A 144,179-nucleotide genomic window follows, 5' to 3' on the forward strand; every position below is an offset into this window, starting at 1 on the left:
AGGGAGTTCCATGTCTTGGCTGCCAGGTAGGAGAAGGATCTGCCTCCGGCGGTGGTTCTTCGGATGCGTGGTACGGTGGCGAGGGCGAGGCTGGTGGACCGTAGCTGCCGGGTGGGCGTGTAGAAGGTCAGGCGTTCGTTGAGGTACTTGGGGCCCAGGTCGTGGAGAGACTTGTGTGCGTGGGTGAGGAGCCTGAACGTGATCCTCTTCTTGACGGGGAGCCAGTGCAGGTCCCTCAGGTGGCCGGAGATGTGGCTGCATCGGGGGATGTCCAGGATGAGTCGGGCGGAGGCGTTCTGGATGCGTTGGAGTCTTTTCTGTTGCTTGGCTGTCGTTCCGGCGTAGAGGGTGTTTCCGTAGTCCAGATGGCTGGTGACGAGGGCCTGGGTGACCGTCTTCCTGGTTTCGGTCGGGATCCAACGGAAGATCTTGCGAAGCATGCGGAGGGTGTGAAAGCAAGAGGAGGAGACGGCGTTGACTTGTCTGGTCATCGAGAGGGAGGAGTCCAGGATGAAGCCCAGGTTGCGTGCGTGGTCTGTTGGCTTGGGGTGCCGGTGCCCAGGGCTGGGAGCCACCAGGAGTCGTCCCAGGCGGAGGGTGATGGTCCCAGGATGAGGACTTCCATCTTGTCTGAGTTCAGTTTCAGGCGGCTGTTCTTCATCCACCCGGCGACGTCTTTCATCCCTTCGTGTAGGCTTGTTCTGGCAGTGGCGGGGTCTCTGGTGAGGGAGAGGATTAGTTGGGTGTCATCGGCGTAGGAGATGATGTTGAGATTGTGCTGGCGTGCGATGGCTGCAAGAGGTCTCATGTAGACGTTGAAGAGGGTGGGGCTGAGTGATGATCCTCGCGGGACGCCGCAGATGACTTCGGTGGCCTCGGAACGAAAAGGGGGGAGGCGGATTCTCTGTGTTCTGCCGGCGAGGAACGAGGTGATCCACTTCAGTGCCTTCTCTTGGACGCCGGTGTTGCTGAGGCGTTGGACTAGGGTGCGGTGGCAGACAGTGTCGAATGCTGCGGAGAGGTCCAGGAGGATGAGTGCTGCTGTTTCCCCGTAGTCAAGCAGGGCTCGGATGTCGTCGGTGGCTGCGATGAGGGCGGTCTCGGTGCTGTGGTTGGCTCTGAAACCGGACTGCGAGGGGTCGAGGGATCCGTTCATCTCGAGGAAGGCGGCAAGCTGACTGTTGGCGATCTTCTCAATGACTTTGGCAGGAAAAGGGAGGAGCGAGATGGGGCGGAAGTTTTTGAGGTCGGTGGGGTCCGCTGTTGGTTTCTTCAGTAGGGCGCTGAGCTCGGCATGCTTCCAGCTCTCTGGGAAGGTGGCAGTGTTGAAGGAGGTGTTGATGACGTCCCGGAGTTGGGGTGCGATGGTGGAGTCGGCCTTGTTGAAGATGTGGTGGGGGCAGGGGTCGGTTGGAGAGCCGGAGTGGGTGGTGTTCATCGTGCGGGCTGTGTCTTCGGTGGTCACCATGGTCCAGGTGCGGAGGGTGGCGGTGGGGTGCATTGGTACGGTGGTTGGGTGCGAGGATGGTGCGCCAAAACTGTTGTGGATGTCGGCAATCTTGCGGTGGAAGAATGAGGCGAGGGAGTCGCAGAGATCTTGAGACGGGGTGATGTCGTTGTTGCCGGTGCTGGGGTTGGAGAACTCCTTGACGATGCTGAAGAGTTCCTTGCTGTCATGGGCGTTGTTGTCCAGTCGCTCCTTCAGTGATTTCTTCTTGGTGGTGCGGATGAGCTGGTGGTGCTTGCGGGTGGCGTGTTTGAGGGCGGTCATGTTGTCAGTGGTCTGGTTGAGGAGCCAGGTTTTCTCGAAGGTGCGGCAGGTCTTCTTGGAGTCCTTGAGTTCGTCGGTGAACCAGGGGGCTTTCATGCCTCTGGGTCTGCTGGGAGGGTTCTTCAGTGGTGCGAGGTCGTCTGCGCAGGCGGTCAGCCACTGCGTGAAGTTGCGGGCTGCTTCGTTGGGGTCCGATGTGCTGGCAGGTGGGTTCTGGTTGAGGGCGGTGGTGAGCTGGTCGGCGGTGATCTTGCTCCAGCTCCTGTGAGGAACCTGATGCGGGTGTTGGCGGGTTGTGGTTTTTCTGAAGTCGAAGTGGACGCAGCTGTGGTCGGTCCAGTGGAGTCCGGTGGAGTGGCTGAAGGTGATGTGCTTGCTGGATGAGAAGACGGGATCAAGCGTGTGGCCGGCGTAGTGGGTGGGGGTGTTCACCAGTTGCTTGAGTCCGATGTTGGCGAGGTTGTCCAGCAGGGTGGGGGTGTTGCGGTCCTTGTTGTTCTCCAGGTGGAAGTTGAGGTCCCCTAGGAGGATGTATTCAGCGGAGGTGAGGGCGTGTGGGCTGATGAAGTCTGTGATGTCTTCGCTGAATTGCGTGCGTGGTCCCGGGGGTCTGTAGATGAGGGTGCCTCTGAGGGTCGTCTTTGGGTCGGTGTGAATCTGGAAGTGGAGGTGTTCGGCGGTGGTGAAGGTGTTGTCGGCGTCGGTCGTGATGCGGATGGTGTTCTTGTGGACGATGTCGATGCCTCCTCCGGTCTGGTTGACGTGGTCCCTCCTGATGATCTTGTATCCATCCGGGATGGCGATGGCGATGTCGGGGGCTGAGGAGGTGTTCATCCATGTTTCGGTGAGGAAGGCGATGTCTGGTGATGTTGTGTCGAGGAGGTTCCAGAGTTCCACGGCGTGTCTGTGGACGGAGCGGGTGTTGAGCAGGATGCACTTGAGGTCGCTGCTGGAGTTTGGCTTGACGGGCGTAGTGCAGGTGAACGGTCCGTGAACGCGTCTCAGGGCGGCCCGGCAGCAGGTGGGGTTACGGCCGGCGTTGAGTGCGTTGAGGGCCGCGGCGTTGTAGGTCTGTCCGGTGGGTTTGCAGCGGCGGGGGCCAGGGGGTCTGGCGCTGGGCGCGGTCCAGGCGCGGACGGGCGCAGACGGGCTTACCTTCGGCGCTCAATCGGTGCTCCCGCTTGGGGGCGTCATAAGTAAGGAGCGGGGAGGGAGGGTCAGCTGGGTGGCGGAAGCGGGGCGGCGAATGGGAGGACACGTGGGCGGGGCCGCAGGGAGGCAGCGGCGGGAAAAGCAAGATCAGCTGGGCAGCGGCGAGCGGGGCAGAAAATGCAGGCAGGAGGCGGCGGAGTCAGCAGGGCAGCGAGCAGGCAATGGCAGCAGCAGGGAGTGGAGCGGCAGAGCCCAGGAAGGCTGAGCGGTCACCCGTCAAGGATCCCATCAATGAGGGCTTGAATCACGCAGTCTAGCCGATGCATCGGTTTCAAGGAGCTGTGAGGATGCAATGTTGAGTTCAGCGTTGTCGAGGCTAATGTCAATGGGGGATGTGAGAGTCTACACCAAAGGCATGTTGCTCAGTGAAGGTTCAGAAAGACTGTGATGCAGGTCAATAGGTCCAATCCATGCAGAAGAGGTAAGGTGTCGGTTCTGCTCGGATTTGTGCCACACAGCAGAGGAGATGTGTTGGTTCCACTGGATCACAGAGGATGAAAAAGCACCTTAAGCCCATTTCCATGGGTCCACAACTGGGGTTGCACCACTTGGCAGAGTAGACTCACAGATGGCAGAGTCCAGGTACAGGTGCAAGGTTATTGGAAGCCTGTTGTGTCCCTGAGGCTTCAGATCAGGAGCTTATCCAACTAGTCCTTGGAGTCACTCTGGGTTTCGAGTTCAAGAGATGCAGGTCCAGTCATTTTCACCCAGGTAGGAGGGCAGCAGGAAGCAGGTCAGCACAGCAGGGCAGCAGTTAATCAGCAGTCCAGCAGAGTAGCTGTCCTTTAAACAGCACAACAGTCTTTCCTAGTGGCAGAGCATCCACAGGTCCAGAAGTGTGGTGGTACCTGAGATACAGAATTTATACCCCGTTGTGCCTTTGAAATGAGGAGACCCTTGTAGAGATAGGCCTTTGAATTGCACAGGTGCCCTGTCTTTCTGGCCCTGGCCCCAACCTAACAACAGGTGCTAGGCACACTATCCAAGCATAAGTTGATTCTGGGCCCAGCTCCTCCCTCAAATCCTGCCGGCGATGGCCCATCCAGTCACAACTGGGCTCCTTAATGTGTGTGGCTGTCCAGAAGGAATACACAAAGCCCAACTGCCAACTATTCCTAGTCATGTAACCCCGAAACAGGCTGCAGGCACCAAATAGCTAATACAGGAAAATGCCAACTTTCTACAACTGCAAAAAGAACAATTGATGGATGGAATGCTAAACAATGTCAAGCATTCACCCCAAGTACAGAGATCTTGGGCTAAATCCATTGTTATTTTCTCACCATGCCATTCCAGTTTGGACCAAGCCATATGCAAATCAGTTTTGACCCTGCTCCCCATGGGAACAGTCCAGCCTGAACTGCCAGGCCAGCTCCTCTCTGGACCAGAAACAAACATCCAGGGACCGGTTTCGGGGTATCAACCTTCATCAGCCAGACTAGCTTGACTCCAGTGGCATGGCGAGCACAGTACCCACATCTGGGCATACCCGTTCCATTTGGCGTGACAACTGCAAAAAGAACAATTGATGGACAGAACACTGAACAATGTCAAACATTCACCTCCAGTACAGATATCTGGGCCTAAATCCATCGTTTTTTCCCTCACCAGGCCATTTTGGTTTGGACCCAGCCATGTGCAAATCAGTCCTGACCCTGCTCCCACATGGTGCAGATGGCATGTTTTTTCTGAATTTGTTTGTCTATAAATAGAAGTTCCGCACTTTCATGATACACTAGTCACAATTTGTCATTAGTTTACACTTATAACATGATATCTAGTGAAGCACATGGTCCAGTCCAGTTTTCACTCAGAGTACATTCCCATTCAATATTAGGTCCATCAAGATACCCTGCAGCACTATATCTAGCTTCACAGTATAGCCTTTTATATGAGATTAACATATATGCCATCATGGAAGTGTTTTCCATCTATTGGCCAGGTTTGACTTTTATGACACGCTACATAGCTTGTCTGGATACCACAAGCTAGTTGCTTAAGAACCATGTTCTTACTCAGAATATCTTGTTAATGTTTAATGTTGAATTTGATTCAAAGTTGGAATTGGGTCATCGCGTGGTCCTTAAATATACTCTCAGTGGCAAAGTTGGCCATTGTAAGAAATATTTATTTTACTGTATAGTTTTTTAATAAGTTATAAACACAGTGGTCCCAAGCAAGGACAATTGAAGCGGGGAGAATAAACATAGATTTAATTTCAGTTCTATGTTGTGCTGTCCAGCCATACAGGATCAATTTTAATATTTAAAATACTTGGCAACAAATAAAGTGGGGACACAATTCTGCATCCAGCAAGGTGTACATATAACAAAACAAAACAAAAGGCTCAGGCAGAACTGAATGCTTGTGAATAATATAATAATTTAAGCCAGCATAGATTTAAGCAGACACCATTACACATGAGCAATGATAAGTAAAATTGCATTTGTGGTGTCAAAAGAGTAGACGAAGTTTCAGTCCCATGAAAGCAATTGTGGAATCATCATCAGGACATTACATTACATGCTTGCGTGAATGCCCAATAGGTATGGGGCAACGGGAATGGATTGCCTGCTTAAAATAGCGGTTTGAAGATCAGTGGGTGGTGCTAGGCATAACAATGAAAGTGCATAAATGTGGACCGCTGCGGCGTGTCCAAGCAGGAGCCAAAAAACTAAAAGGGCTCGCTGAAGGTGACTCCAATGGAAGTTGGGCAACTGCAATGGGTTGCCTGCTGAAAAAAACGGTTCAATGAACCTTAGGTGGTGCAGGGCATATCAATGAAAATGCCTCAGTGCGGACCGCGGTGGCATGTCCAAGTGGAACCCACAATCTCCTTGCCAACTCTGAGGCCCTGGCTAACCAGTCATCTTAGGTGTGGTGATGCCGCTGTGCAGGCAAAGGTGGGTGATTGCGACTTGCATGGTTCATTCCTGACCTCTGACTGCAAGGGCACGGCAGGGAATTCCTTCAGGGTTGTTAGAGGTGCACCTGGTTGTCCAGCAGTGCTCCGACAGGTGCAGGTGACATTTGGGTGTACCATGCTGAGTTGGACTTGGGACTCTCCTACAGGCTCACTGCTGTCCTTATGGGCTAAACAGACCCACTGACTATACGGCACGTGGACAGTGAGGAGCCCAGAAAGTATCTTAGCACATACGAGGACACAGCTGAGTTTGTGGTCATACGGTTCTCACCACACGCTAATCATAAGGAAAAAGCAGGGTGCTCCACACACACTTATTGCTTGCACAAGGTAGAATGAAGTGCTCACTGTGCACTATGATTATGAGAGTGACTTGGGCACAAAAGAGGCTAGCAGGGCAAACGCCAGCACATAGGATATGGTCTCTCCTGGCAACACAGCATTCCTTCGACAATGTATAATTAGGGGAACCAGCATCAGGAAGCGGGCAGCAGCAGGACAAAAAGCAGAAAAGCAATCCAGTGAGTCCTTTAGGCCACCCCACAAGTAGCAGGCAGCAGGACAACAACAGAAGAGCAGTCCAGTTGAGTCCTTTGTGCAGCGCAGGCAGTCCTTCTTACAGAGGCTCAGTATTAGTTCTAAAAGTGCTTTCAAAATTTGGGGTCAAAGCCCCTGTTCTTATACTCAAAATGTCTTTGATGTAGAGGTAACTTCGAAAGAACTATTAGAAGTGCACAACACCCCCATTCAATCCCAATTCTGGCTCCAGACATCAGTAGGGAGTAAACAAGCCTCTTGTTTGAGGACAGGGCCCAACCTTTACAAATGTAAGTGTGCCCCATTTCCCTTTCTCCCAGCCCAGGAAGACTATCTGTATGCAGATACACCCAGCCCCTCCTGTGTGATGTCTGTCTGAAAAGTATGCACAAACTCAGCTGTGACTTTACCTAAGACGTGGATTTGGGTCAGGCTGCAAAGCACACAGAGTCATAATCACTTGGAAATGTCCACTATTCCTTTTTTTTTTTTTTTTTAATATATTTTTTATTAATCAAACCATTGCACAGTTAGCACATATCTTCGCACCATCTCCATTAATAAATTTAAATTCTCATAAACCAATACATATCATAGCATTTCAAAAAACATCCTTCATATATCAATACATTGTTACAACTCTGATAACTCAAATTCATCTCATATTTCCTAATATTATCCTCTCAGGCCCAAGCCCTCTCTCCATTTTATGATGGGCTCCCATATCCTATCCAATAAATTAGCGAGCCAACTCTGAATCCCTGGGGGATTTTTATCCAGCCATGCCCTGGCAATACATAGTCTAAAAACTGCCATAGCGACAAAGATAAACTCTTTCTGTACAATATTAGAGTCTGTAACTATCCCTAACAATATTTCAGGAGGATTTAAGCTAATCTGAATATTCAGGGAGACATGCAGGAACTTCTCTATATCTTTTAACACTGTGGCAATTTGCGGGCAAACCGCAAATATATGTATTAGGTCTGCATCGGGGGAACTACATCTTGGGCAAGTAACCCCTGTTGTACCCCCCCATTTTGCTATCTTTGCTGGGGTATAATATAGCGAATAGAGGGTTTTATACTGCTGTGATTGCAGTGGCGCTGAGCAGAGGAGTGTGCGCCCTAAATCCAGTGACTCTTTAAACCAACTAGCCTCACCTCGCAGCTTAGCTGCCCACTTTTCACTAAACTTCTCCATATCATCGGGTTTCCCCGCTGTCAGGTTTGTATAAAAACTCCTAATAGAGCAGTCCCCCCCTAATCTTACTTTCTCCAGTATTTCTACCTTGCCAAACCCGATGCTCCCTCCCTGCTTATTCCCCAGAAAACTTCTTAGCTGCAAGAATTTAAAAAAGTCCTTCCTATCTAAGCCAAACCTGTTCACTAAATCCGTAAATTGAAACACCTCCTCCGAGTTCCTCAAGTCTCCAATCTGTACTACCCCCTTCTCCATCCAGCCCGCCATAATGTTATCCCAAAAAATCTGCCTTGGTAGGGAGACATTTTTATACAACCTAATATATCTGTGGTACCGGCCCAAACCTATTTTTTTCCTCACTGCATTCCATATCTTAACTGCAGCTTGGACCGTCTTAAACCTAGTTCTTTTGTAATACACAAAATCAATACAATTAAGAAAAGAATTCTCCGCTTCTGGTCCCAACACAATAGAGTATATCCTAGATGAATCCTTTAGTGTTGTATCGTCCAGACCACCCCCGCCTAGCAACCCACGCATATATTGCAGTGCCGATGCCCAGTAATACAGTCTGAAATCTGGGGCTCCCCAACCTCCTCTCTCTCTAGGCAGTGACATAAAGCGATATGCCCTACGAGTCTTACCATGGGCCCAAATAAATCTGTTCAAAATACTGTCAAGATCTTTAAACCATTTTAGCTCAAACCATAATGGTATTGTCCTGTAAAAATACAAAAACTTTGGTAATATTAACATTTTTATAACATTGGTACAGCCCACAAGAGACAAATGCAAATTATTCATACGATCCAATCTGCCTTAACTTTTGTCATCAGGGGCGCCAGGTTCTTCTGTACTAATGAGCCTAAATCCGCCGTGATTGCAACCCCCAGATATGTCGCTGAATCGGTGACTCTGTGATCATTGATCACAGTATATTGGTTAGCTATTATTTGCGTTTTGGAACTTTTTAGGCTATACCCCGATATTTGTCCAAATCTCTGTGCTTCAGTTTCGATTTCTCCTATAGCCATACTGGGGTCAGGTGTCAATATAGCTACATCGTCAGCGTAAGCAAGGGACTTCATCTCACAACCATTCAGCCTTATTGGAGGGATCATTACATTACCCTCTATTTTCCTTATTAGTGGATCCAGATAGAGAGCAAATAGTAAAGGGGAAGATGGACAACCCTGTCTAGTCCCTCTCCCAATATTAACTGCTTTGGATTTACCCCTATTGACTCTAATCCTTGCTGTCGGGTTCTTATATAGAGTCTGCATTGCGGTTATAAACCTGTCCCCCAGTCCGTTCCACTTCAGTGTATGCCATAAGTATTCCCAAGAGACCCTATCGAACGCCTTCTCGGCGTCCAGGAAAAGCGCCGCTATAGGGTCCCCCAGGACTCCAGCCGCATCGAATGCTGTAATCACCTGCCTGACATGTTGTGTAGTACTTTTGCCTGGAATGAACCTGTGTTGAGTATGGCTTACTAATCCCTCTATTACCTCTGCGAGTCTTGTTGCTAGCATCTTGGAGTAGATCTTCGTATCTGCGTTCATCAATGTAATAGGCCTGTATGACCCTGGGAGTATTAGATTCTTCCCTTTTTTTAAAATAACAATAATATCCGCTTCCCCCCAAGATTCTGGGATCTTGACCCCCTTTTGTGCTTCGATCATGACATTAAACAAGTCCAATCCCATGGCATGATAAAACACTTTGTAAAACTCCACTGGGAGCTGGTCTGGGCCGGCTGCTTTACCTACTGGCAGCCTAGTTAATGCCATGAAGAATTCCTCAAAGCTAAAGGGGGAGTCCAGCCTATCCTTTTCTTCCGGAGATATACCCGAAGGGGTGATAGCGCTAAGATAATTTTGAAACTCGCTCCTAGTTCCTCCCGCACCCCTGGTATATAACTCTTCATAAAACTGCCTGAACGCTTCTCTTACTTCAGTCTTTTCTGTAACCCTAATTCCATTCTGATCCATAATCTCTGCAATATCTGATGCTGCTAGTCTCTGTCTGGTGCGTACTGCTAGCAAGTGGCCTACCTTCTCACTTAGTTCGTAGGCCGCCTCCTTTTTTGTTAAATAATTCTCTACTGCTTTTTTTGAGATGTATTCTGTCGCCTCCACCCTAAGAGCCACTATTTTCAACAAGAGATCATCCACTGGTACCTTATCACTTAAACCTCGGGCCAATTCCTCCTCTGTCTTCGCCAGTTTTTGATAAACCTCCTTAATTTTAAGTCTTGCCTTTTTCTGGGATGAAAACACATAGCTCATTGTCTCACCCCTGACCCCGGCCTTGAATGCGTCCCACACTACTCCCGGGGGAGCCGTACCTTTAATAATTTCCCAGTAGGACCTGATCCACTCATTCATACGGGCCCTATATCCATCATCCTTCAATAGGGCTCTATCAAAAGTCCACTGCATGTCTTTCTGCCGTATCTGACCCATTCTAATAGTTAGAATCAAAGGGCTATGGTCTGAAACGATATGAGGCTGTTTTTCTATTTGAGCCGCTGCCAACAGAGGAGTTGAAATCAAAAAGTAATCCAGTCTAACCAGAACCTTATGGGGGGCCGAATAAAAAGTACTCCCATTCATACCGGGGTTCAACTTGAGCCATGGATCCACCAGGGCATTATTTGCCACCATATCTGACAATGCCCTGTGAACTCTCCTTTTCCTCCCTGCATAGGTCTTCCGAGGCTGAGCAAATGAGCTAGTGGGATCGTGGATATTAAAGTCCCCACAGCATATAATTGGTTCGGGCCATAAAGCCAACTCGGTATCTAAAAATTGAAATAATTCGGGGTCGTCCTCTGTTGATCCATATACTGAAACTATAGTGCATTTTTCACCCTTTAGATTTATTTCCACTATCACCCACCTACCCCATTGGTCTTCCGTTTTCCTTATCACCTCCACATCGGAGGATCTTCCTAGTATAGCCACCCCTCTGTGTTTCGTCCCTTGCCTCGTGTTTGCTAATACCGCAAACCCTAGGTGATCCAGGAGATATCCCTTAGAAGCCTCCACGTGTGTTTCTTGGAGACAAACCAGGTCCAACTTAAATGTCCTAAGTAATTCTGCCACCCTGAGTCTTTTACCCGAATCATTGAGCCCGCAGATGTTAATAGTAGCAATCCTACAAGACATTAAAATACGTCATAAACTTTGTCCAGCTCTGTGTACCTTACTTGCCCTATCCCTTTACTGCGAAGATGTATCTGATACTTTTCGCTTGACTTCTCCTTTCTGTCAAATGCGCATTGTATCTTATGAGCTCGGTGTGCAACAAACTGTGCGACAAACTGTGCTCTCCTGTGCTGCTTCTTAAAACCTACCCCACCTTTTTTACCCCCCTTTCTGCCCCTCTTCCCTCCCCCTAACCCCCCGATCTCCTCACCCCCCCGCCCCACCCACTGTCCGTGACCCCCCTCCCCCCCTTTACTGGCAAATAGGTCCGAAGGACCTATGTGTAGCCGCAGAGCGTGACGGTGGTTGGTTCGCTCCTCCTCTCCCTCTCCCTCCAGTACCTGCACCTAATCTTCCCATACGTTATTCATACCCCTCCGTAGTGACTTTAACTTAACCAATTTTTTTTTTTTTTGTGTGAACTACCCTCTAAACAACGCTTCGCCCCTGTGGTGCACCTATATCTATAGGTTTCCTCTGTCGGTGTATACACCCCTTTTTCGCCATGGTCCAAAGCCCTTATGGATAAATCATTTCCCCTGAATTCTCAGCCCCCCTGGTTACACAACCTCTTTCTGCGATTTAATCTCATCTAAGAACTGTTGGGCCTTAATCTCAGAGAAGAAAACAATCGTTCTACCCTTTGTAACTACCTTAAGCCTTGCAGGAAATAAGAGAAACGCCTCAGACCCCAGAGCCTGGAACGGTTTAATAAGCTGTCTAAGTCTCCATCTTCTTTCTACCGTTACGTGGCAGAAATCTGGCCTGGCAAAAAAGGTGTTACCATCGAAGGACCTTTTCCTGTCAGGTCTAGCCTTATCGATGATTTCCTCTCTGAGTAAATAGTTCCCAACATAAATCAATATAGCTCTGGGAAATGCCTGTTGGCCTGTCTGGCCCTCATGCCCTTGAACTTTCCTAATAGAGAAGGGAAATCTGTGGGCTCGCTGAATTTCTTTTTCCCAGTCCCACTTTGATTCAGGGAAAGCGCCTCGCAGTAAATTAACAATAAAGCACATAATGTCGTTTCCCTCTTTTCCTTCTGCCACGCCTAAAATGCGAATGTTATTCCGCCTCTGACGGTTTTCGAACTCCTCCAGCTTCCATTGCAGATCGTTCGTGAGTTTTTCCTGCTCCAATCTGTAATTCCGCCAGGTTCCAAATTCATCCTCTAGTTTACCAGTCCGCTCCTCCACCTCAGACAACCTCTCAACAACCCCTTCATAAAGTTTATTATCCTTCTTAAGGGTATTGTGTAGCTTTTTTGTGGCCTGCCTAGCCCTTCGACTTTCTGTCCTTGCTTCCCCTTGCATCTGCTTGAGCGTAGTACAAATCATATTAAAGGGGGCAAGGTACTGTGCAGAGATGAGAGTATTCTCTAAGGGCTGTATATTGCCTTCTTCCACATAGGACTGTGACGTTGCAGAATAGTCCCAATCTAATTTCTTCCCCCCTACTGTGGGAGAGTCCGATCTTTCACCGTGTCTTCTACCCTTTACCCTTCTCTTTTTCTGCGTAGTCTCCTTCATAGACGAGTCGGATCCTGAGCTTGTTTCATCGTCTAGCTCCTCCTCCTCCCCCTCTGAGGTGTCGGTACTTGTCTGGGATATGTCCGTGTCCTCGTTGAGGGAAAAAAAGCATTCACCATCGACTGAGGCCCCCTCTCTCTTTCCCGACCCAGTAGTCTTAATATCTGTTACAGTAGCGGAGCCTCTTCCTTCTGTATCATGATTAGCGACATCAGCCTTTGTTTCTTTCCCCTTTTTGCTGCTCATTTCAGCTTCTAGCTGTAGAAGCGCTTCCATCATACCCATGGTTCCACCTACCCCGGGTGTGTGTGGGCTCCCAACTTTATCCGGATGTAAACTCTTGCTGGGCTCCTTTATTATTTCCTTTATTATTTCAAAACCACTAACATAAGGTAATGAGGGCTGATTTACCTCAAACGCTGTAGCTGAAGTTCCTGCGTTGCCTTCTGCATCGAACCCGCCATCATCCTGTCTACTGGCGGCTGCTGCTGCAGAGAAACGGGGTTGCCTAGCAACGGGAGCGTCCTCACCGGGAACGTCTACCGTTGCGTCCTCGAGGACGTTCTGACCCCCGTTCAGGTTCCCGGGTTGCTCCGTGTCCGGCTGAGGATTTTTCCTGGCGATGAACACCTCCTTGAGGGTAGGCTGCCTTAATGATGCTTCTTTTCCTTTGTGTGTATCTTGGTTTATTCCTGGAGCAGTGCCTTTACTGGGACGATCTGCAGTTAATCCAGAGCGCGATCGCTCGATACTTTCCGTAACCGCTGAGTCCAGATTTGAGCGTAGCTCTACGTTCTCCACTGCCTCTGGTTTTAACGATTTCTCGGGTCTCTTCATCTTTTGCGCGGGTACTATCTTCCGTGTAGTCCCAAAACTCCGCTGTTGCAATCCCCATGGGGGATCATTGCCAGTTCCTTTGATGTTAGCGTGAGCGCCTCTGTCACCCGACTCTCGACGATTTGCCGGTGTATCCTGGAGCGCTTTTGCCTTATCTCTCTCCTTTTCTTTATTGGTTTTCGTAAGCCGTGCCGGCATCCTCAACAGATGTACCCGGGCCAGAGCCTCCCACCTTTTGAAGAGCTGGATAATTTGAGCTTTAGGGCTCGGGTATTTTGTATGAACCCTGATGAAACTTTCGCGTATCCAAATAGCCAAATCCATAGAGGGGTAAGTGTTCCTTAAGCAGCAACCATCAGGTATCCTTGGGAGAGAGGTCAGGAGCGGCTGCTCACCACAACCTCTCGGCGGCCATCTTGCCCCTAATCTAATCTCGGAAATGTCCACTATTCCTAATGTCCCAAACATGGCAATGCTACTCCTTTCAGATCAGAAATTACCACTGAAAAGCATATCAGAGAATTCCGAATGCAAACCTATGAGAGTAGCAGGCCTCACTGCAGTGAGAAACCAAGTAGGCTGTTTGTCACAACCTGGACATGCCACACAATGATGGCACATGTCCTAGCTTTTACCTACACACCACTCTGCCCAAAGGTCTATGCAGGTCCTGTCCTACCTTAAGGGTGTCCTATAATGATTAAAAGGGAAGTTTCAGTCTTAGCAAGTAGTTTTAAATGCCAAGTCAATGTGGCAGTAAGCTGCACATGCATGCCCTGCAGTGGCAGAGGCCTGAGACAGGTTTGAAAGGCTACTTCCGTGGGTGGCACAAGCAGTGCTACAAGCCCACTAGTAGCATTTCATTTACAGGATCTGGGTATATGAGATACCACTGTACAAGGGACTTACAGGTAGACTATATGTGCTAAACAGATGTAAACTAATCATACCATGTTTAAAAGAGAGAGCACTGATTAGCTGTAGCAAAGTGCCTAGAGTCCTAAAGCCAACAAAAAGAGGGTCAGATAAATAAGCGGAATAAGGAAAAAAGGTTGGGGATAACCCTTCAAAAAGGGCCAGGCCCAACACACACTAATTGGGCTGTCATTCCTTCTTACTCCTGTCTGCTTTCAACATCGATGATAGGGTGCACTGGAAGTGTTTCGTGCTACATAACGGTTTGAAAGCAATTGTGGTGTGGTACTGTTTTCAAGTACGCTGTATAGTGGAAAGTATTGTACATGGGCTTGGAATTGCGACAAGGTAATTAGACCTGTCTTTGTCTGCAGGAAGACGGTTATGTTGTGTGTTTCTTTTGTTATTTGAATATCTATTCATTTTTTCATTTCAACAGAGAGAGCAAAGGAGCCTGGCTCTTTATCATTTCACTTAGCTCGGGGACTCATCACCCGTTATCCACTATGACTCAGCTTCTGGTTTGCAAGGAACTAATCAGTTTCTTTGCATACAGTGGGATTCACAGGATTGAGTTGAGGCTTTGAATGTCTCAATATATGTTTTTTTATGCAGGTTTGCTTGTTCCTGAGCCATGCTGCTACTTTCCTTGGCTAATACAAGAATACGTGACTTGGTTCATATTCTTGTAAACTGCTACCGTTAGTGAGTATTAACATTAACATCTATTCTGGACTGTTACATGCTGGTATCAGCAGGCTCCCATGTGGGAGGGACGCGAATTGAAAATGGACGGTGCACTTGATAACATGAAAGGTCAGTTCATTATCAGTGCGCGCATCTGTATGAATTGCTGTCTGATTTCGCCATATTAGGACCCGTTGTTGTGTTTTGATCCCTGGTGTAGCTGTCTGTGCAAGGGGCACAATGCATTCACAATTGAAATATGGCAAGACACTCACAGATTCTTTCTTTTCACAAGTGAGGAAGGTTTCTTTCACATGACATGTCACTTTTTCATATTGTCTTTTTGATTATTTTTTAAACTGTTATCTCAACAGTCCTCTTCGTATCCATTTTCAATTTCACAGTTACCCCTGAAGAAGAGATTGTTTTTCCGAAATGCACTGGGTGTATTTTTTGGAATGTATTCTGCACATAGAAGACAAGAGAGTACAGTCAACAATGAATTTCACAAATGTGGAGCAACATTTGTATATGGACTGAATGAAACACCATCCTGATTCTGAGAATCTTCAAGTTCAACTTTTTGTGAAGAATTTGCATGCAGAGTTCACTTTTATTACTTTGTGAAGATTGTGGCCTGTGTGCCATATTGCAGTGCGCGTTGGGTCTGGTCCACTATGGTGGATGAGCTATTCAGCAAAAGTTTTCAGGCAGGTCAAAATGGCAGTTTAAAACTGCACACACATTCTGCAATGGCAGGTCTGAGACATGTTTAAATTGCTACTTAAGTGGGTGGTACAATCCGTACTGCAGGCTCACTAGTAGCAGGCCATTAACAGACCCTGGGCATACATAGTGCCACTTTACTAAGCAATTGTAGGTAAATTAAATATGTCCATTGGGTATAAACCAATCTTATAATGTTTTGAAAGAGAGAGCACAAGCACTTTATCACTGGTTAGCCATGGTAAAGTGAGCAGAGTCCTAAGGCCAGCAAAAATAAAGTCAGCAAAACAGAAGGGGCAAAAAGGCAAGGAGAAACCATGCCAAGGATGCCAGTTCTAAAACGTGTCCCCCAAGCTGAAAGTGGGGAGAACTATCCAACCCCTTGGGAGTTCTCCCCACTATGGCAGAAGAACCTGGAGAGACCATCAGCATTGGCCTGGTCTTTTCCGGGAAGGTGTTCCACCACAAAATCCATTCCCTATAGGGAGATAGACCACCTCAACAGTTTTGGATCCTATCCCTTCATCTTCACTTACCGTCTGAAAGGTCTGTGGTCTGTCTGAACCCATAAGTGAGCACCAGAAATGTATGGTCTTAGCTTCTTCAGTGCCCAGACCACTGCAAAGGCTTACCTCTCCATTGAACTCCACCTCTGTTTTAGGGACAATAACCTCCTAGAGATCAATGTCACAGGTTGATCCTGGCCCCCTTCATTCAGCTGTGAGAGCACAGCTCCTTAGTCATGCTCTGAGGTTCCCGTCTGCACAATTAACTCATTGAAAAGTCAGAGGGCTTGAACATGGCTGCTATGCACAGCCTCTGTCAGGTTGTCAAATATATTCTGGCACGCTGTCGTCCAGATCACCTGCTGGGCTGCTTCTTTCTCTGTTAAGGGGAAACAATGATGCCATACCCCTTGACAAATCTGTTGTAATAACCAGTGAGGCCTAAGAAGGCTTTCACCTCTGTCTGGGTCTTGTGTTGTTCCCAAGTCAGAATGGTCTCAATGTTGGCCTGGAGAGACTGCACCTTGCTACCTACCACTTGGTGCCCCGAGTAGACCACTGAACCCTGCCCAATCTGACACGTGCAGGCCTTGACAGTCAGGCCTGCCATCTGCAGAGCCTGAAGTACTTTCCTGAGTTGGTACAGATGATCCTCCCAGCTAGAGCTGAAGACTGTAATATCGTTTAGATAGGCGGCACTGAAGTACTCCAACCCTTGGCAGCACCTGGTTAACCAGCTTCGTGAAGGTGGCAAAGTGTTCTTCAACCCAAAGGGCATGACCTAGAACTGTAAATGCCCTTCTGAGGTACAGAACACAGACCTCTCTTTGGCTCAGTCAGTTACGGCAATCGTACGGTACCCAGAAGTTAAGTTAAACATGATGAGGAACTTGGCAGCTCCCAGCCGATTGGTGAGCTCATCAGCTCAGGGGAAGGGGTTCAGTCTTGGTGACCACATTGAGCCCCCAGTAGTCCACACAGAACCTACATTCTGGGGTGGCATCTCTCCCATATCTTTGGGGACCAACACCACTGCGCTGGACCAAGGGCAGTTTAAGGGCTCAATAATCCCTAGCTCCAGCATCTTGGAGACTTCCTCCTTGATGCTGGACCTCATGTTATCAGACAACCTCTAGATTTTACTTTTCACAGGTGTGCTGAACCCTTTGTCAATATCATGGGTACAGCATGTAGTGAGTCCTGGTGAAAGGGAAAAGAAGAGGAAAACTGCCTCAACAACTGGCAGCAGTCTCTCTGTTGTTCTTCTGTCAGTGTAGGGGAAAGGCTGACACCCTCCACTGCCTTATCCTGCTTCTTAGGAAAAAGGAGGCCAGGGAGAGGTTCACTCTCTTCTTCCACTCCAACATCCATGACCAAGAGAATGGTTACCTCAGAGTGGGGCTTGAAACGATTGATGTGCAAAACCCTTAAAGGGTTCCTAGGAGTCTTGAGGTCCACCAGGAAGGTGACCTCATTCATGCACTCTTTCACCCCATAGGGCCCAGACTAATGGCTGTGCAGTGCCCTGAGCTCCACACACTCCATCATCCACACTTTTGGAAATAAACCTCGCCACTCCAATCAGTTCAGTATTGATTCATAAGTAATTCTACATGCAAATCAATTTGGACACACCAGCAAACAATATTTTACTTGCTGTTCACTTTAATATATGTAAATGGAACATATAACTTTGACCATATATTTAAAAGCAATAACATTATGTTTCAAAGACGGAGGGCATAGTACAGTGTTCCTCCTGTCAGGTGTTGGACCGGCAGCCGACACGTGTTTTGTTACAGAGTAACTTTTTCAAGGCTGCGCCACAGTGGGCTGACACCTTAGATAGTGGGGTGTAGATTCTTAACCTTGAGGGGCACCAATACTGTAATGTCAATGTATAATGCACACAGAGACTGATGTGCTTCCAACAAGACCACCACTACCATTTGTAAATATTGTATCCACACTTTTGGGTCAGGCTGAATTTTGATTAGAGTGGCCTTCATGGTTCAGAAGACCATCATCCCGGTAGATAAGGTGATCATCAGAGGTTTGGCCAGCTGCCTTGTGTAAGAAAGTGCCCTCTTTTTGCATGGTCACCCCCATTTTTGCCAAACGTTTGTACTTTGACTGAGTGTGCCCTGGGTTCCTGCCAACCAGGTACCCAGAGCCTATGTTCTTTCTCTAAACTGCATTGAGACAAAACCCAATTGGCACTCTTTGGCCACATTGCAGTCCCTTGTGAATGGTACCACTATTGCCATGGAAGGCTTCTAAGGGCTGTAGCACTTATTGTGCCACCCTAAGAGGCCCTATACCTTTACACACACACACTGCCATTGCAGGATGCATGTTTTGATGCAGAACAAAATGAAGAGTCGATATGGCACACATCTCTGTGTATAAATGTGAGTTATCCAAATCGGATTGTGCAGGAAGATTTGATGCAATATGCACTAGGGGTTTGGCCGACTGCATTTGAGCAACTAAATAAAGTTCTCGATGCAGAGTGGTTGATTTTCAGGTAGAAAAGTAATGCAATCAACAGGAAAGAGGTTCTTGTTGGTTGCATGTAGTTAATAAAGCTTGGCTGTTGTCAATGCTCTTTACTTTAAAGCGCGTAAATCTGGAAGTATAAACAAGCGTAATGGGGCAGTAGGACGCGCAGGGTTTGATGAAGATGTTCGGGTCTCTCACTATCGAATGATGTGTCCTTTGGAATTGTAATCACAAGCCTTCCATTTACTTAGAATTCGAACACAAATTTATAAACTTCTACATCATACCAGATGTTGTCTTGAACTGCAGCGGACATCTTGGTGCTTGATAACATCATTCTTAGTGCTCAACTTACAACATTCTGACTACTATTGAATTCCAACTTTTAACTCACCAGAATACAGGCTTTGACCTATCCTAAATATCTCATTTTTCAATGCACTATATCTAAAGAGGATTGCTGGTGTCATTTGATTGATCCAAGATCACTCAAGATCCTTAGAAAACTGTACGGGGTCTTCCAGAAGAATATTTTGAGTTACAGTTGTATAAACAATATCGAGCCTTGAAAAAGTCATACCAACACGACGAAACACGTGTCGGCTGTCTGCTTTTCCAAACTTGTACTTCGAGTCATCTACATCAAGACTCCTATGGATCTTCCATTTGTTTACTAAATCGCCACTGACATTTGTTTTTTATTTACTTTTATTGTATTTGCTCTTGGGTTTATTAAAACCGTACTGACTACTAAGTCAGATAATATATACACAAGTAGTTGTGCTCTGTAATTCATATATGATTGAACTGTAAATCACTGCAAAAGATTTTGCAAAGTATTATTTCACTTACCTACACCATGCTTGGCTTGGTTCTAGAAATAAAATAACAAAATAATATTTTTGATACAAACAAATTGGTCTGAGTTCAGTCTTTGAGTGTGTGACATAATTTCTTGCCTGAGTGTGTACAACAAATGCTTAACACTACTCTCTGATAAAGCCTTACTGCTCACCCACGTGACCACAAATAGAGAGTAAGGTGCTATCTACTTTTAACTATGCCTAGCTTTGGGGTTCCACTGGACTCTGTGCACACTATACCTAATTTTGGTATAGCATATACAGAGCCAGCTTCCTACACCTGAGTCTTGGCCTTCTGCCATAGGCCCTTAAGAGTAGGGCACTCCATAAGTGCCTTGCAGAACCCCTCCCTGGTGATATCCCCTTGCTGCTGCCAGTTTTTCAACTCAGGTAGGTTTCCCAGGTCAGCAATGTCCTCCCATGTAGGCTCTGGGACTCCCACCTCAGGTTAAGCCTCCTCCTGGACTGTGGGAGATTCAGGAGTGAGTTTCCCATGCCCCTTGCCCTTCCTCTTTATGGCAGGCACCTGGGCCATTCTTCCAGCCCCCAGGTCCTTCTGACTAAGCTCTAGGGCAGCCATGGACCATTTGATCAGACACAGCCACTCAGGCAACCCTAACAGGTCCAAGTGTAACCTGTGCTCCACCTCCTTCCAGATTCTGCACTCAAGCAGACAATCAAGAAGCATGGACGGACTCACAGCTACCATTAAAGAACCTGAGACCCCCCCAACTCAAAGGAAACTAGAGCTACTGGATAGTGATTCTCACAGTTGTTGACTGCAAAAACGTGGTGGATTGTATTAGAGACTACCTGCTCTGAGGTCACCAGATGACATATGACAGCTGTCATGCTGGCTTCAGTGCCTCTCTGAGAGTTTCCACCCTCTGCCCATTGATGGAAACCCACTGCCTGTACTTCCTTGTATTGCTTGGTATGTGAGTTCTCTGTAGCATTTCTCCATCACCCAGGCACACTAGGGTAACCTCTCTACTTTCACCCCTAATAACTTGGACAATCTCTTACCCAAGTGCTACTCTAGGCAGCTTCAGTGACTTCCTAATGGTGGACTCTTTACCCACTTGCCATCCCTTTGAACTGCCCTTCCTGTTGGCAATCATAGCACTTGGGGGTTGCTCTTTCCCCAAACATAAGGTCTAAACTTTTCAACAGCCCATGTACAGGCAAGTAACTCCTTTTCGATGACCGAATACTGAAGTTCAGGAGTTCTCAGTACCCTTGACGCAAAACAAATAGTGCTTTCAATATTGTTGTCAATTTGAGTTAATGTCGCGCCTATGCCTAATTGGCTCGCATCAACAGTGATGCAACATGGCAAACTTGGGTCAAATGGTTTAAGTACACGACCATCACTCAAAGCGGACTTAACAAACTTAATGGCCACAGCACAATCATGACACCAATCAAACTTAACTCCCTTTTTTAACAGGTTGCTTATAAGACGGACAATAGTGGCAAAGTTTGGTATGAACTGAGAATAGTAATCACAGAAACCCAATAATTTTATTGGCGACAAGTTAAAGAAAGATCCTGCGAACTGTACCTCTCAAGTTCAAGTGGAAGTGTCTGGGAACCTCGAGCAATCTTTTTCAGTACCTGGTCTGCGTACTACCTTCAAAATGCCACATCAGCCCCACCAGTGACCTATACACCGGTCGCCCTCATCAGCCTTCCAGTTGGTTCCCGAGCTGTGCCCTCAGTGAGAGTAAGCCTGGCACTCTACAACACCTTGGTCTTGAGCTGTGCCTTCAACAGATGGTAAGCCAAGCATTCATCAATGTGTGTTCCCTGCTGTTCCCTTGTTGTACTGTAGCTTGTTTACTCTGTTATACTGCAGCTTATCTGTACTCTGATGTGTAAGTATTCTGGAACGTTTACATGGCTACCTAGGAATGATGTGATTACATTCAGGCTGGAGCTGTTGGCAGAGTGGGTCCTCCCTCTCTGCTGTTCATGTAGCTAATAAACTACCAACTTACTACTTCCTGTATTGTCCTCATCACTACAAAATTATGGCGATGATTTTTAGCTACATAGAAGAACCCATGCAGCCATTTTGAGAACCTTTCAATGAGAAAATTCTTCAATCAAATTATGCCATCTCTACTTCTGGAGAACTCCTGCTGACTCCTTTTGAAAGATATTCTTTCTATTTGCGCTGCGCTGCTGTGACCTCTTTATCTATTAAGGAGACAGTTGTCCTGATCACAACAGCACTTAACAGTATCTCCAGCTGTTCATTGACTGCCTGTCAATATTGACTTTTGTTTCATCTGTCTTCCATTTGTCAAAAAATTACCGTTACTGACAAAACAATAACAAGATTGACCTTCTTATCAAATCCTCGTGTCAAAGAAGGCATCTTCGAAGATTGTACGTTTCTGTCAGTAAACTGTCATTTAATGAAATGGCAAATTATCACCTTTATTCTCTGCCAAGAATGCTGTCTGCTGCGTTTTCATTGCTCACTATGCTGTAAAGCTTCAGCTTAATTTAACTTTCAGCATATTACTTCAACTGTCATTCGCGCTTCCAAAGTTTACTTTCAACTATCAGCGCGCTCATCTCCTCGCGCTCCCAAAGGCAACGCTCTGTATTTATTTACAAACAACAGCGCGCTCACCTCACTCACGCTCCCAAAGGCAAAGCTTTGTATTTACCTTCAACCAACAGCGCGCTCACCTTCATCTCGAGCCTTCGTGTCTTGTAGCAGCGTTTTGGGGCAGCGTGCTCATCTTGCTTCCTTTCCTCCATGGAATCAACGTGCCGTCACGTCTGACATCATCTCTAATGTCTATTCTCATTGGCGGAGGAAAGTTTAAACAGTCTCCTTGGAAACGCGGGTCTCTATTCGCCGGTGACACGCACACCTTGCGTGCATACAGTCTCCTGGGCAACGCGTGTCTCTGTTTGTCGGTGACACGCACACCATTGTTATTAACCTTTTCAACAACGCGTGTCTAATGAATCTCGGTGACATGCACACCAATTTGATCGTGCCATTGTAAACTACTCGTTTTAAAGACAAAAAAAGTAAAGAAGAAGATATTTGCGCGTAGGCTGTTACTCGGTGACACACACACCATGACATAATTACTGGCTTCAACAACGTGTGTGTCATTTTTACCGGTGACAACCACACCATACTACATTTTGATACAATTACATTTTTAGGCCTGTTATTTATCCTCGGTGACACGCACACCAAAATAATATGGTAATTCAGTGTCAGATGCAGTAATAAAGTAAATGACAGATACAGTTATGTGTTAAAAGTGCAATAAGTAAATCCTTCATTTTTGGGTTACAAATGTGTCAATGTTTAAGCTAATACCTGAGTAGATAGTAACTCCTTACTGTTTCTTTCGTTTTTTCAAAGTAGAGGTTATATAAAAAAATATATAAGAAAAACATTTACATCTGATGTTCAAGACAACAGGTACATTCTTGGTTTCATTCCATTTTTGACTTAATTGCTATTAGGCACAATTTCTCTCCCAGACTTTCCAACCCTAGCAGAATTGTGCACTATGCAATCTGTCAATCCTCCGCCTTCATTTCTAGAATCACCTGGTGATCCTCCTGTCAGATGGGAAATCTGGTATGACGCTTTCCAAACATATTTAGGAGCCATTGGTGCGTTACGTTTTAGGGCAGAGAGGAGGAAATGTATTCTTCTGCACTCCTTAGGATTTGAAGGGGGATCAATTCATAAACATTTACCTTCTCTATCACAAGAAGAATTAAATGGGATTGACGAACATCGGTAGGCTGTCATTAAATTGAGAACAAGGTTTGACAAGCAACCGATCCTTATGGTATTGAGGCACAAGTTTTTTAAGAGAAAGCAAATGGAAGGAGAAGATGTTGACGGTTACATCTCAGTTTTGCGCAGACTGGCGGCTGAGTGTAAGTTTGAAAATTTCACAGATCAATTAATTAGAGACCAGTTTGTGTGTCAATGCAAGGACAAAAACATTTGCCAAAAATTGTTAACTCTGGGAGATCCGTCACTTGATGAAATTATAAAAATTCCAAAAAGTATAGCGATTTCTATGGTCTCTCTTAAAGAACTTGATGACAAACCACAAGATGCCATTAATGCTGTCAGTACTAATAGTAATCCTAAACATCGTGGTAAGCCTGTACAGTCTGTCCATCAACCTTCCAAGTCTAACTCGGATAGTAATAATTCAGTTAAACCAGTTTCGAAAAATATGTGCATTAGATGTGGCAATCCTCCACACGTCAAAGGCTCACGCTGTCCTGCAAATAATGTCATCTGTAACTATTGTAAAAGGATGGGGCACTTTGCGAAAGTATGTTTAAAAAAAAAAGAATGTAAACAAACCATCGGTTTGTAGTGTGGAATCTGATGGAGAGTCAGATTTAGAAGTTGTCTCTGTTGTAAGGAGTGAGAATGAGTTAGACTCAGTCAAGTCTAACTTTTCCCCAAATGTTGTTACAGGCGATCCATCCTTGTGCATTGATCCCATTGTTGATATCAAGATTGGAGAACACACTGTGAAGTTTTTGGTTGACTCTGGGGCAAAGATCACTATGATCACTCAGAAATTGTTCGAAGCGACGTGAAATGGTTCCCAATCCTTATGCCCTCCTGATCGTTCTCCTGTCTCTTTTGAAGCACGTAGAATAGATTTGGTGGGTTATTTTGAAGATGAGTTACAATTTAAAGGAAGAAGAATTCAAGGAAAAATTTATGTTGCTGTAAAAGGTCTTAATATTTTAGGTTGGTTTCATCAAGGACTCTTCGGCATGATACTAAAACCTGGTGAAAAAGAACAAGTATTAGTTGTTGGTTGCGAAGATTTCAGTTTGGAATGGAAAAATAAGTACCCTGAGGTGTTCAGTAACGAATTGGGGAAATTAAGGGGTTCAGACACAAGATAATTGTAAAAGAGGGTGCTCTTCCCATTAAGCACAAACTGAGAGGAGTTCCTTTCAGCGTAAGGGAAGACTTAGAAAAAGAATTAAAGGAGTTGTGTGCCAAAGGAATAATTGAACCTACAGACTCCTCATTATGGCTTTCTCCATTGGCCGTTGCGAGAAAACGGGGAGGAGATCTTCGCGTTTGTGTGGACTTGAGGTCTCTGAACAAGGAGATATGGGTTTATTTCCCACCCTTTACCCAAAATCAGTGATTTATTTTCATCAACAAAAGGAGCACGGTACTTCTCCAAATTAGATTTAGCCAGTGCGTACCATCAAGTAGAACTCGATCCTGAGTCATGCCATCTAACTGCGTTTGTTTCTCCCCTGGGAACTTTTCGCTACTGTCGCATGCCTTTTGGGCTTGGGTCTGCAGCATCCGTTTCTCAGAGGATAATGAGCAGCATTCGCAGAGATGTTGTTGGTGTCCTTGTATTTCAAGATGATTTTCTTATCTTTGGAAAAGATGTTGCTTCTCATAATCTTGCTTTAGAAAAGGTATTGACTATGTTTAAAATAAGGGGTTTGATTTTAAAGGAAGCCAAGTGTACATTTTTATGCTCTAAATTCGAATATTTGGGACATGTTATATCCCAAGAAGGGGTCAATCCACGACCGGGTCTTCTTCAAGCTATAGTGGAGTCACCTGACCCAGTAGATAAAGCAGGAGTTAAGTCGCTATTGGGTTTGTGTGAGTACTATTCTCACTTCATACCAAACTTTGCAATTATTGTCCGTCCTATAAGCAACCTGTTAAAAAAGGGAGTTAAGTTTGATTGGTGTCATGATTGTGCTGTGGCCATTAAGTTTGTTAAGTCCGCTTTGAGTGATGGTCCTGTACTTAAACCATTTGACCCAAGTTTGCCATGTTGCGTCACTGTTGATGCGAGCCAAGTAGGCATAGGTGCGACATTAACTCAAATTGACAACAATATTGAAAGCACTATTTGTTTTGCGTCAAGGGTACTGAGAACTCCTGAACTTCAGTATTCGGTCATCGAAAAGGAGTTACTTGCCTGTACATGGGCTATTGAAAAGTTTAGACCTTATGTTTGGGGAAAGAGGTTCATGCTTTTGACAGATCACAAGCCTTTGGTAAACATTTTGGGTGGAAGTGTAAGTAAATGCTGTTCTCCTAGGATCATGTGCATGGTTACTAAACGTTTACAATACCAGTTCTCAGTACAGCATATTCCTGGTGGGAAGAATGGGAGGGCGAACTTTTTATCCCGTTTTCCCATCAAGTACAGTGAGAGTGATGATGTGAGTCTTGAGGAATTTTCAAATGAGGATTGTGATGATTGTTTGGTTTCTGTACTTGACTTACCTGACTTAAGTCTAGGTTCTAAGGATGATTGGATACAAGCAATGGGATCTGATTATGTATTACGTGAAGTGACTAATTTTGTCAGGAACGGGTGGCCAAGAGAAAAGGTACTTTCTCCTGCTCTGCAATCTTTCTGGAAGGTTGAGGAGAAACTTTCCATTGAGGATGGGTTGCTACTCAGGTGTGATAAGTTTGTTCCTCCGGCTCTTTTCCGCAAAACTATTATTGAAAGAGCTCACGAGGGTCATCTGGGCTCAACGCTTACAAAGCGGCGCATCAGGGATGTTTATTGGTGGTCGGGTATGGATGCTGAGATAGATTCTATGGTGTCCGGTTGTTGTGTATGTGGCTCCTCTGACAAAAGTTTAAAAGTGTCTGTTCCTCCATTAATGCCCATTGAGTGCCCTAAAAGCCCTTGGTCCAAATTGGGAATTGATGTGATGGGTCCTTATGAGGTTCTCCCAGGTGGACCTCGTTTTATACTTGTTTTAATGGATTACACATCCAAATGGCCTGAGATCAAATTGGTGAAAGATGCCAACACAATTGCAGTCATAGAGTTTCTTAAGGAAGTGTGGTTGAGAGAGGGTTTTCCTGAAATATTGATTTCGGATAATGGGAAACAATTTGTCAGTACTGAATTCGAATCTCTTCTAAAGGATAGTGGGGTAAAACGCCATAAAAGCTCACTCTATCACCCACAAAGCAACGGTTTAGTTGAGAGAATGAATCGGGTGGTGGGGGAGTGTGTCAAGTGGGCTAGAACTGGGGGTCATAATGTTTGCAAAGCACTTAATGCCATGATTTGGTTTTACAGAACTACACCCCATTCTGCTACCAAAATTTCACCTTTTGAGTTGTTGAGAGGACATAAACCAAACACCAGTTTTAGACCTGCTTCGATGAGCAGATGGGTTAGGTCTGAATTAGGAGTGGGCGGAATTTGCGAAAGTGACTTTCGCAAATTATCGCGAAAATGTTAAAAATCTCCGCAAACACGCGGAAATATCGCGAAGATGCGGAAGTTTTTTTCCCGCCCGTTCGCGGTATTTTCTGTGTGGTTGCGGCTCACCAACTTACCCATGCGGTTGCTCGTGGGCGCGGCCATCTTGTTTTCACTCTTCTCGCAGTGCATGATTGCGAGAAGAAAGACGTGATCGCGCGACCAATACTGCGGGCGCGAACTGTCGCGAGACAGCGCAAATGGCTACCAACAATCCAACATCTCGTGGAGAACGCGACCGGATCGGGAAAACTTGTCGGCGAACGCGGGGATTCAGGTAAGGCGATCGCGCGCGCGCGTGAGAATGTATTATTTTACAGCGCGAGCAAGAAACAAATCATCGCTAAGCTGCGGAATGCGGAAATTTTGACATTTTCGCGCTCTCCGCGGAACGCGAAAATGTCAAATTATCGCAGGTTTCGAGAGCGAAACGGAAATTTAGCCCAGGCCTAGTCTGAATCAGATGTTGCTCATTTGTTATCCTTAGTGAGTGATAATATGTCCGCATCTCAATCCAAACAGAAAAGGTGTTAAATTAACTTCCCTAGAAGTGGGGAATACTGTCAAAATCAAAAGTGGTCTTCATGCTAAGAAAGGTGACAGCAAACTTAGTCGTCCTGTCAAGGTCATTAAAGTTCTTGGTAATGCGGTTATGGTTGATGGGGGGCATTGGTGAAACCTCAATAGAGTGGTTAAGATTCGTGACAGTACTATTGTTTCTCATCCAACAAAGAACTCTGCTCCTGTGTTTGATCAAGTACATCTGAGGAAAAGCTCAAGAAAGATTGTTAAACCTGCTAGGTAAAGGTCATGAAGTTTGTATTTTTTTTTTGTTATAGTTTTCTTTTGATTTTGTTTTAGTTTTTTTTTTTTTTTTTTGTTATTTGGAAGAAGAGAAGATATGTTGTACTGCAGCTTGTTTACTCTGTTATACTGCAGCTTATCTGTACTCTGATGTGTAAGTATTCTAGAACGTTTACATGGTTACCTAGGAATGATGTGATTACATTCAGGCTGGAGCTGTTGGCAGAGTGGGTCCTCCCTCTCTGCTGTTCATGTAGCTAATAAACTACCAACTTACTACTTCCTGTATTGGCCTCATCACTACATAACTTGGACAATCTCTTACCCAAGTGCTACACTAGGCAGCTTCAGTGACTTCCCAATGGTGGACTCTTTATCCACTTGCCATCCCCTTGAACTGCGCTTCCTGTTGGCAATCATAGCACTTGGGGGTTGCCTTCCCTAAGGACTTATCCACAGAGAATGACTTCTTCTTCTCAGTTGGTGGTTGGGAGTAATGACCCGTGGAACTATTTTATGGAACCTTTCAGATAACTCCATAGTTATATTTTTGACTCCCACTTCTCTGATGGGAACCTTGTCCACCCCTGTGGTGAGGTCCCCCAGATACCTGCAGTGGGCTCTAGTGCTGACTCAGCAATCCTTCTCCTGAGCAAGCTCCCTGGTGTCAGTGAGCTTACCGTCAGTCAGGTTTTTGCACAGATCTGCAAAACAAAGACTAAACATGTGCTGCTTTGCAATAAAATTATACAGCCCCTGATAATCATTTCCTTCACTGCCCTTCGCCAAACAATCCAGTGCCTTGCAAATGATTCCACACAATCCTCTCAGGTCTGAAGGGCCAGTTTTCTGACTGCCCCAAAACGTCTGTCTATGCTCCCTTGGGGGTAAGATAATTTTTCCTAACAAGGGGTTCCTTCATGGGTGATTTTTCCTCCCATCCCCTTTCCCTGGGGCCAGTAAGGTATCCCTCAATTCGCTAGGGATGTGCTGCCACTGACTAGTACCTCAATCCCCCTCAGAAATCTTGTTTATCTGTAAAGCAATCTAATAAGCTTCGAAACACATGTCAATGTCGCCCCCCACAACAAAGTCAGGCAACAGACCTTTAGGAATATGGACCCACTTGTATCTAGAGGGCACTGCGGGTATGCTGCCACCATCACTGCTTGAATCTGCCTGCCTGTCCTTGAGGTTCAGCTCTTTAAGATTCAGTTCATAAGCCAGTAACAACCTTATCTCCCCCAAAGCCCTCTCAGCCTTCTTCCCGTACATGTCCAGTTTCCTTTCCTTCATTCTCCGAGCCATCCACAGCTTGAAATACCTCTCCTCTCTTCTTTCTGCCAGTTCCGCTGGAGACAGGCTGCGGGAAGACAAACTGCTCCCTGCAATGGTAGGGGGCTCCACTTCAGGGCTCAACTGCAGGTAGCACCTTAGGAAGGTTTTTTCCAAGTCCTTCTATCTCATCGTCCTCTACTGTGGCTTCAACCATTGGCTGGTGAGCGTCCTCCCAGGCCCTCTGCGCCTTTTGAAGCTCTGGTGTTCTCTTTGCTGTAAGTCCCCTTTCCTTGCAGAACTCCTTGAGCTGGGTCACAGTGTAGGTATCCATGTTGGCCAGCTCTAAATCCGTTCTTGCAGGAGTGGTTTCAGGCATAACAGTCAGGTAGAAAATATAGAAAAAGAAAAAAGGCCAATCAAGGAGAATTTAAAATGTGAGTTGGTCTCAGATATGGGATTCACACAGTGTACACAATATCACTGTATGAAACTGCACAAACACAAGTCCAAATCCTCACTGCTGATCACCAATGTAAAAAATTAGGTTGTTAGTTGACCATGGGGTGAACCCTGATCAAGAGGCAACCACAATCATTAAACTGCCATTTCAACCTGCCAAAATAAACCATTTGTATCAAAAAAGGTATGCAGTTCCGTTAGACAGAGTGAAATCAAGAGAAAATGCAACTGGTTGGTCTGGTATCTAGCAGGTGAGATGAGAGTTGGTTCCTTTTGGAACTGGAGCCCTCAATCACCCAATAGGGTACCATACTTCCTCATTGGGATTGCTTCTCATTGGGCTGGCGCTGAAACGCCCAAAGGGCACCCGCAAAGGGGTTCTTTTTCAGAGCTTTTGTTCCAAAGGGAGAGTGGTCACAGGGATGAGGCACGATTTCTATATATCCTGCCTCACCCATGTGACCATGTTTCCCTGGAAGGTGACCAGGTGGACTCTTTAACTTCCTTCCACAACTGTATGCGGGAAATGACCTCGTGGTTGAGAACTAATGCCCTGCAGTTCAATAGTGCCAAGACCGAGATTCTACACTGCTCGGTAGGCAAGGTGCCACAAGTCTTACCTTCTAATTTCTGGCCCCTCCCCTTGGACACACCTTTTGTCCCTGTGAAAATCGTGCGTAATTTGGGGGTATGCTTCAATGAGAAGCTGAGTTTGGAGTCACACGTCAACAAGGTGGCCTCGAACTGCCACATGATTATGAGAGGCCTACGCAGACTCCTACCACTGCTCCCTCCCCATGTCAGAGGAACAGTGGTTCGCTGCACAATTCTCAGCCGTCTGGATTATTGTAACGCCTTGATGCTTGAGTCCCCAGGATATCTGATCCAGCGACTCCAACGTATTCAGTCAGCTGCTGCAAAACTTGCCCTTTTGAGACCTCGCATTTCTTCTAGCACTAGGGCACTATCTGATCTCCACTGGCTCCCGGTGCAACAGAGAATTCTGTTTAAATCTCTGTGTATAGTTTTTACAGCCCTTCATGGCCTTGGCCCCGGGCCGCTGCAAAATCTATTTAGTTGGTACACTCCCATGCGCAGTCTGCGCTCTTCGGCAGCCAGGCTGGCCAAAATTCCTAAGACAAAGAGATCTACCTTGGGGGGACGTGCCTTTAGTGCTGCGGCAGCTCGTCTCTGGAACGGTCTCCCTAAGGAGCTTAGACAGGTCCAGGAATTGACATCTTTCCGTAGGCAGCTCAAGACCTGGCTCTTTCCTAGAGCTTAATCCCTCGCCCTCCTTCCCTTCACTGTGTCGCCAGCGCCAGGATGCCCGTAGGGTTGCAGTGCGCTCTATAAATATTGTATACATACATACATACCACTCTCCCGAGGTGGTAGAGAGAGGGTAGGTCATACATCATAATCATCACATCGGCGCAGTAAGTATGCGATACGTGTTGCATAACCCTCCTCAGATTACATCTTTGTTTTTCTGATGTGTGGATAATTTGGTGCCATGCAATACATATGCTTCCTCCTTTTCTAGGACGCTAAAATTAGCGGTTCCTCTACCATTACTTGAAGAGACAAAAAAGCCACCCTTTTGTCATGCAATCACCTGGTTACAACTGTGAAGACAATATTAGAACTGATCCTGGACCTCATATCACCCCAGGGTCTGGCACGTTCAAGGAATAGTTTCTTCCTAAACAAGGCACAGTTCTTGGGCGGAAGGGAGGGTTGGGACAAAATAAGAGAAGAGAGACTTGTGGTACTGGTTCTTGCCAACAACTATGCAACACAGCATTAACTGGAGGCCCTCTGACTCAGCTAGGTAGATGTACTCTGGACCATGACCTCTGATTTTGCACTAGAAATAACAAAAATATACAAATTACAAACAATACACTACAGGCCTCTCAATCAATAGATTTGCAATACCATCAGTAAAATACATTTACAGTCTCTTTCAGAAACACAGCAAGGAAACAGAATGACCGGAACCACTAATTAGAGCTACACACTTCCAAGGAATAACTTGAAAGACAGATTAGAGTTACTGGCACAGCCAAGGAAATACTCAGTAAATATATTAAAGTTAATTGACACTTGCCAGGATAAACTCAAAATATAGCTCTCTGTACGGGGTCAATACATAAATCTAGCACCTGGACGAAAGTTATTTAGGCACAATAGTTTCTTCAGGGAAACATAAAGCAAAGTCTCAAGTCCTTGAAAAACACAATTCAAATGCCAAAGCTGTGGTAACGATCAAGGTGAACTGGAGAAAGTCACTGAGAGGAAATTTGAAGACTGGTCTACAGTCTTGAGGATGCTAATACTCCAGCCTGCTTACTACTATAAAAGAATATCAAGTGCTTAGCCTAGTACTCGATGTCTTGACTCAGAAAGTCATAGAGGAACTGGAATAGCTGAACTGGAGGTGGAGATGAAGGTTGCATCAAGGGAGCTAGAGATAAGGGAATCACCAGAGGAACTTGAAATGCAGCCCGAAAGAAAGATGCCCCGGGTCAGATCGATTCTTCAGGTGAATGGGCAAGCAGTAAGCTTGTTCTGCTAGGAGCATAGGCCAAGCAAGGGGTTCAGATATGGGCATGGTTTATATACAGTCTCAGGGTCCAATAGATACAAGAGTATCATGTGTGGCATGTGGTAATCTGGAAGGTTCTCCAAGACTCCTGAAGGAAACACATGTTAGTACACTGGCTTAACCTTACACGAAAAGCAGGTGCAAACAAGCAGATGGAATCCCTTAACAGGTAACCAAAGTTTTTCTTTGTCTAAACATGCAGAAGGGAAAATACTCCAAAACCCCAGCAACAGCGGGAGAAAGGCAAGCCATTGGTTCATGTGTCCAGGGAATGCTTGCAAGCTCAGACATAATGGAATCAGGGGGAGAGGGGAATGAAAGTCCAACTCTTCTCTTTGGGGAGAGGTGTTGGCCTAACGGCTAGGGCGGTCGACCTCGAAATCTGGGGAACCGGGCTAAAGTCTAGGCAATGACACTGAACATCCTGTGATTCTGGGCAAATCACTTAATGTCCCCGTGCCTAACAAAAATGAATGTGTCCTCATGTAACGCACTGGTGCTATGTAAAGCGCTCTGATACCCGATACCTTTGGGTCAAGTTTGCGCTATATAAATCTCCGTAAAAAAAAAAGCCTGCAATGAGGTACCACAGGGGTAGTGTAATGTGAGCCCTGTGTGCCAGGCCCACTTCACAGAGGGCGCATGAGGAGGTTGTGACATAAGGGATCCCTAGGGTAGGGAGTGGACAGCCAAGAGGACAGGATGCAGTGTATTTAAAACGTTTTATATGTACTTTTTAGTTTTACATGTCCTGGTAGTGAAAAACTCTTAAGTTAGTTTTTCATTACTGGCAGGCATGCCTCTCTAATAGGATAACATTGAAGTTACCATATTATATTTAATAGGCTTTAACTTCCAAATGGGAGAAGGAAACCAGTTCATGTTTGGTGTCTTTAGATCTGTAATGAAAAATCCTCTCTTATGGTGAACTCGGATTTTAAATTACAATCAGATACAGAACATAACCTGACCTGTGGATACTGTTTAGGGAAAATGACTGCTGTGTTGCTGAAAGGACTGCCACTCTGCCGGAATGCTGCCCTGCTAGACTACTGTTGTTTTGGACTGTGCCTTGCTGTGCTGACCTGCCTTCTTGCCTGGGTGAGAAGGACTGGAACTGCATCTGTTGAACCCAGGACTCCAGAGTGAGTCCAAAGGCTAGTTGGCCAGCCTCCTGACAAGAACCCCAGGGACAGAAGGCTTGACTAACCTTGAAACCAGTACCTCTGCCATATGTGAGTCCTACCCTGCCAAATACCACCCCAGTTCTCGACCTAGGAAGTGGGCCTGAGGGTGCTCTGCCAGCCCATCTGTGGATCCAGAAGAACCAACGCATCTTCTCAACTGTGCAGTGCAATCCCAATCAGAACCCATGCATCATCTCAGCTGCGAGAATTCTCTCAGTGCAAGGAGTACGCATTGACCTAGCAGCTTGCATCAGACCCGCCACTGTGTAAAGGTTTCGTGACGCAAGGCCTCACATTGCAATGCTCTCATAGACGGCAGCCTCGGTGACGATACAGGTTCTCACATTGCAGCCTTGCAGCTCTTTGGAACCGATGCATCTCCTCAGCTGTGCTTGCAAGGAACAGTGGTCCCATTCAAGAGGAGTCAAATTAAATATCACAATTACTACTATAAGGAATTGGAATTCAAGAGAATGAACTATGCATGTGATGAAAGAAGGTTTTTATGTAGATTTTGTAAAAACCCGTGATAAATAACAAAATGAGTGAGCTAGCAGTGAGGAGGTTAGAAGGGAAATCAGCCGATTTCCTTAACCCAGGCTGGGGACTTAAAAATTGACTTTAGAATAAACAATGCAAATACGTAAAGTCAAATCAACATACTCAATCCTATATCAGGAGTATAAACTGGTAGAACTGGAGCGACATACCCCTTAGTAGACATAAAATAGAGGGGGGAACAATGGCAGGAGGCAGCACCACCTGAAAACTGCTTACTCATGGGCCCAAAAACTGATGAGACAACTTCTATAATTTGCAAAAATCTGATCAATAATTCTCCTGACTCGATGTTGATGTTAAGAGAGGCCTGGGTAAGAGACTTATGAGACATTGATGATGTCGACTGGACAAAAGTCCTTCGAAGCTCATGAGAGATATCAATTCATGCCGGTTCAGACTGCTGCAACTGAGAATCCTCCCCAGGTCAAAATACTCTAGAGTCCTACTATAAAATATAGGAAGCGGGGATTCTCCATTCTGGCTCTGAGGATGTAATCAGGAAGGTACTTTCCTTCATATCATTTGGGGATGCCCGATAATACATTACTGAGGAGAGATAACTTGGAAAATGTCCCAGGACCTATCTCTGCAGGTTCCTCTGGACAATGGCTCCTCTTGACTATAACAGTGTCCTGACCAAATTATCTGAAAATCTGGCTGGAAGTTGCAGCAAAGGTGGCCAAAGAAATATTGTGCGGGCATGGGGTGCATCGACTCCCCCTCGAGTTGAAGATTGGAAGTCTGACCTAGACAGGGTAGGGGCTGCCCAAAGAAGTGGGAGATGGTGTAGGGCAATTTGGTGTAACTTTTGAGGGTGTTGAATGTGAAACGGCAGTGCCGGGGAGAGAGTGGAGGCCACTCCTGTCGAGATGTTATGTGTGACGGAGAATGCATAATGCTACTGGCTGTAAGAACGGAACTCCAAATATGTTTTCATGCTTTGCCTTTGTTGCTGTCTGCTTTACCTGACATGAATAATAGACGATCGTCTCAATTCACGTTCTGTGTGCACTGTATACTGAGTGATGTTCAAATAAAAAGAATAAAAAAAGAAAAAAAATAATAACTCCCTTCACTAGGAATGCAGTGTTTGAATGGTATGCTAATTGCTTTCCTATAAAACATTATTTGGGGGGAGCTGCATTCTCTGCCTGACTGGCTGGTGATGCTGTAGTCAGTTATTTGATGTGAGTGCCTTTATTGAAATGAAAGGTAAGTTGAAAAAGGTGACCATATTTAGATTGCTCAAGGAAATCATTGAGAATTGTAAATGTCAAATGAATTACATAGAAATACTTCATTTAATATGAATTATAATGTTTGAGAATGAGGGCTTTGGTGAAATAACTACATTTAAAATCTAGTTAACAAGAGGAAGAAAAGGAAATATTTTTGGTAATATGTTTTTCCATTTCTGGATTGTTATTGCTTTGTAAAATACTCTCTACTGGTTTTTATACTGAAATCGCAAATCAGAGGGCTAGATAAATTTTTAAAAACTGATGTCGATGTTATAAGTTATGATAAGAAAAGTTGCATTTTCCTGCAGCACTAGAAGGCACATGTGATGGGTAACAAAAGTGTGAAGAATATCTGTGGCTTAGCCGCTTTTCTATGAATTATCTCAAATAACACACATTTAAAAACAAACATTCATTTTTGTCCGTGTTTATTGCACTGCCCTTGCACTGAAGGACAACTACTTGAAGCAAAGAAAGAGAATATTAAGAAGATCACTTTGCCATGCTTGATGAAAAACTGTTGCACGAGGCCCAGATTCCCCTCACGGTCACCCCAGATTTTTGCCTTCCTTTGTCTGTGGCCTGTTTTGTTGGCTTCCAGCGGGTTACCAACCTCAAGTACTCGACTACCTTATACTCACCTGGGCCCATAAACACACACACATTCACGCAGGCTAGTAGATACCGTTGGGGTCAAATTGTTGTACTAATGAGATGAATTTATCTTATCATTTCTTACCAAACCTCCTGACCGAATGTACTTTTCTCTGGTCAATGGACCTTTTAGTTAACTTTTTAGGTAACTTTTTAGGTAAAAATTGACATAGAATAAAACCTTCTTTAAATAACCACAGACTCGGGAGAGTTTTAAATGTGTATGTAGTTAAATTCATGTGAGCCAAGAATCAAAATACAATTAGAACACCAGTTTCTCCAAAGAACCAAAATACAATTAGAACACCAGTTTCTCCAAAGAAGAATTATAGTTACCTAGAATGGTGTGGAAACCAACCCCTTGGCCAAGGAGCTGGAAAGGGTCCCCTGGGACAGATCAGGTGACAAAAGCTCAGGACAGGATTCAGGGCCAGGATAGATGACCTCTTCTAGATACGACGCCTGCGTCGCACCCCTCTCTGACAATATCTTCCTCCTTGATTCTTCTGCGATCTTCTTTTATTATGTGCCTCCTCGGTTCTTCCACGATGTTCTTCTAATTGATCGGCTCAAAATTCTAAGTATGGAAATGGTTCTTCTTCAATATTTATTCAATTCTCGGACAGCATCTCGGTCTCTCAGCATTTTGGTCTGGCTGTGTTCTGACTAACTGACTAACTAAATTACCTCAATTATACTTTTCTAATGGCATCTACCACCCCAAAATGTATCAAATATATGACACTCCTAACTCTGATTGGACAGGAAAGGAGAGATGATCATCACACCATGCTAAGTTTTAATACTTTTCTTTTAGCTTATTGTTCCGTGTTCCCGCCCCTTAATTTACTTTCCCATGCCTTATTTCCCACCTGAGTTTACATTTTTATTGATCGAAATTATACATTTTAAAATTTTCTTCATTCATCAGTCAGGAAGACAACTTTGCTCCCAAGACATGTAGAGGTTGTGGCCTTGGCTGGGTTTTAAATACATTTGTCATGGTTCCTGGCGGGTTACAAGTGCGCCTGTGCGAAGTCCACGTGGGTTACCCTTTGAGGCACAAAATACGAACTAGTAAAGAAGTCAGATAGAGACATATTAAACTCAAAATAAAACGATTTCACTGTATACCACCTATCTGTACTCTAACCCCCTTTACTTATTTAAATCTTTCGCATTAGCATTTTATTAGATTTGCATGGTTTAGTTTCAGCAAAAGCATGTGCATTAACATGTGAGTTCCAAGCGGCCATCTTGAAGGCAATTGCGCAACTGCAAAGATTTCCCTCCAAGCAAGAACTCGCCATTACTACGTAGATGTAGTTGACAGATGCGCAGTACAGAATTTTGCATTGGCAGCCATTTTAGACGCACTCGGGTTACTTGTTAGTATGACACATAGACAAGCTTCTCCTAAGCTTAAGTGTACAAATTGTGATGCATTATTAGTATTTACAAACACAATTATTAGAGTATTATGAGTTATCTGAGAAGATTGCATCCGAGCAAGTCTCTTTTATACGAGTCCTTGCTCCATCAATCCCCTCTCTGAAGGCATTTTATGCCATCACTCATTTTCCGCCACCTATTCAGATGCCAACTTTAGCACATCTCAATTTCCTCTTCAACCTTTTCATTTCCTACCTTTTCATTTCTGTACTGTAAACCCTTCATCCTTTTATATACATTTCCATTCATTTTCTCAAGTTGTATTTACTCATACTTTCTTTTCTTTCCAATTTCATTCACTTAATACCTTTTTTTTTCTTACAACCATTGAACCATATCATCATTGCTAAGACTAATAGTGTTATTCCCAAGATTGGCAGTATTATTTGACCTATAATATTCTTCCCTATGTTAGAAAACCAGCTCCCTATGATAGTAATACTATTTGTTAATTTCTTCAATACACTGTCAACTTCCAGTGGTTTCAAATCTTCCTCCAGTTTTGTGATATTTATAATATATTTTGCAAAACCATAGATCTAATTGCAACCATTTCTGTGCTGATCATCAAAAATCCTCCAGCAGTGTCAGTAAATAACCGATCAACTACTGTAGACAGCTGACAAATTACACGAAGCACTAACCCAAGAATGGATGTCCGGTATGCTGGGAGGGTGGGTGTCACCAAACGCATTGTTGAACTCCAAATCAGACACAATTGCCCTCATCCCATATGGCCCAGGTACATACCCATGCACCATGCACAATGCACAGGGCCTGGGAAAGTAGTGACAAGATAGATAACACTTGGCCCTGGTGTAGGCAGCACAAGGCCTTCCTGTGACCAGTGCAAACACAAACACCAAGACAACAAGGTCAGATATCTAGGAAAGGAACTCACATTCACTGTCATGGCAGCATGCTCCATGGGGGGACAGCTACATCACCTGGGAGCCCCAGTGCCAAATCACACTACACCCACCAGCAGGCCCTGTCACACACACCCCTTACACAAGCAGACACCCCAGGGAAAGGCAATGGATTTACCCACTGTCACAATGGACATGTAACACCACAAGACCAATACATAGCCGAAGAAGCATCCAAGCCAAAAATCTACATGTCAAAGACTCAGGAGAACATATCAATCTGTCCCCCGCAACATACCCATCCCCAAGTGAACATTGAGGAGAATGCTAGGCACATACAACTACCTGGAGGAACGGTGCCAACTTGAATGTGTATGAAACATGGATGTTGCATGAAACAGCATTAACATTGTCTGTCTCTCACACACACGGCAACGTGATGAATCTCCCCCCAACAATGGGGGTGAAGAATCACAGTCCCAGGCTCGGAAGGAACCTGATCCCACCAGCAGCGACACCTCTCAACACTCCACGGATGACCCCGACTGACCTGGACCCTCTGCTGTCCAAGCCCCTGCAGCACCTGGTTCAGGAACATCTGTGCCAACCACCACCTCCATTCCTGCCACATCCGAGGAGACACCGAGGAGCCGTGCCCGCAGTGAACAACTGAGCCAGTCTGACCAGGAGAGACAAGGTGCGCCGGGAACCCAGGAGGAGTCAGACAACATCGCCACTGCCATCCCTCAGGGGGCCCGTAGACCCGATTTGCCCACAACAGCAGCCCAGGCTCATGTGGGCAGGGGTGGTGGGAGTGTAGGCAGGCGGAGGCGAGAACCTGACCAGCCAGCTGAAGGGACCGGTATGTCACACATACACAACATCATGGACGCATACCGGCGTGACACCAGGGAGTTCAGCCAGGTAGTGGGGACCCTCACAGAGATAAAGGGGACCATCACAGAGATGAAGAACCAGCAGGCAGAGCAATACGCCAGTCAACAAGAACAGCAAGGACAGATGGAGGCAAGATTGATTGAGCTCCTGCCGGTGCAAAGGGACATAAGCCATTCACTCCGTCGGATCGCCGACAACATGGGCAACCCTCCCTGTGCCACCAGGCGAAGACCACCACCAGCCACAGGGAGGGAGGTGGAGGAGGATTCGTCCGACGGAGCATCCCAAGCATCGTCAAGGCCTGCATCTGAGGGTCCCCCGAGGAAGGTGGGTCATCCAAGGAAAAGACCGTGAGAGGCAGCGGTCCATCCACATCTCCCAGGTCACCTGGCCTGGCACCTGGCCTTCATGTTTGACAGCATCACCTCATTGACTGACATTATCTGCCACATGGACTTGCTGGTCACAGTCTGACCAATGATGCCAAACACTGTGGTCTGGACTCAAATGCCAAGGATCCCATCTCCCCCTGTGAACTTTGGATTCTATGGTCCCTGTATTGCACCTTTGTTTTGCACAAATCACGCACCAGACCTATAATACAAAAAAGAATAATTGAAATTTTATGTTGCAGTCATTTAGCATGAGTCCACAACATACGTGTGGGGATATGTCAAAGTATGTGGAACTAACTCCAGCCATCCATACACCGGGATCTGAGTCCGGTCGAGGACAGACCTGGGTCACAATGTATCATCAAATACAGACATGGAGCCCAATACTCACCTGTGATGGCCTCAAGCTGCTGAGGGGTCTGGCAATACTGCTCGGACAGACTAATTTGGAAGAGTATCATGAAGGCGTAGAGGTCATGGGTCATGTGGTGGTGCCCGGGGAGGGAGTCCCAGGTCTGTTTGGCGAGGTGGGAGAACGATCTCCTGCATGCAGTTGTTCTGTAGATGTTATGAATGGTGGCAAGTGCAGGGTTGGCTGCACGGAGTTGGGCCAACGGGGTGTTGGATGACAGACGTCCAAGGTCAGTTTTGGGTCTGGGGTTGTGGACTGCCTCCTTAGTGTGGTTGAGGAGTCTGAAGGTGATCCTGCAGCAGACAGTGAGCCATTGTAGCTATCTCAGGTGGACGGTGATGTGGCTGGGGTGGGGGATGTTGAAGGTGAGGTGTGCGGATGCACCCTGGATGTGGACAACTTCTCCTGCAGTTTGCTGTTGTTCCTCCGTAGAGGGTGGTGCTGTAGTTGACCCGGCTGGTGTCGTGGACCTGGGGAACGGTCTGTCTTGCCTTGGAGTGGATCTATCTGTGAATCATTTTCAGCATGCGGAGGGTGTTGCAGCATGAGGTGCAGATGGTGTTGAATTGCATGGTAATTATGAGCGATGAGTCCATGATGAACACCAGCTTGCGTGTGTGGCCACTGGGTGCTGGTGCGGTGCCCAGGCCGGTAGGACACAAGGAGTTGACCCAGCCGTAAGGAGACAATCCTCAGATGATGACCTCATTCCTGTCCAAGTCCAGCCTCAGGTGGCTGATGTTCAGCCATTCGTCAACGGATCTCATGCCTTCTTGAAGGTTGGATCTGGCGATGGCTGGGTCTTTGGTGAGAGTGAGGAGCAGCTGGGTGTCAATGGCATACGAGATGATGATGAGGTCGTGTGCGCATGTGGTGGAGAGGGGGGTCATGGAGACATTGAAGATCCTCACGCTGAGAGATGAACCCTGGGGCATGGGCCAGATGACCCCAGTGTACTACATGCTGAAGGGTGGAGGCGGACTCCCTGGGCCTTGCTGGTGAGCTACTTGTTGATTTAATCCTGGGCCCTCCTCTGGATACCAGTGTTGGAGATGTGTGAGCTGACAGTGTGGTAGCACATGGTGTAGAATGCCGTTGAGAGGTCAAGGGGGGTGGTCTCACCATTGTTGAGTAGGGCAAAGTTGTCATTGGTGGTGGCAATGATGACGGTTGCAGTGATGTGATTACTGTGGAAGATGGTCTGGTGCCGGTTACCTGGAGCTGTTTGCGTGGAGGAAGTTTGTCAGTTGCTCGTTGAGTGTCTTCCTGATGACATTTGCTGGGTAGGGAAGCAGGGTGATGTTCCAGGAGAGCCTGTGGTACTGCCGGCCGTTGTTTAAGAAGGGCCTGGGTCTCTGCATGCCTCCAGATCCCATGGAATGTGGCAAGTTTCACATTACTAGCCATTTCGCTACGCTCGATATCACTACTTTTTTTAATACATTTTTTTTCAATAACTTTATCCTCCCTCTTCACCTACTCATACAGTCCTCTTTCGACTCCTAGTACTCACACGCAAGCACGTCAATTACGTTAATATTCACACACAGCGATTCAGAATCAGCTGCACACTCACGGAAAACCCTTGAGCGTACCGACGGTTCACAGCACCGGTAAGTTCTTGACACTCACTATCAACCACTCATAGTGGGCACCGTAGACTTTCATTTTAATCTCCAACAACCGTTCTATTTAAAAATAGTAATTTCTGTTAGAATTAGCAACCGCTTCAGAAACGTTATTCATCCACACACGGACACATTTTCCGCACACGCCACCGTTACAGTTGCTATGCAGTTCATTAATGCACCTTAACTGCGATAAAATGTTTATACATTCAGATACCTCCCGATTAACATCTTTATAATGCATTCGATTAGGACTGTGTATCATGTATAGCTTTCTTGTATCACTATATACAGCTTAAACTTTTTGTTTTAGATGTTCCCTGACGAAGGCATTACGCCGAAATGCATTGGAACGTCGATTGAAACGATGTTGTGAAAAAAGATGTTGCATTTTGGGAAATGAAGTTTTCCATGGATTAATGAAGATTTGATTGTGAAATTAAAACAATCTTAAACACTCAACGTAGAATCGAGTAACGCATTCATTGACAACTACGATAAGCTCATTCCATTACAGTCCAGTGCCCGGGGAGACACCCCACAGTGGTGGGGTTGCTACCTCTTGTTTGATACTTTCACACTCCGAAGCAGGGAGTGATACCCTGGAGCACGGCACAGACTTTGAAACGTAATGCTAACCACAGCATTGCACAATTGACCTCTATAAGTCTTATCTAACCCTCCTGCTCCACGATTGTAGCACGCAAACTAAAAATCATGTCATATGATGAGATAACAAACCTCACGGAATCCAGGGCGGAAACCTTTGCTTTCGCCAATGAAGAGATTTCCAGGATATATGCACTAATACAAGAAGAAACCACTGAACACACCACTAGTCGCAGCAAAGAACAGAACATCAGGCAACTACTTTACCTATCCAGAAAGGCCATCAATCAACGACTACACGCCAGCACGATGATACGATACCACAAGGCACAAAGAATCCCAAGAGGTCTGAGAATATCTCTTAAACCCTCATTATGCAAAAACGCACAGAAATTCACAGAGAGATGGTATGCAATTCTAAATAAGTGCTCTTTGGATTTAATCCTCCTCATCATTGAGGAATTGTCAAACATATTGGAAGAATTAAACCAAGAAATCTCGTCAATAAAAACCGAGTTGGATAAAATCATGTCCACTGAAGAACTTACAAAAGTATTAAACGACATAAATAGCCAGCTTGCTAAACATACACAAGAGGTCAACGATAGAAAAATTCGCAAATACCGTAGAGACACAGTGGACTACAAAATGGGGGAAGTCTACACGTGGGCAGATATCTACGCCAAAAGACGACAAAACCGTCCATATACCCCCCAAACTGACACCTCATCCTCTGAGAATGAAACCACGACAAGACCAAATCAGACACCCCCAATCATATCAGAAGCATCAGCCTCAACCTCACATGAAACGCCTTTTTTAGACTCAGGCCGCGAAGAACAGGACGACCCAGGCGGGCAAAAAGAAAAGGACAAAACAAAAGGGAAAGAAATACCTCAAACGAGGAATGTCACAGCAGCCAAAAGAGACAAGAAGAAAGGCACTTAACAGAAAGTCTGGTGATTAACATATCTGATTACCACTTCAACGAGTTCGAACTCAAAACATTACAAAAGGGAACATCGTTTGTGCCCACCATGCAATCTAACCTTTTGGAATCTCACATCAGCCTCTATAAACTTATGAGAAAGATACGCTTACGGCACTTTTTTGAAAATATCATTACAAAACCAACCACAGAGATTGAAGATCCACTAAAAGGATTGAGATCCATCAGCTCATATGTAGCCCCCATAAGTCATAAAACCATCGATTTATTCGAACAATTGGTTAAACAAGATTTAGCCAAAATCAACTTCCAAAAAAGAACGCGGTATCGAAATTTCAGCACTAAAGAATTTGCAACCCTAAAATCCATATCTAACAACACTAAGATTATCTGCCAAAAGGCGGATAAAGGGGGAGCCCTTGTAATCCTGAACACCACCTACTACCAAAAACAAGCTGAAACCCACCTAAAAGACGAGAATACCTACATGGAACTGACCTCAAATCCTACTGAGGAGTTCAAAGCGACCCTGACACACATTATACAAAGAGCCTTTGATGGAGGCATCATCAATGAAAAAGTAAAAAAGTACCTAACGCAACCTCAACCCAGGAGTCCCAAGTTCTACATGGTACCAAAAATTCATAAAGATCCCATTCAACCTCCTTGTCGTCCCATAGTTTCGACACGTGGGAGCATACATGAACCTGTTGGCAAATTTTTGGACAGCTATCTTCAACCATGCGTTCTTAAAATGACATCTTTTCTTAAAGACACTACAGACTTCCTTAATAAACTCAATCTCATAAACATCACCGAAGAGGAAACCACACTACTGTGCGCTATAGATGTAAAATCTCCATACACATCTATCCCACATCAAGCAGGAATTGAAGCTGTTGAAAAGGCCCTATTAAACACAGATTATGAAGAAGGTATGAAGATTTTTCTGATGGAACTTTTAAATTTCACCCTTCTACATTCCTATTTCCAGTGGCAAAACACATGGTATTTACAGAAGACTGGCACTTCGATGGGCAACTGTGCAGCGCCCGCGTATGCCAACATCTTTATGAACTATTTTGAGGAAGAACACATCTTAAATACTCAACCTTGGAAGAACCAAACACTACTATACTTAAGATTCATCGATGACATTTTTATATTATGGAAAGGAAACCACAAAGAACTCGAAGACCAAATTACACTATTGAATCTCATTGATGATAGAATTCAATTTACCCATGAGATCAGTGAACACACGATCAACTTCCTGGATGTAAGAGTAACTAAAACTTTGAGAGGTTTCGAAACAAATTTGTACAGAAAAACGTCGGACAGAAATAACACCTTGACATATGACAGCTTCCACCCCCAACCACTCAAACAGCATCTACCATACTCCCAACTATTGAGGGTGAAAAGGATTGTCTCAGACACCGTCAAGTCCACAGAGCAACAAGAAGATATGCTACAGAGATTTAGACAGAGAGGATATCCAGAACACATATTGACACAAGCCAAAGATCGAGCCAGTAATGTCACTAGACAACAACTACTCTCGCCACGACCCAAAACCACGGATGAAAGAATAACATGCGTTAGCAAATACTCTACCATGAGTCAACATTTGAAAAGGTCAGTCAAAAAACACTGGTCTTTGTTACAACTGGAACAGGATTTTAAAAACATCTTCGCCTCTGAGCCAGTATTTGCTTACACTCGTGGTAAAAATTTGGAGAACTCATTAAACACTCCCTCACAAAGACACCACAAGCTACCTACAAAGGCACGATACCATGTTTGAATTGCAGCAACTGCCACAACATTATTAAGGGAACTTACATCACGCATCCCATGAAAGGACATAAAATCAAATTACAAGTGACAGCCACCTGTGACACTTCCAACATAATCTACTTGTTAAAATGCCCGTGTGGGAAAATCTACGTTGGCCAAACAGAACGCAAATTAAAAGTTCGGTTGAATGAACACAAGAGCAATATAAGAACAAAACAAACCAAATCAATGGTAGCCCACCATTTCATTGAAGCTCAACATCACAACAGTCAACTAAAAGCTTGCATTCTAGAGGTTGTGGAAAAACGAGAAGGAAAAGATAATCATACCTCACTACTGCAAAGAGAAAATTACTGGATTTACCACTTAAATTCATTACACCCGCATGGTATGAATGATAGGGTGGAATTCTCATGCTACCTATAAATTATGAACATCCCTATTAGCCTACTTATCTACCAGTGACATTGCCCGTGGGCACCATATCGGAAGGCTGCCGCCTCATCATTGATTGATTGTGACATTTGTGAATTCACCACTTGTACCATCCTAATAGAATCACTGTTGGTATCATTACACACCAAGTTTCACATTACTAGCCATTTCGCTACGCTCGATATCACTACTTTTTTTAATACATTTTTTTTCAATAACTTTATCCTCCCTCTTCACCTACTCATACAGTCCTCTTTCGACTCCTAGTACTCACACGCAAGCACGTCAATTACGTTAATATTCACACACAGCGATTCAGAATCAGCTGAACACTCACGGAAAACCCTTGAGCGTACCGACGGTTCACAGCACCGGTAAGTTCTTGACACTCACTATCAACCACTCATAGTGGGCACCGTAGACTTTCATTTTAATCTCCAACAACCGTTCTATTTAAAAATAGTAATTTCTGTTAGAATTAGCAACCGCTTCAGAAACGTTATTCATCCACACACGGACACATTTTCCGCACACGCCACCGTTACAGTTGCTATGCAGTTCATTAATGCACCTTAACTGCGATAAAATGTTTATACATTCAGATACCTCCCGATTAACATCTTTATAATGCATGCGATTAGGACTGTGTATCATGTATAGCTTTCTTGTATCACTATATACAGCTTAAACTTTTTGTTTAGATGTTCCCTGACGAAGGCATTACGCCGAAATGCATTGGAACGTCGATTGAAACGATGTTGTGAAAAAAGATGTTGCATTTTGGGAAATGAAGTTTTCCATGGATTAATGAAGATTTGATTGTGAAATTAAAACAATCTTAAACACTCAACGTAGAATCGAGTAACGCATTCATTGACAACTACGATAAGCTCATTCCATTACAGTCCAGTGCCCGGGGAGACACCCCACAGTGGTGGGGTTGCTACCTCTTGTTTGATACTTTCACACTCCGAAGCAGGGAGTGATACCCTGGAGCACGGCACAGACTTTGAAACGTAATGCTAACCACAGCAGTGCACAATTGACCTCTATAAGTCTTATCTAACCCTCCTGCTCCACGATTGTAGCACGCAAACTAAAAATCATGTCATATGATGAGATAACAAACCTCACGGAATCCAGGGCGGAAACCTTTGCTTTTGCCAATGAAGAGATTTCCAGGATATATGCACTAATACAAGAAGAAACCACTGAACACACCACTAGTCGCAGCAAAGAACAGAACATCAGGCAACTACTTTACCTATCCAGAAAGGCCATCAATCAACGACTACACGCCAGCACGATGATACGATACCACAAGGCACAAAGAATCCCAAGAGGTCTGAGAATATCTCTTAAACCCTCATTATGCAAAAACGCACAGAAATTCACAGAGAGATGGTATGCAATTCTAAATAAGAGCTCTTTGGATTTAATCCTCCTCATCATTGAGGAATTGTCAAACATATTGGAAGAATTAAACCAAGAAATCTCGTCAATAAAAACCGAGTTGGATAAAATCATGTTCACTGAAGAACTTACAAAAGTATTAAACGACATAAATAGCCAGCTTGCTAAACATACACAAGAGGTCAACGATAGAAAAATTTGCAAATACCGTAGAGACACAGTGGACTACAAAATGGGGGAAGTCTACACGTGGGCAGATATCTACGCCAAAAGACGACAAAACCGTCCATATACCCCCCAAACTGACACCTCATCCTCTGAGAATGAAACCACGACAAGACCAAATCAGACACCCCCAATCATATCAGAAGCATCAGCCTCAACCTCACGTGAAACGCCTTTTTTAGACTCAGGCCGCGAAGAACAGGACGACCCAGGCGAGCAAAAAGAAAAGGACAAAACAAAAGGGAAAGAAATACCTCAAACGAGGAATGTCACAGCAGCCAAAAGAGACAAGAAGAAAGGCACTTAACAGAAAGTCTGGTGATTAACATATCTGATTACCACTTCAATGAGTTCGAACTCAAACATTACAAAAGGGAACATCGTTTGTGCCCACCACGCAATCTAACCTTTTGGAATCTCACATCAGCCTCTATAAACTTATGAGAAAGATACGCTTACGGCACTTTTTTGAAAATATCATTACAAAACCAACCACAGAGATTGAAGATCCACTAAAAGGATTGAGATCCATCAGCTCATATGTAGCCCCCATAAGTCATAAAACCATCGATTTATTCGAACAATTGGTTAAACAAGATTTAGCCAAAATCAACTTCCAAAAAAGAACGCGGTATCGAAATTTCAGCACTAAAGAATTTGCAACCCTAAAATCCATATCTAACAACACTAAGATTATCTGCCAAAAGGCGGATAAAGGGGGAGCCCTTGTAATCCTGAACACCACCTACTACCAAAAACAAGCTGAAACCCACCTAAAAGACGAGAATACCTACATGGAACTGACCTCAAATCCTACTGAGGAGTTCAAAGCGACCCTGACACACATTATACAAAGAGCCTTTGATGGAGGCATCATCAATGAAAAAGTAAAAAAGTACCTAACGCAACCTCAACCCAGGAGTCCCAAGTTCTACATGGTACCAAAAATTCATAAAGATCCCATTCAACCTCCTTGTCGTCCCATAGTTTCGACACGTGGGAGCATACATGAACCTGTTGGCAAATTTTTGGACAGCTATCTTCAACCATGCGTTCTTAAAATGACATCTTTTCTTAAAGACACTACAGACTTCCTTAATAAACTCAATCTCATAAGCATCACCGAAGAGGAAACCACACTACTGTGCACTATAGATGTAAAATCTCTATACACATCTATCCCACATCAAGCAGGAATTGAAGCTGTTGAAAAGGCCCTATTAAACACAGATTATGAAGAAGGTATGAAGATTTTTCTGATGGAACTTTTAAATTTCACCCTTCTACATTCCTATTTCCAGTGGCAAAACACATGGTATTTACAGAAGACTGGCACTTCGATGGGCAACTGTGCAGCGCCCGCGTATGCCAACATCTTTATGAACTATTTTGAGGAAGAACACATCTTAAATACTCAACCTTGGAAGAACCAAACACTAGTATACTTAAGATTCATCGATGACATTTTTATATTATGGAAAGGAAACCACAAAGAACTCGAAGACCAAATTACACTATTGAATCTCATTGATGATAGAATTCAATTTACCCATGAGATCAGTGAACACACGATCAACTTCCTGGATGTAAGAGTCACTAAAACTTTGAGAGGTTTCGAAACAAATTTGTACAGAAAAACGTCGGACAGAAATAACACCTTGACATATGACAGCTTCCACCCCCAACCACTCAAACAGCATCTACCATACTCCCAACTATTGAGGGTGAAAAGGATTGTCTCAGACACCGTCAAGTCCACAGAGCAACAAGAAGATATGCTACAGAGATTTAGACAGAGAGGATATCCAGAACACATATTGACACAAGCCAAAGATCGAGCCAGTAATGTCACTAGACAACAACTACTCTCGCCACGACCCAAAACCACGGATGAAAGAATAACATGCGTTAGCAAATACTCTACCATGAGTCAACATTTGAAAAGGTCAGTCAAAAAACACTGGTCTTTGTTACAACTGGAACAGGATTTTAAAAACATCTTCGCCTCTGAGCCAGTATTTGCTTACACTCGTGGTAAAAATTTGGAGAACTCATTAAACACTCCCTCACAAAGACACCACAAGCTACCTACAAAGGCACGATACCATGTTTGAATTGCAGCAACTGCCACAACATTATTAAGGGAACATACATCACGCATCCCATGAAAGGACATAAAATCAAATTACAAGTGACAGCCACCTGTGACACTTCCAACATAATCTACTTGTTAAAATGCCCGTGTGGGAAAATCTACGTTGGCCAAACAGAACGCAAATTAAAAGTTCGGTTGAATGAACACAAGAGCAATATAAGAACAAAACAAACCAAATCAATGGTAGCCCACCATTTCATTGAAGCTCAACATCACAACAGTCAACTAAAAGCTTGCATTCTAGAGGTAGTGGAAAAACGAGAAGGAAAAGATAATCATACCTCACTGCTGCAAAGAGAAAATTACTGGATTTACCATTTAAATTCATTACACCCGCATGATATGAATGATAGGGTGGAATTCTCATGCTACCTATAAATTATGAACATCCCTATTAGCCTACTTATCTACCAGTGACATTGCCCGTGGGCACCATATCGGAAGGCTGCCGCCTCATCATTGATTGATTGTGACATTTGTGAATTCACCACTTGTACCATCCTAATAGAATCACTGTTGGTATCATTACACACCAAGTTTCACATTACTAGCCATTTCGCTACGCTCGATATCACTACTTTTTTTTAATACATTTTTTTTCAATAACTTTATCCTCCCTCTTCACCTACTCATACAGTCCTCTTTCGACTCCTAGTACTCACACGCAAGCACGTCAATTACGTTAATATTCACACACAGCGATTCAGAATCAGCTGAACACTCACGGAAAACCCTTGAGCGTACCGACGGTTCACAGCACCGGTAAGTTCTTGACACTCACTATCAACCACTCATAGTGGGCACCGTAGACTTTCATTTTAATCTCCAACAACCGTTCTATTTAAAAATAGTAATTTCTGTTAGAATTAGCAACCGCTTCAGAAACGTTATTCATCCACACACGGACACATTTTCCGCACACGCCACCGTTACAGTTGCTGTGCAGTTCATTAATGCACCTTAAATGCGATAAAATGTTTATACATTCAGATACCTCCCGATTAACATCTTTATAATGCATGCGATTAGGACTGTGTTCCATGTATAGCTTTCTTGTATCACTATATACAGCTTAAACTTTTTGTTTTAGATGTTCCCTGACGAAGGCATTACGCCGAAATGCATTGGAACGTCGATCGAAACGATGTTGTGAAAAAAGATGTTGCATTTTGGGAAATGAAGTTTTCCATGGATTAATGAAGATTTGATTGTGAAATTAAAACAATCTTAAACACTCAACGTAGAATCGAGTAACGCATTCATTGACAACTACGATAAGCTCATTCCATTACAGTCCAGTGCCCGGGGAGACACCCCACAGTGGTGGGGTTGCTACCTCTTGTTTGATACTTTCACACTCCGAAGCAGGGAGTGATACCCTGGAGCACGGCACAGACTTTGAAACGTAATGCTAACCACAGCAGTGCACAATTGACCTCTATAAGTCTTATCTAACCCTCCTGCTCCACGATTGTAGCACGCAAACTAAAAATCATGTCATATGATGAGATAACAAACCTCACGGAATCCAGGGCGGAAACCTTTGCTTTTGCCAATGAAGAGATTTCCAGGATATATGCACTAATACAAGAAGAAACCACTGAACACACCACTAGTCGCAGCAAAGAACAGAACATCAGGCAACTACTTTACCTATCCAGAAAGGCCATCAATCAACGACTACACGCCAGCACGATGATACGATACCACAAGGCACAAAGAATCCCAAGAGGTCTGAGAATATCTCTTAAACCCTCATTATGCAAAAACGCACAGAAATTCACAGAGAGATGGTATGCAATTCTAAATAAGAGCTCTTTGGATTTAATCCTCCTCATCATTGAGGAATCGTCAAACATATTGGAAGAATTAAACCAAGAAATCTCGTCAATAAAAACCGAGTTGGATAAAATCATGTCCACTGAAGAACTTACAAAAGTATTAAACGACATAAATAGCCAGCTTGCTAAACATACACAAGAGGTCAACGATAGAAAAATTCGCAAATACCGTAGAGACACAGTGGACTACAAAATGGGGGAAGTCTACACGTGGGCAGATATCTACGCCAAAAGACGACAAAACCGTCCATATACCCCCCAAACTGACACCTCATCCTCTGAGAATGAAACCACGACAAGACCAAATCAGACACCCCCAATCATATCAGAAGCATCAGCCTCAACCTCACGTGAAACGCCTTTTTTAGACTCAGGCCGCGAAGAACAGGACGACCCAGGCGAGCAAAAAGAAAAGGACAAAACAAAAGGGAAAGAAATACCTCAAACGAGGAATGTCACAGCAGCCAAAAGAGACAAGAAGAAAGGCACTTAACAGAAAGTCTGGTGATTAACATATCTGATTACCACTTCAACGAGTTCGAACTCAAAACATTACAAAAGGGAACATCGTTTGTGCCCACCACGCAATCTAACCTTTTGGAATCTCACATCAGCCTCTATAAACTTATGAGAAAGATACGCTTACGGCACTTTTTTGAAAATATCATTACAAAACCAACCACAGAGATTGAAGATCCACTAAAAGGATTGAGATCCATCAGCTCATATGTAGCCCCCATAAGTCATAAAACCATCGATTTATTCGAACAATTGGTTAAACAAGATTTAGCCAAAATCAACTTCCAAAAAAGAACGCGGTATCGAAATTTCAGCACTAAAGAATTTGAAACCCTAAAATCCATATCTAACAACACTAAGATTATCTGCCAAAAGGCGGATAAAGGGGGAGCCCTTGTAATCCTGAACACCACCTACTACCAAAAACAAGCTGAAACCCACCTAAAAGACGAGAATACCTACATGGAACTGACCTCAAATCCTACTGAGGAGTTCAAAGCGACCCTGACACACATTATACAAAGAGCCTTTGATGGAGGCATCATCAATGAAAAAGTAAAAAAGTACCTAACGCAACCTCAACCCAGGAGTCCCAAGTTCTACATGGTACCAAAAATTCATAAAGATCCCATTCAACCTCCTTGTCGTCCCATAGTTTCGACACGTGGGAGCATACATGAACCTGTTGGCAAATTTTTGGACAGCTATCTTCAACCATGCATTCTTAAAATGACATCTTTTCTTAAAGACACTACAGACTTCCTTAATAAACTCAATCTCATAAGCATCACCGAAGAGGAAACCACACTACTGTGCACTATAGATGTAAAATCTCTATACACATCTATCCCACATCAAGCAGGAATTGAAGCTGTTGAAAAGGCCCTATTAAACACAGATTATGAAGAAGGTATGAAGATTTTTCTGATGGAACTTTTAAATTTCACCCTTCTACATTCCTATTTCCAGTGGCAAAACACATGGTATTTACAGAAGACTGGCACTTCGATGGGCAACTGTGCAGCGCCCGCGTATGCCAACATCTTTATGAACTATTTTGAGGAAGAACACATCTTAAATACTCAACCTTGGAAGAACCAAACACTACTATACTTAAGATTCATCGATGACATTTTTATATTATGGAAAGGAAACCACAAAGAACTCGAAGACCAAATTACACTATTGAATCTCATTGATGATAGAATTCAATTTACCCATGAGATCAGTGAACACACGATCAACTTCCTGGATGTAAGAGTCACTAAAACTTTGAGAGGTTTCGAAACAAATTTGTACAGAAAAACGTCGGACAGAAATAACACCTTGACATATGACAGCTTCCACCCCCAACCACTCAAACAGCATCTACCATACTCCCAACTATTGAGGGTGAAAAGGATTGTCTCAGACACCGTCAAGTCCACAGAGCAACAAGAAGATATGCTACAGAGATTTAGACAGAGAGGATATCCGGAACACATATTGACACGAGCCAAAGATCGAGCCAGTAATGTCACTAGACAACAACTACTCTCGCCACGACCCAAAACCACGGATGAAAGAATAACATGCTTTAGCAAATACTCTACCATGAGTCAACATTTGAAAAGGTCAGTCAAAAAACACTGGTCTTTGTTACAACTGGAACAGGATTTTAAAAACATCTTCGCCTCTGAGCCAGTATTTGCTTACACTCGTGGTAAAAATTTGGAGAACTCATTAAACACTCCCTCACAAAGACACCACAAGCTACCTACAAAGGCACGATACCATGTTTGAATTGCAGCAACTGCCACAACATTATTAAGGGAACTTACATCACGCATCCCATGAAAGGACATAAAATCAAATTACAAGTGACAGCCACCTGTGACACATAATCTACTTGTTAAAATGCCCGTGTGGGAAAATCTACGTTGGCCAAACAGAACGCAAATTAAAAGTTCGGTTGAATGAACACAAGAGCAATATAAGAACAAAACAAACCAAATCAATGGTAGCCCGCCATTTCATTGAAGCTCAACATCACAACAGTCAACTAAAAGCTTGCATTCTAGAGGTTGTGGAAAAACGAGAAGGAAAAGATAATCATACCTCACTACTGCAAAGAGAAAATTACTGGATTTACCACTTAAATTCATTACACCCGCATGGTATGAATGATAGGGTGGAATTCTCATGCTACCTATAAATTATGAACATCCCTATTAGCCTACTTATCTACCAGTGACATTGCCCGTGGGCACCATATCGGAAGGCTGCCGCCTCATCATTGATTGATTGTGACATTTGTGAATTCACCACTTGTACCATCCTAATAGAATCACTGTTGGTATCATTACACACCAAGTTTCACATTACTAGCCATTTCGCTACGCTCGATATCACTACTTTTTTTTAATACATTTTTTTTCAATAACTTTATCCTCCCTCTTCACCTACTCATACAGTCCTCTTTCGACTCCTAGTACTCACACGCAAGCACGTCAATTACGTTAATATTCACACACAGCGATTCAGAATCAGCTGAACACTCACGGAAAACCCTTGAGCGTACCGACGGTTCACAGCACCGGTAAGTTCTTGACACTCACTATCAACCACTCATAGTGGGCACCGTAGACTTTCATTTTAATCTCCAACAACCGTTCTATTTAAAAATAGTAATTTCTGTTAGAATTAGCAACCGCTTCAGAAACGTTATTCATCCACACACGGACACATTTTCCGCACACGCCACCGTTACAGTTGCTATGCAGTTCATTAATGCACCTTAACTGCGATAAAATGTTTATACATTCAGATACCTCCCGATTAACATCTTTATAATGCATGCGATTAGGACTGTGTATCATGTATAGCTTTCTTGTATCACTATATACAGCTTAAACTTTTTGTTTTAGATGTTCCCTGACGAAGGCATTACGCCGAAATGCATTGGAACGTCGATCGAAACGATGTTGTGAAAAAAGATGTTGCATTTTGGGAAATGAAGTTTTCCATGGATTAATGAAGATTTGATTGTGAAATTAAAACAATCTTAAACACTCAACGTAGAATCGAGTAACGCATTCATTGACAACTACGATAAGCTCATTCCATTACAGTCCAGTGCCCGGGGAGACACCCCACAGTGGTGGGGTTGCTACCTCTTGTTTGATACTTTCACACTCCGAAGCAAGGAGTGATACCCTGGAGCACGGCACAGACTTTGAAACGTAATGCTAACCACAGCAGTGCACAATTGACCTCTATAAGTCTTAGCAAACTCAAAGGAGACATTCATGACGTGCTGGAGGTGGGCTTCAAGGATGGGGAATGATGTGGTTGAGATGTTGTGTGGGAAGGGGCCTGATGGAGAGCCAGAGTGGATGGTGCACATGAGCCAGGTGGTGTATTTGCTGCTGACGGGAGTCCAGAACCAGAGGGGGGTTTGTCCCGTGGATAATAGTGCTGTCTGCCTCTGTGTGCCAAGGCTGTCGTGTATGTCCATGAGCTTGCAGTGGTAGAAAGTTGCAAGGGATTTGATCTGCCTTGCAAGGGTGGGGTGTCTTTTGGATGGAGAGCTGCTGTCATTTCACTCACAATGCTGATTAGCTCCTTGATGTTGTGTGTTTTGGTGCCTCGGCCCTATCTGAAGGATCTCCACTTGTCCTTGCTGATGATATGGTGATGGCTGTGTGTGGCGTTTTCCAGGGCTGTAAGGTAACTGATGGTTCTTTGTGTTGCAAGGTTTGCACAAGAGTCCGGCTAGATCTGTATGAGTCCAGTAGGTCTGCCTTGTCCCAGGTGGCTTAACTGTTGTTGTGCTTCACAGGAAAGTCCGTCAATGTGGCAAGATTGTTGGATCAGTTGCTGATCCAGTGTGTGAGGTTGCAGGGTGTGGCGGTGGTGTTGGTTCGAGTATCCCACACAGCTTGTCTGTGGTGACTTACATCAAGCATCTTTGGGGGATCAGTAGCGGGGTGTGGGGCAGTGTGTTGCTTGTCGGAGACGTGGATGCAAATGTTGATGGCCCAATGATGTATGGTGGTGTGGTTCTCCTCCAGCAAGATGTTACTGGCCCCCAGCCACATGTAGCCTGTGGAGGTGAGGGCGTGCGTGCAGATGTACGTGTTGATGGCTTTGCGGAATTGTGGATGTAGGCCTGGAGATCTGTAGATGAGTGTTACTCTGGGGGTTGCCAGGGGGTTAGTGCAAACCGGAATAGTGACTCTGAGGGTGTACTTGTGAATAAATTGCAATTCATCCTCCGGGATTGTTGGAGCCGTCCCTGCGGGTGATCTTGTATCTGTCAGAGATGGCAATGAAGAAGTATTGTGCTGAGGATGCTTTCATCCAGGTTACTGTCATGAAGGTGATGTGTGGGGCTGTTGTGTTGAGGTGGTAACAGAGTCCAATGGTGTGCTGGTGGAAGGAGCGGGTGTGGAGTAGGAGGCACATGACCTGGTTGTTCTGACAGGGTCTGGTAGGCGGGGCAGCGCTGTGTAGGCAGTTGGAGTTGCACACTCAGCATGCGAAGGTGTCGTGTGTGCGCTTATGGGTTGCCTGATAGCAGGCGGTTGATATTCTGGTGAACATTGCTTAGAGGGTGGCTGCAGCATGAGCCTGTTGTGTGACGTGGGTCATGCAAGGACCAGAGGGTTGTGCACTGTGCACGTTGCAGGCGCAGACGGTCCTGCCTTTGGCACAGCGTTGGCGCAACAGTGGCACAGACAAGCTGCTGGCTGCATTAAGAATGGGTGGAGGGGGGAAGGGTGGAGCATTTTGGAGGCGTGTGGGTTGCAGAATCAGGGCACTCAGTGGGGCGGTGCCACAGGTGAGGCAGCAGCAGGCGGAAGGGGTGAAAAACTAGGCAAAAAGTAGCACACAAAGACAAGGAGGTCAGAAAGGCACAGTGCAACAGGTGAATGTAAAGGAAGGAGTGTAAGGTTACTCATGGGTCACTCCGAGAAAATGTATGAACAATCACCAAAAATGACGGCCACAGGATCAGGCAACAAAATGCGGAGCTGCGCACAGGAGACACACCGTCAGCAGGCGTTGACGTGCCGTTGTGCGGAGCAACCTGCACAAATACTTACACAACCAGGTACTTCATGCACAATAGATATTATTAGCCATGAAGAACTGCATGCATGTTGCAGAAGTACACATACACTCATATGCTCAATCTTTGACAATTATGCCATAGATGACGCATGGAAACTGGCAAGAGATCTGCAGTGACAGAGATGAGGCACTTTCGATTGTGCTGAACACCTTTATTACACAAACTCACACAAAGGGAAATGCATCCATACGAACAGACTCACAGGTCAGTTGACAGAACATGTGGGACATACGCTGGACTTCCCCTTCACAACACGGATGTTGTAAATGCTAATGAACTGGCACATAAGTTAAGGGGATGAGCCAAACACATCCTGCTGCACACGGAGAGGCTGCAATTCACCATGGAGCCTGATGTTGTGATGTCCCACACTATGTCCACCCGTAGCATCCGCAATGTTTCAGAGGCAAGGTTTACGCACATTGATGCCTTCATCAGACTCCACACTCCACTACAGATGACTGTCAAGAAGGGTGACTATCATGTCATGGGAGTGATGCTACATGTTATATGCTTCATGGTGAGAAGACATGTATGCATGGTACCACAACATGCACAGAAGCAGTCTCACACATTCCCAACCCGTACCACCACCAAAAAGCCTTGCTGCAATCCTTACCCAAACTGACATTTCCACATGTCCGTGCATGGAACGCTGATTCAGCACACGTTGCAATCCTCATGAGGAATAGCAGGAGGACAAAGATGACACGAGCAGACAACAGGCGCAAAAACCTGGGAATGACAGACACACAAGAAGTCACCTAAAACAAATCTCGCCGCACACATGGTTCGTTACGAAACATGAACAATGTTGGACACATGCAAATTTCAAAGAAAGTCTCTCCCCAAAACTGTGTGGCATGACATCATCACTCGAGTGACACATCAGAACACACATCAAAGTCACTTAACATTCAGTCAGCTGGACACAGACATTGCAACACATGTCACTCAATGATACAAGCTTGCACACTCATACCCAGTGACTCACCATTATGAGAAGAAGTTGTGTATGAGCTGACTCCGGATATCATCCTCCTCCTCCTCATCACTTGCCTCGTGACCAAGCCCTGGATCCTCCACGGGTGGATGTTGCTGCTCATCAGCTTTAAGGATGAGTGGCACTGCCATCTCAACTGCCATGTTGTGCAGCATGCAGCACACAATGAAGATTTTGCAGACCTTCTCCAGTGCATATGTGAGGGACCTGCCTGTCTTGTCAAGGCACAGGAATCGGCTCTTCAGGAGGCCAAACGTCCTCTCAATCACTCGCCTGGTCTGCCCCTGTGCATTGTTGTACCAGTGATCTGAAGCTGTTCTTGGGTTGCAGAGAGGTGTCAGTAGCCATGGCATGTTGTGATATCCAGAGTCCCCTACATGGAAACATCATGTAAATAAGTGGGTCAGGAGATGCCGTAAGAGCCAAAGATACCGCAACACACAGGACAAACAGAGTATACCCACCAACAAGACATGCCCGTTCGTTGTTCAGCCGCAACATCATTTGTGGCACCCTGCTACGCCTCATGATGTAGGCATTGTGTGCTGATCCTGGAAAAGGTGCACAGACATGAGAAATCAGCATGTTAGCAAGACACACCACAAGGGCATTTATTGAGTGGTAATGTTTTCGGTTGCGATAGGCTTGCTCCTGTGCCTGTGTTGGTACCAAAGCCACATGTGTCCAATCTATGGACCCAATGACATGGGGCATCCCTCCCAGGGCACAGAAATCACCCTTGACATCTGTCAACTCCTCAGGCATAGGAAATTTGATGAATTCATCAAGGTACTCCAACATGGCTGCCAAAACATCACGCAGGACACGGCTGAACATTGTCTGTGACATCCCACCAACATCAGCTATGGTCAATTGAAACGTACCTGTGGCAAAAAAATGTAGGGCTGCCATCACCTTCATCTTGGGGGTCAGCGCAGTAGGATACCTGTGTCACGGTTGCAGGTGTGGTGCCAGCTTGTCAGTCAAGTCCTCAATCAACTGTTGAGTGAATCTGTAACGTCGGATGCAGGCACGTTCCCTCATGGCAGCCAAGTCTGGCATTGGTCTTGGGACAGGCGGTGCACTGCAGGACATTGTTAGGAATAATGAAGATTGAAAGTCTGCCAACATCAATGTCAATGAACATAGCACATGCTAAATTACTACTAAACATCAGGTAACTATGGAGTCTGGTGTGTGCAATACATCCAGGACACATATGCCAGCTTGCTGGCACTCCTACGTAAAGCCAGATACACCTGTTGATTGTCAAGCCTACATGACATGCCCTGAAATGAGCTGGGGGCAAGTCTGAGTGAAAAGCCAGAGATATCATCGGAGTGACACACATCCACATAGCTGCATTGGAAGGATGTCCTCTCATCCAGACAGCTGACTGCAAGGCACACACACAGGTCACATGGAATGTCAAATGTACATATCAAACACATTGCGATAAAGGGGTACACGTGACAACAAAAAAACACAGCCATTTATACGACGCAGACATGTATGCCTGGGAAAATATGATGTCCGATGCACACAGACCCTACAGCCGTGGGAATCCACATGTGGCATGGTGTGCATAGATGTGTGCCATGCCCATCTCCACACAGACCCATGTTGGATGCACCAACAGCAGATGCAGTTGACGGAACACTAACAGCAAGCTCATGGGAACACATGACACACACCTGACATAGTCACATAGGGGCACGCTGATCGTGACATGTCAGTTGATAGAGTGTCCCTGTCCCTGGCATCAGGAGACAGGTGCGGGTGGTGATGACTGTGCCATCCCACTGCTGCTGTGCATGACACAGTTGGACTACAGACACACATGTGGCAAGTGTCAAGGTGATGTGTGCCACATAGTGCCCCATCACACATGACAAGTGTACACAGGTCATTACACATCAATTGTGCAACTAGATGAGATGACCTGTGTAATATCACTGGCTGACACACCTAGGGCCTGCACATGAAAGTATGCAATGACAAGTACTTGATGGACATCCTTGTGCGACTCGTAGCCCTCCATTCCTGGCATGTGTATGCCTCGTATCACCATTGTAAGCGTGTGAAATGCACCGTACCCACACATTCATTGCGTGTGTATGCCCCGTATCACTATTGTAGTGGTGCCGTAGGGGTACGTGTGAAACACACCGTACACACGTATTCATTGTGTGTGTACGCCCCATATCACTATTGTAGTGGTGCCATAGGGGTACGTGTGAAACGCACCGTACACACGCATTCATTGTGTGTGTATGCCCCGTATCACTATTGTAGTGGTGCCGTAGGGGTACGTGTGAAACGCACCGTACACACGCATTCATTGCGTGTGTACGCCCCGTATCACTATTGTAGTGGTGCGATAGGGGTACGTGTGAAACGCACCGTACATGTGTGTGGATTTCAAAATTACATAGGGGACAGATAGGGGACAAGTATTAGGCCAAATGCATGCTGGTTGTCATGGATACAGAGTTTTCAGTTGCAATGTGTCCATCAGGTGTCCTGGAACAGTCAGTTGGCAAAAAAATACAATGTTGCAAAGTGGTTGTTGACTTGACATGATGCTCAAAATTTGAACGATGCGAATGCGTGTCATTGGTGTATGTTTAAAGGGATTGGAGTAAACGTACGATGCGAATGAGTCTGACCAATCACTATGTACTCCTCTAAATGAATGCCCCTCAGCAAGTCAGATATTAGGCAGCCAGAACCCATGAGAGGGCACTTGCCTGCACAACTTTCAAGTAGACCACACTGCTGCTGTCTCTGCTTCCTCTGGTCCATGTCGCCTACTGTGGAGAGGGCCCAGCCATTCACCCACCCTAGAGGAGAATGAGGCGTTGCTGGACTGCCTCCTCCCACAGTACCCCAAGCTGTATGGGAGAACAGGGGAGCAGGTGAGTGCTGACTCCACTACCTTTGCCTATGCACCTGTTGTGTGACTGTTAATATTGTGTCCAGGTGGGACAGACATGCAATGTTGTCTAGAGTGGGTCCCAGGGGGGGGGGGCATGCTTATGTGTCTCATGCAGAGCATGATGTAGTTCCTGTGTGCACTCCTCACTTGCATTGTGCTTACTGTGACATTCACTGCATAGTGCATGAGACATGCGGCCTGGCAAATCCTTAGTGGCTTTTTTTCCTATTGTCCTGAAGTGATTCAGTGGTCCCCCCGGTGTGACAGGTGACTGCACCCACAGATGTGTATGAGTTGAGTGGACCTGTGGTGAGAGTGTCTAAATGATGTGTACGACCTCATGGACATTGATGTGTGTGAATGTTCCTTGTCATGTGGGTGGGTGTCTATGTGAAGTGTTGCACCACAGCTGCATGGAGGAGGCAACAGCCCTACCCATCTGATGTGACAAGTAAGCCGCGCTGTGTGTCTGACTTGCAGAGCTAGCACGACACCTGTGACACCCCACAGGCAAGTGGCACATGTGCAGAGTGAGGGTTGTATCCGCTGTTGTGACTGACAGGCGAGTGATCTGTGCCTGGGTGTGTCTGTCTAGTCTGCTGAGGGTGCGTCAGTGGAGTGGGACATGTGACTGCTTGGCACGTGCTGTCCATCAGCCTGCTGTTGCATGTGCTGCACAGTGTGTGCCATGATCAGTGAGTGTGTCACACCCTTTATGCCACCTGTTGACTTTCAATGTCATGTAGTGCATTGGGGCTTGCACACAGGCCAATTTCTCATTGAGAATGATGCAATTCCTGTCAGCATCCTATGCCCTGTACAACATATCAAAGATGTTCAAATGTGTGTCTCTGGGACATGGAGCAGGTGTAGTGATGTTGTCTCACTTTGTCATCCTGACAGGTAACTGCCTACGAGAAGATGTTGATCTGGCGGGACATCGTAAGGGCCGTGAGATCGGCGGGGGATCGTAGTCGGCACCTACAACAGGTCAGAAAAAGGTGGCAGGATATCCGGTGCTGGACCCGGCGGATCGCCCGGGTCCAGCTGGGGATCAACCCTCCTCGCCCCCATGGCAGGCGCCGACGCCTGACCCCCCACATGACCCGTGTCCTGGCGGTGGTCTTCCCTGACCTCGATAGGCAGTTACAGGAGAGACTGCAGCAAGGAGGGGGTAGGTACATGGCTGTTTGTTGTGTTATGTGTCACCAGCGTTTGGAAGTGCTCTGTAGCCTGGATACACTCCCAGAGTTTATATGTGCAGTGCATTTTCTGTTCCCCAATGTCACCTGGTGCTCTTTTTCATCCCTTCCCCTCCTTGGCATATGTCCCCTGGTCTGTGCGTTATCACATTTGCACATGGTCATGTAGGGTGCCAGAAAATCAAAGTGCACATTGCTTTCCGCATCATGTGGGAGGGTGTTCTGTGACTTGTGTTGGTACCTTGCCTGTGCCATGACCTGTTCACTATGTTGGGGGTCCATATTTGCTGGCAATGATGATGAGTCTCAACATAGGAGTGTGAGGTTTCAACTGAACACCCTTGCACCATGCATGACCAATGTTGTGGCCTCAGACATGATGTGCATGAGTGGGAGATATGCATAGTGCCATGACGGTTGCTCATGGTACAGTCAGCTCATTCCAGGAACACGGAGCAGTGTGCCCACTACAGTCCCCTGAGACACCCTGGCCTCCTAATCATGTGTGTCATCCAACACTGTGCACATTCTCTGTGGGTTCAGCATAGGTCTGCCTCTGTGGCATTGTTCCCTGGCCTAGTTTGTATTTTTCCAATGTGTGCTACATGTGTCCACTGGACAGGGATACACCATTGAGCTTGTGCATACTCACACTGGGCAGTGCCTGTGTGGCTATTCACAACAATCTGTTGATGCTTGTTTGTCACAAATATGTTATGCCAGCCCCACGAGGCGATGTTGTGTCAATGTAGCAATTGTTGCTGAACAGTTTTTGTAACCCTGATTAAGAGGTGTCACTTCTTGATCTGTATCAATCACATTGACTCAGGTATAGGGGGGTTGTGCGGGAGAGGCCTACATGGGCACCCCTGATTTTTCCTTGCCAGGTCTGACCTGTGTGTGAGAATTGGCTGTACAAAGAATCACTGTGCAGTGCCCCTGTGATGGTGGCCAGTGCTTAATGTTCGTGCTTTGCAGCCAGAGTAATTTTTTAAAAAACATGATTCCTGCTCATACATTTTTGGCACCTGTGTGTGGTTCAGATGCAACGCAGTTTGGTTTTTTTGTGCTGACATCTGTATGGACATTCTGGCTTGCCATGAGGGTGTCTCCACAGTACAGCTATGCTTTTTTACAACCCAATTGCAGGCCCATTAGCTTATGCATTGTCACGGGTTTGGACATGTGTGCCACTCCACATGACAGGCAGTAGGTCATATGTGTAGCCAACTGTGTCATCAGGTAACGGATGGCCATGTGACAACTGACATAATTCAAGTTGTTAGTCAAAAAATATTGTACCTTGCCACTCACAGCACTTGAACAGCACTAAGAACACTAATGTGCCTGCATGAAAGATGTCTCCCAAGGAAGTGCACACCAAAGGACATTTCCACTTTCATGGAACACGCTGGCACCTTTTCAAAGAAGCCACTGTTAGAATTAAATGGTGTTGCAGATTCTCCATATACATGTTCCCACAGTGGTCTTGATTTTGTGAAACTCCTTTGTTGTTGGTGATACAAACTAACAAGTGTCAAGACATCAAGACCTCCGTCGGCCCATGTATATGTACTTTTTGCAGCACCATTTATTTCTAACAGTGGCTTCTTTGAAAAAGGTGTCAGCTTCTTCAATGACAGTGTAAATGTAGTTTTGTGTGCACTTCCTTCGGGGAAATCTTTCATGCAGGCACATGAGTGTTCTTTTCACGAAATGGCGAATTGCCACATTCAATACATGTCGATTGTGTAAAGTATTGTGAGTCCCAAGGTACCAACATTTTTTTGTTTTGTGTTCAAAAGTACTTACAGGTCTCTGAGTGTGGTGAGACCTTGAGTATTGAGGTGTTTTCGTTTACCTTTGGGTGCACCACTACTGTTTCTTTCAGGGTAAACAAGAGGTGGCATGACTTCATTGTATTGCTGTGCTCACCTGTTTACAGACACTAGCTTCTCAGTGTATTTCTCATTCAAGTTGTGGCCTGGTGTGTTATTTTTTTCCTTGTGTCCAAGTGGCATAGTGGGTCTACCAACTGGGCAGTACAGGGCTTACATATGTGCGGAGTAATCTAGCTGTTACTTATGATGCATTGCCTGATATGCACTGTGACCTATTGTTTTTGAGCTCATGTGTCAGATGTATACAGGTGACTGATGCATTTTGGTTTCTTCTCCTTGCCCACAGCATCATCATCCCAAACAGATGGAGACACCTGCACGGACCTGGAGGAGGGACCCAGCGACAGTGCCACCATTGCTGTTGAGTCCGAGGGAGCCAGTGGCACGGAGGGCGAGTGGAGTCAGTCCGAGGACCTGTCTGGAGGCGATGCCACCTACGACGCCGACGGGTCCGACGCTGACTTACTCGAGGAGGCAGAGGCTGCTACAACACCTGGCAGCAGCCCCACATCTGTCCCCGCCTCCTCCAATACCATCTCCGCCCTCCCAGTTGCTCCCGTCTCTTCTGTCCGTGCAGAGGCTCACCATGTCTCCTTCAGACCAGGCACCGCACCCCCTGCCCCTGTCACCCCTGCTGCCCTCAGTGAAGAGTCTGTGGACATACTGCGGCAGTTGCAGGTTGGGCAGGCATCGGTGCTGACTGTCCTCCATGGCCACACTAAATTGCTCACACAGATGTTGTCGTTCATGGAGGGCATGTCAGCAACGATGTGTGACCAACGCAAGATTCTGCGGTCCATGGACTCTTCCCTGACGGCAGCAGTTACTCTCCTGCAGTGCTCCGTCCCCCCCTACCCTGGACCCATCCACACTTCCCTCTCCCATACCTGTCCAACGCACACCCAGACAGTCACGAGCGCGCACCCCACCAGACACAGGCAGCACATCCCCAAGTAAGGCGAAGGGCACACCTCCTGGCACGCACACTCAGGGGGATGTAGGCACACCCACAGGGTCTGGGGACAGACGACATACACGCAGCCACAGTCGCAGTCCGCAGTCCTCACAACCATGTCCCTCCAAAACCACTCCCCTTGGCTCCCCTGCCAAACGCTCTCCCAAGCAGCTCTTACAGGCTGAGCTGGACCTCGTCCCCGCTGAGCCACCACCCCACAAGCGTGAGAGGAAGTCCCCGGGCACGGGAGTTGAGTCCCCCACCACGGCGACCCCCTCCCCCAAGAGCGATGCACCCCATCCCTCACCCACCACACCCTCCCTTGACCCTGGGGAATCCTCAGGTGCAAGGGTTGTGCCGGACGTCCTTGCAGCGGTGTGCAGCGCCGAGCTCGCCTCCACCTTTGGCGCTGACCCACCCCCTGTGGTGGAGACGTCCACCCCTGCACCTACCACACCTACCCTTCCCCCTCCTGTCCCTGCAGTGCCTGGTACTGCCCCAGATGATGCCGCACCCCCGTCCGACGAACCTGGAGGTTCATTTGTGCAGGCAAGCTGGGGGTAGACGCGGTTCCCTACGTCCCCCCTTGGACTTTACATATGGACTGGCCATTGGCCTGTGTAAATAGTCTATTTGTTGAATTGTTTTTTTTGTGCTGAATAAAGCCTTTTGTTTTACTTTCAACACTATCGCATTTCAGGTACTTGATGTTGGTGATGAGGCTCCTGGAGTTGGTGTTCTGGTGATGTGTTAGGGTTCTGAGAAATGTTTTTGTATGATGGTCATGAGGAGGACCATGGTATCTGTGTGCCATCACAATGTGTCTGCAAAGAATCATTGGTAGTGTGTGTTCATTTTGTTTTGAGACATTGTCCCAAGGAGTGTTCCTTCCTCTGTGGCACCTGACATCTTCCCTGCAAACAGTTGCACAATTGTTGTGCTGACCTGTGTCAACATTTTCTTTGTTGGCGACGGAGCCCTTCATCAATGGCCATGCCTGCTCACCGATGTCTCCTGCCACCGATGTCTGTGCCATCCTTGCTAGTCACTGTACTTGTGTTTTGAGTATGTAGAAATGCCTTCAGGGACAAATTCACCCTTTTCAGCACTATGCATGTGTGTAATCACGGCCTACCACACAATTGGTACTTGTTATGCAGGGCATTTGGGCACCTGACTCACAATTGTGGGCATTTTATCTAGGGGAATTCCACCCTATTCCTTCCATGACAGAAAACATCTTGGTGGCTGGACCAGCACCTGGACTTTCCTATCACTCCTGGGATGTGCGTGACAGTGTGTGTTCCCTTTGGCTATCTTAGTTTTGTAGGCAATTACATGACTATACAGTCTTGTGGCATGATATCAGGGTGTGTATTGTGCTGCATCCGCCATGGGTGGGTATGCATGTGTTATTTGTCCTCACACCCACATCTGGTGTGTCATGCAGTGGGTGAAAGACATCCATCCTCCTGGGAGTGGGACACTGCTGTCAGTGATGTGTTGTTATAGCACTATCATCATAGTCCAAAGTTATGGATGCGTCCATACCACCATGTAGGTGTGGTCATCTGATAATGATGTACACCCCCCATGTCTCCACTGCTGGGAGTCATCTGCACCCACCCCCATGTCTCTGTCCACTGCTGGGAGTCCTCTGCACCCACCCCCATGTCTCTGTCCACTGCTGGGAGTCCTCTGCACCCACCCCCATGTCTCTGTCCACTGCCGGGAGTCCTCTGCACCCACCCCTCATATTGCAGGCCACTGCTGGTAGTCATATGCACCCACCCCCATGTCTCAGTCCACTGCTGGGAGTCCTCTGCACCCACCCCCATGTCTCTGTCCACTGCTGGGAGTCCTCTGCACCCACCCCCATGTCTCTGTCCACTGCTGGGAGTCCTCTGCACCCACCCCTCATATTGCAGGCCACTGCTGGTAGTCATATGCACCCACCCCCATGTCTCAGTCCACTGCTGGGAGTCCTCTGCACCCACCCCCATATGTCTGGACACTGCTGGGAGTCCTCTGCACCCACCCCCATATGTCTGTACACCTCTGGGAGTCCTCTGCACCCACCCCCATATGTCTGGACACTGCTGGGAATCCTCTGCACACACCCACCCACCCCATTGGAGCAGTACACTGCTGGCCTGGACCTCCACACACACCAATATGAAAGTAACATGCAGGGCCAGACCGTAACCCCACATTCAAGGCGTGTGTCCGCCTCGTATCACTATTGTACTGGTGCCGTACGGGTACGGGTGAAACGCACTGTACCCCTGCATTCATTGCGTGTGTACGCCCCGTATCACTATTGTACTGGTGCCCCACCTGTACATGTGAAACGCACCGTACCCCCGCATTCATTGCGTGTGTACGCCCGTATCACTATTGTACTGGTGCCGTACCTGTACGTGTGAAACGCACCGTACCCCCACATTCATTGCGTGTGTACGCTCCGTATCACTATTGTACTGGTGCCGTACCTGTACTTGTGAAACGCACCGTACCCCCGCATTCATTGCGTGTGTAGTGAACCAATGTTTTAATTTTGAATGTCTTTACATGCAACGTCACGGGATGTCACTTGTTCTTCTCACGTTAACAACACCAGGTCACTGACCATACTTTCACCCGCATCAACAGTCACCATGGCCATTTGCAAACATAGGCATTTGTTGTGGGGGATACTGATAGTCATTCTTGTAATGAACAAATCCATATTAGACAAGTCTGCGAAGTCACAACTTGTTTTTTCACTTATTTGTTTTGTTCTCCCTTTCGATCCTCTGAAAGATGTCTCATTAGGGTTTCCACTTTAAGTTAGGTGTCATGTGTTGTCACCTCAATCATTTCTCTGCTATTATACATCATAGTATAGATACTGTTATTTTAATCCAGCATACGTCTAGTATTGTTCCCAGTCCTGAAGAGTCACAGGTCACTGCCCTGTTGACGAAACACGTGTCAGCTGGCGCTTTTGTTTTGACAAACTCTAAAGCTTGCATAAACATCTTTTCCACATGAAACTACCGGTGTCGACCTCTGTGAATCCTCATTAATTGAACACTACAACTGCACTTTTACCTCTCAATAGAGTTATCCTTAAATGTGTGCACATGATTTCCCCCTATTTTTTTAAATTGGATTGGGATTTTTCTTGTGTTTTCACTTCATTGTTTGAATCCGGCATAAATATTTTACACATTGCCACCAAGTTACGACTGGCTGCTTTTGTGCCAAGCTACCAGGGGGTTAAGCACTGTTTTTTTTGTTGACTTTTATGGTTCCATCTGACAAGGATTGTGTTTTTTACTTGAATTTGCATTCCACTCCTCTCAAGTAATACCCCAATTTCTTACAGGAACTATTAGGGAAATTTGCTTTTGGTACATCTTGCCATGGACATCATTGGTGGTCAACACAAGGGTGTTATTTCTGTATTGCCAGAGTAGACATGAGACTTGACATGACACCTTCTAATTCTATATACGTCTTTTAATAATTATTAATGAACACATTTATTTTTAATTTAGGTGGGAATTTATTTTTAATTTAAACATCAGAAAAATAATTAATAATTTACATTAATTTAAATGTACATTAAAGGTAATTCAAAATTAAGTTATTAGTGCTGTAGCATTTTTGAAATCCAGTTCCATATTTGAAATAATTATATACAATTATTGTCAATTTATATTTATCATGAAAATAGTTTTCTGAGTTTAAATATTTTTTTTCCCCTTTTTTCACATAGGTAGGACGGAGATTCTGTTAAAGTATAGGGAAAACATATATATATATATTTTAAAGTTTCTCAAAATTGTAAGAGTGAACTTACACAGGTAAATTGCACATACGTGACCATTCCTTTGTGAATAGCCCCATTCAACCAGTTGGCTATCCCTCAGGTAGACATTGTTTTCATACGATTTAAAAGTCAAGTAGTTTTCTGATCAACACAAAGCCAACCATAATTACTTACAAAATATGCTCATTATTGTTCCACATGTTGGAGGTTTAGCAGATGATCCTTATGTGTTATTATCTGTGGAACTTACCTTAGCCACAACACAAAAGCGAGGACCAAAACAGCTTATGAAGTTTGAGAACATTTTCAATAAAAAGTGCATGACAATCCCAAAAAAAGTGTAAATAGACTTCTACCCCCTTATGAAAACTGCATGGATATTATTTGATATTCAATTAAGTGTTATGGAGTAGAGAATGGAACTCACACACACAATTCTAAGGACGTTAATAAAGTTTGAACTTTTTCCAGCAATTAAAAAATAAAAGTTTCATGATAGTGCATGTTTGAAAGAGTCGGTTTTATAAGTAGATGTGAAACTACACTAATTAAATATTGCAATACTGGCTGCTACAGTACTCCAAGCATTTTTATTGCAGCAACAAATCTGGATTGGTGAGTAGTCCATCTAGTCGTTATAACTTCTACATGTTTACCAGTCCATTGGTATGTTCCCTGAGTCCCGTGTGGAAGGTCTAGCCCTGTTTCCAAAAGGGTTTGCCTTTAAGCAAAAGAGGGCAGTGTGGTTAAATTGAAGGGACTCGACAGGTGTAGAACCTTTTGATGATCAGTATTCTTCAGACTAATTGGATATGGGGACTGTATTAAAGAATAGCTTATTACCTTGATTCAAGCCCACATATGCGAGAAGGTCCCAGATCCAAAGTAGAGAGGATCCTACGGGTTTACACTTTGTGCCAGCTATATGAGCCTGATCACCTGAATTTTGTTATCACTTTATATGCAACTAAATATATCATGAAGTGTTACACAAAAATAAGGGGATAGATAGATAGAGGTTAGCCGGGTTTGGTGGCTCAGTGGACTAAAGCAGCCACTGCAGGGGCCTGTGTTTGACCTCATGGTCACAGATTCAAATTCCGGCAGGTCCACTCAGCCTTTCATCCATCTGAGGTTGATAAAATGAGTACCATTGAGATGGGTAGCAATAAACATCTGTTATTCAGCGCCAGGACACCTACGGGTAATCGTGCGCTTTACAAATACACCTGTTATGTTATATCGGGTAATGATTCTTCTCAGTCCTTTCGTTACTGACTGACACCGAAAGACCAAGGTTCTATTACATTCGGTGTGCTCTTGATTTCAAGAGAAGAGATTGTGTTCACCTCCTCTGACTAGGCTATCGTGCAACAAGTACCTTGGGATGAGGCTCTCCTGCCTCCCCTTTATCTCATTTTATTAATCACATTGATACATTCTTTTTTTGGAAAAAACTACTACTTGAATTCATTTAATGCTTAACCTTTCCAAAGCTTTTGCTCTGTTTTATGACAGATTTTATCTTTTGTCTCCGGTCATTGATAACTGAATGATTGATTGATTAAATCATATTTATAAAGCACACGTCTAGAGAAGTTTGAGTGTGGGGGCCAATGTCATCACTATGGGGAGAGAGGTCCAGTGTTTGCCGGCAAGAGAAGAGAATGAACGTGCTCTCGATCTGCTTCTTTTGATCTTGGGCAATCTTTTGTTGGTAGATCATGTGAGTGTGCGAGATGAGCAACTCACTGTGAACTTCTTTTTAAGGTACAGCGGGCCAAGGTTGTTCATAGCTTTGTAGATGAAGGATAGGTATTTAAATGATATACACTTTTAAATGGGGAGTCAGGTGCAGGTGTGTCATGACAGACGAACAGGAAGGAATGTTAAGTACGAATCAGGCTGCAGCATTTTGTCCTGTTTGTTGGTGATAGGTGATGTATTTGACAGCCACCAAAATACAGGAATTGGCATAGTCAAAGCGAGAAATAATGAATAATGAGGAAAAATAATCTTAAAATTACCCCATCAAAGACCAATATTACAGTGTTAGGTGTCCTGCAATTTACCAGGCCCAAAGAAACCTGGCTGGATGATCTCACAATTACCACATTCCAGTACTTCAGATAACATATCTACCAATGACTACACGTGTGCCTGAATTTGTAAAGCAAACACAAGGAGACGATGATTTGTAAAGCAAGCACAAGGAGATGATGGACAGAGTGCTGAAACTTTTCAGACACTCACCCCCAGTCACAGATCTGGGTTTAATCCATCATCATTCTTTAGCTCACTCCGCCACACCAGTTCAGACAAGGCCATATGCAAATCAGTCTGACCCTGTGCCTCATGGGAACAGTCCAGCCCGAACTGCTAAGCCATGTCTTCCCTGGACCGGAAACAAGCATCCTGGGACCCGTTTCTGGCTAATCAGCCGTCATCAGCCAGGCTAGCTTGAATCCAGTGGCAAAGTGAGCAAGGGACCCACGTCTGCGAATACCCTGCCAACTTAGGGTGAACAAAACAAACACAGGAAGATGATGGACAGAGCGCTGAAACTTTTCAGACACTCACCCCCAATCACAGATCTGGGTTTAATCCATCATCATTATTTAGCTCACTCCGCCACCCAAATTCAGACATGGCCATATGCAAATCAATCTGACCCTGTGCCTCATGGGAACAGTCCAGCCCGAACTGCTAAGCCATGTTTTCCGTGGACCTGAAACAAGCATCCTGCGAACGGTTTCTGGCTAATCAGCCGTCATCAGACAGGCTAAATTGAATCCAGTGGCAAAGTGAGCAAAGAACTCACGTCTGGGTATACCCTGCCAACTTAGGGTGAACAAAGCAAACACAGGGAGATGATGGACGGAGCACTGAAACTTTTCAGACACTCATCCCCAGTCACAGATCTGGGTTTAATCCATCATCATTCTTGCGCTCACTCCACCACCCCAGTTCAGACATGGCCATATGCAAATCAGTCTGACCCTGTGCCTCATGGGAATGGTCCAGCCCAAACTGCTAAGCCATGCTTTCAATGGACCGGAAACAAGCATCCTGGGACTGGTTTCTGGCTAATCAGCCTTCAAAAGCCAGGCTAGCTTGAATCCAGTGGCAAAGTGAGCAAGGGACCCACGTCTGGGCCTACCCTGCCAACTTAGTGCGAACAAAGCAAACACAAGGAGATGATGGACGGAGCACTGAAACTTTTGAGACACTCACCCCCAGTCACAGATCTGGGTTTAATTGAACATCATTCTTTAGCTCACTCCGCCACCTCAGTTCAGACATGGCCATATGCAAATCAGTCTGACCCTGCGCCTCATGGGAACAGTCCAGCCCGAACTGCTAAGCCATGTCTTCCCTGGACCGGAAACAAGCATTCTGGTACCGGTTTCTGGCTAATCAGCCGTCATCAGACAGGCTAAATTGAATCCAGTGGCAAAGTGAGCAAAGAACTCACGTCTGGGTATACCCTGCCAACTTAGGGTGAACAAAGCAAACACAGGGAGATGATGGACGGAGCACTGAAACTTTTCAGACACTCATCCCCAGTCACAGATCTGGGTTTAATCCATCATCATTCTTGCGCTCACTCCACCACCCCAGTTCAGACATGGCCATATGCAAATCAGTCTGACCCTGTGCCTCATGGGAATGGTCCAGCCCAAACTGCTAAGCCATGCTTTCAATGGACCGGAAACAAGCATCCTGGGACTGGTTTCTGGCTAATCAGCCTTCAAAAGCCAGGCTAGCTTGAATCCAGTGGCAAAGTGAGCAAGGGACCCACGTCTGGGCCTACCCTGCCAACTTAGTGCGAACAAAGCAAACACAAGGAGATGATGGACGGAGCACTGAAACTTTTGAGACACTCACCCCCAGTCACAGATCTGGGTTTAATTGAACATCATTCTTTAGCTCACTCCGCCACCTCAGTTCAGACATGGCCATATGCAAATCAGTCTGACCCTGCGCCTCATGGGAACAGTCCAGCCCGAACTGCTAAGCCATGTCTTCCCTGGACCGGAAACAAGCATTCTGGTACCGGTTTTTGGCTAATCAGTCGTCATCAGCCAGGCTAGCTTGAATCCAGTGGCATAGTGAGCCAGGGACCCACGTCTGGGCATGCCCTGCCAACTTAGGGCGAACAAAGCAAACACAAGGAGATGATGGACGGAGCGCTGAAACCTTTCAGACACTCACCCCCAGTCACAGATCTGGGTTTAATGCATCATCATTCTTTAGCTCACTCCGCTACCCCAGTTCAGACATGGCCATATGCAAATCAGTCTGACCCTGTGCCTCATGGGAACAGTCCAGTCCGAACTCCTAAGCCATGTCTTCCCTGGACCGGAAACAAGCATCCAGGGACTGGTTTCTGGCTAATGAGCCGTCATCAGCCAGGCTAGCTTGAAACCAGTCGCAAAGTGAGGAAGGGAACCACATCTGGGCATACCCTGCCAACTTCGGGCGAATAAAGCAAACACAAGGAGATGATGGACGGAGCGCTGAAACTTTTCAGACACTCACCCCCAGTCACAGATCTGGGTTTAATCCATCATCATTCTTTAGCTCACTCCGCCACCCCAGTTCACACATGGCCATATGCAAATCAGTCTGACCCTGTGCCTCATGGGAACAGTCCAGCGCGAACTGCTAAGACATGTCTTCCCTGGACCGGAAACAAGCATCCTGGGCCTGGTTTCTGGCTAATCAACCGTCGTCAGCCAGGCTAGCTTGAATCCAGTGGCAAAGTGAGCAAAGAACTCACGTCTGGGTATACCCTGCCAACTTAGGGTGAACAAAGCAAACACAGGGAGATGATGGACGGAGCACTGAAACTTTTCAGACACTCATCCCCAGTCACAGATCTGGGTTTAATCCATCATCATTCTTGCGCTCACTCCACCACCCCAGTTCAGACATGGCCATATGCAAATCAGTCTGACCCTGTGCCTCATGGGAACGGTCCAGCCCAAACTGCTAAGCCATGCTTTCAATGGACCGGAAACAAGCATCCTGGGACCGGTTTCTGGCTAATCAGCCGTCAAAAGCCAGGCTAGCTTGAATCCAGTGGCAAAGTGAGCAAGGGACCCACGTCTGGGCCCACCCTGCCAACTTAGTGCAAACAAAGCAAACACAAGGAGATGATGGACGGAGCGCTGAAACTTTTGAGACACTCACCCCCAGTCACAGATCTTGGTTTAATTGAACATCATTCTTTAGCTCACTCCGCCACCCCAGTTCAGACATGGCCATATGCAAATCAGTCTGACCCTGCGCCTCATGGGAACAGTCCAGCCCAAACTGCTAAGCCATGTCTTCCCTGGACCGGAAACAAGCATTCTGGTACCGTTTTTTGGCTAATCAGTCGTCATCAGCCAGGCTAGCTTGAATCCAGTAGCAAAGTGAGCCAGGGACCCACGTCTGGGCATGCCCTGCCAACTTAGGGCGAACAAAGCAAACACAAGGAGATGATGGACGGAGCGCTGAAACCTTTCAGACACTCACCCCCAGTCACAGATCAGGGTTTAACGCATCATCATCCTTTAGCTCACTCCGCTACCCCAGTTCAGACATGGCCATATGCAAATCAGTCTGACCCTGTGCCTCATGGGAACAGTCCAGTCCGAACTCCTAAGCCATGTCTTCCCTGGACCGGAAACAAGCATCCAGGGACTGGTTTCTGGCTAATGAGCCGTCATCAGCCAGGCTAGCTTGAAACCAGTCGCAAAGTGAGGAAGGGAACCACATCTGGGCATACCCTGCCAACTTCAGGCGAACAAAGCAAACACAAGGAGATGATGGACGGAGCGCTGAAACTTTTCAGACACTCACCCCCAGTCACAGATCTGGGTTTAATCCATCATCATTCTTTAGCTCACTCCGCCACCCCAGTTCACACATGGCCATATGCAAATCAGTCTGACCCTGTGCCTCATGGGAACAGTCCAGCCCGAACTGCTAAGCCATGTCTTCCCTGGACCGGAAACAAGCATCCTGGGCCTGTTTTCTGGCTAATCAACCGTCATCAGCCAGGCTAGCTTGAATCCAGTGGCACAATGAGCAAAGGACCCATGTCTGGGCATACCCTGCCAACTTCGGGCGAACAAAGCAAACACAAGGTCCATGGAAGGTCCATGGAAGACATGGCTTGGCAGTTCGGGCTGGGCTGTTCCCATGAGGCGCAGGGTCAGACTGATTTGCATATGGTCAAGTCAGAACTGAGGTGGCGGAGTAAGCTAAAGAATGATGATGGATTAAACCCAGATCAGTTGACTGGGGGTGAGTGCTTGCAATGTTCAACACTACGTCCATCATCCCCTTTGGTTTTGCTATGAATTTGTTAAGACAATTTTCCTTGTCCTTATGAAGATCACATTGTAGAAACAGTCTTTTCATGTATGGCCTTATCAAGTATTTATTACGTTTATGCCTATTTGGCTCCATACAGTTATCAACAGCTTCAAAATGTTTCAGTTCCTGTATTGTCTACCTCAAATACTAGAACAATATGACCTGTCCGCACACCCTGTATTTACATCCAGTCAAAATGAATACTTTTGAGTGCTCATTGCACCACCGACAAGTGATCCTTACGCATTGACTCTTTTTAGGCTGCAAGAGTCTTCTATTCCGTACATCACTTTCTAAGTGAGGTCCTCAGTTTTAGAAGATCCCCGGGCCAGTTATTTGATCTCCTCAATTCTGGTTGATAAATATGGTAGCTATATTCCTCAAGAAAATAAAATGCAATTTGTTGTTCAAAAAGACGTTACAGATTAACCTTTTTCAATCATTAAGCATTGATTGCTTTCATGCTCTGCACAGGTTCAATGGAGAGGGTGTGGCATAATGGCCAGAGCTGCCGGTTGTGGAGCTGGGGAACCAGGTTTGAGTCTTGAGGTCTGCTTAACATTCTCTGATTCTTGGCAAATCACTTCATCTCCCCTCACTTAATATCCCCGTGCCTACTAACAACTAACAAAGAAAAAACCAGCATTTGCAATGCAATCGGTCTCGCCTTTGGGACCTTATATGTATTTAGCTATGCAGCACATTATCCTGGGTACTGAAACATCTACTGTTCTTTAACATGGAGGGAAAGTAAGCACCAAACTGCGGAACACGCCAGGTATGGGAACACATGGAGAGAAATACTGCCTACGTTTAGGTGGGATTAAATAAAACCACAGAAATATACTGATGTGTGTGTTTGGGGAGGGGGACAAGAACCAGAGTCCTGGTGCCCAACTGCTCATTCTTCCTGTCACTGCCCAACAACTAGAGAGGTGTGTGCGCCAGCACAGTGCTGCCAGGGAGCCAAGAGGAGACTGGGTGACCAATGGAGGAACGTGAAGTATGTACAACAGACTGTACAGACGAGGTCTTCAAACTAGGTGGAGCGGTTCTATAGTGAAACCCAAGCTGCCCATCAGACAGTGTCTTCTGTTACATCAAAACCTAGGCTGTGAGACAGTCAGCACTCTCTAGCAAATCACTCTCCGTGTATTAAACAGCATGATGTTTTATCCACAGCGAAACACCTCAGCACAGGCATCTACAGCAAAACAAAGGCTGCCTTCGCAACGTTCAGGCGTGATATAAGCAACTTCAACAAAGCAAAGGCTGTTTGTCACAGGCTCAGTGCTCCACACAGTAAACAGAGGCTTGAGCATCTTTATTAAAACACAGACTTGTTATCGCTCTTCCACCTACTGCACAGGACTGGCAGGCACTGAGTCAGACTCCAATAAACAACATATTTGCCACATAACAACCAGAGCACTATAACAGCGCTCAGCTTTATCACCAGGGCGCAACATCTCCGGCTGCCCGATATATTCCCCTTAATGTCGCAGTAGGGCAAGAACCTATTCAAAAGGCTTGTATGTAGAAAGTTGGAGTTTTACATTTGCCCACATACTATATTCCAACATGTAAACATGTGATATATGAAATCAAGTAACGCCCGAGTTCAAGTAGCCTCACTCAAGCCATCACGCTGATGTTGCATACCTCACTTCTGTAAGGAGAGATAACCATTTCAAATGGAAGAACTAATTCTAATGTCATCTGTAACGGCCACCGCAATACTGCTGCTCCCAAACTCACCCAAGGGTTACTGGTTTGCATTCTCAGCAGTCGGTTATATCCCTCTAAACCCCAAGATCTCCTGGCCCAGGAATTGAGCATATGAATGGGTGCGTTTCTGCACTATCCGCAGCTTGTTGCAGACACAGCTGCTTGCATTCAACGTCAATCCCATGGCAGGCAGTATCTCCTGAAAGTCATGTGGGCCGGACTACAGTCAGTAATCATCTTATAGGTCTCTGCACCTGCAAGGCTGAAAGGGCTTGTGCAGAGTCAACCCCACATAAGACTTGTGTCTTTAAGGGCCCAGCAGTGCAGCGGCATATTCTATCAAATGAGAAAAGTGTTCCTGAAAACCGTCAAGGCCAGGGCAGCGTCTGCCGTGTATATGTAAGGATCTCTGACAGACCAAAGATGATGGGACGGCCATTCACACGCCAGGCTGCTGTCTTTGAAAGATCTGTTGAGCTGGAATTGTGACCCAATTTGGTAAGGTTTACATACGGCTGGGACGATAGAGTCACATGCCGAAGTCATTGCTTTGGACCCCAGCTGGACGCTTAAAAGGAGTGTGGCAAGTTGCATTTTTCACTTTGCCTTAACCAGGTTGGAATAGTGACTTTAGCAACATGTATATTTAACACTAACAAAGCAGCTCTGCTTAAAATTCCTTAACCACTAGGCAACACTTGATTCATTATAATGCTGAATCAAAAAATAATGACATTCGGCTGATAAGTACAACCCAGCGTTGCCCACTTTTTCACCTTTTCTCACAAGACACTGGCTGCTGTTGAAACTGCTAGCCTTGCAACCGAGGCACAGTTTCCTGTTTCCTAGGACAACAGAAAAGAATGCGCAACCAAACGCCACTGTTTTGTCATGCATGCGTACGATGTAAGGCATCACACGCATGCGAGACAAAGAGTGCAAAATCACCCACCAATCAAACAGCAAACAAGCATTGAAATAGGACTCGTTTTTACGAGAGACCTATTGCATTTTCAACGTAAGGGTGGACGTGAATTAAGGCACAAACAGGAGGGGGTTGGGGGTGGTGGTGGTCCAAGAAGTCACGGACTACGGGAGGTGACTGGGAGAGGCAAAGGAACAAAACTGTTTTTTAAGTAAAGGGGCCGATAGCCTCGGATGGAACTAAATGACGATATAGCCGTGAGGAGGCGGGAGTAACAAGCTAAACACCAATCACATTGCAGAATTTAAGATTGAATCAAAAATATGGCCGGAAAGTGGGCCGAGCTTCCCCCAACTATACTGTATACAGTATCTCTCGAAGAGACAGCGTATGTGCTGCCTAGGCAAGACCTAATGAATGTGTCCTTTTGTAATGAATGTAATCAGTGCTCATATAAAGTGCTTCAATACCTCCGAGTCGAGTTTAGCTATATAAAAGTTGCACAAAAAAAAGCAAAAACCATTTGATGGTTTCCTCTTGACAACTAAGAGCAGTATGAAGGCAATTGTTGTTTGTCACTTATGTCACCAAATAAAACAAGTTGAAGGGGTGAAGCTTCATTACATGGGTTTATTCTTACATCTCCACTAGACAAACATGGACTTCAAATCACAAATATGCCTGGGGTAGAGGAAGTGACATCACATGCCCTTTGACCTTCACTTTCACAAACACACACACATATGCTTACACATACACACACTCTGCTTACACATACATACACACACTCTCTTACATAAACACACCTAAATCTGCAAGCACGCACACAACATACATTTGATGGCATTTTTTTGCTTACCTCAGCTGCCAGGGAAGGGCACATTCCAGCAATTTCTACTCCCTTTTTATTGCACTCTTAGCAAATAAGCAAATATTCACTATTAGGATAATATAATAAAGACAGACAGTTGAGCTCCAACCAATGTCCATAAAGATTAGCTACCCCTGTGTTCCTAAAAATGGTTGTGCCACCTCCGATGCCAGGGGTCACAAAGGCAGTGCCAGTGGTCTCAAGGGGCAAGCCAGGAGTCGCAGCAGTGACCCCTGGCGACCTCTTAATGACATCCATGTAGACAAACCTTCACTTAAAAAGAAGTTCTTTGGGCATCCTGTGGAAGGTGGTTCATTTTGTTTCTAATGGCCAGAGAAGGGCACACTTTCTGCTAGATGGACGGGAAGGTAGGGCCACAATGGAAGACTGACGAATCAGCTACACTATTTAACCTACTGGGGATGGGCAGATAGTCAGTCTATCCAGTATTTCTGATGTGTTCTTAGGATTTGTCAACCAGTCTGATGCATCAGTAACTGAAGGAGACAAGCCCGCTTCTATATCACCTATCAGCTAATCTTGGCATACCCGGTTCTATAGTACTTTAAGTCCTCTGGGAGTTATCCCGATCAAGCCCATTCTTCATTGTCTCAAGCTGGGCTCCAATTATACATACCTGCTAGTCCATTTGGGACTGGACTTGTAGAGATCAAAGTTAGGGCTCTGTGTACCAGAAGGAGTAGGTTTGACATTGACAAGGAGGACACCACAATGCTGACTGACAATGTAAGTGAAGCAAATACAAGGCAAAAGCAACAATTGTTACCTCACCTGAGAAGGAGGGTTTGATGAATAATACAGAAACACTAAGGAGTCGATTAGGGTGGCAAAAGGACCACCACCGCCAGGCCGACGGTGGCTGTCCTTACGCAATCGCACAGGATTGAAGTGGGTACCGCGGGGGAGGGAAATTCCGGCCACCGCTTTTCCGCCAATAGCAATCATCACGATTGCCCGGCAGAGCGGTCAGCATGCTCACAATGGCGGCAGAGCCAAGCAGGCTCCACCGGCACAATTATTATGCCGGCGGAAGCCAGCCTTTCCGTGACAGTTGAACCGCCATTTAAAGGCTGGCGGAGAATGTCTTCTGGGGCCTGTTGCGGGCCCCCTTGTGTTGGAGGAGGTGTGGGTGCACTGGGGGGCTACCCATGGTACCCCTCTACATTTCACTGCCCCAAGTGGAAGGCACAGTGTACTACCTGCCACATAGTGCAGTGAAATGCACAACATGCTCTCTTTAACATCGAGGCGGTGCTGCTGTCAGCAGCCACCGCCACAATGTCAAGGGTGCGGAATCCGACCGCAGCGATGGTGGTCCCATCGTAATTGAATGGGCGGGACCGCCACATGTATGGCGGTCCGACCCAACCAACGCTACGGCGGCGGGCAGATCAAATCGCCTGCCATCCTAATGAGCCCTTTATCGGAGGGTCACCTACTCTGAGGTGGCAACCACCTACAATAGAATATGCCTTGGCAAGATTTACACCAGTATAATCTCATGTAATTTCCATCATTTTGTGTTTCGGACATGAGGCATTGGGTAAATGAGATTTCTTTGAATCCTATAGCGTGACCACAGGAACAACGAGGATAATCTGAACTCAAGTTTCTATTGTTTTAATGCCGGACTCCAATAATCAACTCAAAAATTAATTTTGAACTGTATTTTTACCTGAGCAAACCATTCAGGTAACATTTTTTACATGAAATGCATCTTTCTTTCTATCCCCAATTCTTTCTTTCTTTCTTTCTTTCTTTCTTTCTTTCTTTCTTTCTTTCTTTCTTTCTTTCTTTCTTTCTTTCTTTTCCATAGAGAGGAAAGCTACTGTAGATTGACTATAAATGTCCTCCTCCTTGCCTGAAGACTCTTTCCTGTTCCTTGTTAAAACTTTAGTTATTTTGGATTTGGATTCATGAGAGTAAGCTCAACCACAGCTGGACCTTTTACATTTTTTTGTTACGGAGAATTAAGTATGTTAAGTGCAGTAGATTTCTGAATATTTAATATCTGAAGGAAGGCAAAGAACACAAATTTTCGTCTTTTTGGATGCTTTTCATTTTGCCTGTTGCTGTAAGGCCTGGAGTTTGAACTAGGGGGTGTCGGCCCAAGTGTGATTAAGGGATACCAGGGTAAGGTCAATTAGCATTTTTGAGTTGATGGAAGAGTGGCATGATATTTATGTCCTCCTGTCCCTTGTGTTTTTTTGCTCAGATTTGTGATTATTCTGCAGTGTTTCACTCTTTGAAGCCTTGTCTGCCGAAGTCCATTGATTTGTTATGTATATTTCACATTTTCACTACTGCTGTGCTGAAGATAGTTTAGGGGCTTGTGGCTGTCTTTCATTTCATGCCAATTGTATGTTATTCTTTGTCTGCTTGGGCATGATGGTGGCTGCAGTAGTGGTGGATTCAGGAGTTCAAGACCATTTGGTCAAACAAGTTTTTGTGTTCTCAGCCACCTTCTTCCCCATGTACTTGCCCACCATTTTGTGTGAATTTGTGTGTGTGTGGGAGAGAGAGAGAGAGAGAGAGAGAGAGAGAGAGAGAGAGAGAGAGGGAGAGCGATAGATGATTGACTAATGTCTTTTTCTGTAGCTTTATAGAGGTCTTTAGACTGTAGAAATTGCTGACTAAACGTGTCTGAGGCATTTTTAAAGGTTATTTTTAAAACATTTTATATTGGTTTTCATGTTGCTGGACTGTTACTTTTTTATTTTGGTTGTTTTTTTTAGATTTATTTTCATTGCTACTTTACTGGTGTTGTATAGATCTACAGATGGGACCAAGCAAATTGTAGGTATTTATGTGTGCCATCCTTTCCCTGCAATGCTGCATGTGTTTGATGGTGGAGGAGGAAACTCCAGGGCAAGCAGCTATGTTCTCTTTTTCCGCATGCCTTCCCCTTCCTTGCCATGTGCCTGTCCATCATTTTTGGAAAAGCAGTACGTCTCTCATAAGCGGCCGTTTTGTCCTTGGTGATTGGTCTCCATGCCTCCTACTTCCTCGCCATGTGATTTTATGGCAAGACCGGAGGCTAATCTTATTGCAATCTTCCTTAATTAGCTTAACCACAGCTACTTTAAAGAACAAAGAGCATTGTGACACAAAGAAATTCCAACCCAATAAAAGGTCAGAACACTAGTAACACATCCTTCTTTTTTTGGCTGCCGCTGCTCAGATAAGTAATCTCTCAAACTCTCTGTGTTTTTTTATACATATCTCTCTTTTCTCGCTTATTTGCTTGGCATTTCAGCTTTCTGCCTCGTTGCTTACTATTTTACCTTTGTATACCCACTCTTTTATAGCCTTGGGTTTTTTTCTCGTCTCTCTTTAACCCCAGTTTACGTTGCTGCAAGGCGCTCTTTCTCTCTTTGTCTCCTCTGCTTTTTGTCTTTCCCCTTCGTGCCCTCGTTTACCCTATTTTGCGCCTTTTACATGTTTTGCTAACCTTATTTAAATTTGAATTATGCCCATCTTTCCTCTTGCCAACGCGACCGGCGCACCATGATAACCGCTTAGGTTACTTCTTGTGCCTCACGCCCGCGTTGCTAGGAGCTGCAATAATGTTCCGAACGTGGACATGCAGTCGCTTCTTCTCTGCCCACTGGGCAGCCCCATGTTCCTGCTCGTCTCCCGTCTCCCGGCTCCTTACCTTTACGGGACTAGCGGTCGCCTCTTCCAGACATCGCGTCTCCCCTTCCACGCCCACACGCAATAAAAAAATGTAAAAAAGGAGAGACATACAAATAGTTGTAGGACACAAGGCCGCCCTCTCGGTGAAGTAGTAAAATTAGTTGTAGGACTATCTTTTCTACGTCCTTACGTTTTGGGCGGCCATCTTAACTCTTTGGGCTCTCTCTTACCCTGATACATCTATTTCATGAGCTTTAACCCTTTAAATGTAATTGACAGTTATTCAACTGTCTTTCAGTTACATTTCTCACCGTTTTTTTTTTTGCTAATCGCTCTTGCCTGCCTTCTCCTCTCTTACAAATATTAGTTTTGGCTAGAGTTTTGCTCTTTGTTATGGATCATCAAGACTCCCATAGCCTGGCCACGCCCTCCACCTCCCATCAACCCCTTGAGGATAAATTAAGGGAAATGATAGAGGCTTTTTCAAGGGACCTTGAAAGGAAAATGGATAAAAAGTTAGAAAATGTATCCATGGACAAAAATAGGACCTCGGATGAGGAAGATTTTGGTCTGCCAACGAAGACCTGCTTAATAAACTGGCAGGTAAGACTGACAGAAAATGCAAAAACCTACGAGCATCTGGTCCTATATGTCCTATATATAAAAGGGGTAAGTTTTCTGATTCAAAGAAAGCTTTGAATAATGGTGGTGTCAAGGACACACATGGGGACCATGGGAAGGGTACATCTACTAATGAATCAGAACTACAACCAAATGCGCGCAAACACAAGGTTGTGAAAAGTGATAACTCCTCATGGAGTGCCGAAGTGGAACTGAGTTGTTCCTCGGATTTCGACTTAGACGATTCCAAGCCCCTATCCCCAAAAGACAACGATAAGATTATCCTTTTGGAGGATCAAGATTTAAGCAAACTTACTGACCCCTTTGGGGAACTCATGTTCGACCCCTCATTACTGAAACATCCCTTATCCCTGAATGGACCCCAGCTGCTCACGTGGCCAATTATATGCAGTTTTGGCTCAGAAAAGAGATCCTTAAGGACGTAAGATTGCGTCTCAGGTCTGAATGCCCTAGACCCTCCCTACCCAACAAGATTACACAAACACCTGATTTGGACCCTAAAATTATTGCCTTTATTGCTAAAGGTGGTAGAGACCCCAGAAAAGGACTAGACAAAGGCTTACGCATGTGTCAAGACAGACTCCTGGACCTGTCTGGTTCTTTGACTAAGATTTTTGATTTAACTGAACACGCCTTTGTTAATAACTCCCCCATTAACATTGAAGAGTTAAGACAATGGATACAACGAGCAGTATGTCTCCTTGGCAATGCCAACACCACCTTAAATGTGGAAAGAAGGAAGAGTATCCTCCTAAAAATCGATCCCAAATTGGTGGAGCTTGCCCACAATGAAGGAGGGCAAGAGGCTAATGGATTGTTCTTCGGGGATGACTTTAATAAACAGATGTCCAAATATGTAGGGGCCTTTAATTCAATTGAAAAATCACAAAGGGACATTAAAAGAGTCTTCGAGAGGCGTGTTTTTGGAAGAGCCGGGCGATCAAGAGGCCGATTTCCCGGGAGAGGACAAGATAATTCAAGGGCCTCCTTTCAGAGAGGTTTTAGATCAAACCTCTACTCCTATTCAAACTTCTACCCTCAGAGACAAGGCTTTAGAGGAAGAGGCTCACGAGGTGACCGTCGCGCAAGGGGTTCAGGAAAGTCTAAACCCTTCTGCTACCCCTTTAAAGATAGGTGGGAGACTAGCCCAATTTGCAGAAAATTGGTTGTCCATAACTCAGGACCCTTGGGTCCTACAGACCGTCTCAGGTTATCACAGACTTTGTGGGGGAGCCCATCCAAGATCACATCCCAGAATTGATAAGATTCGACAAAGATTTATCAGTTCTAGTGGACCAGGAGGTGAAAGACCTCTTGGAGAAAGGTGCCATCAGGGAATGTCTAGACCACTCCATTGGGTTTATAAGCAACGTCTTTCTAGTGCAGAAAAAGAGAAAGGGATGAGACCTGTTATAAATCTAAGGAGTCTCAACGATTGAGTAGAGTACCACCACTTCAAAATGGAGGGTCTTCACCTAATAAGAGATATTCTCCAACCTGGGGATTGGCTAACAAGATTAGACTTAAAAGATGCTTATCTAACTATACCTATTTGCAAAGACCATCAGAAATATCTCCTTTTCAGATGGGATGAAAAAATGTGGGAATTTGTATTCCTACCCTTCAGACTCTCTTCCACCCCTTGGTGTTTCACCAAAGTTCTCAGACCATTGGCAGCTTACCTGAGAGAACGAGGGGTACAGCTGATTATTTATCTAGACGACATCCTCATAATGAATCAAGTCAAATCCAGAGTCTTAGACCATACTTCTTTGGCAATAAATCTTTTAGAAGATCTGGGTTTCGTGGTAAACAGACAAAGGTCTTGCTTAATTCCAAATCAGGTCACTCAATTTTTAGGTTTCATGATAGACACTGTCCAAGGCCAAATAAGACTCCCAAGAGAAAAGTTAAAGCGTATAAAAAAGGAATGAAGAAACGTTCTATCCCTGGGCAAGATCTCTCTTCGTGTGCTTGCGAGGATTATAGGTCTGTTGTCCTCGACGATTCAAGCCATTTTTCCGGATCCTTTGAACTATCGGGCACTCCAATGCCTGAAGTGCAAACATCTAAGAGATGGTTTGAATTATTCTCAGTAAATAACTCTCACTCAAGAGGCGAGGGAACAAATACTTTGGTGGTTAAAAAATATGGAAGCCTGGAATGGGAGAGCAATTTTGGGCTCTCTCCCAGATCTAGTGATAGAATCAGATGCGAGTTTGTCGGGTTGGGGAGCGAACTGTGGTTCAGTCTCTACTGGTGGCCTATGGAAGGAGGAAGAAAAGAACTTACATATAAACTGTTTGGAGCTTCTAGCAGGCTTCTTTGCAATAAAATCTTTTACGAAGAACTCCGCAAGATGTTCCATTCTTTTAAGAATGGACAATGTCTCGGCGGTAAGGTATGTCAACAAGCTTGGGGGTCAGAAATCGAAAGATTTAGCAGATTTTGCCAAGGTATTTTGGGACTATTGTCTCAAACAGAATATTTTAGTTCAAGTAGAGCACATTCCTGGTTTGACTTTGAACAATGCAGAAGCAGACTGGTTCTCAAGGAACCACAGGGACTCAAGCAATTGGCGTCTGGACAGGGAAGTCTTCCTAGGTCCGATGGACATCTTGGGTCCTTGTCAGGTAGACCTCTTTGCAGACAGATGGTTTTTATTTAAACAACAGAACCAAAACTAATTCTCAGACTATTTTCTATCCTTATTTTGATGATTATGTCAATCTATGTGTTGTCAGATGTGTTAAAGAATATGAACAGAAAACATGCTCTCTGAGATCTAACGTTAAACAGCTATTGATTTCTTTCAGGAAACCTCACAAAGGTGTTTCTCCTTCAACTCTAGCTAGATGGGTTAAAGAAGTTATGAAATTGTCTGATATTGATGTTACCTTGTTTGGTGCACACTCTGTCCGTTGAACTTCTACTTCTCAGGCCTTTTTACAAGGAGCTTCTTTGAATGATATTCTTAAATGTGCTGATTGGTCAAATGATATGGTTTTTCGCAAGTTTTATTTTAGACCTATTGAAAATGCTGCTTCATGTTTATAGAAAATGCTTTAAACTTGTAATAAGATTAGCCTCCGGTCTTGCCATAAAATGTAGATTTTCCCCAACTTTGTTGACCAGAAAATCTGGATTTTTTTAAAGACTCGGAGGCTAATATTATTCCCTCCCTAATCCCATCCCTTTTTTCACTTCTCTCTCTTTACCTTTTAGGTCGTGGTCAACAATAATTCGGATGGTGTTTTGAGGTTTATTGGTTTGAAGTTCTTTCACTTTTCTTTAACGTTGACAAGATATCTTTCTCATCAAAGAAGATCCTTTGGATTGCTTCAACTTCATTCTTGCCTTTATTAGTTTGTTTATGCTCTCCTAATTTGTTTGGATAAAAAAGAAGGAAAACTTTTAGCTTGGACCAGGGACCTCCTGATTAAAATACTTTAGGTCCCTGTTTCATTTTTAATCCTGCACTCACTAGCACATACCTACCCACACACCCTCACTCACAAATGCGGCAACTCCTTAAAAGAACTCCACCAGAGAGCCCCTAACCAAGGGCCCGTGAGGGACTGCAGCGCCACCCCCACGAGGAGCAACCGTGCCCAATGATGATGCTATACATCCGCGAGGGTGTGTGAGGGCACACAGTACCACCACAGGAGTACCCTCTCCTCACTCTGCACACTCACCCTACCCTTGGAGACATTCCCTTCTATCTACAGCTTACCTGCTGGCTGTTACTTCTCTCTTACATTATAGGAACTGTAATCATCCATTGGAACAATGTATGACTTTTAGGAGCATTGGTTCAGGACCTTTTTCTTACTGCTCCTAGTCCCTCCTCCTATTTGATATTGTTTGTTTGTTCACTAGTGTTCTGACCTTTTATTGGGTTGGAATTTCTTTGTGTCACAATGCTCTTTGTTCTTTAAAGTGGCTGTGGTTAAGCTAATTAAAGAAGATTGCAATAATATTAGCATCCGAGTCTTAAATAAAATCCTGATTTTCTGGTCAACTAAGTTGGGGAGAATCTACATTGTCCACCATTTTGTGAAACCAATGTGTACCTCATAAACAGCCATATTGACTTTGTTCTCCATGCCTTCTGGCTTACTAGCATATCTTTATGAACATAGACCAAACCCTACAGACCCAAACCAAACTAGATCAACAATACTATACACTATCGCCTAGTGGAATTCATTTCTAGGTACACTTGCTCAAATAAATGCATGTACCTATTACCATTGTCTTGTTTCTGTCCTAATTCTTTTAGCCACTCATGCCCAGATTTACTGAGGACTTACGATACACTTGTGTCATGCATGTTGACTTAAGGGCAACACAAACCATTAAGTGAGATTTACCATGTCATGTAGTGCCACCTTGTGTGCCTCTGTGTGGCATAATAAAGCTGGTGTAGCGCAACACAGCGCAAGTTGTTGTCTTGTGTTACTCTGCCCTGGAACTGTGTTCCATAGGTGGAGTGTGGGTGTTCCCATGCATCCACGCAAGGTTTTTGGCGCATTCGCAGATTTACCAACAATAGTAAACCTGAGAATGCATCAAAATGCTATGCCTCCCCAGGGGAGGAGTAATGCAAAGAAATATGTTTATTTTGTTCTTGTTTTTTCCTCTTTGTATGTGTTTTAGAGTCTGCACCACACATAGAAAGATGAAAAAAACCTCACGGGTTGTTTTTGTGCTGGAAGACAATCCTGCGGACAAGCAGGCACTTTTGCGCCATGGTGAAATGGTGCATGAATTGGTGCTAGGCAATCACTAGTGGATCAGTGCAGAGAGAGCGAGCAGAAACGCACCATATCCTAGTAAATATGGCACATTTCTGCCCCCTCCATTTGATGCAGCTCAGAACAGCAAGTTGTCAGGCTGCATTGCACTGTGTCAAATGTTAGTAAATCTGCCCCCCAACATTCATTATCAAGCATTCACAGGGTCAGTCTATGTAATTCAAATGTAATGTATTTGACATTTAATAAATAGAGTGTAGAAGGTGCAGTGCTCATTGTGTTGTGAAAATATATACATTTCCATGAAAACACATGAACCTCATCTGGCGTTTATACAGTAGAACATGGATAAACAGTGTTTCATAAACCGCAAGCAAAATGGAAACTCAATCCAGTTACAACCAGGGATGTGAGTCGACTTTTCGACCCGCATGTCAGTATACGGGTCACATCAGGACTGCTTTAAAAAGGTCCATATAAGTTATGTCAGGCACTCCCTTTTTTAGAGATAAAATGATGGCCAGGTCGAGAGCACCTCAGAGACTGAAAATTCAGTACGGTCCGATTCTTGGACAAATACATTTATAGTATTTCATCCCTTTCTTTCACTTTAAACAACTGAACAATAAACATTCGAAAATATATCAGGAATTAAATGCCGTCTAGTTTTTCTCAGGCAACACTCCTATATTGTTTCGTCCGCGCAATTGTGGCAATCATAATTTCCCACATCAGGACAATATTAGAAATAGTATGCACAGCATGGCGGCACATATCGATTCTTCCCAATTATCACAGAGGTCATGATTTCTGACATCAGAGGAATAAAAATACAGGGCCTAACAGCACAGGCTTGATTTAATTACCAAAAGATTTTTAAAATATAGTCACTACTGGACTGTAAGAATTTCCATAATACACCCAATGTCGGTAGTGCACAGTGGGGATGAGCTACTCCTTATGTTTTTTGACCATATGCCGTTGGGTTAGGCCATAGGGCCTGGTCTCCGGTCCCCTCAAAATGTGGAATTGCACCTTGCTGGTCAGAGAGGGCCAATGTCTCCAACGCCTGCTGCTTTCCTGCTTTTCTGCTGGTGGACTTAATTTCTCACCTCTCCCTGCACTTGAGGGCCCGAGGAACGCGCTCAACAGTGCAATGTGGCCCTTCGGCCGGTGTAGTCACCATTGTCTCCAATGCCTGCTGCTAACCTGCTTTTCTGCTGGGGGACTTCATTTCCCACCTCTCCCTGCACTTGAGGACCCGAGGAATGCGCTAAAAAGTGTGACGCGTCCCACGGCCGGTGTAGCGCCCAGCATCTCCAAAGCCTGCTGCTTTCCTGCTTTTCTGCTGAGGAACATATTTAAAAGCGCAACACCAATGGGATGCACCCAGGCAGAGACCAGGCCAGGGGTGGGCCCATTCATGCCCGTCATTGCCTGGAGGAGGCTGGGCTGGGTCACCTCTATATCTTCTGGGGTCAAATTGCAGGGTGTTTCCCAACTAAGTTATGGTTAAAAGAAAATCAAGGACTCCGAGCTGGGCGATGAAATTAACGCACCAAGGGGCATATCAGCAAGCTGGCGCTGAAAAATTATGGCCGCTTTAGCGTCCGTTTTTGGACGAAAAGCGGCGATCATTTTATCGTTTAATCAGCAAGGTCACACTAACGCTTGATTCCTTGCTTTAGCTCCCTTTCCCATAACGCCCACCTTTACATCTCTAATGAGATGCAAAGTGGGCGTTCCGTCCCAAAATAACTGGAGAAATGTCGCTAACCGACATTTCTCCAATTATCAAGGGAATCGCTAACGGGCATAGCGAGAAGAAAAGTAGCGCTAACCACAGTTAACGCTACTTTCCTTATGCCTGCTTTCACCCTGACGATAATCTCACTTTTGGCTGTTAGCGCGAGGAATTTTATCGCTTTTGAGATGAGCGTTGCTGATAGCACGCTATCTCAGCGATAAAATTACACGATAGCGGGCGATAATTATCCTAGCGCTAAGTGCGCTTAGCGCTAATTATCGCCGGCCCTTGCTGATATGCCCCCAAACTCTTTCCTGACTAGAGCAGTGGATGTGCTCTCTAAGGAAATCGAGATTACGGAGCATTACCTCTCCTTAGAAGAGATAAGATTCCCTATTTTAACCCCTTATGTTCCGGGATTGGGTCACACACAAGAGCAGTCCCCTCACAATGAAGCTCCCATCATCACGGTCTTGACTACCAACTCTAAATCTCCCAGGTTAGATGGCAGTCCACAGTGAACCCAAAAGGAAAAGGGGGAGAACTAAAATAGCTCCCGTGACTAAGCCCTCTAAAGTGCGTAAAAATATGCCAACGGCTTCTCCTCGGGGTCCGCACACATTCTTTGCTCCCACTTTACACCCTTCTTTACCCGGAGACTCCATGTGCCAAAAGTTGGAACATTCATTCAGTACTCTTCTGCAGCCCATCATGTTTACAGTGTCAAAAACTGAAGAGAATATGAAGCTCATCCTCAACATTGATTTAGGGAATGAGCGGAATGGAGGAGGAAGTGTACAAGTGGGAAATCCAAATCATTTACAATCACCTCCGGAGAGTTTGACTCATTGTTCTGTTTCAGCATTTAAGGCTTGTCCTCCTACATATCCTTTTTTTATTATTTTATAAGCCGGTACAAAGGTAGAGAACAGTATCAGAAAAAATCCACGACTCTGCCCTCCCCCACCCCCTATGTAAAAACAACAACATTGGGTCGTGGTGAAGAGAGCCTTAATTCATACAAACAATTTCTGATTATTTTTTGAGTCATAAAAAATAAAGAGACATAAATAAAAGTTGCAGTATTCCAAGCAGAGTCTAATGACATAGGCTATCTATTTAGAAGCTATACATTTAAATGATACATGACATAGACAATATTGACGGAAGAGTGTCCTATCATAAATTCCCCAAATTTAAAAAAAGAAGAGCCTTCCTATCCTCGGGTGTCACATACATTCCAGATTTGTAAAATTAGTAAGTCATCCTTTATAAACCAGGGAGTGCTAAAAAAGAATGAAAAACATGATTCACATCTAGCTTTTCAGAGACCCCAATAATAGTATCTATCCAAGCCAAGCAGTTAAAGGTTTCATGTAGCTAGGCCCATCTTTTTTCCCCGATTACCCTTCCTAGAGAATATAGCCTTCTCAGTGTGGCAAGTCGATATCAGTCGGGCCAGCCGGTGAGAGAATAATGGGGGATTTGGGTCTATCCAAGATCAGGCTATACAGATACGTAATATAGTCATTGCCAAAAAGATGAGTGCACCTGCGCTCTTTTTGCTAATCGTATCTTGCATTCCTAGCAGAACAATCGTGGGAGTTAGCTGGATATCTTGAGAAAGGACTTTGGTAAAAAAGTCTCGTATCTTTCCCAGCAAAGGTGCAAGTTGGGGACATGTTGCGAACATGTGTATTGAGTCTGCGCTAAACTCGGAGCATCGAGGGCAGAACGTTCTTGTCCCCGTTCCCCATTTGGCAACTCTACTAGGTGTAACATATAAAAAAAAATGCGGTCTAATAAAATTGCGCCTGCAATTCAGCAGATAATAGATCGCTTTTGGCGGATTGCACGGCCTGATTAAAGGTGTTATAAGGAATATTCAATTTCACCTGCCATTTATTAGCTATAATAAGCATATTGTCGGGCATTAGACTAATTAATGTGGAATAAATAAGTCCAATCCTAGGTAAAGTGGGATTTTTTTATTTATCGTGAGGTCCACCTTTGAGAATCCTGCAGGCCCTCCAGACTCGCGGGTCGAGAAGTCTCTAATGGCCATGTATTTAAAAGCCTGTTGTTCGCTCAGATGATATTCAGCTTTGAGATCTAAGAATGTTTTAATACCTTCGGTAGTTATCAGGTCTCCCATTTTTATGATTCCCGCTCTGTACTATTCTTGAAGATAGGCAGTTCCAAAAATTGCTGGTAGATTAAAGTTGTTATTAATCGGAGAATAATAGTTCAGTCTGCCAAATCCTACATTTTTACGGATGTTGCAGAAAACTTTATAAGTACTTAACAAGGTCTTAAATCTTATCCGTTTATAATATCCGAATGAGAGTTGCCGCCAGAGGCATCCACGGGTCTCTTCCCCCAATAACAATTGGAAGGGAGACAGGAGACCTGCAATTGGAGTGTATGATTGTTCTTGAAGCAGCTCTGCCCTATACTGTAGGACCGAGGTCCAATAATAAAATCTTAAATTTGGGAGCATCCAGCCGCCTCTTTCCCTGGGAAGGTAGAGCTGCTTAAAAGCTCACCTTGGTTGAGAGTCTGCCCAAACAAATTAGGAGAAAATCTGGTCAAATCTCTGAAGCATTGCTTTGCCAATCTCTAAAGGAATAGCCCTTCAAAAGTATAATAGTTTGGGGAAGTAGGTCATCTTAATGACATTACATCACCCCACGATAATTAGGTCCAGGTTATTTAACCATTTGAGCGCCTGTTTAGTTTCTGTCGGCAGCGGAATCAGATTTTCCTCTACTATCAGGTCGGTGTTAGCAGCTAGGGTAACCCCCAAATATTTCGCTTTCTGAACCACCCTACCATCTACCCAGTTAATTTTGCTGTTTAAAATAATCTGGGTTTTGCCTTTGTTAAGAGCATACCCGGGGGCGTGGCTTGGCGCCCGCGGATGATGGCGGCGTTCGCCTGAGGCTCCGAGGCGGCACCGGGAGACCAGCCGGTTCCCGTTCTCAACTCACGGCAGAATTCAATTTAAGATGCGTCGGAAGCTGCACTGACCTCGTTGGTGTCGATGAAGATCTCAATTCCTGTCCGCGACGCTTCAAATTTCACCTGTAAGTTCTGACAGGCTTTCCTCTATGATGACGGCCGCCATCTTAGTCATCCTGACTGACGCGCGTTACACTGTTGAGGTCGCGCTGTTAAATTAATTGCTGGTGCAGTTCTTTCACCTCTCAATTTCATCGATGCTTCAGCACTGGCGTTTATACTTTTGACTCTCAGCATGTGATACATCTTATTTTTCGAATGAGTCGCCTTCTTGCAGACCCCTGACTGGACCACATATTTATAACATTTTTATTTTTTATTCTGCCTGCTGTGACCACGTCACGTCTACAACGTAGCGGTGCTTCATACATAAGTGGTTACTCTGCACTGATTATGTCAGACGCCTATTTCTACCTCACATTTTCTCTCTTCAGTCTCTGTTGTAGATACTAGGAGCACGTGTGGAGATTACCTCTGATGTCTTTTCACCAGCTTAAGGTGGCAGCCTGCAACTAGAAACCGTTCATATATAGTTTTGCCTGGATGCTCCAGAACCCATCAGGAGGCTTCACAGCAGTTTGACCGGGACTATTTTAGAAGGAGGTTCTGTGGTATTCTGCACGTACCCTATTTACAAGTCACCATATAGTGTCTTGTGTTGCTAATGGTTAATTCCACTAGTTGTTTGGCCCTTGCTTATCATCTTTTCGCGACAGCGCTGACCAGAATTCTTTCCTTTTTACAGTGCCCTGGTGACAATATCCTTTGAGTTATTTGGAGTAGGTTGTGCGCTCTTACACTTTGCTTAACCAGCCTTATACGCTTGCTTTGCCAAGCCTGGTGTTCTTCACACTTTGTCTTTTTCTTTTTGCACCTGGTTGGGCTACTATTCTTCGGATTGATGCATGGGCAGACTGAAGTCAATGTCGCATCTGCCCCGCTCGACCAAACTTCGCATTGTGAAGAATTCCAAGGTTTTTTCCGCTTTTTCGCAGTTGGAGGACTCTCTCACCTCGTCGACCTCGGATACACCAATGGATCCTCCCAGATCTGCGCAGGACACTTCTAAATCCAATACGAAGCGGCTCAAGTCAAATTCTCTCTCACCTCCAAAGCATCCAGGGCCAGTTTCCATGGAATTATTGCTGGAAGAAATAAGATCCCTGCGTCCTTTTATGGAAGAGACTAACCTCAAGCTTCAGGTCCTTACAGACAATTGGTCACAAATGGAAACTAGGGTTACTTCAATCGAGAATTCTGTTCAGTCGTTTCAAGAGACTTCCTCTGCTGTCTCAGCCTTGAAAGCTCAAATCTTGGACCTACAGCAACACGTGGAGCAGTTGGAAAACAGGAATAGGCGCAATAATCTCCGCATTTACGGCCTAGTTGAAGGATCAGAGGGGTCTGACCCAATTGCTTTCTTCAAATCGTTCCTCCCCAAAATCCTGCACTTACCACAAGACAAACTCCTTAACATCCAGCGTGCCCATCGATTGGGTCGGCCGCCCTCCTCTGCTTCCTCCTCACAAAAACCCAGAGGGGTCATCCTTTATTTTATGGAATACACAGATCTCCTGATGGTTTTGACAGTGGCCAAGTCCCTTCCACATCTTACTTGGTCTGGTTCGTCCCTGTTCTTCGCCCAGGACTATGCCAAGGCTACTGCTAATCGCCGCAAGGCTTTCCTAGGATTCCGAAATGATCTACGGGCGATGGGAGCGCGCTATGGCCTCTACCATCCTTGTCTCTTTAAAGTAACCTATAACAACCGTACCACCACTTACGAGGATCCAGTGCGTTTGCAAAGCTTCATCAACGCGCACAGATCATCTGCTATGGACACCTCTGGTCCATCCTCCTCTGCTCCTGGTTGACTACAGACCCTCTGATTTTGTTGATTTCTTTACTGTGATTACATCTGAGTTTTCCTAGTCTCCGGATGTTCACTATGCTAGTCCTCAATATGTATGCTTAGTGGTTTGCCTGTCGCTTTAGTTGTTTCTTATGGTCTCATTGTATTTCCCTAATTCACCTTATTCCTTTCTTCTCCATTTGTTTTACAGGTAACTTTGTTTTCGTGTTCTGATGATGTCTCCCGGTCCTTGCCTCGTTGCTCCTCGATGTGTCGCCTCACCCAAATGGCTCCTTCCCTCCTCCACCCTATCTCGCACCCTTCCTTTGTAGGTATGTCCCTTTTCTATTTCCTCATTTGTCTCCCCTGTTCATCCGCTGCTCCTTCCTCCGACTCCTTTCCTCCTCCCTTCTCTCCTCTAGTTGGATTTCTTTGCCTTTGTAAGAGTTACATTTCCTCTTTTTCTCGATGCATTTGTTTCTCAGCCTCTTCTTCTTTTAAAATTCTCTATCTCACTCTGGATACATTTGTTTTTTATTCTCATCTTCTTACTATTGCTCTCGTTTTTACTTACCTATTCCTTTTCTTTTATTTTAATATTTCTCCACTGAACCTCTTCTTATCTTATCCTCACTCCTTCTCAGGACTCTTTCCTTCTCTAATCTTGTTCTCCATACTGTTTTTGGCTAAGTTATTGATATGTCATTGAATTTATTGTCATGGAATGTGAAGGGTATCAATTCTCCGATTAAGCGTCAACGGATTTTGTCACACTTAGCTAAACTAAATGTTGATATTGCATTTCTTCAGGAAACGCATTTAACTGATGTCGAATCTGTTAAACTCAAACGTGGTTGGGTGGGTGAACTTCTTTACTCTCAGGGTGATGGCAAACGAAATGGAGTAGCAATTTTGTGTCGCAAGTCTCTTCCCTTTCAGGTCCTTACCCATGAATCGGATGCTTCTGGTAGATGGGTTTATGCTAAGTTATTGCTAAGAGGTGTTCCAATTTCTTTGCTCAACGTCTATGGCCCGACCACGGGTGAACCTTCTTTTTGGGCTGTTTTTTCTCCACTCTTAACCAAATTCATGGATTATAATTTTGTTCTGGCGGGGGATTTTAATCAACCACTAGATCCCTTCGTTGACAGGTCGTCCAAGGCTCCATACATTCCCAACAAACCTCATAAGTTATTCAGTCATGCCTTATCGCAGCATAAGTTAATAGATTCCTGGCGCCTGTGCAATCCAAATATACGGGAGTACACTTTTTACTCTCCCTGTCATCACTCCCAATCTCGACTCGATTATATTTTTATCTCCCACAATCTGGCCCAATCACTCCTACACTCTGAGATTGGCCCTATTTTACTTTCTGACCACGCTCCCGTTCTTATAAGTGTTGATGTACTCCCTAAACCTACTGGCCCTAGAAGATGGCGGTTCAATAATTCACTCCTTGCTGATCCCAAGTTTACGAGCACTTTCTCCTCATTTTTTGATGAATTTTTTCAGATCAACGACGATGCCACTCTCCCTGCTCACATTATTTGGGACGCTTTTAAAGCAGCTGCGCGTGACTTTATTATTAGTTACGTTGCGGACAAACGCAAAACTGCACGAAGGTTCACCAAAAATCTCCTTTCTGATATTAAGAAATTGGAACACGCATATTTCACCTCTCACTCTGCTGATAGTTTGACTGCCCTTGTTGCTGCAAAAATGAAATTTAATGAGAAATCTACGGAGGACGCCTCCCTGTACTTGCTGAAATCTACTGCTAAGTTTTATGGGGGTAGGAATAAAGCAGGAAAGCTTTTAGCTAATTATTTGAAAATTAAGCATAATAAGTTGAATATTGAATCTGTGTATGACTCTGAAGGTGCCCTGAAGCATACAGACGTTGATATTCTTGCCGAATTTTCAAGTTTTTATGAAACTTTGTACACATCTGAAACTCAATCCTCCCCCACCTCTCTTGCACATTACTTTTCCAATATTCACACACCATCAAATTTCCCCCCCGATCTTTCCTCTCTAGAGTCTGACGTCACACAAAAGGAACTACTCACTGCATTACAACGCCTCAAACCCAACAAAGCTCCCGGCCCTGATGGTTTCACCGTCTAATTTTACATTCACTTTTCTAAATTATTGATTCCCCGACTCCACTCCCTTCTTCATACTTTTACTGTTCAAGGTGCCTCTTCGGGGACGTTCTCTGACGCCCATATCTGTCTGATACCTAAACCTGGGAAAGATGTTAAACACTGCAAAAATTATAGGCCCATATCTTTAGTCAATATTGACTATAAACTCTTCGCTAAAGCCTTGGCGATCCGACTAGATCATCTTCTCCCCGACCTTCTTGGTGAAGAGCAATCCGGGTTTGTCAAGGGTCGGTATATCACGGATAATACCAGACTTCTATTTAACGTCCTGTCGAAATCCTCCCGTTGTCAACACCCACTCGCAGCAATCGCCCTTGACGCTGAAAAGGCGTTCGATCGGGTTGAATGGCGCTATCTTTTCCATACTCTTACTTGGTTTGGTTTTGGCCCTAGATTTATCTCTCTAGTTTCTCTGCTCTATTCACACCCTAGAGCTGCAATTTCTGCAAATGGTCAACTCTCCTCTTATTTCGATTTAGGCCGCGGTGTTCGCCAGGGATGCCCTCTGTCTCCCTTTCTCTTTAATCTCGCTCTAGAGCCTTTTCTCTCCAAGCTGCGTCAGAACCCCGCCATTCACAGCTTCCAGATTGCAGATTCCCATATCAAACTTGCTGCCTATGCAGACGATATTTTACTTTTTCTTTCCAACCCTGCAGAATCTATTCCTGCCTTTCTGAATGAAGTCCGTAACTTCTCCTCTATCTCTGGTTATAAACTTAATCATGACAAATGCGAGATCCTTCCCCTGACCAAGTTCACTTTCAAACAAGACTTTCATGATTCCCAGTTCACTTGGTGTCCCTCCCATATTAAATATTTGGGTTTATATATTACCTCCTCCATTCCAGCCACTGTTTCTTTATGCATGTCCAAATGTGCGCAAAAGATCGCTGATCTCACTACAAGATGGCATCCTCTATACCTCTCCTGGTGGGGTCGTCTTGACACCATTAAAATGATGATTTCCCCTATTGTTCTCTATACACTCTCCAATATTCCTGTACCTATTCCCGCGAAATTCTTTACAAAAATCAACTCAATCCTATCTTCATTTTTGTGGAACTCCAAAAAACCTAGAATGTCTCTTGCCAGGCTTATACGTCCTGCCTCTGAGGGTGGTGTTAATTTTCCCGATTTCCCTGCGTACCAGAAGGCTTTTTTATTACGTCAAGCCTCCCTTTGGCTTCAAGACTCCACTTCCCCTTGTCCTCTATGGGTTAAAGTTGAACGTGCTCTTCTATCTCCGTTTTCCTTTGCTGAATATCTGGCTTTCTCTCGTAAACCCTCTTTGCTTCCTACTTCTATCCACAAACATACTCTCAAGCTTTTGTTATCTGCTGCCCCTGGTCCACCTCTAACCGTCGCTGATTTCCTTTCTTCCACTATTTGGCATAATAAATATCTCTTAATTGGTCTTAAGCCCTTTTATTGGAAATCTTGGAGAACTAGAGGATTGATTTGGATCTCGCAACTCTTTTCTGGTTCTACTTTCCTTTCTTTTCCTGATCTCCGTTCTTCCTTCGGTTTACCTTTTTCTTTTCTCCCCAAATATCTTCTACTTAAGGATGCGGTTTTGGCGGTCTATGAACGTCTCTCGGTTTCTTCTCCTTCCCCTGCCTCGTGCACCCCTATCTCACGCCTTCACTCTCTCCTGCACACCACACCTGCAGAGTCTCTCCTTTATAAATACCTTCACACTCACAACCTGCCTAGGCCCAAATCCAAGGTTGAATCTCAATGGGAAGCCGACCTTGAAATAGTTTGGCCGGTATCCTTGTGGGACAAAATTTGGATAAAGTTACGTAAAACCTCCAGAGCCGCCTCCTTGACACAATCCTTATTTTTTATTTATAACAGACTTCTTCACACTCCCGCTACGCTTCACAAACGATTCCCCAATACCTCACACAATTGTTGGTCATGTGACTCTCCTAATGCTACCCTGCTCCACATGCTCTTCCTTTGCAAACATGTGCATGCTTTTTGGCTACAGGTGTGGGGTCAAATTAATGTTATTTTCCATACCTGCATTCCTTTTTCTCTTACTCATCTTTTTTTGGGCAGTTTGTCTCCCAGTTTTGATAATGTAGATATGTATGTTCGCATTATTGATTTATTATTAGCCACTGCCTTCCAACAGATTACTGTTAACTGGAAAAATACGTCTAATATTTCCTTCAAAGCGTGGTGGTTTAATGTTTGTTATAATCATAGACTTGACAATGCCTTTGTTTTCCCTATTCAAGTAGCAGCTAAGCGTGCGGAGCTCTGGCTCCCCATTACATTATACTTAGATAACTGTGTTGCTCGTTCCTCTCGTCCATCACCTGACCAACAAGAAGTTTCCAAACCCCCATGATACCCTCCCTAAGTCCATAGTTCTCTATACACATTGCTTGTTTCTTATTTCTTTTGTACTTAGATGTTTAGGTTAAGATTTAGGCTATGATTAATGTAATTTTTACTTCGCTCTCTTTCAATTGCCTATGATTACTGTTTGGATTGTATATTCCCTCTTGCATATTGTACTCAGTACTCCCACTCCCTCCCCTTCCTTCCCCTTCTCCCCTCTCCCCCCCCTTCTTTTCCAGCGGACACTTGCTGTACTGTATTCTCTTTTTTTATTTACCTAATAAAATTCTTTCAAACTTAAAAAAGAGCATACCCCAAGATTTTTCCAATCTTTTTTGACTCTCGTTCTAATGCATTAACTGCGCTTAGAGGGTCGGGGGTCACTACCGCCAGGTCGTCGGCGTAGACCATGATTTTAGTGTCTAACTCAAATCTGCTCACCGCGCAAATAGATTGATTGTTTCTATTGCTTTTATGAAAGGATCTATATATAGAGCGAAGAGCAGAGGTGAGCACGGACAGCCTTGGCGAGTCCCCCGTGAGATTTTAATCTACTCCATCAGTACCCCATTAATAGATATGTTGGCTGTGGGATTGAGATAGAGAGCTTGTATGGCTTGGATTGCCTTAGGTCCAAAACACATCTTTCTCATGACAACCCAGAGGAATAACCAGGAGACCCTGTCAAACGCTTTTTCAGCGTTGAGCAAAATTAATTACATCGGGCTTCTGATACCTGACCTGCATTCAATAAAGTAATGGCACTACGGATGTGTTCCATCGTACTTTTTTGGGGGATAAACCCATGTTACCACTGCGACACCGGGGGCTCTATTCTTAGGGATAGTCTCATTGCGAAGATCTTAGTGTAAATTTTAGAGTCACAATTGATTATAGGTATTGGTCTATAAGAGCCCATTTCGAGTGGTGACTTATCCTTCTTTGGGAATATTACAATGCCAAATTGGTGTTGGACCAGGAAGTGAGAGGGGTATCCCGTTAAAAATAGAAACTACCAATAATGTAAGGAGAGCATTTAATTGAGGGGCGAATATTTTGTAGAACTCGGCTGGGATACAGTCAGCATCCGCCGCTTTCCCATCAGGTAAGCTTGCCAGGGCTTTAGCTATCTCATCCCATATGGGAGGTTCCTCTAGTTGATCGTGATCTTCTACACTGAGTTCTGCTAGAGTGATTTTGACGAGATATTCCAGACTTTCTTCTTCTCTCAAATGTAATGACCCTACATTTTCCTCGGAATAGAGATTCTGATAACATTTGCAGAATGCTTTTCAAATCTTGATTGCATCGTTCGTGACCTATCCTAAGTTAAGTTGGATTGATAAAATTTCACTGGCAGACACCTGTTGTCTGATTCTGAGGGCCAATTGATGACCAATGCGATCTCCACATTCATATATTTTCTCCCTGGCGGAAGCCCATTTAGCAGCGGTTTTCTCCGCAAATATAGACCATATTCCAGCCTTGCTGCCTATTACCTCAAGTTGAGCAGCTTCAATTTCAGCTCCCAGTTGAACTGCCAGGGTTATTTTCTCCTCTGCCTTTTTCATCTTATCTTGCAGCTTCAAGAGCTGTTCTTTATCTTTTTTATTTTTCCTTATAGAGTACCGCAAGGTCTCCCCTCGAATGCCCGTGTTTAGTGCATCCCATACAATTCTCACTATTGTGGACCCTATATTTAGCTCCAGAAACTCTTTGATCCACCCCTGCATATATATTCGATATCCCTTGTCATAGAGTAAGGCTTTTTCAAAGCTCCAGTTCGAGGTTTCCCCCCCTAATACCCAGCCCACTGATGTTTAAGATGAGAGAGTTATGATCTGACATGAATCGTGGGTCATCCAATTAATAACCCCGGGATCATCAGTGTTACTCCCATATATAGAATATAATGTAAAAACCAAATTAGGAGGAAGATGGCATTCCGCAATAACCCATCTACCGAGAGAGTCAGAGTCACGCTGTTTGAATTAAATGGGTGCCTGTTTTGTACCAAAACCCCTACCCCTCTTGTCTTTGCCGCCTGTGTGGTTTTTCCAATAACCCTATACCCCAAATATTCAGTAGATACTTCTGGGATCCCTCCACATGTGTTTCCTGAAGGGTAACTACTTCAGCACCCATTAAGCGCAGTCCTTGAGCTACATTCTGTCTTTTCAGGGCGTCATTCAGACCACAAATGTTTACTGATACGATTTTTAAGGAATATTGGTTGTTCATACTAAATGCTTTTTTTTTCCTGAGTGATCAGATTTAACCAGCATACCCTTTGCGTACCCCACATTTTCATTATTTTTATCTTATATGTAATGATGCCTCGAGAGGCTCGAAGACTCTTCCCTACTAGTGCCACTTATTTACTCAATATGGATTTTTTCCTGCATTTTAGTGACTCCTAACTCTATCATACTCTCAAGTAACGTGATCCTACCACCACAGTGCAGTAACTCCCCAACCCCCTCCCTCCCCAATAAATAGAGCAATCAAGAAAACCCTGAATGATGGTTGTCAGTGAGAGCTCCTTGCCTCTATGCCGCAACTTATGTTTTAACAAGAAAAAAATGTTGGCCTTGATCAATTTATATCATATATGAATGAACCCGAAAGGAGGAAGAAAAAAACCCCAAAGTAATGAGAAAGGAACCCAAAATATAACCACAAGGTCCTAATCAATAAAAGAGAGGGCCCCCAACCCCTGATGGTCTATTGGAAAGCCCCAGAGTGTATGTCTGGCAGATAACATCCCCATCAATCAGGTAATAAGGGAAAGGCATTCCATTGGACTAATACTCATTCACTAAATTAGCATTCTTCTCTCATTCTGGTTATTTTCCTCTAGCTCTTACTTGCTCCCTTTTTTGCCTTGACCTCCCCCAGGAATTCCCCTGCCTTGACCTCAAACACAAAGATCTGAGTGGACCCATTCAAGATAACTTTCAATCTGGCAGGATTCATTAAAAACACTTGGGCTCCTAGCTGCTGGAAGGGGTTGATTAGTTGACGCAGATGCCATCTGCACTCCACCGTTGTGTGACAGAAATTAGGTTTGGCGAAAAACATCACACCACCCCCTTCAATGAATTTGGATGGGCTTGGTCATAGATAAATTGTCTGAGAAGGAAGTTCCCAAAGAACACTATGAATGCCCTGGTATTTTCTCCAGATGAGCTGCTGCCATTTCCTCATTGTTTCAAGTTGAAGGGGAAGCAATGCGCCCGTTAGACTTCGTAGTCTCAGTTCCAGTTCGGTTGATCCGGCAAGGTTTCACCCAAAAGTTTCATGATGTAGCACCTTGGGTCATCTCCCTCGACACCTTACGGGATGCCTAGCAAGCGGAGATTGTTCCTGCGTTGTCGATTTTCCAACTCCTCCATTTTCATCCTTATATCCATCAGGCATGCATCATGAGCCAACCATTGATTTTTTAGGGCAGTTACTTCCGGTTCTAGACTCTCTGTGCGGCCTTCAACAATGCTGACACGATCACTGATGTTGGTGCATATTTTGTTTAGCTTTTGCAAGCCCCCACTGCAGCTTTTTAGCAGCCCCCTTAGCTGCTCGGTTATCGGAGCGAACCTCTGCTTGAAATTCTTTAATAGAAGCTAGGATTGAAGCTAAAGAGGGTTCTGCCATATTTTCTGTTGTTGGTTTACCATTTTCCCAGATCAAAGTCTGTTCTGCTTCTTTCCGAAGGGGATAGGACATTTTTGAGTCTGAATAGTCCCATTTGAGCTGACTGCGTCTTTTAGATTGATTTCTGGTTTTCTTCTGGTGCTGCACAGTTCCGGTACCTTTAGAGGGATCCATGCTGGTGTCTTCGCTTGAGCTAGTTCGGTCTCTATCAGAGGTCATCAGAGAGCCGTCCGAGACAGAGTAGAAGTTTTCACCATTGATCTCTGGGGTCCAGGGGGTTCGTAGGCCGGGATTAGGTTCTACACCAAGAATATAATCCATGATGCCTGTTGAGTTATCTCTTTTTGCACATGGAGGCAGCTTTCTTTTAACACAATAGGCTTGGGATCGAAATTCAGGCTCCTTTGTGTTTCTGCGAGTGAACTGTCTGGTTCGAGCTCAGGGAGGGTGTAGAGTCTAAAACAGTGTCTGATATAAGTGTTGGTGCCTTGGGTCCAGAGAACACTTTTACAATAGTTGGTTGAGAACCCTCTCTAGCACCTGCACCACCCAGAGTCTCCCCATAGCTCTTTCGAGGCTGTTGGCCTCTCGTTTACCTTTATTCGTGTTGTCCGACGTCACTGCCTCGACAAGAACAGTACTGACGTGCGTGGGTTGGACTGCCTTTATCTTGTTGTCTTTCCCGATTTTGATGCCTTAAGATGACATATTTGGACTCCGCTGCCGTCTTCTTGCCGGCAGCATGAGTGTGAAAGATGTTGGCGCGAATGTGAGGCAACAAAGTAGCACAGTACCCAGCGTGTCAGATAGGAATGAAGCGCTCTTCCTAGAGAGGCGAATCCCCAGAGATTGTCAGTGCTCGTAGTGCTCTCACTGGCTTGGAAGTGAAGTCGAATCACTTGCGTCCTACTCCCTCCCAGGTTCAGAATCGCTGGTCAGTCCGCATGGTCGATGTACGCGACGTGCACAGCTGAGCAGCGCAGATTCACTCTGACACCATCTTGCTGTCCTCCTACATATCCATCACAATCAATCCCAGCTGTGACCCTGGAAGCTCCTGCATATACCTGAAGTCAACCCGGTGCTGGGAGCTCCAATAACTCCCTGTGAATAAAACCTATTCCATCAGGAACGGGTTGTCACCTGGGGAACCGTACAGCCACCAACGTAAGGGCCAATTATCCATGGGCCTATGAGCTCCCAGAGCATTCCGATTAGTGTGCAAGTTTGAAGGCTAGATCTCCCACCTGCAGCTTGCCGTCTTGTCATTGTCATTTCCAACACCCACAAATTGAAGCCGACTCAACAGGAATCCACGGTGCAGCTGATTGACAAGGTTTTACGCTGGTTGTCAAAATTTCACGTTGGTCACCCCAAGTTATATAATCGCATCAATATGGCCAGACGAATGTCTTGGCTGGGCCATGGCCAAAAATCTATTAGTGGGACTGCATAGTCGTTAACTTTAATAACCAACAACTGGTAGAGCATTTATTCACCATACTGCCCAATATCCCGTGGTCTGACACTCAGATCTTTTCCCCTCCATTGGGTTTTCTCTACAGACCACAAAGGTTCAACAGCAGTTCTCATGTGAGGGCCAACCCTACACCACCTTCCAGTTTTTGTGAAGTTCTGGCTAGTTCACCCATGTTTACCAGGAATAGATTTGCACCACTAAGTGATCTTGAAGCATGTAACTGACTCCCCGTTCCCCTTTATAAGTCTCATCCTTCTAAAATCCAGGATACTATTAGTTCACCTCATACTCAGGAAGTAATTACCAACATGATTAAAGATACGGCCAACCTAAGTATAATTTCTAGAGGTCTAAACGCGGAAGAACCAAGATGGCGGATTGAAGCCGCCACGGAGAGCAGCAGGCTGATGGTCTCCCTGTACCCTCATTCATAGTGCATACGATGTAACCTCCGAGCATGGTTAAGAGAGGCGGAGAGGGAAAAAGAGAAGAAACTCTACTTACCGAGTGAATGTGGCGGTTTTTCCTTGCGGACTAGCGCGGAGGGCATATGGACGGCTGCCTGTAACTTGTCGGATCTCCTTGCGGCGCTCATCCGGCCGCTGAGCGCTCTACTGGTCGGGTCTGGCCGTGCTCAACACGTCGGTACCTGCGAGCAGGGGAGAGATGGCGCCGCCCAAAACCACTCCGAGGAACACTCGAACCGGCCGGAATGCTATCGGTGGAGAGACAGGCTTATCTGGTGCTGGTGCTGCGAGCGTAAAGGAGAAGGAGAGGACGGGCATAACAACCAGCAAGCCGCTTTCACAATTGCTACAGACCGGGAAAGTGCCAGAGCTTCTAACAGGCAAGTACCTTCCTGGTAACAATGTTACAGAAGCTTTACTGATGGCAATATCTGACTGTACCACGGCTACTACTGAAGCAGGGAGGGCTCTCTCCGGGGATATAGCTTCGGTGTCACCTAATAGTGATTGTTCTGAAAATATGGGTGGTGCGAGCGGTGTTGCAGACGAGGGCGGTCGTTTGGCGGAAACCACAGCGCTGGTGCAACCTGCTAGCATGCTCAGGAGAGTTGAGAAAAAGTCGTCAGATATAGCTGAGTTTGCGAACCCACTTAATACATCTAGTAATGTAAGCCAAGGAGAATACCGTAGGGACTTGGCTCATTTAGCGGCGAAGATTCATAGTACAATAGACAGTACTCTGCAGGAAGTGGAGGAAGTGGAGGAAGAAAGCGGAGGTAATGACTCTGGTTCATTTGACGATGTTGAGGAGCCAACGGATCAGATGACGGGCAAATCATCAATTGGCAAGAAAAATAAAGGGAAAAGTAAAAATAAATTAAAAAAACATATACCCCCCGCGCTCTTACCAGGGAAAGCTATTTCTGATAACAGCCCTCTTCGGAAATGGGTGCAAGCAAAAGTGGGAGTGAGGAATATGGCATTGCGACTCTCGGGTACTAGCCCTTCTGAGGATAATACGACGAAGCCTAATTCTGCGACTGCAGCGAAGGAAGTTAGTTCTGAGCAAGGGTTATTGGGGCGGTCACAATTTACACCCTCGATACATGTTGATGCTCATTCTTCAGCTGAAGTCCAAGCTACTCAGGCGATGACACCATCATTATGCCTGATACTACAGTCTTTAACTGAGCAAAGACAAGAGGCGCAAATACATTATACTCAGGCTCGAGAAGACAATAGCAGAATGCGACAATCATTGCAGGAAATGGCGGATAAACTTGGCGGATTAACTCGAGATATCTCAGAATTGCAACAGAGAGTTTTAGCTACTGAGGAACTATCAGCGCTCACAGATGTTTCTACTAAAAAACATGAGGAACAGATCTCAGGCATGCAGATCAAACTGGAAGACATGGAAAATCGCCAGCGACGACAAAACCTGAGGCTATTTGGGATTTCAGAAGGAGCGGAGGGGGCGGACCCGAGGGGGTTCATGGTTAAACTATTCCAAAAAGCTTTTCCGGATCTTTCTGACTGGGATTGGGACTCCCAACTTCAAAGGGTCCACAGGCTACCATTAACACAGAAAAATAAGGGAGGGCAATACCCTCGTCCTTTTCTGATCTACTTGGGGAATTATCTATTGAGACAGGCAGTGGCAGCAAAAGCACGACCTAATACTCCAATATCGATAGATTCATTTACTTTTTTTGTAAGATCGGATCTTAGTAAGGCTACAATGGACAGACGCTGGAGACTACGTCAATTCATAGACCCTATAAAAGCTCTGGGAGCCCAAGCTTTTTTACAAGAGCCTGCACGTTTAAAAGTACTTAAGGGCAGCCATACCTACATTTTCTTGGAAGAAAAGGAAACGGGCTTGGCTGTGGCTAAGTGGCAAGCAGAAGCTGCTGAACAAAGATAGTTTGGGGGCTTAATGCTTAGCGAATAGTCCGGGGGTTCCAGGCTTTATATCATCTCTTTTTTCTTTTCCTTTTTTTTTTTAATTCTGAAGCTAATTGAATTGAATTTATGAAGAATGTCAATGTCGGACTATCACTTGGATTATTACCTGGGGCGTTGGCCCTTTCTATGTTTTCTCTTCCTCTTTCCTGTTGTTAAAGTATCAGTTAACATTCTAGATTGAAAAAAAGGCAAAAAAGGGGGAAAAAAAACCAAAAAAAAACTAAAAAACTAAAGGAAAGGATAGAAGGGGGAAAAAATGGGGGGAGGGAGGAAGATTCGACTTAAACAAATCTTTTTTTTTCATTTTTTGGGTTAAAGGAGGTTGTAACAAAAGGGGGTGGGTTGACCATCTATGCTGCGGCTCTGAAAGGCTGCCTTTCCAGCGGCAGGTGCTTCTAGGGGGGGAGGGTTCTTCTAAGAGACAGGGTGAGTTGTCACTCTTAGATGTTGATGTTGATGTTGTTCTCAAAGGACAAGGGAGGGAGGATGGGGTTGAATTGGGGGGGGGGGGAATCATCATCACTAGGGCACTATGGCATTAAAAAAGGAAGGTTTTTTTCAGTCTTCTTAATGTTTTCGGTACTGATCAATAGACAAAATAATAGATCAAAAATAGTAGATATTATGTTTATTTGTATATTGATGGTAATAGAAGGAGGAGGGCTCATACAAAATTTAGAAGGCCATCATGAATTGGATTAATTGTCTGGTATGTAATGTGGCGGGCCTTAATAGTACAACTAAACGACGGTTAGTCCGGGAAGAGCTTCGAATTTATCAGCTTCAATTTGCGGTTCTTACAGAAACACATCTGGCCTATAAGAACCGAAATTTATTGATGCATTTAGGACTTGATATTATTATTTGCACTACTCAAACTGTATCCATAAAGGGGGTGGCTATCTTAAAAGATAAAAGGTTTAATTGCACAGTGATTAAAAAGCAGGCTGATCAATGGGGGCGCTGGGCGTTAGCTCAGCTCGATATATGGGGGAAAAAATACGTGATTTGTGCTGTATATGGCTGTAATGTGGATGACCCCTCTATTTTTGAGTTTCTTAATTTAGAACTGCTAAATTGGGAGGGGGAAAAACTGGTTATGGGGGATTTTAATTGTGCCATAGATTATAGTATAGACTCCACTGGGAAAAGTACTAATTTAAGAATGCGTAAAACTCGCGGAGCAATTCTACAAATGATAAGACTTCAGTCTATTAAAGATGCTTGGAGATATATATATCCTTTAATACCGGGCTACACTTATTATTCGGCCCCTCACAATTCATATTCTAGGATTGATATGGTTTTTGTTTCTGATAGTCTGCTTTTAACATCAAAAATGGAAATTTGCCCTCGGGTAACCTCTGACCACAACCCCATAATTTTTTCTTTTCGGTTTAAAAATGAGAAAAAAGAACTTAGGCCATTTTCTTTTCCTAGATACTTGCTGAAGGATAACGAATATTTGGTACATACTACTCATCAATTGGAGGAATTCTTCAAAATAAATGCTGGATCTGCATCTCCAGTAATTGTGTGGGATACTATGAAGGCGTATGTTCGTGGTATTACACAAAAATATATCTTCTTACAGAATAAAAAACGAAAAAGTGAGATGGAGACTTTGGTATATAATTTGCGAGATTTGGAGAATCAACATGTAGAAGCAGTTAAAAAAAAGGATTTAATGGCCCAGGATAGGATGTCTTCTTTATTAATCGACTCAAGAATCTCAGTCAAACAGCTTCTAAAGGATAAAATGGCTGTTAATTATTGTAAGCATCGTTTAGAAAAATATGAATATGGGGAGCATATAGGACATATACTGGCATATCAGACTGCAGAAACAAAAGCGAAAACTAAAATTAACTCTATTAAAGGGGTAAACGGGCTAATGTATACTGAAGTTTCAGATATCTTGGAGCAATTTCTATTATTTTACCAACAGCTTTATTCTCTTACATGGCCCTCTAATCAAGATGAGGTATTAAGTTACATTATTAATAGTGAACTTCCAGTGGCAGATAGTGAGAAAGTTGCTACTTTGGATGAAATGGTTTCGCTGGAAGAGGTGGAGGCAGCATTATTAACATTGCCTGTTGGGAAAGCTACTGGCACTGATTCACTGCCGCTGGAATTTTATAGAACCTTTAAGAAGACCTTGCTTCTACCCCTTACTAGTGTAATACAATCTGTAGCTGTCAGTGGAACAGTACCGACTTCATGGAACCAGACACAGATTGTGTTTTTTCTAAAAAAAGATAAAATACCAACTGAATGTGGGTCATACCGGCCAATTTCTCTTATTAATGCAGATGCAAAAATATTCTCAAAGATCTTGGCAACCCGTCTAGCTCCGCTTATGCCGGATCTAGTTTCTGAAAGACAACATGGATTTATAGCAGGGAGGGATACCACCGCTCACGTGAATATGGCTATTGGAGCATTCGACTATGCAGAGCAAAAGAAAATTGATTTTGGAATGATTTTATTAGACGCCGAAAAAGCGTTCGACCGTGTGAGGTGGGAGTTTTTATGGGCAGTGCTATCTAAGATCGGTATAGGCATGCAGTTTCAATCTTGTATACAGGCTCTATATCGTAATCCACAAGCGAATCTTTCCTATATGGGATCCCGATCAGCACCTTTTAGGATTCTATGTGGGACTAGACAGGGATGCCCTCTGTCTCCACTACTTTTTGCTTTATACATAGAGCCATTTTTACGTACTTTACAATCTTGTCCGCACATTAATCAGCTGGAATCAGGTACTTTCAAACTTAAACTTACGGCATATGCCGACGATATAGCGGTTTACGCAACTAATCCAAGTGAGGCTGTGATGAGGATTAAGCAAGAAGCAGAGAAATATGGGAATGTCTCAGGGTATAAATTAAATGTTAATAAAACTCAGGTGCTCACTACAGCCGGGATACATAAATCTATTTCCGGGGCATATACAACCGTGACCTATCTAGGGGTAAAGATAACAGCTAAAGTTAATCAGATTATTGATCTTAATTACGTACCACTCCTACAGGCAATTACTAAATTGTTTAGAATCTGGCATAGGCTCCCTTTAGGTCTACTTGGCAGATGTAACTTAATAAAAATGAAAATACTTCCTAAATTTTTATATCTTTTTCGTTCAATACCTTTGAAAATTCCTAATACTTATTTTAAAAAACTTGAGGGTATCTGTAGCAGCTTCATATGGGGCTATAAGAAACCTAGGAGGGCAATTGAGCTACTCAAATCTTCATACGAACAAGGCGGACTAGGTTTCCCGGACTTCAAAATATATTTTTGGGCCTCATTTACAGGACGTTTCCGCTGTTTGTTGGGTTTGGACCAGACGGATTCATTCTTTAAGTTTATTTTAGGTAATCAACAGGATACGTTTTTATATGGAATAAACGACCCTAACTATTTTAAAAGAGTCAAGTTTAAGACTGTGAGGGATACTGCATATGTTTGGAGGGCTATCCCTTGTTTCAAAATAGAATATTCTTTGTTTTCAAGAAACATGGGAAACCACACAGATACATATTAATGGGTATTGTACTTTTCAGTATAAATGCTGTGCAATCTAGAGCAGGTCCCCCGAGTGGAGTTTTAGTCACCTTAATAGCCAGTACAGCCAGTATTAAGGTAATCTCATTTCTCAATACCTCGTCTTATTATCATATTGTTTTATGCAAAGGTCAAAAGAGGAGGGACTGGCTTTTAATTAACTTTTATAATAACAACATTGCAGGTAGTATGGCCTCAGTCATAGAACCAATTGAAAAAGATATTGACCAACTAATGAAAACTCATCACAGACCTCTTGATATTACAAGGCTGTGTGATTTCAACACCCATAGCTGCAATAGAGCAGACTATGAGGTGTGTGGCCCTGTTGATGACTTAGGGGATACAATACACCACTTCTGTCACAATGAATATGGCAATGCACTAAACAGACAATTAGTGATTAATAACCTTGTGGTAACCAACTCAATTGATACCAACATGGGCCAACTAGAGTATACATTCTCTTCTCTGTCTCATAATTCGACAATCGATTACATCCTGGTTTCTGAACCCATGAAAAACCAAATATCCCATACCGAGGCCACATTATATGCAGTTAGGGATCATGCTGCGATCACCTGCCAAATGCTTTGGGATCCTAGAAATACCTCTCTTGGAAAACGATTCCCAAAGCCTTTGATTGCTGGGAAAATTGGGATAGTGTTCAAATGAGAGAAAATTATATGTTTAAATTTACACGTAGTATTGTTGTAAAGATGTCCAAGGAAATTCCTTTTTACCCGAAACCCATTCAGTTGATTGATGAAATTCCACAAGCTTTAAAATAAATTGTGGCAAAAAATTCATAATGATCTATATTGCCCTTGCCACCTTAAGGGTCTGGGAGCAGTTCGTTGATTTGATACTGTTCTAAGGCTCTCAAGAACCTTCATACTGCTCTAAGAGAAAAAGAAAGAGATGTGACCATGGTAAAACTGCTACATTTCCCTTATAAGACAGCAAAAACTAGTAGGTTGAGGGCTCTAAAATAGGATGCTTGGGACAAACTTACGCAGGCAGCAGTTCTAAAGAACAGTAGGGACTTTTCAGAACATAATCAGTGCACCATTCCTTAATGACGATCTAGAAATCACCACCGACTTACATGTTACTGAGGAGGCCTGTGTGACCCATTTTGGAGAGGTCTCTGGGCATCCAGGTAAGGGTGCATCATTGTCACCTGGCCCCTTGGTGACTGCATCTGAAGAATATCTATAATTTAATTTGGGCGAAATAAAAACCGCCATAAATCAATGCAGTTCATCAAGAGCACCTGGACCTGATGGGGTCCCAATAAACTTCTTTTTAAACAACCAAGGGTTATGGGCCCCACTCCTCACTAACGTTTTTAATGTCATAGCTCAAGCAGGTGTTCCTCCCTCCTGGAAAAAGACAGTCATCATACCTATTTTTAAAAAGGGGGACAAGGCCTTACTGAAAATTACAGACCAATATCGCAATTAGATAGCACAGCAAAATTAATGGGCTGTTTGCTCTTGAATAGGCTAGAGGCTTGGGCTCAAAAAAGGAATATTCTATCATGAACACAGTATGGCTTCAAAAAGGGAAAAGGGACAATTGATCAGTGCCTTAATCGAAACTTGTTAATTGCCAAATATACTGTGGTTAAGGGAGGTCACCTCTACATGGCCTTTATGGACTTGTCAGCTGCCTTCGATTGCATTGCCCCCGTGAAATTATGGTGTATAATGGAAGGCATGCGTGTAGAGAAACCTATAATCGAATTTATTCATGAGATGTATTCTGATGTCACAAATTGTGTTTGTTATGGTAGAGACGGTGAAAGCACTAGACCCTTTGGAATTACCCTTGGCATTAGGCAAGGGTGTGTACTCGCCACTTTCCTATTTTCACTATATAACAACGGTGTGGAAGCTGCCCTTGCTGAGTCTACTATTGATGTACCTATTATTAATTCCACTACAGTGTCCTTACTTATCTATGCAGATGATGCAGTGCTACGGGCTCGGTCTGGCAATGCACTTCAGATTCTGAGACGTATACAAGGTATATGAAAAACCTAAAACTCAGAGTAAACAAAGGTAAGTCTTTTGTGCTTGTGGCAGGAGAAAGACCAAAAAAAATCCTGAGATGGAACATTGAAGGGAGGAAACTGGAGATGGTCGACTCTTTCTGCTACCTAGGGGTACTATTTGAGTCTAAAAATATCTGGCAAATATTCTGGCTAATAGAGGGATAGTGATGGAAAAAAGCATAGGGTGTATATATTTAGGTTTATAAAAAGTTTAGGGTCCAAACCAATTGACGTAATTAAAATGATATATTAAGCATCAACATAATTTGCTATCTACGGGCCTGCTGTGTGGGAAACAACAAGTGTATCTGTTTTACAACAAATAGAGGACTGCTTTTGGAAGCGTTTGTTAGGCGTTCCAAAAACTTGTTTCTCCTATAATTGTCAAATTTAGCTTTATGATCCCTTTATTACGGACCAGATACATATTGCTCCTCCCCTTTTGTGGCTTTCAATGTGGAGAAGGGACCAGCTGCAACTTACACAAGAAATCTTGAAGGATTCCCTAAAGCTTGACGGCCTATTCAAAGTAAAGTGGCTTCAATTTGTGAAGAATAGTCTTTATACTGTCGGTCAGGCCAAATTATTTGATGATCCGACCACATGTAACTCCATCTCAAGGTTAGAATTGAAAGAATTGAAAGAACTGCTGCTGGTAAAGCAGAGGAGAATGAGATGGGAGTCCAATTGTATCAAGTCCAGGGTAAAATTATACCTCTCAGCACCAAGAATAAATCCAATTGACCCCATCTATTTAACTTTCGTAACACATCCCAAGCACAGATATCTCCTAGCAAGGTTCAGGTTAAATTACATTCCCCTTATTCTGGGTTATCCCTCTAACACACATTCAATGGATGCCCTTACAGTCTGTTCATGTGAGTCTTGTTCTTCCCAATGCGATCTCCATCTTTTACTCTTCTGTAGTTTGTACAGGTAGGAAAGGAAGATGTTTATTTCTCTGCTAATGCAAACTCTTAAATTTAGAGAATGTCACCCTGCTTTTCACTTTTTAAAGCTATTACCTGATCCTTTTACTTGTTATTGTCTGGCCTCTTTTTTTCAGTGTGTCTTAAAAAGGAGGAAACAGAATCCATGATGTGCGATAAAATGAGCAAGATTTTAGGGGCATATCAACAACAACTGGCGATAATTATCGCTAAGCGCACTTAGCGCTAGGATAATTATCGCCGGCTAGCGTTGATTTTTATCGCTGAGATAGCGTGCTATTAGCAACGCTTATCTTAATAGCGATAAAAATCCTCACGCTAAGTGGCTAACATGAGATTATCGCTGGAAACCCAGCGATAATCTCACGTTAGCTTGTTGATAGGGACAGACAAACTTAGCCATGATATCCTCCTTCCATAGGATATCATGGCTAAATCAGAAAAATACCAGACGTAAAAAAGCAGCGTTAACCGCGGTTAGCGCTGCTTTTTTTGTCTCTAACAGGGTTAGCGATATTCTTGATAATAGGAGAAATGTCGCTTAGCGACATTTCTCCTATTATTTTACTCTGGAACGCCCCCTTTGCATCTCATTAGAGATGCAAGGGGAAGCGTAGAGTAAAAGGGTGCTAACATGCAAATTTGCATGTTAGCACCCTGTTATTGATAGGGTGCTAGTTTTATCTCTGCTTTTTTGGCTTTTAAAGCCAAAAAAGCAGAGATAAAGCCCTTGTTGATATGCCCCTTAGTTTTCTCTATGTGTCTCAATGTCTAGTTTTAATTACATGTGCTCCTCATTATGAAGTTTTAAGCTGCGCTATTTTCCATTCTTAAACAGATTTCTATGTAATTTTATGATTGGTATCTTAAACTTATTCTATATCGTATACTTTTTATGTCGTCTTTTTTGTACTTGTGAATTAAAGTGATTATGATTTTATCCAAGTTTAATCCAAAATCAATGGGCACACTTTTCCCCAAATTACTAGTAGACAAGGAATCTACCACTGCTGAAAAAGGTACAAGAAACAGAGAGAAAAGAGCAATATTTCTTTCCAGGACATTCGCATCTGTTTCTACATTGGAAGCAAGAGCTTTCAGCTGTTTCTAAAATAACTACCCTGCGCCAAATTACACTCTCTCAGCATGCAATAATGAAAAGGTGTCCCTTAGTGGCAAATAGCATGCAGGAATCTCTATCAATCACCCTGCACAGCATACTTAAAGTCACCAACAGTGCTGTATTATTACTAAGTGCATTAAAATTGAGCACAAATGATGCATAGCTTTCTTTTGATGAATAGGGTCTTACACCCTGATCCTGGGGAAAACATAGGCACTGCCACAGTAATAATTTTCTAAAGTACCTTCTGTCCTACAACGTTTCTAGAGTCAACAATAGTAATGCAAATGCACATGTGCTTATTTATTCTGCATTATAAATAATATTTTCTTTTTCATGCATCCATTTAACCAACTCGGTTGCAAAACATAAACCCAAAAAATTGAGAAAATGGTTCGGAAATAACATTAGCGGGCATAAGGTCACTTTTGAAGTGAAATTCATTAATCTTCTAACAATTTATTGTCCTTTCTATGATTATTTTCGTAGAAGCTTTTCATAATTTGGATATGACAAGTTGTATTGCTTGTACATATTCTACATTTTTATTAATTCCTTTGCAGAGATACTGAAAACATTTCAGTAGAAGGGATTAGGGTATTTTCTATAGTTGTAGTTTCTTAGGAGCCGATGTGCAAGTGTAATTTTGATTCTAAAATTGAATGCATCCCGCACTCCAAGTTATCCAAAAGGCTTCTAAATGAACTCAAGTTGTGGCGTGCAGCTGGGTATCACCAGGCCCGGACTGGCAATGGCGGGCACCGGGCAATCCCCCGGTAGGCTGCCAGGGGTGGGGGCCGGTTTTTGGGCCGGGGGCCGGTTTTGTTGCTGGATGGGGCGGGGGCGATTTTTTTTGTACACTGTCACTTACTCACTGTTTGCTCTGTACTGTCTCTGCTGCGTGACTGCGTCTCCCTCGCTCGGTGCGGAAAAAAGCAAAATTTATGAACACAAACACAATTAATGAATTTATTTAATCTGCTGACTGTAGGTCAGTGCTGGATAAATAGCGCGGTGCGCTGAAGTCTCCACCGCCCCGTCTGCGCGGCCTGCTCTTAGTCGCAGACTCGCAGTTCACCCACCTTAGGGGGGTGGGGCGGGTGCGGCTGTTGGTGGTGAGTTGACACATGCGCATTGGAGCTCACGCAATAAAAAGTGCGCGTGATCCCCAGGTTCCAGAACCCAGCAGAGACTGAGACCTTGACGAGTCGACCAGAGGCCCTCTCTCGCCACCCCATAATTTAATTTATTTATAGCCCCCTAGCCCCTGCCTGTCCCAGTGTGTCCCAGTGCCGCCCGCCGCCAAGTGAGTGTTGTTTTTGCATTTTTGCTAATTGCATTTTCAATCAGATAATGAACAGCAGTAGGAGCGCGGGGTCAACGGGTAGGGATCGACCTGGTATTCTCTGATTGTCGTGTTCACCGAGCTCAGGTTTGTGTATGTAAGTTACGTAACAGAGCAACAGGAGAATCCAGATCAGAGTCTGATCTGGATTTTCCTTTTGCTCTGTTACGTAACTTACATACACAAACCTGAGCTCGGTGAACACGACATATGGGCAACTGCGTGCATTGTTCCGTCCTATGGTGTGGTGGCACTGTAGTGTCAGGGCAGTGTTCCTGGTGCGGGGGAGTCGCGACTCAAGACCGGGCTGGAGCGGGCCAGAAATTTCAAAAGCAAAAGGGGCCTAAGGAAGTAAGGGGCAAGGGGGCTACTACTAGGCACAGGCCCGGGTTCCGCAACGTAGTGGCACTGCACCGGCTTTTGTTTGTTGCTCTTGCTTGCCTAATATGAATGTGAGCAGGGAGCGAGGTGGTGGCTGGCCTCAGGCCTGGCACTGCAGCCAGCACGGGTTTATGATTATCGCCTACTGCCTGACACGCGACGCTGCTCCCTGACACTAAAAGCCGCAGGACTGGGTGACTGTCCAGCGCTGATTGACAGTCTAGTTCACGGTGTGATGTGCGTCCCCTGTCTCATTCCTCTCCTTTCTTTTATTTGCTCCCCTGTGAAATGGATCCAAAAAAAAAAAACACTTTTGCTGGAAATGTCGTATTTTTCTGTTATTTTATTTCCAAGGTGCAGCTTCGGGAATAAAAGGTTAAAATATGATAAAATAACTAAATAAAGTAAGACAGAGTGGTAGCAAGCTGGCCAGATTGATTTTATTAACACCCAAACACATTAGCGTCACTTTTACAGAGTTTGCCAGTGAAGCGCTATTTTTGTTTTCTTATCTTTGTTTTTCCTGGGCTTGCACCTAGTGCACCAATCCTGGAGGTGCTGCAATGTGTGGATTGGAGAAAAGAAATATGTACTGCGGCTCTGCGTCCAGGGATGTGGTCTTTTTTACCCTACTGCTTACATTTTGTAAGGATATAAGCAATGGACTTTAAAATGGGTCCATTCAGGGCCCTGTAGTCATGTCCTCAACTTTTCAGGCAAAAGCACTCACTGATTTCTGAATAGTGACTGTAAAAGCGCTAAGCTAACCATGTTGTTCCTGCTTACATTTCACATGGTTTGCTAATTTTGCATTCCCTATGAGGGTTTGCTTTTTCCAGGATGCTGTCACTTTTTTTTGTAGGCCACATATTGCTCTTGTCTAGTGCGTCATTTAAATTGAGCCACATCCAGGTGTTTATAGCCGGCAACAATTGGGTTGTAATTGAAGGTAGTGTGAGTTTTTCTCAGTGGGGCAGTATGGTTTTCAGTGGGGGAGAGGATGTGGCACTATGGCCAGAGCTGCTGAATTTGGAACTGGTGAACCAGGTTCAGCCTTAATAACCAGTCCATTAGACCACTCTCCTGAGTGAGCACAACCCATGCTAGACCTTAGAAGGCTTCGCAAGACCTTAGAAGCTCTGGTGTCTTAGCACCAGCAGGCGGATCCTAGCAGTGGCAAGTGTGGTTTAACCTTCAAGGCTTGTCCACCACAATCCATACTGAAGTTCACCTCCAGTCTTTCGGGCAGGCCTATGAAGCAGCACACCCTAGAACAGTGACTGTCATTGAGGTCACAGGACCCTTGAAGGGCCAGCTCTAGGGCAGTGCAACCGGTGTGACCGCACCGGGTGCTGACTTTGGGTGGAGGCATTATGTTTGCAAGTATATTAAGATTTTAAAAGCGCTTGCTGCCTCCTTCCTGGCCTCCAGCAATTTTCGCCATCAATAAAAATGGCATGATGAATCTGGTGTTGAATGTTCTTCCTAGAGAGAGATCGGCATATTGTTTAGTGGAAGTTTTGACTTATGGAAAGGTAGCTCAGAGTGTTAATGTGCCTGCTGCAAAGAACATGTACCATGCAGATCACAAAGTGCACATAATGTAAATAGGTCAGTGGGCTACTGCTTTTGTCAGAGAGATCCTATTGTTACTTGCAGTTAATAAGTTAAAATCCTAACATAGAACAGTGAGCTATTAATGCAAAGGGCACCACCAGTGCTAAGGCCGTCTCTGCCCTTGAGGGCAGTCTTCCTCACTGACCTGCCTGTGCCTGAGGCTGCGAGCAAGACTCCGGCTATGCTAGCAGGCTGCACCATTACCTACCAGGCCCGGTTCTAGAGGGTGGGCCAGGCCCACCAAACATGAGCCTCCTTAGCCCTCGCAGTCGCAGTGAATCTGCCACCGATGTACAACAACAATAAAAACTGTTAACTTGTGATTTACGATCCTGCTGCAGAGCAACCATTTGTCGGTTGGTAGTTCGTAAATCCAGATAAACTGAATTTTATGGGAATAGCTCAGTGGGTTACTACCTCTGTCACAGATATCCTTGTGTTACTTGCAGTTCAGAAGTTAACATAAGACAGTGACCAATGAACTGTCATCAAAAAACTGCATACAAACTTCACTTTTTTGTGTTGTGATGTAGTTAGAACTTCTCCATTCTTTCATTATTCTAATGTTACTAATAAGAGTATGTTTGGGCAGTTATACATTTTTATCAGTAAAGCCAACCCTGACCACTGCAGTACTCTTTAAATCCTGACTTTGTGCTTCTCCGAGTCCCGACCAAACCCCCGTAAAATATACTGCCCACCAGAATGGATGAAGTGATTTCTACACCTTGTAATCCTCATTAGTTTATGTGACATTTCGCGTAAACTGATTTTGATTTATTGTCTCTGTATAATGTGTGCTGCTGTTATGTAAAGTACTGTGACACCTTACACTGATATGAGTAGTGCTATACAACGAATGGAATGGGTATGAGAGGGGCAACGGAGAGATAAGGGGCACTAGTGGAGGGTGGCAGTGAGGGAATACCAGAAAGAGGTCATGGGGTGGGGGGAGCTACGGAGAGATGAAGGGTGTGGGTGGCAGACAGTGAGGGAGGGTGGCAGTGAGGGAGTCAGAGGAGGAGGTCACGGGGTGGGGGGGAACTACAGAGAGCTGAGGGGCACTAGTGGAGTGTGGGAGTGAGGGAAACCAAACCGAGGTGGAGGTCATGAGGTGGGGGAACTACAGGAGAGATGAGGGGTACCAATGGAGGGTGGCAGTGAGGGAAGCCAACGAGGATGTCATGGGGCAGGGGGAACTACAGAGCGATGAGGGGCAATAGTGGAGGGTGGCAGTGAGGGAATCTTATGAGGAGGTGGGTCACAGGCTGGGAGGGAACTACAGAGAGATGAGGGGCACTGGTGGGGGTGGCAGTGAGGGAATCCGAGGAGGAGGTCACAGGGTAGGGGGGGGGAACTACAGAGAGATGAGGGGCGCTAGTGAAGGAAGCAGTGAGGAAATCCGAGGAGGTGGTCACGGGATGGAGGGGAAACTACAGACAGATGAGGGGCGCTGGTGGAGGGAGCGGTGAGGGAATCTGAGTAGGTCATGGGGTGGGGGGCTACAGAGAAATGAGGGGCACTAGTGGAGGATGGAAGTGAGGGAATCTGAGGAGGAGGTCATGGGGTGGGGGGGCTACAGAGAAATGAGGGGCACTAGTGGAGGATGGCAGTGAGGGAATCCGATGAGGGGGTCATGGGGTGGGGGGAAACTACAGAGTGATGAGGGGTGCTGGTGAAGGTTGGCAGTGAGGGAATCTAAGGAGGAGGTCATGGGGTGTGGGAGCTACGGAGAGATGAGGGGCACTGGTGGAGGGTGGTAGTTAGGGTGTCTGAGGAGGAGGCCATGAGGGGGAGTGCCTACGTAGAGATGCTTTATTTTAGCACTATTTACAAAACTCAGGATATAAAAATCATTTAATGTTTGCACATTGTCTTGTACACTTTTTACTCTGAACCTTTGCACAATTGTTTGACGTTAAGTGCGTTTTTAAATGTCTTTATGCTATTTTATATGAAGAATAAATTGGTTATATTTAAATTCATGTTTTGTGCTCGACATTTCATTTTTTAGTGTTCTCTGTAGGAATGTCTGTGTTTTATGACTGTGTATCTTGGTGCTCCTTAAGGTAATCATTTACTATGCTTTAAAAGTTAATACAATCCAATATGTAATGAAAAATGTGTTGAAAAATACTTTTTTTTTTTGGCCTTTCTGTCTCCCAAATTTCTTGTGTGGGGGGGACAAGTTCAACCCCCCCAAACTTCCCCTAATAGTGGTTGCTCACTGCGCTTGCTCGCTACACACCATGTGGGGGCTGGTCTCACTTTTATTTCTCTCTGATTTACTACTCGTGCCTATTTTTGGTGCTCTCTGAAAGAATGTCTATGGGTACATATGACTGGGTGGGTAACCTGGTGCTCTTGAAGGTCATCATCTACTATTTACTGTGGTTTGAAAGTTGATACAATTGAATATGTAATGAAAAATGTGCTGTAAAATTCACCATTTTGGTCGGTTGTTTTCCAAAATTTTCTTGGGGGGAGAAGCCCCCCAAACCCCCCTAGTAGCGGTCCGGCTCGCTCGCTGCGCTCGCTCGCTACGCGCTGGACGGAGGCTGGTCTGCCAAATTTGACGGGGGCTGGTCTGCCAAATTTTGCCAGGGCTGATTTCAGTTCCCAGTCCGGCCCTGGGTATCACTCTCTGATCCCAAAGTGTAAGATATTCATATCTCGAACAGCGTTCCTCGATTGGGGAGCATCCTTTTGTTGCATTGGCTAAATGTCCCAAAAAGCAGGGATTATATGCAGTACACAAATATTGCTCTCAATCCGTGAGTCAAATTTCAAATAATCATTTAATTAGTTTAACTTCCAATAATGTTGGATATTCTTCATCCTTCCAAACTTTGAATTATATTTGTTTCACAACAATGATCTCATGCAATCTCTTCATAGACAAATGAAAGCCATTCTATCCCAGTGCATTTCGGGCTGGAGTTGCCCTTCGTCAGGGGCTACAAAAGCTACGAAAATATATGTACATGCAGGTCAAAACGAATGCTGACCGACTGGCCAAGCGTCATTATTTATCTCCCATAACCGTCAACCATGTAGCACAATTACCACCTCATACCCAGAGGTGGAAGTCGTGTTCATACTCTCATCACTGTGGATGAAAAAAACATTTGTATGAACCAAGTATTACCAATAGGCGAAGCAGCACAGTCAAAGAGAAACGTAAAGAAAAAATGAAAAGAAAACCATAAGTCATGCATTAACAAAATGTTTGTACTGTTACCAAATAATGCTCAGAGGCCAATATCACTGCAGTGATTCGACTATTGGGTTACTGCAAAGATGTATTCATTCACTTTATGATTGGTCTCAATAGATATGGAGACTTTTAGATGTGTACGTTTTGGTAGTCTGATTTTTTCTATTCAAAGATCCTTGTATGATGGCTCACACTTGTGGTGAGTATGTATTTCACTCGGTATTTACACCCTTTCAAGATGGCCCCCATATCAGCAGTTTATGATAGTCCTATGTTTAGGTTTTCTAAATTTCACAGGGTTTAATTTTACGATCATTTGGCACATGAATCTCAACTGGATGATGGGTTTGGACAAGTCTTCACGGATCGGATCACTACTATAAGTTTGTTTCGGCGGACTTGGCACTACTGTAGAGTACACGTCTCCGTGAAGGAAGAGGCAACACTCTGTATGAGCGTTTGCAAACTTTATTCTTTGTCTGAGGGAGAGCGCCGGGGCCACTCACGCACGTAGAGCTCTTCGTGTGAAATGGCCGCCGCCGCTCCCATCATGCCTCAGGCCGTCACGTGGTGTGCAAGCACTAGACCGCTACACCACATACCTCCCCCCTTTGACAATGCCATAACAAATATGAACTGTAACCCATCACAATGATGCCACAGTGGTTCCTAAGTCAAGGGCACTTGAACCATAACACATTACATTTGTTATATAAGAGGAGAGGGGAAGGATGAAGGGGGGGCAGGGAACAATAGGTAAGGGGAACATCGCACAAGATACATGGGAATTACATATCATATTCTCTGTATCTTTTCGGTAACACTACTGCCCTGCCTGTGTGGGTGCGTGTAGTGGGTCTCCCACGTGCGTGCTGTAGTTTCCCCGTATTCTTCTGCTGGTCTCTACTGAGAGCTGTGGGGGTGTGCTGCATGGTGTCTGATTCACCGACATTGTGGCATTCTTAGGGCCTAAGGTGTCGTGTGGCCTCGGGATTACTCTGTTCTTGTGTGGTGCCACTATCGCCTTCAGTATCTCTTGTCGTGCTGTTTCTCTCTGGTTCGCCCTCCTCATTATCCAACTCCCAACTGGTATGTCCGGTGCTTATAGTGGAGTCCTCCTTGTTCCATCCAATCACTTTATTGCACTTGGCCATTCTGCTGTAGGACCATACTTTGCCATCACTTAACAAGGCAGAGCGCAAGTAGGTTTCTTTGACTTGTAAGGGTTCGCTGAACTTGCTGTCTCCTTTCCTGCGTAGTTGGGCCAGCTTCACTCGGACCCCTTCCCCATTTTCCAACAAGACCTCTCTCATGCTGTGCTTCTTGTTGTAGTGGTCCATGTGCATTTTCTGAGCCTTCTCCAAATTGCTTCGAACCACCTCTGAGGACCATTTACTAGGCCTGGGCTAAATTTCTGCTCCGCTCGCGGAAATTGCGATAATTGGACATTTTCGCGTTCCGCGGAGAGCGCGAAAATGTCAAAGTTTCCGCAATCCGCATCTTACCGGAATTTTTTTTCTTGCTCGTGCTGTAAAAAAATCCATTCTCGCGTACGCGCGATCGCCTTACCTAAATCCCCGCGTTCGCCGACAAGTTTTCCCGATCCTGTCGCGTTCTCCACGAGATATTGGATTGTTGGTAGCAATTTGCGCTGTCTTGCGACAGTTCGCGCCCGCATTAATGTCATTTGTCACGTGATCATGTCATTCGTCGTGCGATCACGTCTTTCTTCTCGCCATCATGCACCGCGAGAGTATGAGATCATTGAGATCTCGCGCCCGTGAGCAACCGCATGGGTAAGTTGGCGAGCCACGATCACGCAGAAAATACCGAGAACGGGCGGGAAAAAAACTTCCGCGTCTTCGCGATATTTCCGCGTGTTTGCGGAGATTTTTAACATTTTCGCGATAATTTGCAAAAGTGAATTTCGCAAATTCCGCCCACCCCTACCATTTACTCTGCAGCGTAAGGTTCAGCCAAACTGTGTTGTCTCGTGTGAACAGGTCTCGGCCACGTAGGATCTTAAATGGACTGTATCCAGTCATGGTGGGAGTGATGCGATATGCCTAGACGGTATGTCTGATTTCTGTCTCACAATTTTTTCCTGCGCTGATGGCTGCTTGAACGGACCTCATGATCACACGGTTGAACCTCTCCTCCGCAAGACCATTCCCGGCAGGGTTGCACACCGGGGTATGTTTGGTCACAATGCCATTCCTTTTTTTGAACGCATTCCATTTCTCAGAAGTGAACTGGGGGTCGTTGTCACACGTAATGGTTTTCGGAATCCCTTCTCTTAAGAATGTGGCAGTGAGGAAAGCTATGATCTTTTCCGTGTCCCCTTTTTTGTATAGTTCCACCTCTGGACACTTGGAGTACCGATCCATTAGTACTATGGCATACTTGGGTACTCCCCACGAATCCAGAATGGGACCCAAAACATCGACCGACAACTCCTTCCATGGGATGGTGGGGTTGGTGAACTTCCCCAGGGGCGGTCGTAGCATGGTCTGTGATTTGTCTGCATTACTGCACTGCTCGCATGCCCTCACATGCTTCTCCACATGGTTGTCGACTGCGTGCCACCAATAAGAGTGTTTGACTTGTCTCTTCGTCTTCACGATTCCTAAATGGCCTTTGTGCAGGATAGTGAGTAGTCGTTCCACCAACTGTTGCAGAGGAATCACTTTGTCCCCTCTTAGTAGAAATATGGCATTCTCACTAATATAAAGTTCCTCCTGCTCTTTCCAGAATTTCCAGAGGTCGGTGTCCAAGTGCCTCTTCTCCAGCCTACCTTGCGTGACAAACCTTTTTATGCTCTTGAGATGGGGATCTGTTTCGTACGCTGATGAAATCTTCTTGATCGCTTGTGAAGGCTTTTGTGTACTCGTCCCATTCCGTGTGTGTCAGCGCCCCTTCCATTGCCACCGATCTGCTGAGGTAGTCTGCTACTTTATTCTTGTTGCGTGGTAAGTATTCAACATCGTATACATAGTCCAATAACCTCAGGGTCATTTTGGAAATGCGCGGTGTGGCACTGGCATGTCCGCTTGATGTGAGGAATTTAACCAACGGCTTGTGGTCCGTCCTGAGGCGGAACCGTGAGCCCCAGAGAAATTGTCGGAATTTTTCCATGGCCCAGATGGCCGCCAGCATCTCCTTCTCTATGACGCTGAACTTCTCCTCATTAGGGGCGAGGGAACAAGATGCGAAACTGATGGTGGTCACAGTGCCATCCGCGGACATTTGCGACAGGACATCTCCCAGACCTTTGTCACTGGCGTCTGTGGTGAGGATGGAGATGGCCAATTGGTCCAATTCATGTAGAAGCACCGCATCGCAAATGTCGTTCTTGATTTGTACAAATTCTTCATTAGAGTCAGTCAACCAGCTGAAAACATTTTTTTATTTCAGTATTTGACGCAGGTGGCGCGTTTTGGTGGCAAAGTTTTTCACAAATTTACTGTAGAATTTGGCCAATCCTAGGAAAGAATGAACTTCCTCCTTGTTCTGAGGCGTAGGTGCATACATGATTGCCTCAACATTGGCTTTCTTGTGGGAGATTCTTTTGTTGCTTATTTTGTGTCCCAAGTATGTGACGGAGTGTAGACCGAACTTGCATTTTTCCCACTCTGACGTGAGGCCATTGTTTGATAGAATCCATAGCACTGCAGATAGTTTCTCGTCATGGTCTTGTTTGGTTTTCCCCATGACCAGTATGTCGTCCTGGAAGTATTGAACTCCAATGGTGTCTTTGAATAATTTGTGCATGAGTTTTTGAAACACGGCGGCTGCTGATGCCAAGCCAAATGGCATCCGCCAGAATCTGTAGCATCCAAATGGTGTGATGAAGGACGTTAGGTCTATGGTGGAAAACCATTTGATTCCCTTGGTCTGGGCTAACATTTCGTTGATTTTGGGCCACAATGATATTTTTATTCAGTTCCCTGAGGTCTATGCAGAGGCGCACCTTCCCATTGGGTTTGTGTGCTACTACCAAGGGCGCCAGCCATTCAGCACTCTCGATGGGCTCAATCACACCGTTGTATTCCAGGTGCTGCAGTTCCATCTGCACCGCCTCCCTGCAATTGAACAGGATGTTCCTGACTTTGTGGCAGACTGGTGTGGCCCCGTCCTTGAGGCAAATTCTGTGCGTGAATTTGGTGAGCTTGCCTATGGTGCCGCCAAAGACAGATGGAAAGTCTTTTTTCAGTGTTCCGCCCTCAGGTGCTGGTGGGTTGTCTGTCATGAGTACTTGTGTTGCGCCCCCCGGATTGAGTTGAATCCCTAATGCTCCTTGGTCTGCCCATCCCAAGACGGAGGTTCCTGTTTCCGCCATGTACAGTTTTCCAACTGAGGTCCTTCCCTTGAACTGAAAACGGAGTGGGCAGAAGCCTACCATGGGAATCTTTTCCCCTGTGAAGGTGACAAGATGGATGTCCGTTGGGTGTAAGTGAGATCCTAAGAGGCGAATGAAGTCCCTCTCCCAAATGTTGTGTTGAATGATGGTGTAGGTGGACCCTGAGTCAGCCACCATGGAAACCTGTACTCCCCCATTGGACAACAAGCAAGAGGGTTTCTTATTGTTGCATTTATTTAATGCGATTTTATATAGCAATCAATACTCAGAATTTGATCAGCTATACATAGAATACTGTCCTCATCAGCTTCTCCCTCCACCTCTTCTGTGTCCGAATCATGCATAACACATTTGACAGTGGTGTTGCTCGGTTTTCTTCTACAAACTTTTCCAAAAATGGCCCATTACCCCACAAAAGGAGCATTTAACATGGAAGGCTGGACACCGTCTGTCATTGGTTATGTGCGCATGACCCCCACACCTGTAGCATTTACTCTTGTGGTCACTAGGTGCTTTGTGGGGTCCTGGTACTTTCATCATGGGCTTCCTGCTGTACTTTGCCCCAACCGTGGGTGGAGGTTTGTCGTTGTGGGCTTTAGTGTCAGTCACTCTGCACACAGTGGCCCTGCTTCCACTGTCTTTTTTTGCAGCAGCTGTGCATCTTTTTGACAGTTCCGCTTTCTTCACCATGGCTATGATCTCGTTGAGGGGGGGCATCCCCGCTTACCCACAACTTCTCTAGTATATTTGTGTTGACAGTGTGCATTATGATCTGATCTCGCACTAGATCATCGTGGAGGTGGCCAAATTTGCAAGTGACAGCCAACTTTTTCAGTGCAGTCACGTAGTATTCCACTGACTCAGTGTCCGTTTGTTTCCGTTGGAAGAAATTATAGCTCTCTATGGCAGTGAAGACCACTGGTTGGTAATGACTGTCCAAGTCTTCTAACGCATGTTGAAATACATCTTCATCATTGGGTGGTCTAGTCTTTTTTACCATATTCTCATACACTCTAAGACCGTCCGGCCCCAGATTGTGCAACAGGATTTTCTTCCTGCGTTTGCTGGAAAAGGCCTCTTCCCCTTCGTCTTTTAGAGCAGACAGATAGTTCAGGAAATAACCCTTCCAGTCCTCCCATTTCATGGCCGGCTCCCCCGGTTTCATCAGGAAAGGAACTGGGTTGGTGAGTGAAAATGTCTTTGCACACATGCTGGCGGAGTGATGGAGCAGGGGACAGCAGGATTTATACTAGTGGATACAGGAGCGGTGGCTAGCAGGTTTGATGGACCAGAATAGCCTGGTGCACTTGGGCGTTGACTGTGTGTGCTCCTTGTGCCGTTACTCTAGAGGCCCGGGCTGTGGTTGGCAGGAACACTTCAATCCTCGACCCTGTATGTATCCATTGGAGCGCTCTGGAGGGGCTGCAAGGCATGGCTGCTGGCTGGGATGGGAAATCCCTTTGGGCAATCTGCTCATTTTGCATGCACACAAGTGTAGTCCGCTGGGGTGGCTATGGGGGCTGCAAAGCGTGACAGCTGGCTGGGATGGGAGGTCCCTATAGGTGATCTGCTCCCTGAACAGGCACACAAGAACCCTCTGGCACTTACTGTGGGAATGCTGGCTCATAAAGGCCTGTCTTGCTGGGCCTCAGGACCATGTTGTCTCGGCGCGCAGCACACTGCGAGATGGCTGCCTTGATCTGTGGGTGTTCTGGATCATGAGTGGGAAGCACCTCGCGTACCTGGCGTTCCGCTGCCGCACTCTCCCTCCGATCAAGAAAGCCATGTCGGGGCGCGGCGGCTCAATACCACGTGCAAGCGGGGTCAGCACTGCAGTGGCTCGACATGTGCACCAGCCTCGTTGCCAACCTCGTCGCCAATTTGTAGAGTACACTTCTCCGTGAAAGAAGATGCAACACTCCGTATGAGCCTTTACCATCTTTATTCTTTGTCAGAGGGAGAGCGCCGGGGCCACTCACACACGTAGAGCCTACCGTGCGAAATGGCCGCCGCTGCTCCCATCATGCCTCAGGCCGTCAAGTGGTGTGCAAGCACTAGACCGCTACAACACAACTACCTGTCTAGAACACTTTGTGAGTCTCAAACTGGGCACCATCAATTCCACGATTACAGCATGTTGCATTTTTTCACAGTTACATACCATGTCACGTGTGTTTAACGGGACGTTCTTGGCACGCTGCATTTCGCTAATGGGATCACACAGTTAATCGCTGTGTTACAAGCGTCGAACTTGGCACCATCACTATGTGGGTAAGTTACGTGTTTGAACATGGGAATTTATGTAGTAGCACATTACACCACGCTAGTCGAATTTGGCTTTCACGCTATTTTTCACTTTATACACCCCCGTTAATCTTCTCTGTTATCGGGCAAATTGGTATTCATGATTTTCAACTTGGTCATTTAGATAGTCTGTTGGTTGAACAGGAGAACCATCTTGTACGTCTAGCAGCTAGATGAAACTGGCTTTTCAGCATTATTTTCTAACAGTACAAACAGTTTGTTAACATATGACTTATGTTTTCTTTTCTTTCAAGTTTCTCATTTCTCAAATGCATTAGGATAGGATGATTTTCATTTGTCTATGAAGAGATTACATGAGATCATTGTTGTGAACCAAATATTATTCACAGTTTGGAAGGATGAAGAATATCCAACATAATACTGGAAGTTAAAATAATAAAAGTATTCATTGAAATTTGACTCACGGATTGATAGCAATATTTTGAACTGCATATCATCTCTTTTTGGGGGGACATTTAGGCAGTGCAATATGGGGGCGCCCCCCAATCGGTGAGCGCTGTCTGAGACATGTATAATTTTGGCGACATTGGCAGTGTTTATTTTACTTCTTTTAAGAGCATCCTGGACATGCTCCAGGCAGTTTTGTTGAATTTTTAACCTGATTCTGGAATAATGTGGCGTTCTCAAGTCAGAAAATGTTTGCATTTGGTTATAATTTATAATTCTGATCCAAAAAGCATACCAGGAATACAAATACATATTTTGGGGGAGCTTCTTGAACACAAAACCTCGTTTTTGGGTCACTATATGCTTCAAGTCCTACAGTGAGCCTGGCAACATTTGTGGGTTTGAGGGGAAAAGTTGCGGCTTGTATGAAAAGGAAAACTCCTGTATTTGGCAGAGATTCACAACTCCTGGAATCATACCCAACTGTATGAGCCTGAGGTGACTGATAAGCCCCAATTTACATTTCTGTTAGTAGGTTTTTTCTTATGTTTGGAAGAAATTTACAACACGTTTGGGTATTCTCAAAACATGCCAGAAGTGCTGACATCCAAATGCATTGCATTTACAAATGTGTAAATGTACTATGTTTTACAGTAACATCTATGCAAATACACAGAAAAGTGATTTTGCAATGTAAAGCATTTTGTCTATATTTCTGCACACTGAAAATATTTTTCCTCCTATGGAAATCCCTTCTCTTACATCAATATACATTGAGGTGGTTTTTCCTCCACATTCTCAACCTTGAAATAGATTTACTTCTGCTCTGAATAGGGGTAAATCTCTGACTATGCCCAGGGTGGAAACGTGCCTTATCAATGTTTTCGAATAACAACAAACAAACAAGATAGCGAGCATTTATTTTTCACGTAAGTTCATGCTTTGCGAATTAAAATATGAACTTACCCTTTTAAATCAAGCCATTGACTAAACTATATTAAATCAAGATGTGAAAATTGCTTTGTGAATCGGGCCCTAGGAGAGGCTAAGCATGGAGGTGTGCTGGGGAAAGAGAGCCATGGTATGGAAAAAAACCTTTTTAAAAAAAGAAGAACATTTTTCGGGCACAAGAAGGTTGTATTTTGATTTCAAAATGAAGCAGAACGTTTTGTAAATATGTATATATATTTACATAGAGATGATAAACAAAGGGTAACTCTGTAATATGGTCTAATGTTTCTATCAAGGGATTCTGGTGACATTACCACAGGGCCTAAGGCTGAAAAAATTGAAAAGGTCACCAAAACACCAAGATGATAATTTAGAATGCTAATATATTTTCATCATTATGGAAGTTTACTAAAAGTTTATTTTTGAATTGTTAACTTGAAAACGATTTTTTCAACTAATCTCAGTAGTAAGTAAGTAATCTTTATTTGTATGATTAATTAAAACAATTGCAATAACTTAAAACGAATTGGATCTTCAGGTGGAATCTCTCCTGTCCAGAAATGTTCTGAGGATGTGAGGAATGAAGTGTCAGCTTTACCCTCTGTGCTAGTCACTGGTGAAATTCTAATTCCCAATCCTATTTTCTCACAGTCCCTCCAGTTAGTTTTTGCAGGTCTTACCTTATTAAGTCATCTGGGGTAAACAGATCTTCTTGGAGTCAAGTTTTTCATCTTTTTGTATGTCTGAAACAAGCAAACAGAATGTCAACCACATGAACTTTGCAAAACAATTTGAGTCCAAATACGAGCAGGATTCAGGAGTCCTCTTCTTCTAGCAGGAGTGAGAAATGTATCTAATAAAGCCTTTTTCATATGGAGGCTTCCCAGGTATAGTGTTGTTATGAGGATGAAGTGCTTGCGGGCCCACTTTATCCTGTGACCTAGACAGCAAATGAAGAAATTCTACCACCCAATCCCAATTATTTTATTAGAGTCCAACCACGTCCTTTCCAGTAATTCCCATAATCCACTGTTTCAAGATTTGAAAAGTCAGCTGGGACTAGGCAGACCTGCCTTCAGCTCCGTTATGAGCTCTTCTCCTGTCTGAAAGGGTAAAACGTTCTTCTTTCCCCCTTCTGTAACTACAGCTAAGATGCCAAGGGTGTGCTGGGAATAAATATGATTAGGCATCCTTAGTTTCTCCAGGTTTCAAAGCTGACCAGTTGTACTTTTCCACTCCCAGACAGCAATTCCATAGTAAGCAATCAGGAGTTATTATTCATTTGCTCTTCTCAGGCTCAGGAGCTGTCTATTATCATCTAAGCAGAGTGGTTAATCCTCATAAATATGTGTGTTTCAACTCTGGAAGTATGATGAGTGGCAGAATTAGTTTTAAGTCAGTACTGACAGAGGCAGCCTAAGTTACTTTTCCACTTACTTCATCAAAAATCTAATTTAAGAATTTGTGTTAAAATTCCCAATTTTTTTTGCTTAATTGAAATTATTTACACTGATATTATCAACGGTATTGAGTTTAAAATTATTATTCTATTGAATACTAACAATGATTCTGTGGGCAGTTTGATTATGCCTAAGGTTTAGGTAAGCAAGGTAAGTTTTTCTTTATACAAAATAAAAGAAAAGATGGTTAAAGAAGGTAAGGTTCAAGGTGGTCCAAGCATTTGCTGTCCCAGAGGCTCTGATCAGACGACCAGCCAACTAGTCCTTAGAGTCACTCTAGTGGTCATGTGATCAAGATGCAGGTCCAATCGTTTCACTCAGGCAGCAGGGCAACAGAGTAGCATTCCTTTATGTAGAGCGGCACAGCAGTCCTTCTGAGTCTTCCACAGGGCCAGAGGTGTAATGAATATTTGGGTCTGAGGATTCATTATTGATACCTGGTGTTCACTTTGAAGTAGGTGAAGGTTCAACCAGTCAACCAGTAACCCAGTTTTTAACCTCTTCAGTGCCCATGACGAGCTGGACTCGTCATGGGCCGCGGTTGCGCTGTGCCCGTGACGAGTCCAGCTCGTCATAAACCCCACCCGCTAATGTAACGGCCGGCACAGGGCGGGGAAAGGGCGTGGCACTGAAGGGGTTAACAACCATCAATGCTGACGTACACATCTGCTGGTGGAATACCCAACTGCGATTGCTATGCTTTGTCATGAGGTTGCCTCCATCTCACTCTGATGGCAAAAAAAAATCAAGGAACTAACGTTGACAAAGTGGTGTCGGTTGACAGTGGACAGAAGGAATAATAACAGAGGACTCTAGAATGATGGATGGAGTTCTGTTTGGATGTATATCTGCTAGTCAGATGGAACGCTAGTCAGATGGACGGATCAATCAGTCCATGATGGAGTAATGACAGTTGTTCTGTACATTTCTTGGTAATTTGTAGTCCAATTCAATTTCAGATTGAAGGAGGGTTTAATTTCTAACCAAAACATTATTTGGGAAATATTTTTCACAAATGAAGCATTTATAAGTGCAGAAGCCTAGAAACATTGATAACAAATTTGTAGGCGTTAAATACCAGTTTATAGGTGGTTTTGTGGGTTGTTCAATAGGAAATCTATCGGGAACGTTAGTTGCCCTTGGTAAAATCTTAAGCAGAAGGGGTCAGAAATATTAGTTTTAAATTGATATGATTGAAATCCCGCATTATATGGAGATCTGTGTCATCTCCCTTTGAAATTGAATTTAATGCAGATTTATATAGTGCAAACTCGACCCGAAGGTATTGGGGCGCTTTACGTGAGCACCGGTTACGTTACACAAGGACACATTCAGGCACAGGGAGATTACGTGATTTGCCCAGAATCACAGGATGTGGAAGCAACCCCGAGGCTCGAACCCTGGTTTCCAGCACCAAAGTCGGCAATCTAGCCATCAGACCATATTGTGACTTATTTGCAAATAGCACGAATGGTGCATATTTAGCACATAAGGCAAGTAACATTGGTGCCAGCTTCGACAGATTTAAGCCTGATTTTTCAGGAGGAGTGTAGGGTTTTCAAAAACGTTTTGTAAACACATTTTGAAACAACAATGAAAGCAGTAAGAACCTCCTGTCACCCGATACATAAATCAACGAGAATCATTTCTCATAAATAGGCAGTAACTTTTGGAAATGCAATAATTTTGACCCCATAAGTTAGCTTGCATTTTTATTAAGATGTACACATCAAAATACAAGTTTTTGATCTTGACTACACAAACTCGAAATCCCCTAGAAAGAACATTTTGACATTTTTAAATAAACACTACACTTTTCTCAGAACAAAAGCTTTTTATTTCTTGAAAAAAACAAGATAAAAATCAATGGGCCATTTTCATCAACTGCTCAAACACACTGTTATCACAAATACCCTGATTCTGCATTACATGAGTATGTGTCATCACTAAATGCTAGGCATTTTCATCATATTCCAATATCATGCAAGCAACATCATTATGCCAGGGACTGGGGCCCTGGTTCCAAAAATGTTCACATTATGCTAGAGTTAGTATTATGCGAGGCTAAGCTACAAAATATGAAGGATACAGACAATATGGATAGTATAGCATTGTCCATGAAGTGAGTTCCTTATTGTTGAAGGTTACCTTCAATGTGAGGACTGGGCACCATTGTGCAAGAAATGGGTACGTATTCTCAAAGTTGGATAGTTGCCCACAATACGTAGAAAACAACCACTATTATTTCATGGGTGGGTCCACCACGGTTCTATGACAAAACCATGACTCTCAAACCCATGCATGCCTTAACAACGCGGTCTTAACAATGACAGCGTCTTTACTATGCTTGCCTTTACAACACATGCCTTTACTACAAATTTCATTGTAAAAGCATGATTGGTAAAGGTATATGCATGGTAAAGATTTTGCACCAGCCCCCCACCCTGAGCCCTTTAAATTCTGTCTCCATCTCTGCAACATACCTGCCCCAGCTCTAAAAACTAACCCTATCGACCACCTTGAGCCCTAAATCCCGGTCCCTACCCTCAAAAACTACCCTGCATCCAGCCCTCCTGCCCTGAGCCCTAAAACTGGACCCTAGCCCTCAAAACTGGCCTTTCCCCCGTCCTGAGCCCTAAAACTCAACCCCCAGCCCTAAAAACTACCCCAAACCTAGCCACAGGCCCTGAGCCCTAAAACTACCCAGCCCAAACCTCAATAACTCTCACCCCCTGGCCCATCCCTATTTACCAAGCTGCTTCCCAGACCTTCCTCTCCTGATCCCTCCTGTTCCTCTCCACGCCAATAATTTCTGCATCTAGAGTGCTTAAGGCATATGCGTGGTTAAGGCAAGCCTTTTCCGCTTGCGTAGAAATGGCACGCGTGGTTAAGCCCGCATTGTAATGGCCAATTCTCATCCACCTCGAGGTGTGTATGTATTTAAATACAAGTCTTATAAAGTATAAAAGTAGCCACAAAGAAAGGTAACAATGCATAGTACAGTAAATCGATGAAAGGAAATAGGGATAACAATGAATGGAGGGGTAAGTTGATGGTGAGCTGAGATTGGAAATCAAAGACATCATACAACATTTGCCATAATGGTTATGGAAACAGTTTTGGAGAGGGTTGTGGCTGAACACATTTAGGGATTTTGAGGAGCAGGGCTGTGTTTGTGAAAGAGTGAGTTTTATAGGAGCTTATGTATCAGAAGAGGATATGGCGGACTGCACCCTCAGATTACTAAATTCACTGAACAGTTATCAGGTGATGAGCTGCTGCTTGAATAGTGTGGTCATGTCTATCCACTTCATCTTGTGGTACAGTAACACGCTTACATAAATATCGATTAATTCTATTTTGTTTACTGTATGCTTCATTACTGTACTCATCCATACATCCTCTGCAAGAGGATTCTTTTAGATCTTAATTTGATATTTACTAACCTAACCTATGCCTGGTAATATTGTAGTCTCATCAACTATTCAAAAGCTGTCCCTAACAAATGTTCTTATTTCTTTCTTTGTCTTCAAACAAAATGTTACTAATATACCAAAAGTGACTTTAGGTGCATCCAATGTACTTTTATTTTAAAGCACATTTTAATGTTATATTCAGCACTCCATTGAGGCTTGACGCATTCATTCTCTGTAGCTTAATTCATGAATAATTGATGGATTAATAAATTGCGTTGGGAGGCTTTACACTGAGCACAATATAAAGAACAAATTCGGCCAAGCTGCTAGATATTTAGTGCTGCTTTACAGTGATTAAATATGATTGGGGTGTCTCAAACATTTGTCTTAATTCGTTTAATAACAGCTGAGTTGAATATAAGTTTTTTGCATTCATTCTAATACATATAATTTAAAGGAGAATGGTGTAATTTACAATGATGGCCCCCAGGGAAAGCAAGTTGCAGACTACTCTTCCACAGGGGTGATTCGTGCCAAAACAGGACATGGGTCGGGATATGTAGATGGGCGGAAGGGGTGGGAGCTAGGTAGGGATTATAAGAGTCTGGAGAGGTGTGTACTGCCTCTTCTGTATTCTGTTAATTACCGGGAGGTTGCTACCGATTAATTCTGAGGATTTTCCGTTATTGGGCATGCAGTTTGGGGGGCTCTATATGTTTACAAGATGTTGCCGATGGGTTATGCCATTTCCTGCTCATTGTTTGAAGCCTTCAGTACCTTCCTACAATGGGTTTTCATGAAATCTAGTGGCCACCGGGAGGTGTCTCACTAGTTGGATGATTTTTTGTTTGTGGGACGGAAAGGTTCAGGAGAGTGCCTGAGGGCACTGCAACATTGCCAGGAAATGGCTTAGTGTTTTGGGGCACCCTTGGCACCTGAAAAGATGGAGGGTCCCCTTGAGGTGTTGACTTTTCTGGGCAATGAACTGGATACGGTACTGATGGTGGTGAGACTGCCACAGGCGAAGGTGAGGGATATTCAAGGTTTCTTGCTGGATGTGCTGGGTGAGAGCTAGATTGAGCTGCGGAAGTTGCAGAAGTTACTTGGATTTTTTTATTTCGCATTCCGCGTGGTGCAGGCTGGACGGACGTTCTGCATGCATCTGGGCATGGCCATGTCCGGGGAAACCTTGCCACACCACAGGGTGAGGATCTCAATTGCAGTCAGGGCAGACTTGGTGGTGTGGAGGACATTTTTGGATCATTTCAATAGGGTGTCAATGTGCTTTCTGGATGAGAACACAGTTTGTCAGGTTTAGATATTTTTGCATGCAGCATGTGCACACAGTTTTGCTCTGTTCCTGGATGGATGGTGGTGTGCCGAATGCTGGTCTGAATGGTGGTTGTGCCAAGGGCGCAACATTGCCTTTCTGTAGTTCTTCCCTTTGCTGGTGGCATTGTGGGTGTGGGCAGGGGAACTAGAAAACAGAGAGTGCTGTTTAATGATGACAACATGACGGATGTGGAGTTGGTATAGACAGCAGGTCAGGAACCTCAGGGTGCTGAGATTGTTGAGGAGTTTCATGCTGACATGTCTGCGTCTGAACATTGTTTTCAAAGGTAAGCACATGCCAGGTATATAGAATGGGACTGTGGATTCTTTATCTCATTTACAGTGGCTTCACTTCCGAATCCTGCCACCCAGAGGGGACGCTGTCAAGACGCCGCTGCCAGCAGACATTTGGGTGCTGGGCGATTGAGGGTCAAAAGTCTGGCTGAGGGATCAGTGGCTGCATCGACCAAGAAGAGTTATAGATTGGCGTGGCGTGAGTTCGGGTCTTTTAAAAGAAGTACACAGGAATTCTGGGAGCTGGATCAGGAGGAGGCAGAATGGAGAGTGTTGTGTTTTGTTCCTTTTTGTATTGACAAAGGTCTATTGCCCACCAGTACTGGGAGCAAGTTGGCTGGGGTTTCATTTTACGACAAGCTGCATTGGGGTTTTGACCCTGATGGGGATGAGATACTGGATCGGAGGTTAAAAGGTTCGGGCAGACAAAAGGCTGGGGTGGTGTCACACCACAGGAATCCATCATTTTTGAATTGTTGAGGGATTTGTTGGTGGTTTTACCTGCCTGTTGTTATGATGTGTTTGAGGTGGCTGTTTTCCATCTCTGTATGGTTGGAATGTTTTTTGGGGGCCTCTTTGGTTTCAGAGTTGTTGGGATTGCAAAGGGAGTCCGGGATATTGCATGACGAGGAGCATTCTGACCCAGGAAGACTGGGTATTTAGTTGCACTGCTCGAAGAATGACCAGCAGGGTAGTGGGAGATGGATATGGTTGTGTGAAAGGGAGAATACGGCAGTGTGTCCTGAAAGGGAACGGCAGTATTTTCAGGTATGTCCTGATCGACATTACAAGGAGGATTTATGTCAAGAGGGAGGCAGGGCCATGTCTACCTTTCAGTTATTGTCGGTGCTGCGGATGGGTTTGAGCCCCACTCTTTTCAGATAGGGGCAGTGACTGATGTGGCAGGTTTAGGGTGGAACTGGGATCGGATATGTAGGATCGGTAGGTGGAGGTCGCACAGCGGCAAGAGCTCTGTGATGAAATTAGGTTTCTTTTTAACCCTGGGCGTAGTTCGTGAAGTAGCGCTACACGTAGCTACGCAAAGTGCACTTCGCACTACGCGAGCTATGCGTAGCATTCGCGAACTGCGTAGTACCCTGTTTGCACTGTGCAAGATGCCGTTTTCAATGATTGCACAGTGCGGACAAGCATTCAGCACTGTGCAATCATTGAAAACGGCATCTTGCAAAGCTGTAGTTTTCTGCCGCTCGAGTAGATTGAGCGGCAGCTTTCTCAACGTGGACTGGTAGTTTCTCATCGCGAGCAATCGTGAGAATACGCGACCACTCGCAATGAGAAACCTGCCCTCCACTCGTTGAGAATCTCTCCGGGAGGTTTATTATCCACGCTCGCGATCGGCAACTTGATGTTGCTGATCGCGAACGAGGAAAAAGTCTCGCCAGATATCATTTTGCTTGCTCGTGGTCGCCAACTTGACGTTGAGGTCCGCGAGCAAGCAAAAAATGACCGTTGCACTATGCTACGCTACGCGTGTTTGCACTGTGCTACGTGCAATTCGCGTAGTGCGAAGTAGCGCAAACTTCGCAAACTACGCAAGCGTAGCGTAGTGCTTTGCACAGGCTTATTTCTTTAGTTCATTGTCTAGTTGAACTTGGGATTTAGGCAATAGTCTTTGTGGGCGCCAGCACTAATTACTTTCTTTTTCAATGCAGGTTGCGTGAGCGGTCCAGGGACCAAGATGGTGACCTGGATAATGGGACATTCCTTTGTGCACTGGGCATCAAATTATGCAGACTAACAAATACACAGTAGGAATTTGAGACTGCACAGCAGCCAGCACCAGGTGCTGTGGTGGGGAAAAAGTGGAATGCGATGGGGTATCTTGATACCTTGGTTGACTATGTTGGTTCCGCAAGGGGGTTGCCCTGCTATCCGATTCACCTGGGGGGAAACGATAATGTGCAGTTATCTGGTTTGACACTGTTACAACATACACAGCAGGATCTTGAAGCCATCAAACGGAACTTTGCAACACTTGCATTGTGTGAACTGAGTTTGTGCCTTGACGGGTTTGGCAGGGGCCTGTGCAGTATTGGGAAGTTCATAAGGCCTTCTGCAAGCTCAAAATAGCAATGAGAGTTTTTTGCATGGGGGTTGTTGTCACAATCATAATGTATGGAGGCATTAGGGAAGAGGAGGCCTGTTTGTTTTGGGATGATGGGGGCATCTGTCTCAAATGGGAAATGCATACTACATGATTGAGTTGTGGGATGTGGTAAGCTGCTTGTGGCATAAACTCATATGGTGCAGGCGAGATCACTGGTGAGAAGTTGCCAGTTGTGTTGAGGGTGGGGCAGGAAAACGCCCTCCATGGTTTATTCTTGATGGCGGTATATTTGTGGGTGAAGAGTCACTTGAAGGCATATCCACACCCTCGGGGGGAAAAGAATGGAGTACAGGTGAAAACTCAGTGTGCAGTACATTGTCCAGCCAGAAGAGAGTTCAGGGGAGGGTGTTTGGGTGATAAATGAAAGAGAGCCTGGAGAGACAGAAAGAACACAAGGATTGTATCAGGGAAGTATGGAACAAGTTATGATGGTTTGGGGGGTGGAAGTTGGCATGAGGTGTGAGTGGTTGCGGGATATATGGGGAGGTCTTCCATATTTGCATAGTTGATGCTATTGTTGATTAAAGTTGAAGAAGTTTGCAACCATGTCCTAATAAATGGCCTTTTGTGCTACATTATGGGTCATGTGTGTTTGTTGTTGCATGATGATAGCCCCCAAGGGAAGCAAGTCGCAGACTTGTCTTCTCCCATGGTTATTCATGCCAAAACAAGACATGGGCCGGGATTGGTAGAAGGGGGGAAGGAGCGGGAATTAGGTGGGAAATATAAGAGTCTAGAGAGGCATGCACTGCATCTTCCAAACTATGTGTATCACCGGGAGCAAAAGGTCTAAACGGCCACTCCACATGCTGATAGGGATTGGGAGTGGGGGACTGTTTTGAATGGCTGCATTTCATTTTTCAAGGTTAGGACAGGTTGCAGGGGTTTTAGGCGGTATTTTTGAGGAGGTGGGGAGTGACATGAGGGAGTATCCACACCATTGGGGGGAGAAGAACAGAATACAGGTGAAAACTCAGTGTGCTGTATGTTGTCAAGTGAGGAGAGAGTTCAGGGGAGGGTGTTTGTCAGATAAAGGAAAGAGAGCCTGGAGAGATGGCAAGAACACAAGGATTGGATCAGAAAAGAAGGAACAAGATGTGATAGTTTGGGGAAGTTGGCATGAGGTGTGAGTGGTCGCAGATGCATGGGGAGGTATTCCATATTTGCAAAGTTGATGTTATTGTTGATTAAAGTTAAATAACTTTGCAACCATGTCCTAATAAATGGCCTTTTATACTAAATCATGGGTCAGTTGTGTTTGTTGTTGCACAATCAGGTAGTCTAGAATTCTAACTAGTGTGTGCATGCTGATTTTGGGGTAAATGGTGAGACTTTGTATGTACTTCTTGCATTTTCTCTGACAGGTTTCTCTGACTCCAAATAATGCCTCAAACCACAGCATAACTCAGTAAGGGTGAAATGAGAGATATCGGCCAGTTCTAATTTTCTCTCAAAAGGTGAATCTTTCTTTTTGGGACATAGGGGATCTACCGGGTGTGATGCCAATAATTTGGTAGAAACACACTAGGAACCTATTATACATTGTGCCCTGGGGGTGCCACGGGCATACACGGGATGCAACAGACTTATGCACACACTTTGGGTCTCATTTTTGGCATTTTGGCATAGGGCAGTGCAGCAAGGCACCTTTCTGTGCTGCCCTACTCCAAAGTGAATGGGCAGGAATGCACCGTATATAAGCAATACGGTGCATTCCTGTCCTTTCTGCCTGTTCTGGTGCTGTTTTTGTAGCCCAGCGCCAAAGTAGGCACACTTGCACCCTGGTACAAGAGTGAAGATTTGACACTTCCCCAAGTTTACCTCCACTTTGTAAATCTGAGACAGCATCAAAATCTCTGGGCGTTGCGTGGGAAAACCCACTGCAACACCCATGGAATGCCTCCAAGGTGGAGAGTAAGGCAAGTAAGCGATTTGCGCTGCTTCGCCTTACTCATGATTTATGAGGCCACTCAAAGCCACTCAGGGTGGTTTTGTGTGACTTAATAAATCTTTATGAGAACCCTGCATCACACATGCACCACTTTATGTGGTGCAAAAGCGATGCATGGCTCTCATAAATAGTCCTTTTGTGCACCCCCAGGGCACATTGTTATTAGAGAAGTGGCCGCAGACGCTTGTGCATCCCCTTTGTTAATACTGATATTGCTCGCACAAATGCAGCACCAGCGCTATCTTAAAAGGGTGTTGCCTCATTTGCATTGGGGCATGGTTCCATGTAAAGGAGGTAATCACTTTTTCTCTGTGCCTGCAAGGTATTAGGGACTCAGGCACAGAGGCAAACATGCCCTTAGGAGGTGCACTAAAAGTGTGGCACTAAAAGGTGGCCCACTTTCAGTGCACCTCCTAAAATCAGCACTTTGGTTGGGAGCCAAGGAGTCCCATGGACCACCCAGACATCTCCTGCAGGTGGGTAGAGTCACTCACTGCACCTGCCTGCAATGGGATCTCTAATCCCTCTTCAAAGTGCAGGTGGCATGAAACCTGCACTGTGAAACGCGGAGTGGCTTTGAAGCAGCCGTTCCATATTTCACTTGAATGAGCTACCCTAGGGGCACTGCATTCTTTGTTATTGAAAGCAATGTCCCTGTTTGCCCCCGGCAGACCTTTTGAAAGGTGCGCGTTAGCACAAACAGGGGCAGTGCACCATATGCATAATACATGCCCCAGAATGTTTAGTTCATTAATACACCACCTCTGTCTAATTTTAGCTTTTTTATTAATATCAAGACACCTACATACTTGCCATTTCTTCAGTCTTTTATGCTAACTCTAACTCAACCCATAAGTTTTGTTTTCTTTATATAATCATCTTATTTTTTTGTATTTAGTCTTATTTGGTTCATATTTATTTTTGTAATTGCTGTATGTGTTATTATATTTTCTAAACAAAGAATTTTCAAATAAATATTTGTCATTAGTTTTAAAATAACCAATGAACATCTTTGGGTGGATAGCCCCTTAATCCGTTTAAAATATTTATTACATTACCCAATATTTCCCCTTAAAATTAATTTAAGATAAACAAATTAAAATAGAAAAGAGCAGGCAACCAAGAATAATAAATGGGGAAGTGGTGTGTTGAGTACATGAATGGAAGGCAATGCTATGTTATCTTACTACATTGCATTTGTTTCTGCAGGTCATGAGTACATGATATGGTCAAGCTGAATGATTAACTATAGGGCACAAACGTTGTAAAAGCAAATAAATTAACATAAAGTTATAAAATGTAAGCCAGCGTTTTTTTAATGCACCCACAGAAACCTGTTGTCTGTATGCTTTTTTTTTTCATAGTACAACGTGTTTAGGTTGTATCCTTTCAGGAGACAAAGGGGCATATCATCAACGGCCAGCGATAATTATCGCTGGCCGCTCTTAGCGTTAAAATGTTTAACGCCGGCTATCGCAGATAATTATCGCCATGCTAGCGCTGTATTAACAACGCTCAGCACAATGGCGATAATTATCCTAGCAATAGTGATGTTTTTCATGGAACATCGCTGGTTTTCCAGCGATGTTCCATGGAAAACGGCGATACCCTTGATAATAGGGGATAATAGGGGCCTGTGGTCTTAGCCACACAATCCTCCCCCATGTTAAGTATGCCTTAGTCAGGAATTTAACAGACGTTAAATTCCTGCGTTAAGTCATACTTAGCGTGATTTAAATAATCGCTTCCCTGCATTGTAAATATCGCGAAGCTGCCTTCGTGATATTTACCCATGTTGTTTCCACAGACACGCCTACTTTTCATCTCATTAGCGATGCAAAGTTAGGCGTGCTGGAAACAGGAGCAAAATCAGCAAAACATGCGATAGCGTGTCTTTGCTGATAAGGCGATTAAATTATCGCCGCTTTTCGACCGAAAACGGCCGCAAAAGCGGCGATAATTTGTTATCGCCGCATTGTTAATATGCCCCTTAATGTGCCTATCCCTTTTTCAGAATGTCTTAGTGCACAGTTTGCCTATAAGCCTTTGTGTGATACATTTAATCCAGAGCCTTTTGTTATTGCTTTATTTGTTCCGGTCATTGCTGGTGGTGAGCACCGACACTATTGTGGATTGCAGCTGCTTTTTCATCATCAGATCAGACTTTTGCCGGTGCAAGAGATAGAAAAGGCAGAAAGGGAGAATGAAGGAGCATGAGAAAGTTATGGACACAGTGATAAAGGGAGAAACCAGTGATGAAAAAGAGCCCGCAGGAGTGTGATAAAGTAACTGGAGGAGTAAGGTGGTGGAAGAAAGCAACCGTTTTTTGTGTTTTTTGTAGTCGCAAAATGGTCGGCCCGTTTCTGAACACAAAATTGGTCTGCCCCATATACAAACCCTGTTTTGCGAGTCAATAACTTATTACCAACTCTCAAAATAGGGTTAGCGACTCGCTATTAGGAAGGTGCGTACCAAGGGCGTCCCTTTCTAATAGCGCCTCACACTTCAATGTATGATTGTTTTGCGACTACTTCAAGTATGTGGTAAGCCACTCGCAAACAGGAAGGGGTCCACAGGGGATTCCGTCCCCTTTGTGAATGGATGCAAAATATTTTTTAAGAGCAGGCAGTAAACCCACGGACAAATAGCCTACTCTTAAAAAAATGAAACAGAAACGTTTCATTTTTAAATGCATCTCATTTTCTTTTAAGGAAATTGGGCTGCATTTTTTAAAAACCCTGCTTTATTTAGGTTTATATCTTTTTTATTGATTTGATATAGCATGACAACAATACAGCATAAGCCACCTACAACCCTTGGCCGGTGGTATTTGCAAAAGGAGGCTTGCATGGTAGGTAGCAAACAAAGTAGGTGGAACAGAAATTATAGACAGATATAGCAAGAACAAAGGGGGAAGAGGATGGGGGAGGTGAACTGCAACTCTATTGTGTAGGTATGCTGTGAAGGAGGTAGCAATCTAGTGTTGTGCGCTGTGTTCAATGGCTGTCAGCTGCAAGATCCGTAGGTATTGGGGCAGAATATCTTGTGAAACTCGTCCGACTGTAGAGAAGGTTGCCACATCTTATCAACCCGGGGGGGTTGTTTTGTGGTTGTGGCGGTCAGCTTCTCGATTCACAATATTTCCCATATTTTATGTACCCAGTCTTGGTGCTTGGGTGTCTTCTCTGTCTCCTATCTAGCTAGAAGAAGTTGCTTCGCTGCCCCCAATGTAAGAGTGATAGCTTTGCCTCTAGACAATTTCAATGGGTAAGTGAGTGGGTTGGGCAATCCCAATAATATGTAGCTTGGAAATTTGGGTATGTCTGTGTTGAACATTGTGTTGACAGAGTAAAAGACATCCAACCATAATGGTTCTATCCTAGGGCACTGCCATAGGAGATGTATGAGTGTACCTTGTTGGCCGCATTGCTGCCAGCACAGCCCGTCCCCCCTAGGGTCCCATGTGGCTACTGTGGCCGGAGTGAGGTACCAGTAGAGTGATATTTTGAGAAGCATTTCCTTATTATTGGTGCTGAGGGTGGATGTTCATGCTCAATGTTAAAATATAATTCCACTCTTTGTCTGAAAAGGGGCGCTCACACTCTCTCTCCCATCTAGCTCTTGCAAGAGAGGGTGGTGGGTGCGTGGGCTTTATTCGAAATTGGTAAATATCGGAGAGCAATTTCATATCAGTAGATTGTGTGAGGATTTATTTCTCAAAGGGCATTAAGGGCCTACTAGCATGCGGTTGGATCGACTGGCTGGTTACCCAGTCTGCCACTGCCAAGAATTGCCATCTCGCTGTGTCTGGGAGGATGTAGCATGTTTGTAGTGTGGAGAAATCCATGAGACCGTTTGCAGTTAGCCTCCTGCCACACCCTGAATCCTGCCCCGTAGCTGCTGGGGGTAAGTTAGAGATGTCTGTGGGAATATCGGGGTGGAGAGGTCATGTTTCCACTTTTCCCTGTCCCAGACTCCAATTGTTGACCTCGTGACTGCGGAGATGTACACACCAACTGGCCTGTGTGGTTTGGGTAGCCATGGTATTTCTCAAATGTGTGTACCCGGATTTCTTGGTCTATAAAGTACCAGTGTTTTTCCGTGAGTGTATGGGACCACTCTAACATGTATTGTAGCTGGGCTGCCAGGTAGGACATGCAGATGTTCGGAACCCCTAACTCCTGCAGCCAGTGTGAGAAAAGCCAGTGCTCTGGATATTCTTGCCTTCTTACCCTCCCAGATAAAGTCCCAGATTTGAGCCTGCAGTTTATCTAGTATCTGGGGGGTGGGGGGGTGCTGGAGTGGCAGAGTTTACATTACATAGAGTAGCTTAGGGAGTAGGGTCATTTTGATGCCTGCCATCCATCCCAGCCATAGTGATGTCTGATCTTGTCATGGTAAGTAGGTCCGTTATGGCCGGTAGTGTGGAAAATATCTGTATTCCTAAGTATGGGACCCCATCCTCCATCCATTGAAATGGAAACTGGTTGCGAAGCTGGGTTCTTTCAGGCTCCTGAAGGGTCAGATCCAAGAGGTTGGGCGGTAGGAGGCACAGCGTTTCGGGTCTTTGCCTTGCTCTGGAATCACTGTGATTGTGGCAAGTCGCATTGAGTCTGGTAGTGCTTCTCGCTTATAAATGGAGTTGAATAATCACGTGAGAATCGGGGCTACGTGGGAAGTGAACCTTTTGTAAAATTCTCCTCCATAGCTGTCGGGCCTGGCGCTTTGTGGGGTTGTAGCTTGTGTATGGCAGTGAGTACCTTTTATAATGTACTGTCTGTTTCTAGGGCGGTGTACACAGATAGACCTGGGCCAGATATGGCTTCATCCTGTAAGGGTTGGGTGGTGTTAAGAGCACTATAAAATGATCCAAAGGTGTTCGTGATTTCCTCATCTGTATTGCATATGGAGCCATCCACCACTTGTGTTTCCGATATCTGCCATTCCATGACCTGCGCCCGGAGGCAGTGCATAACATGCCACCTTGTTGCCCCCAGCATAATAATTCTGGTGAAGTCGTAACAGAACGTATTCTGCCTTTCCTATGTCTATTGCGTATACCTGTTTACTCACAGCTGTTAGTTGGGGGTGGAAAGCCACAGCACCTGACTGGGCATGCGCTGTCTCCAGCTCCTCAATCCGAGCTTTGTGCTGCCGTTCCCTGCTATACCCCATAGAAATTCCAACAAAGTGGCCCGAATGACCACCTTTAAGGTCTCCTTCTGTGTGGCAATGTCCATCTTGGGAGTTCCAGCGAACTCCAGAAAGGAGGTTGATGCTCCTAGGGTGGCCATTTGTAAGGTGCCAGTGACAAGGCGTCATTGACTGCTTACTAGGGCAGAAGCGCAGATTGATAGGGGATTGACCAGAAAGGGCAGTCACCCCTATGTCTGCCGATGTCATGTAGTGCATTATCCCTGAAGTTGTGAGGAAGTAGTCAATGCGTGTGTATGTTTGGTGAGCCGCTGACGAAAAGTGTAGTCTGCTTCCGTGGGGTGTGTGTGGTGCCATATGTCAGTTAGCCTTCACCCAGCCAGCACCTAGTACCCAGAGTCCCCATCATGGCCCACTCGGAGGATAGATCTGTCTTTCTGCACGT

Source organism: Triturus cristatus, chromosome 9 (assembly GCF_964204655.1).
Source record: "Triturus cristatus chromosome 9, aTriCri1.1, whole genome shotgun sequence".
Lineage (NCBI taxonomy): Eukaryota > Metazoa > Chordata > Amphibia > Caudata > Salamandridae > Triturus > Triturus cristatus.